The 144,179-nt window shown below is 44.8% G+C and overlaps 2 protein-coding genes and 1 long non-coding RNA gene across 8 annotated transcripts; 1 reads left to right on the plus strand and 2 right to left on the minus strand.

Moving 5' to 3' along the window:
- The first annotated feature begins 788 nt into the window (after positions 1-788).
- GALC (galactosylceramidase) lies at positions 789-91,756 on the plus strand. 5 transcript variants are annotated; one of them, XM_084841231.1, is made up of 17 exons: positions 30,733-30,841; positions 32,936-33,004; positions 39,919-39,982; positions 41,554-41,667; positions 46,384-46,523; positions 47,981-48,019; positions 61,778-61,908; positions 64,200-64,355; positions 68,378-68,502; positions 70,576-70,703; positions 73,851-73,940; positions 75,012-75,101; positions 76,599-76,743; positions 77,497-77,677; positions 82,514-82,674; positions 85,164-85,240; positions 88,150-91,756. In XM_084841231.1, the coding sequence occupies exons 4-17, from the start codon at positions 41,574-41,576 to the stop codon at positions 88,291-88,293; spliced, it is 1,701 nt and encodes a 566-aa protein (XP_084697357.1). In that variant the 5' UTR covers positions 30,733-30,841; positions 32,936-33,004; positions 39,919-39,982; positions 41,554-41,573; the 3' UTR covers positions 88,294-91,756. The 5 variants fall into 5 exon arrangements, with proteins under 5 accessions (XP_084697338.1, XP_084697357.1, XP_084697331.1 ...); XM_084841205.1 differs by lacking the exon at positions 30,733-30,841 and adding an exon at positions 30,901-31,180; XM_084841221.1 differs by lacking the exon at positions 30,733-30,841 and adding an exon at positions 32,293-32,385.
- Positions 2,035-10,191, minus strand: GPR65 (G protein-coupled receptor 65). 2 transcript variants are annotated; one of them, XM_084826949.1, is made up of 2 exons: positions 10,055-10,191; positions 2,035-4,440 (listed from the first exon to the last, which is right to left on the minus strand). In XM_084826949.1, exon 2 carries the CDS (start codon positions 4,287-4,289, stop codon positions 3,267-3,269), a length of 1,023 nt encoding a protein of 340 aa, XP_084683075.1. In that variant the 5' UTR covers positions 4,290-4,440; positions 10,055-10,191; the 3' UTR covers positions 2,035-3,266. The 2 variants fall into 2 exon arrangements, with proteins under 2 accessions (XP_084683075.1, XP_084683084.1); XM_084826958.1 differs by having other exon boundaries at positions 2,062-4,437; positions 10,055-10,152.
- Positions 22,597-30,632, minus strand: LOC146357137 (uncharacterized). The gene is made up of 3 exons (XR_014788666.1): positions 30,495-30,632; positions 25,306-25,641; positions 22,597-23,074 (listed from the first exon to the last, which is right to left on the minus strand). It is a non-coding gene; the product is annotated as an uncharacterized LOC146357137 (long non-coding RNA).
- Positions 91,757-144,179: the final 52,423 nt, after the last annotated feature.

The raw sequence follows: 144,179 nt of genomic DNA on the forward strand, positions 1-144,179 counted from the left end.
TGGACCACTTTTTGGCAATGAAAAGTATAGGTCCGTTTAGAGTGTATCATGACCATGGTGAGCAGATGTATCCTAACTTAGATGATTCCAAGGGTGGCCATGTATCCTACATTTTAAAAATAAGTTTAAAGATAACTTTGTTGTTTATTCGTTCAGTCACTTCTGACTCTTCGTGACTTCATGGACCAGCCCAGGCCAGAGCTTCCTGTTGGCTGTCACCACCCCCCAGCTCCCCCAAGGTCGGGTCCATCACCTCCAGAATATCATCCCTCCATCTTGCCCTTGGTCGGCCCCTCTTCCTTTTGCCTTCCACTTTCCCTAGCATCAGCATCTTCTCCAGGGTGTCCTGTCTTCTCATTATGTGGCCAAAGTACTTCAGTTTTGCCTTTGATATCATTCCCTCAAGTGAGCAGTCTGGCTTTATTTCCTGAAGTATGGACTGGTTTGATCTCCTTGCAGTCCAAGGCACTCTCAGAATTTTCCTCCAACACCACAGTTCGAAAGCATCTATCTTCCTTTGCTCAGCCTTCCTTATGGTAAAAAATAATCACGAGGATTTAAATAGAAATACAGCACACCTCCTCACCATTGTTGGGAATATTGCAACCTCATCTACAAGTTACATGAAGAGGGTGGTTTGGTAGTTAGGTAGTTAATGGATGGGAATTTTGGACATAGGTAACCTTAGGATCTCTATAACCTACGAGTGGCTTCGTGCTCCTCCTCTTCCTTCCTCCCCTGCTCCCCTCTGCTTTCCTCTGTTGCTGGGAGGACATGAATTGCTTTCTCTCCTGCCTGTGTAAAGGCACACAAAGAAATGGATTGAACAAACATTGACTGAAACGATACACTGTACTTGAATTTTATGCAAGAAAATGTGAGTAAACTATTTTGCCTTTTCTCCACTGAAGAAGGGTACGGTCTCTCTCTTTTTGCCTTTTGTGTGCATGTGGGACTGGCAAACACTCATTCTGTTCTGCCTTTTGTTTTTCCCTGCTAACTGCCTTTTTAACAGGAGGCAGCAATATCAAATAATTCCCATCAAGCATAACGGGGAAGACTGACCAGGTGACTTGTGTGCCCGCTCAGCCTGCTGATCAGGTGCTAAGTGTTGATGTGCAACTTCAAGGCCCCTCCAGGCTTTCCCTTCTGACAGTGGTCAGTCTTTAAACTGGACATGCATTGGACAGCCCTTCCAACAGAGGATGCCTTCCAACAGAACAGTAGGATACATGGCCACCCTAGGAATGTCTCACCTAGTACAGATCTTCTTATGGTCACCATCGTGCACCCTAAACTCACCTGTAATTTTACTTGCCAAAAAGTGGTCCATTAAAATGAATGGATAACTTTTCGCAATGAAAATCACAGGTCCTCCCCACCCCCCTAATCTGGATTAGGCTCCCTGAACTTACTTTAGAGTTAAAGAAAGAAAAAAAGAAAAAAAAACCCATGAGTGGGCAGGTGAATAGGGAGCAGCAGTAGAACAGGTCCACCAGGCTCTGGAAGTCAGCACTGGGGCCCTTGTCAAGAGTGTAGGTCTTGGCAAGTGGCTGGTGATGCTGACCCATGATGCTAGCCCTATGTGCAAGCCCTGGTTTAATAAGCTAAAGCACGTAAGAACATAAGAAGAGCCCTGCTGGATCAGACCAAGGCTCCATCTAGTCCAGCATTCTGTTCACACAGTGGTCAAAGAGCTGCCCATGGGAAACCCACAAGCAGGACATGAGCGCAACAGCACCCTGCCACCCATGTTTCCCAGCAACTGGTGTATGCAGGCATACTGCTTTTGATACTGGAGGCAGCATTCTCTTGAACATTATTTAGATTTTCCTGTGACAGCATTAGCTTTTTTCCCCGAGGCTTAAAAAAAAGTAAGTTGAACACCCATTTTCTTAATATTCTCATTACAATGTCTTTGACATTAATTTTCCCCTGGAAAATAAAGGAACCCATTAAAATAGGGACCTTTTTGTAATTTAAGAACACATATTTGTTCAGTGCATTTCCCCCTTTGAAAGAACACCTTTTATTTCTCTCTCTCTCTCTCTCTCTCTCTCTTTCTCTCTCTCTCTGTGCCTTTATTTTCTAAAAAAGTATATATAACAGAAAGTACAGAAATTATAAAAAACACTGAAGACAGTAACTTTTTCTGATATTACATCCTGTGGTTAGTTACCAGAAATTCTCCAGGCCAGTGAAATGCTGACTGTAGGGCCTTAGTCTCTGAGCACCAGTTGGTAGAAAAGTATATAGCTTTGATTGTGTTTACTGGCTATGAATTATTTCAGAAGAACTGTGAGCAGAAGGGAGATAGCCACTGTCATTCTGCAAATCCTTGCTTAAGCTCTAGTGGAAGAGTTCACATAATGGTATAACAGGTAACTTCTGTAGCAGTCCTTATGCTTTTATTTCCCCTAGGAACATCTTTCGATTTAGTGGTGTAGTGGAGCCAGGGCTCCTAGGGATCCTGTGCCAGTATATTTTTATTACAAGGGACGCTGACGTTAACTGCCAAACCCCTCAGACTTCCCTCTTCCCTCCGAGTTTACCTGCAATCTTTACGGTAGTTGAGGGGGAATGAATTTATCCAGCAACAATATACTATTGTCTTCCCTGTTGTAATGCCAAATATTTTCCAGTGGCATGGGAATGGTCAATTAAGACCCATTAGCTATACAAAGGCCTGTGCCTGGTGGAGATGAGAATTGCTAGAACGAGTTTGTTGATATGGATCAACACAGCTACCTGCATTTTTTGGACTCCTTGGGGGCGTGGCTATGGGAACTGTCATGATGAGTGTCTGCACGTCAAAATAACCACTACATCACTGGATTTAGTTCCACTTTTCTGACACAATGATCTAGCACAAGCTATCAAATAGCCTCTCTGTGAGCAGAAGATAATTTGCTTTATAAAATAAAATTGTCTTTGTGAATACAATTTATATTGTTTTTCTCCCAAATTTATACTCCCAAAGAACCTTAAAATAATTACACTCCATCACAATGTAAAACATTAAGGATTCACAGGTGTTTGTGTGGTGTTCTCTTCTGGCTATTGGTAGATGATGAGACATAGTCCAAGTTCCATGCTCTTCCCTCCTGAGGCAGAGCAGAAAGAGCTGCAGGTGAACTCAGTGGGTTAAAGACATGTCAACCTACAGAAGCCAGCCCTCTGTTTTCAACCCGATACTACAAAAATGGGAAGAATAAGACCTCTCTGCCTCCATCAAGTTTTACTTTGGCAGTGTGTTGCATTAAGGCTTAAATGAAGGTTGCTGTTTCTGTAATGTTTGTGGTTCTATCCTGTGATGTATTGGTCACAGCAACATTTTGTGACTGTTGTGCATCTGTTTGGCTCACAGAAGAGCCACATTTGAACATGTTCCAGATATCTGTTCTTCCAGTTTCACTCACAAAGCAATAAAGAATTGGGTCAGCTATACAATTTATGCTCGTCAATGCAGTTGTAATTCTATAGGGGGTAAACCAAATCTTGGCAGATTTGCAGTCACATGGCTCAGAGATACTGCGCATAAACAGAACAACATGATAGGGAGTGAAGCATAAAAAGAAAGTGATGACGATGCTCATCAATAAGTGGTTGATTTTCTTCTTGTCACTGTCTTGGGTTGCTTGATTATGCTTCACAGCTCTGTATATTTTCTGATAGCAGAACACCATGATAGCCAAAGGGATTGCATACCCCACTGCAACGCGGTAAAAATTTAACCAAGCTTGCCATTTTTCTAGAGGGTATGTATCATAACATAAAGTATGGCTGATGTGGTTTCGGTGAACCTTACTAAATGTTTCACGGTGTTTTAGAATCTGATAATTTGACATAATTTCAAAGGCCCAAACTAAGGCAGAGATAAGCAAGGCAAATCTTCTCGTTCGCAAATAATGGAACCTCAGTGGGTGGACTACAGCTAGATATCTATCAAGGGAAATGCAGGTGAGAAATCCTGAGCTGGTGTAATAATTCAGGTACTTGAGGAATGCAGACATCTTGCAAAGTTCTTCAGAAAATGTCCAGTCATCCCTTTTCTGAGCATAATAAATCCACAGAGGCAGGGTCAATGTGTAGAGTAGGTCAGCCAAAGTTAAACAGAGGAGATAGATGCCCAGCTCATTTTTTTTCTTCACTTGGCAGCAAGATATGGAAAGAGCTGTGCAGTTGGCAGGAATGCTGATAATAATCAAAATGCTGTAGAGAACAGGAAACAAATATTCATCTAGTTCGTGATCTATGTCACATGTAGTATTACATTCAGTAGAGTTCATTGTTTCTGTCAGAACTGGCTGACTTCAGCTGGACAGATAAGGACGTTTATGGGTTCTTATTGTCCCCAGACCAGTTGGGATACAGAAGAGCAAATCACAAGCTCTTCATCAAAAAGCAAGGATTCCATTCATTGATTTCTTCCCCATTCTGCTGCAAGGGAAAAAAAAAAGATAGAATTAGATGGTTTATTTTGCTACTTTGAAAGGAGAAACAGATAAACAGAAACTCAAAGCAAAAGTAGTAGTGAAATGATGGAAATAATGAAAGGCCTGCGTCTGTCATTTCTGATGACTTCAAGTCCATTCAATTCCCAGCTTAAAGGAAGGAGACCTGCGGCACGAAGGATTAGCTATTGGGTTTTAAATGAATTAGGTATAGGAGAAGTACCTAGCCAAGAAAAATCTCAAGAGTGAGAGAAGAATAGTATCAATTTCAATTTGGTCTCAAAAGGTTTTGGCATCTCTCAGGACTACATGTAGGAGGAATCCAAAATGAGAGAGAGAGAGAGAGAGAGAGAGAGAGAGAGAGAGAGACTAAAGAAGACATTGTAGAGAATTTTGCGATGTTAACATAAGAAAAGAGTCCTGCCGCATCAGATAGAAGTGCCCTTAGCATCCTGTTTCCAACAGTAACCAGCTAGATGCTGTCTGTAAGCCCAGAGCAGGAGAACTTCAGGCCCAGGGGTCAAATCCAGCCCACCTGTGGCCCTTAAGTCAGCCCTCTGGGATTCCCTAGATTACCATACCCTTTTCCCTGACCACCAATCATTGGGTGGTTTCCTAGCGTTTGCATTTTTTTTTCTTATTCTAAAGGGTTGAAATGTTTCTCCTAAGGTTTAGTGACTAGCAGTAAGAGCTTTAAGCTAAAATATGCTGTTTGGGGGAATATTTTTGGCCGTTTTCCTTGGGCCACTGGACTGTGGCCCCCAAGAGTGTCTCTGAAATGGCATTTGGCCCAGAGGTTCAATACGCCTAGCACCTAGGCAGGACACGAAGGCATCCCCCATTGTATTTCCCCAGGATCTGGTATTCAGAGGTATACTGCCTCTGCACATGCAGGTTCCATTTAGTGGAACATGCAGGTTCCACATAGCTAATATCTACTGATAGACCAAGCCTCCATGGAACTGTCTGTCTGTCCCTTGGGGAAAAGGTCAACTAAGATAGTGGTCAATACCATGCCTCGTGGCAGCGAATTTTATAAGTTAACTCTGAATTGCATAAAATATAATGGATTGGATCCAGACAATTGGCAGTATCCAACAAAGTGCTGTGGCCATGCTGATTCTCTTGTGACCCCACTGATTCTGTTCTACAAGTGAGACCCACTGCTTGTGTAATGGAGATTTGGTACCTCCAGGAACAACTGGAAATGAGGGGAAACGCCGTTTCTGGAATGGAGCAGATCAGCAGAGCTTGCATAAGGGAGTTCCACCAAGCTGTTTTGATCCAGCAACAAGCGTTTTTGCTCATTTGGGGGCTTCCTATAGGAAATGTTAATTTTTGTGTGTGCAAGCGGTGGATCATGCTTGCACAGTCGAATCGGAAGGAGCGGCCGCGTGCTCAATGGCCCTGTTGGACGCTGCCTAATGTCATACTTAGAGCAGACCCATTGAAATCATGGGACTAACTTAAGTCCCATCATTTTCAATGGGTCTACTCTACGTATGACTAAGTCTGAATCCAACCCAATGTATATATTTTATTTATTTTAAAATAATTAAATAAAATATATATTTTGAAGAGAAACCAAAGCAGCTAAGGAGAAAACATGTAAAGCCAAATAAATAAATAACCAGTTATAAAGCAATAAAAACAAAACAATAATAATACAGAACCATACTATTCATAGAGCATTGAAACCCATAAATCACCAGAGAAGCATTCCTGGCTCCTATATGGTGGTCTTTTTGGCATGAAGTGACAAGCTTTTTATTTTTCCACACTTTTTAATTTTGTTTTGTTTGTAATACCTCCTTTGCTGAGGGAGCTGCACTGACTGCCTATTCGCTACCAGGCCAGGTTTAAGGTATTAGTACTTAATACCTTAAACAACTTGGGACCAGGATACCTGAGAGAGCGCCTCCTTCCTTACCAACCTGTCCGGTCACTGAGGTCATCAGAGGGCATGTTCCTGGCGGTTCCACATAGACTCATGGCCCAGTAGGAGTCCACCAGGAGAAGAGCCTTCAGTGTGGTGGCCCCCTTCCTGTGGAATTCCCTACTTTTAGACGTCCGGCAGGTGCCAACATTATGTTCCTTCCGGTGCCTCCTGAAGACATTGTTATTTCAAGAGGCCTTCCTTGCATGACCAACCGTGGTTTGTTAAACCCCACTTTGTTGGGGTTTGTCTTTTTTAAAAAGTGTTTTAACTAATTTAAACGTTGCTTTATTCTTTTGTTCACCGCTCCGAAATCTTCTGATGAGGAGCAGTATATAAATATTGTAAATAAATAAATAAATAAATACATAAATAAATAAATACATAAATAAATAAAATGTTCTTGTGTTTTTAGATCTTCACACTGCTCCTGGTTTTTACTCTGATTCTTACTTCGGGCCAATCTACATTGCGCCCGCCATCGCAATGAATTCGGTGTCCCATCGGGTTAAACGCTCTCGCATTAAAACGTGATTATTCACACTCACCCATTTTCCCTGTTGCAGTGCTTCATTGAATGCGCGACCTCGGCTCACACTCGAGCGCTGTGCTGTTTTCCTGCGCGCGCTTGTCTGGTCTCGGATACTAAGCAGGGTCAGCCCCGGTCAGTAGTTGGATGGCCGACCGCCTGGGAATCAGGCTTCCTGCACTGAGCAGGGGGTTGTTCTATTCCTTCAAAGGAGACTAAGTTTTACCCCCTCCTATCCCCCGCTCCTGTTTTATTCTTTTTAAATTAAGGCGTTATCCTCGCAGAATCAGGGCTTCCCCGCGATGTTGTTTTTTCTAATTGAGGCATGATCTTTGAAGATTCAAAGTTGTGAAGCTCCACAACTTTGAATCTTCAAAGATCATGCCTGAATTAGAAAAAAAAACATTGCGGAGAAGCCCCGATTCTGCGAGGATAACGCCTTAATTTAAACAAACAAACAAACAGGAGCCGGGGATAGGAGGGGATAAAACGTAGTCTCATTTTAAGGGATAGAACAACCCCCTGCTCAGTGCAGGAAGCGTGATTCCCAGGCGGTCGCCCATCCAAGATCCAACTACTGACCAGGGCTGACCTCTCTTAGCTTCCGAGATCAGACAAGCGTGCACACATCCAGCCCTTTGCTTGTTGCTGAGGAAACGGGGGCTGCTGAGGAAGCTATGCAATCAGTAGCTGGAAGAAGACATGGGGCCATCGAGAGCTGTGATTGGACAGGAGGGAAATACAAACACCGCCGTATATGGACAGGCAGGGGAGGGGACTATGACCAGATACGGTAGTGAAGGCGGGAAATCAGAGCACATTAAGGGGAAACACCGGGATATTGGGGTATTGAAAGTGGGAGCACGGAAGTGGGAAATTCCGGTTCCAATTCGAGGCGGGTACTGCGTAGTGTGAAAGGTGGGCGGTGAAACCTCATTGGAAGTTGGGATGTACGAAACTCCCCTTACCTGGCTCCGCTGGGTTCCGCTGGGGGGGGAGGCACTCCGTCCCTCACCCCGGAATCCTGGCCGGCCAGCTCTGCTCTGCGGGGATTCCGCAGAGCCGCCTATTTGCGTTCCCCTTATTTTCGCCGTCTTAGTCTACGTAAATATTTACATGGACTAAGACGGCCAAAAGTAAGGAATGCAAATGGCGGCGGCTGTAGCCGCCGCCATTTGCGTAAGCGGTTTTTTTTTTAAAGCCAGACGTGATAGGCTACATAAGTCTTTACGTAGCCTATCATGTTTTGTAAAAAAAAAAAAAAGAAACCCGACAAGACTGCAAATGGCGGTGGCTGGTCTTCGGAAGACCAGCTGCTGCAGCCGCCGCCGCTGAAGCTGCCGCCGGAGCTGCTGCCGCCGCCTGGAAGATCTGCCCCAGGTAAGTCCCGTCACAGGGGGGATCTGCGGGGTGGCGGGCGGGGGTGGCAGGCCATTCTGCCACAGATTTCGGGGGGCCGAATGCACTGGCATTCAGCCTCAGCAAGATCCATGGTGGAATTCTCTGCCATCCCTAATTGGAAGCGAAAAAAGGCGGTAAGTGTAGATCCAGCCTTTGTTTTTATTTTATTTTAATTTTTAAGGTTTTATATCTGTTTGATCATTTATCTTATGTTTTATCATTTTGTATTTTATGCTTTTAATTTGTGTGACCTGCTCAGAGAGCATTGGCTAATGTAATAAACAAACAACACAATAAAAACACAGAGCCATCATATACTCATGGAGCAATTAAAGGCAAATAATCAGAGCAGAACTCATCAGATATATCCTCTCCGCAGTAGTAGGAAATCCTTTTTTCACGTATCCCCATAAAGCAGGAGTGGTAAATATGTGGCTCATGAGCCACATGCAGCCCCCTGGCCTCTAGTGTGGCCCTCACCCCAAAATTTGGTGCCACCAAATTTTGCTGGCAAACCATACGAGAGACTGAAAAGAGACAAATTTAGCTTGAGAACAAGCTAAATTTGTCCCTCTTTGGCCTCTGTAACAATTTGCTGCTGAATTGTGGTGGCATCTTCAGAGATGTAACATCTAAAGCAGGCCTGGGGGCCAAATCTAGCCCTCCAGGGGCCCCCAGAAGGCAATGCCTGCTTCCTCTTGCCTCACTGCCTTTACTCAGCCACCAATCATTTGATGGTTTCCTGGCTTTTGTGCAGTTTTTTCTCCATTCTAAAAAGCTGAAGTGCTTCTCCCAAGGCTTAGTTACGGGAAGCAAGAGCTTTAAGCTAAAATATCATGGTATCTTGGTCCCACCCCTTTTACTTATGGCCCCACTTGCCCTTGGAATGAAGCCTCTGAGAGCTTCTCCAAAATGGAATTTGACCCTAGGACTGAAAGAGGTTCTGCACCCCTGATCTAAAGAGTAGGGGGAGCACTAGAACCTGAAGAGCTTTATTGCACATATGTGCGTGCACATTAACATTTTGAAAAGGCATCCTCCAAAATGGAAAATAAGGGCAGTGTTTTTACCAGGAAAAGGTACCAGAAAATGGGGGCTCACAAAGGTTTACCCAACTGATTGTATGTTAGCGGCCCATCATTGGGTTCTAAAAGGATTTACTGGAGGGACCCATTAATGGCTGTTCACCTGCCCATATCAACCCCTGGCCAAGGAAAAGGCCAGCTTGCTCCTTCTGTCACACTACCTTTGGCTAGCTACCAGCAGTGAGAGTCAATCTACTCACTCAAGACTCCAATGATGGTCCTAGTCTCCAATGGTGGGCAGAAAGTTGATCTCCAGATGTGTTGAGACTTCAGCTCTCAGCATTTCTGGCCATTGGCCATGCTGGCAGGGGCTTCTGGGAGTTAAAAGTCCAAAGCATCTGGAGACCTGCCTCCTGTCCACCCCTGTCCTAGGCCATCAATTATAGATAATTGGCCTGCTTGTTTATTTATTGCTTTTAAAAGTTGCCATTCCTTCCCAAGCAATCTATGAAAACATCAGATTTGCAATAGTCTGTGTCATTATCTGTCAAGAGGGAACTTTTTGTCTCATCTTTTTGTATGATGATATTAAACAGTCTTCTCTATGCAGTCTGATCTTCTAGTTAGAAACCATGAGGTGGCCATGTGCAATAGCACCAAACAACACAAGAGATGTCTCTCTCAGTATCTTATAAGCACTGGGACTTACCTTTCATGCCTTGTGGTCCTGCTCTGTTGCTTCTACTATAAGCGCTTCACCTTGAGAAGACAACGTGCTCTGATTAGAACCAGTTCTCAGACAGAAACAGGAAATTGCTGCCAAAGTTTGCTCTGAAAAATGACAATGAGGAAATAACTTCACAGATATCAGTGGTGGTGGGAGGAGACCATTGGCTGGCTTCTATCCACACTATTTTGGACTTAAAATGTTTCTAGCTAATTCTGATTTCATAGAGAAAAGAGTTGTGTGAGTCAGTAAGACTTTGCCCATCAAAGATGTTACTAGAAATATTTCAGGCTGCAGTTAATTACGGAAAAATAATGCACTGGTTAGGCTCTGCAGTGGAGGCACTGTCTTATTTAAAAGTACTAGATTTTTACCTGTGCATGATAATTTAAAAATAACAATCTCGGTGGTGTAGTGGTAAATCATCATCATAGCTATGTTCCCAAGGAGAGTCCAAAAATACAGGAAGCTGTGTTTATCTCATGTATTTCAATAAAGCTGGTTCTCCGGCAGATTACATCATTGCTCCTGCCCTGAAAAAAAGTTGTCCCCTGCGTTCCCCCTCCCAATACACCACTGAAAAAAGTGAAAACCCCCTGATGTTGTCACTGAGCAGTCTTGGTGTGGCAACAAGTTCAGTCTCAAATCCTTTTCTCCAAAGAGGTGGTTGCCCAACCTGGCTGTTAAATGAAGACATCCTCTTTTTGACCGCAATCCAACACTGAATCGGGCATCATTAAATCCCTGTTGGAATCAATGGACTTAAAACTGTATCTAATTCTGTGTTGGACTGTGGGCTTTCTCTTTGCAAGTTAGAGTACTGTATCTTTTAAAAACTACCACAATCCGATAATTTGTGGCTTTGAGTGGGAGTGATTTAGTTCTTCTTCACAGAAAGCAGCACTATTTCAGTCAGCATTTCACACAATATGAAAGCAGAAGCTGCTCTTTGCTGTCTATGATCATTTCCAGGCATCTGGTTTTGTAGCTGAAACATGAAATCCGAAATGTGCTAAAATTCAGAGGAGTTTATCAGAGTGGTCTGTCAATGGCTGTTAATCATGATAAGTGTCATTTCCAACAAAATGCTGCAGTGTGGAATGCTCCTATTCAGAATATTCCATTCCATGCTTCCACCTTCCCAGTTTTTCATTCCTCTGTCAAATGAGTTGACACAGGTACTTAAGGCGGGGCTGCCAGAGGCAGCGCCTCGGCGTGCGCCTCGGCGTCGCGCCAAGTGCGACGCTAAGTGCGCACTTAGCGTCGCACTTGGAGTCGCAAGATCTACCCACCTGCCTCTCCAGAGACACCAGCAGCCACAACACCAGCAGCAAATAGCAGCAGCAGCAGAGGGCAGCAGCTTTAAAGACCAGGGGAAGGGGCAAACGTGGACTATCTGCTCCTTCTTAGCTGCTGTTCTCTTTTATCTCTTTTATATTCTTTTAAACTATTGTATATTTTATATCTTAATATTTTAATATGTGCCTGGGAGGACTATTGGACAACTCAGGGGGTGGGGGAGGTGCCACCATAACTGTGGTCACGGGCAGGGGGAGGTATGGCGTTGGGGGATTAACAGGCCAGCTGAGGAGAAGAGGGGCTAGACACCTTACAGCTGTCCCCTCTTCTGGTTCTTCCCCCAACCTGATGGTTCCTGGCAGCCTTACCAGTCTGCCCTCGGGTCTGGTGGTGCTGCTGCTGAATGCCAGGTCGGCCCAAAATAAGACCTCCCTCATCCATGATTTGATTGTGGATGAGGGGGCTGACCTGGCATGTATTACTGAGACCTGGGTGGGGGAACTGGGAGGGGTCACTCTCTCCCAGCTGTGCCCTCCTGGGTACTCGGTGCAGCACCAACACCGACTTGAGGGTCGGGGAGGGGGGGTTGCCGTGGTCTATAGGAATTCAATCTCCCTCTCCAGGCTTCCTGCTCATTCGAGTGCAGATCTTGAGTGTCTGTACCTTGTGTTGGGTACCCGGGACAGATTAGGGATTCTGTTGGTGTACCGCCCACCCCGCTGCCCATCAGACTCCCTGCCTGAGCTGACGGAGGTGGTCTCGGACTTCGTGTTGAGGACCCCCAGGATGATGGTCCTGGGGGATCTCAACTTCCATGCTGAGGCCGCTGTATCCGGGGCGGCTCAGGACTTCATGGCCGCCATGACAACCATGGGGCTGTCCCAACATGTCATTGGCCCAACGCATATAAAAGGACACACGCTTGATCTGGTTTTCTTGACTGGGCAGGAGGATGGTGATCTGAAAGTAGAGGAATTAACATCTGTCCCTTTGTCATGGTCAGATCACTTCCTGCTGAGGTTTAGACTTCTGGCGGCCTTTCCCCTCTGCAAGGGTGGGGGACCTATTAAAATGGTCCGCCCCCGGAGATTAATGGATTCCGATGGATTCCAGAGGGCTCTGGGGGATTTTCCTGCTGGTATGGCTGGTGCTCCTGTCGAAGCCCAGGTCGCTCTGTGGAATGCAGAGATGACTCGGGCGGTTGACACGATCGCGCCCAAGCGCCCTCTGCCTCTGAGCAGAGCCCGGCCAGCTCCTTGGTATACACCTGAGCTGAGGGCAATGAAGCAAGAGGGGAGACGGCTAGAACGCAGGTGGAGGAAAACTTGTGCTGAGTCTGACCGAACACAGGTAAGAGCCCACTATCGAGCCTACTCTGTGGCGGTGAGGGTGGCAAAGAGGCAGTTCTTTTCCACCAGCATTGCATCTTCTCAGTGTCGTCCGGCGGAGCTTTTCCGAGTGGTTCGCGGCCTGTTACATTCTGGGCCAGGGAGAGAGACGGTGGAACCCTCGGTAGCACGCTGTGACAGGTTTGCGCAGCACTTTGAGGATAAAGTCGCTCAGATTCGTCATGAATTGGACACCACGATTAATGCAGTTCCATTGGTAGAGGCGTTCAGAGCACCGTCTGGTCCAGTTTTATTGGATGAGTTTCAGTTACTGAGGCCTGAGGATGCGGACAAGGTGCTTGGCCAAGTCCGATCGACCACTTGTGTGCTTGACCCTTGCCCTTCATGGCTTATTAAATCAAACAAGGAGGGGTTGTCCGGCTGGGTCCAGGAGGTTGTAAACTCCTCCTTGAGAGAGGGAGTGGTGCCTGCCGCTTTAAAAGAGGCAGTAATTAGACCACTCCTGAAAAAGCCTAACCTGGACCCAGAGGATGTTAACAATTATAGGCCAGTGGCCAACATCCCCTTCCTGGGCAAGGTGCTTGAGCGGGTGGTTGTAGGACAGCTCCAGGCACTGTTGAATGAAACGGATTATCTAGATCCATTTCAATCGGGCTTCAGGCCTGGTTTTGGAACGGAAACTGCCTTGGTCGCCCTGTGGGATGACCTTTGCCGGGAGAGGGACAGGGGGAGTGCGACCCTGTTGATTCTCCTGGACCTCTCAGCGGCTTTCGATACCATCGACCATGGTATCCTTCTGGATAGGTTGTCTGGGTTGGGAGTTGGAGGCACTGCACTACAGTGGTTCCGCTCCTACTTGGATGGCCGATTCCAGAAGGTGGTGCTGGGGGATTATTGCTCTGTGCCATGGCAATTGTGCCATGGGGTTCCGCAGGGCTCTATTCTATCCCCCATGCTGTTTAACATCTACATGAAACCGCTGGGGGAGGTTATCCGGAGGTGTGGGCTGAGGTGCCATCAATATGCGGATGACACCCAGCTCTGTCTCTCTTTCTCATCAAAACCAGGTGAGGCAGTGGCTGTTCTGAACCAGTGCCTGGGCACGGTAATGGACTGGATGAGGGCCAATAAACTGAAACTCAATCCAGACAAGACGGAGGTACTGTTAGTGGGTGGTTCGTCTGCCCGGCTAGGTGATAATCAACCTGTTCTGGAGGGGGTTGCACTCCCCCTAAAGGATCAGGTTCGTAGTTTGGGGGTGCTCTTGGATCCAGAACTGTCACTTGAGGCACAGGTGAACTCAGTGGCACGGAGCACTTTTTATCAGCTTAGGCTGGTATACCAACTACGCCCTTATCTGGACAGAGATAGCCTAGCTACAGTTATCCATGCTCTGATAACTTCTCGTCTGGATTACTGCAATGCGTTATACGTGGGGCTGCCTTTGAAAACGGTCTGGAAACTTCAGCTGGTCCAAAATAGGGCAGCAAGATTGTTAACAGGGACTGGCCTGCGAGCTCATATTACGCCAGTACTTTTCCAGCTGCACTGGCTGCCGGTCCATTTCCGGGCCCGATTCAAAGTGCTGGTGTTAACATTCAAAGCCCTTAACGGCTTGGGGCCAGGTTACCTGAAAGATCGCCTCCTCCCATATTTGCCTGCCCGGACCTTAAGATCATCAGCAGCGGCCCTTCTCCGTGAGCCCCTGCCAAAGGAAGTGAGGCGGGTGGCTACTAGGAGGAGGGCTTTTTCTGTTGTGGCACCCCGGCTCTGGAATGAGCTCCCTAGTGAGGTTCGCCTGGCACCTACATTGTACTCCTTTCGGCGCCAGGTGAAGACCTTTGTATTTTCCCAGGCATTTTAGCTTTCTAAATTTTTATCTTTGCTGTTTTAAATCTGTATTTTAAACTCCTGTACTGCTGCTAGGTTTTATTGTGGTTGTATTGTTATATTGTGGTTTTAATGTTCTATATATTTTAAATTGTTTTAATGTGTGTTGTTTGGTTTTAGTTTTTGTGAACCGCCCAGAGAGCTTCGGCTATTGGGCGGTATAGAAATAAATAAATAAATAAATAAATAAATAAATAAATAAATAAAATGAGTTTTCATGGCCATTCAGCTCACAGAGTCCTACTTGGACTCCTTTGTGGATTTACCCTCATTTTCCTTCCCTAAATATTATTTCCCATACTTTCTTTAGGGTTGTTGTTGTTGTTGTTCAGTCGTTCAGTCGTGTCCGACTCTTCGTGACCCCATGGACCATAGCATGCCAGGCCTTCCTGTCCTGCGCTCTCTCCCGGAGCGTGCTCAAGTTCATATTCATTGCATCCATGATGCTATCTAGCCATCTCATCCTCTGCCGTCCCCTTCTCCTTTTGCCTTCAGTCTTTCCCAGCATCAGGGTCTTTTCCAGGGAGTTTTCTCTTCGCATTAGGTGGCCAAAATATTGGAGCTTCAGCTTCATTATCTGTCCTTCCAATGAGCACTCAGGGTTGATTTCCTTTAGGATGGACTGATTTGACCTCCTTGCAGTCCAGGGGACTCGTAAGAGTCTTCTCCAGCACCACAGTTCGAAAGCATCAGTTCTTCGGCGCTCAGCCTTCCTTATAGTCCAGCTCTCACAGCCATACATTACTACTGAGAAAACCATAGCTTTGATTAGACGGACCTTTGTCGGCAAGGTGATGTCTCTGCTTCTTACTATGCTGTCTAGGTTGGCCATAGCTTTCCTCCCAAGGAGCAAGCGTCTTTTAATTTCATGGCTACAGTCACCGTCTGCGGTGATCTTGGAGCCCAAGAAAGTAAAATCTGTCACTGCTTCCATTTCTTCCCCTTCTATATGCCAGGAAGTGATGGGGCCAGATGACATGATCTTAGTTTTTTTAATGTTGAGTTTCAAACCAGCTTTTGCACTCTCCTCTTTCACCCTCAACAAGAGGCTCTTGAGATCCTCTTCGCTTTCTGCCATTAGGGTGGTATCGTCTGCATATCGGAGGTTGTTGATAATTCTCCCGGCAATCTGAATTCCGACCTGTGATTCATCCAACCCAGCGTTTCTCATGATGTACTCTGCATATAAGTTAAATAAGCAGGGTGACAATATGCAGCCTTGTCGTACTCCTTTCCCAATTTTGAACCAATCGGTTGTTCCATCTCTGGTTCTTACTGTTGCTTCTTGACCCTCGTACAGGTTTCTCAGGAGACAGGTAAGGTGGTCTGGTACTCCCATCACTTTAAGAATTTGCCACAGTTTGTTGTGATCCACACAATCAAAGGCTTTAGCGTAGTCAATGAAGCAGAAATAGACGTTTTTCTGGAATTCTCTTGCTTTCTCCATGATGCAGCGAATGTTGGCGATTTGATCTCTAGTTCCTCTGCCTCTTCTAAACCCAGCTTGTACTTCCGGTAGTTCTCGGTTCGCATACTGCTGAAGCCTAGCTTGTAGGATTTTGAGCATCACCTTGCTGGCATGTGAAATGAGCGCAATTGTGCGGTAGTTTGAACACTCTTTGGCGTTGCCCTTCTTTGGAATTGGAATGTCAACTGACCTTTTCCAGTCTTGTGGCCACTGTTGAGTGTTCCAGATTTGTTGGCATATTGAATGCAGCACTTTAACAGCATCATCTTTTAGGATTTTAAATAGCTCAGCTGGAATACTGTCATCTCCGCTAGCTTTGTTGTTACTAATGCTTCCTAAGGCCCACTTGACTTCACTCTCGAGGATGTCCGGCTCAAGTTCAGTGACTGCACTATCATGGCTATCAGGGACATTCAGATCTTTCCTGTATAGTTCTTCTGTGTATTCTTGCCACCTCTTCTTAATCTCATCTGCTTCTGTTAGGTCCCTGCCTTCTTTGTCCTTTATCATGCCCGTCTTTGCACAGAACGTTCCCTTGAGATCTCCAATTTTCTTGAAGAGATCTCTAGTCTTTCCCATTCTGTTGTTTTCCTCGATTTCTTTGCATTGTTCATTTCAGAAGGCCTTCTTGTCTCCCCTTGCTATTCTCTGGAACTCTGCATCCAGTTGGGTATATCTTCCCCTTTCTCCCTTGCTTTTTGCTTCCCTTCTTTCCTCAGCTACTTGTAAAGCCTCATCAGACAGCCACTTGGCTTTCTTGCATTTCTTTTTCTTTGGGACGGATTTCGTTGCTGCCTCCTGAACAATGTTACGGACCTCCATCCATAGTTCCTCAGGCACTCTGTCTATCAGGTCTAATCCCTGAAATCTATTCCTCACCTCCACTGTATATTCATCAGGGATATGATTTAGGTCATACCTGAACGGTTTAGTGGTTTTCCCGACGTTAGCAACTTGTGGCGATCCAGATCTTTTGGCCAACAACTCCGATCAGCTCTAGCTACCATAGCCAATAGTGAGGGCTGATGGGAGTTGTAGGCTAAAACATATCTGGTGGTCTGCAAGTTGCCCATGCCTACCCCTGTAGGGCAAGAAGGTAGCTGCAAGGTAAGGGGGCTTTGGGGCAGGATGAAAACCAGTTGCCCAGTTTGGGGTTGTAACTGGGTTGAAGCAAGCAGAGCTTTATTTTGATTTCGGGGAGAAAACAGATTGGTTTGTCAAGCCCAATTATGAACTCCATGAAGGAGGGGGAGGGAGGTTCTTCTATCATACTCTTACCACTATTGTAACTCCAACTTTTTGTGGAAGGGTCTGTTCCCAGCATCAATAATGAGAGGTCCCATAGCCAAATCCATCCTCCTGAGGAGTATAAGTGAATCCTCAGTTGCCAGCTCAGTGGCAATGCTTGCTGACAATCCACTGTGAGCACTTGGGGAGGAGGGGCTGGCCCCTAATTTTTCATCCCTTACCTAAAGCGATAAAACTAGTTTCTGTAATCTAGTCAGTACTCCATATTGTAAACTAGTCCATCCCAAGTTTTGCAATGAACTTAAACATAGGGCTACTTTGGCTATTTCTGAATTGTAACCTGAGACATTAAGTTCTGCTGTCTGTTATGGCTGTCTAAAGTGTAAAGGTCCTCAATCTTTTTGGGCTGGTGGTCACATTTGGAGTTTTGAAAGTGTGTTGTGGGTAGGGATGTCAGAGAAATCTGTTTGGGGCTGGTGGCAGAACTTGATGCGCTTCCATTGATTCCCCCCCCCCCCCGACTTAGATCCGTTTTTATCCTGCAGAGCCCAACTCATTCTCCAGCAAGTCGAGCAAGTTCACATTTTTCTGTATTTTTAAAATTTGTGCAAATTTTAATTTAATTATGCAAATTTGCACAGCCTGCGGCCAAAATTTGTGCAAATTGTGCCCAAAATTTCTGCAAATTTTGTAAATTTGCACAAATTGTGGCTGTAAATCACTATTTGCACAAATTACGTCTGGCTCACTGGAGTTCAGGGGAAAAGCCATGGCTTGGTCCACAAATGCAAAACAGGCTGGGTACCCTGCGGAACTCCATCAAGCCAAAAGTGAGATAGACAGACATCCGTAGTTGTGGGTGCTCTCACAAAATGTCTGTCATTGAGGTGAGGGTTGCCCATTCATAAAATGGCTGCCATGGCAGGCATAGCCAGTCACAAAACACTCATTTCCTGGAAGGCAAACTGGTGAGACTAAAAAAAAGTAGCTTTCCCAAGAACCTTAAGTACAAGGCAGAGATGAAGCCTGAACTTTAAAACAAAATCCACTCTTATCCACTCAAAGATGGCACTGGAAGGCAGGACTTCACTTTGCAGCATACCAGCCTCCCAGTGAAAAACATTTTTTAATTATAAAAACCCATAGGAAATAAAGTAATAATCAGGAGGGTCAGGGAGCATAGTAGTCACCAAGAGAGGTGTCCGTGGACACACTGGTCTCCAGGAACGCCATGTTGGAGACCCAAGATATATAGCCTCAGCATCTCCTGCTTCCATTGTTCCCGGTATACTAAGAGCCAACATATGACAAAGCTAACTAGCAATAATATGGGCAGCTCTCCAAGGGGTTCATACACCCAGGAGGTGGCAGCAAGCAGTGTGTCAGTAGTTAGTATCCCCCAGATGTATCCAGATTTTTGTGGATGAAAATTGTAATCTTCATAGAATCATAGGGTTGAAAGGGGCCTACAAGACCATCGAGTCCAATCCCCTCCTCAATGAAGGAAGCTTCCCAGGCGGTCTCCCATCCAAGTACTAACCAGGGCTGACCCTGCTTAGCTTCCGAGATCAGACAAGATCTTGAATACTGGGTTCATGAAGTTCAGTTGTAGCACCCTGTTTTGGAATGCCCTTCCTAAGGTGGCTCTCCTGGCACCTACATTGTTATCTTTTCAGCACCAGATGATGACATTTTTCTTCTCTCGGGCATTTTAGAGACTTAGTTTTTAGATTTTATGGCTGTTCTTATATAGTTGTCCTGTGGAAAAGGCACTCCTTGTTCATAAATGCTTCAAATTAAGGTCTGCCTTCCACAGGACAACGTTCCCAGAGAGGAGCCTTCCTAGATGTGTTGGACTGCAACTCCCATCATTACCAGCCAACATTAAAGGCTGGGGATCATGGAATTTGCAGTTCAACATATCTGGAGGGCACCAGGTTGGAGAAGACTGCTTTTCAGAATGAACTTCTGTGGGAAGTTCTCACAAGCATATTCAATGTTTGCTTCATTTTCTCATCACCCGATTGTGTAAGACTTTGTTCCCAGCAGCTCAAAGTGTGGGCTGACTTTATTGAAAATCCTTGTGGTTTGAGCTAATGGGAGGCAGGGCCAGTCCAAGACATTTTGCTTCCAGAACAGCAGATCATGCTCTCCTGGCAAGCCAAAGTGTATAGTACCTATACAATATCATTAAGAGAAGGCCACACAGAGGGTTTATAACCAACAACAACTTTAATAATGAGAGGCTTATAGAGAAAAACAAACACCATGCAGCCGGTTCTGGAAATACAGAAGTCAAGGTACTGAAAGCACAGTTCCTGTGAGCTGGCCTGAGGGGACTCCCTGGTATGGGTACACCACAGCACCTAAGGCCTGGATCATGAGGCAGAAATACCCACAAGCGTTTCTACCTGGACATAAAAATGCAATAAAAATAAATGCAATCATTAATGCAGTCCCAAATCAGCTGTGTAAGGTGGCTGCCTCACTCTGTCTGAGGCTAGCCCTGATGTGAGGTGATTTGAAACTTCTTTACTACATGATCTGTGACAGCTCATTCACACATATAGGTCACCACTTGATGCTTCATCCATGAATCTAGCCAAATGAAGGAATTCCTTCCATAGTTTGCTTTATGTATCTCTTTCACTGAATGTCTACATGGCAGGAGGTCATACTGGGCAGTGGGTTCATTAGTCAACATATATCAGGGATGGGGAACCTCAGGTCTGTGAGGCCTTCATATCCAGCCCACTGAGTCCCTAATGGAGGCCCCTCCGCTTCTCAGAAACCCCTTACCTGAAGCCCCACCTGTCTGACGAGGGCATTCTGAGAAATGCAAGCAATCTGGCCATGGAGGAAGAGACGGGGTCTTTTCCTCCATAGCCAGGTCACTCTCTCCTTTCTCTGTGCATGGAGAAAGGGGCTGCCTCCAGTCAGACAGACATACTATTTCCTGTGGCGTGTGTGCGCTCACCCCCCCCTCCAGTCACACAGCCTATTTACACACACACCACACACACCATTCATACACATGCCTCTCACTGCATGGAGAAACGTCTGCCCAAGGGAGAGTGATCTAGCCATGGAGGAAGAGATGTGGAAAGGAGAGAGATTTGGCTGAGGAGGAGGAGGAGACTCTGTTTTCTCTCTGCATGGAGAAAAGGGCAGTCCCCCTCTCCATGAGGCATGTGTTTGAATGATGTGTGTGTGTGTGTGTGTGTGTGTGTATGAATAGGGTGTATGACTGGCATGTGGGTATGTCAAAGCTGTGTGTGTGTGTGTGTGAAAGCTGTGTGTGTGTGTGTGTGTGTATGAATGGGGTGTGTGTGTGAGAGAGAGGGAGAATGGAACTGCCACCACTCACTTTGGGTGGTAGTCCCACCCACTGCTGGTGAGCAACCCCCAACATGCTTCTGGGGTGCCAATGAGTCCCTCAAGGGCAAAAATAGGTCCCCCTACGCCTTTAATTCATATGACTCAAGCAATTTCTTACATCTTTCCAGGGAAGTCATCTTATATACAATGGCCCTAATGTATTTAGAATGAGTGTGCCAGAGGAACCAGGCAAACCATTTACAGCTTGGTCCAAAGCATGCTCACTTGGAAGCAAATCCCATGTATTTCAGTGGGACATACTTCCTGGTATGTGTGCCTGAAACTGCAGCTGTGCAGCCTGATCCTATGGATTTTTACTTGGAGGTACATCTCACTTTATTCAGTGGGATTTGCTTCCAATTAAGTATGCATAAGATTGCTGCCTAATAGTCTGATCCTATGGAAGGTTAAGCATGCTTAGAATCATAGACTAGTAGGGCTGGAAGGGGCCTATGAGGCCATCGAGTCCAACCCCCTGCTCAATGCAGGAATCCAAGTCAGAGCATCCCTGACAGATGGCTGTTCAGCCTCGTCTTGAATGCCTCCAGTGTGGGAGAGCCCACCACCTCCCTAGGTAATTGGTTCCATTGTCTTAATCCCATCTATTTCAATGCACCTAACAGTTTAATTCTATGCATGTTTGCTAGGAGGCAAGTTCCCCTGTGTTCAGTGTGTGCTTACTCCACAGTGTGTTCATAGGATTACAATCTAAGGGTGCTTCCATATGAGGCTTATGTTGTGCAATCATCCCGCCTCAACACATCACTGTTTGTGGGGGTGGGGGGGTGGGGAGGTCCAGACATCATCATCTTTCATCTGTAACCCTCCCATGTTTTCCTGATGCTTCTTCTATCTTTTTTCTTACTACAAAAAATCTGTTAAGGAGGAGAAGATGGAATAGCTGCACAATGGCTTTTGATTGGTAGTGCTAAGGCTGCAATCCTGTACACACTTAAATGGGAGTAAGCCCCTTTGAAAACTATGAGTAGACATGCACAGGCTGGCACTGTTCACACAACACACTAACCCACACTCAGTGGTTGAGTGTGTGTTGTTGTTGAACCATGGATTGTTGTTGAACCATGGGTGTGTTGTCTGGGTCCAGGCCATTTTCTGCAGTGCAGCTTGTTAATCATGTAGTGTAGCTTGTTAACCACCCTGGTCAACCCAACAACAAACCATGGGTTTTCAAGGTGGCTTGTTCAAGAAAAATAAGCCACACTGCATGGTTAACAAGCCACCCTGGGGAAAATGTCCTTGGTTCAGACAACATGATAACCCACAGTTCAGTGAACAACCCACAATTCAACAATGACTCACACTCAACCACTGAGTGTGGGTTAGCATGCTGTGTGAACCCAGGCACTGTGTCACTGACCATAGACTTGTTTCTAAATAGGAAGGCTGAGCGCCGAAGAATTGATGCTTTCGAACTGTGGTGCTGGAGAAGACTCTTACGAGTCCCCTGGACTGCAAGGAGGTCAAATCAGTCCATCCTAAAGGAAATCAACCCTGAGTGCTCATTGGAAGGACAGATACTGAAGCTGAAGCTCAAATATTTTGGCCACCTAATGCGAAGAGAAAACTCTCTGGAAAAGACCCTGATGCTGGGAAAGACTGAAGGCAAAAGGAGAAGGGGACGGCAGAGGATGAGATGGCTAGATAGCATCACCGATGCAATGAATATGAACTTGAGCACGCTCTGGGAGAGAGCGCAGGACAGGAAGGCCTGGCGTGCTATGGTCCATGGGGTCACGAAGAGTCAGACACGATTGAACGACTGAACAACAACAAGGCTTGCATTATGTCACTAACTGTGTAGAGGATCCAGCTGTTAGGTTCTCAGCCTAGCTCTTCCTCTATAAAAAGGAGAAAAAAAATTCTTCCAAGGTACTTTCCCAATAGATTATTATTTGTACAAGGTAAGGGTGGATCTTATACAAGACATAAGTACTAGGAGTAATTCAACACAGGAAACAAAGTCAGCGTTTCATCACATAACTTTGCCTGGCTCATCATTGATCACTGGTAAGCCGCGGTGGCTTAGTGGTTAAGACGCTGAACTGCAGACCAGAAGATCGGCAGGACAGCAGTTCGAGACCTGAGTGCCGCGTGATGGAGTGAGCTCCCGTCTTCAGTCCCAGCTCCTGTCAACCTAGCAGTTCGAAAGCAAGAAATTGCAAGTAGATAAATAGGTACCGCTTCGGCGGGAAAGGTAACAGCGTTCCGTGCACCTCGGTGTTCAGTCATGCCGGCCACATGGCCACGGAAGCGTCTTCGGACAGCGCTGGCTCTTCGGCTTAGAAATGGAGATGAGCACCACACCCTAGAGTTGGACACGACTGGCTAAGGACACCTTTACCTTTTCACCTTTAAGATACAAAACAAACAATTAGAAGCAATTATCTAGCAAGCTTTGACACGAAGTCAACGTATGACTTCAGGCAATCTCACTGACCCATTTGCCTTGGTTAAAGTGGAAGACCCAATTTGTACATTAATTAACACCTTTCCTTTGTCTAATGATACCTAAACCATGAAAATGTCTAGTGGGCACAACAAGGCACAACGCTTTCACAGAAAGGGACCATAGCTCAGTGTGATAGAGCACATGTGTTGAATGCAGAAGGTCCAGGTTCAATCCCCTGCTTCCCCAGGTAGGGCAAGAAAAGAATCCTGTCTGAAACCTTGGAGCCATCGCTGCCAGTCAGTGTCGACAATACTGGGCTAGATGGGCCAAGGGTGTGACTCAGTAGAAGGCAGCTTCCTATGTTCCTAATATCTACTTTAGAATAAGGGCAACCTACATCTGGGGAAGTATATGATACTAGAATAGAGCCTAAATAGGATTACCATCCAATAGGATTGACTTTAGAAAGACAAAATGCTGGCAAGTTGGTCAGAGGCTAGGAGAGGGTGAAAGGGCAGAACTTAGCATGTCAGGGAACACAGCCCACGCATGGTGGGCAGAGGGAGGAGGCGGGGGCAGCAGTGAAGGGACAGAGCCCACGTGTCCAGTAGCAGAGCCAATAGAAAACATCTAGTGCAGGGTCCCAATCCAGTTCTCTGAGGTTCTCCAAATGCCCCTTCCCCTGGCACCATCCTTTTCCCCAGCCACCGATCATTTGGAGGTTCTCAGCTTTTGTGCACCCCCCAAATTCATAAAGGTTGAAATGCCTCTCCTAAGGCTTAGCTACTGGCAGCATGAGGCTTAAGCTTCAATATGCTGTTATTTTTAATATTTTGGTCCCAGCCCTTTTGCCTTTGGTCCCACCCACCACTGGAATGCGGCCCCCAGGAACTTCTTCAAAATAGAATTTGCCCCTCAGGCTGAAAGAGATTCTGCACCTCTGCTTTAGTGTGTGCACCTGCTTACAAGCCCCTTGCCCCTAAGCAAAGGCATCCACTCACAGGCCGCCATGGATCATCCTAACACTGTGCAGACCACTGTCACAAGCCCAATGCAGGAAGCCAAAGTGGATGCATTTAGAATTTCTAGAAAACATGGTGGGGGATACTGAGGCTGAACCAACGCCCAAGGACAGTAAATGAATCTCTAGCAGAGTACCTAAGAGCAGATCAGTCAAGAGAGCGAGTAAGTCTGTGCAGGTCAAATCAGACATGTGCATATGGTCCAGGAATTCAGCATGTAGGCAAGACCTGGCCTGTAGGAAGGCAGGTGTCAGCTGGGTGAGCAGTGGTGTTGGGCTCAAAAGAATAAATAGTAAAGCAAGCCAGGCAGCACAGCTCTTCTACCCATTTTCTTTCTCGAGTGATTTGCTGCTGCAGCCACCATCTTTATCTTTGCCACTGAGTGAGTGAGGCAGCCAGCCAGGCTCCTTCTTGCTGCCTAGGAAGGCCCAGGACCTAAGCAATAGCTGGGCACAATAAGCAGTCATCTCCTGTTTAGCAGGCATGGAGCAGTGCCGCACACACATATAATACACATCTGTGCTTCACCCTCTCCTAGGCTTTGACCAACTTGCCAGCATTTTGTCTTTCTAAAGTCAATCCTATTGGTTGGTAATCCTATTTAGGCTCTATTCTAGTATCATATACCTGCCCAGATGTAGGCTGCCCCCACTCCTCCTCAGGATATACAATATGATAATTGCTATTATGGGACACCAGCCACACTGCTAAGGGAAATGTGCAAAACTCACAAAACAGTGAGTGATTATAGGTTTATCAGCCTGTGACATCTCAGATCGAAATCTCACTTTTCCAAGAGATTGTGACATGCACACCAGCTGTTGGCTGACATGCATGTTACAAGACTTTTATAGTTACTGCATGACTCACGATGGTGTGCAATTCCAAGTATTTACACACGTATTTATTTAGTAGCTGAATGAGACTTAGCTGAGTGTGCATGTCTGTAATTTAAAATCATGTGGGTGGAAGAATTGGCCTAAGGTTCCTTTTCCTCAAATTACCTCATGCCATCCCTTCTCAAAAATTATTACTCTGGCATAGCACTTATGGTACCAACATGCAACAGATGGAATGTAGTTCAATTAATAGAAGCATTCCATTAAGGCTGCACAATGTCAAACATTCCGCACATGAAAATAGGACACTTGTGTATTTGTATCACATACCAAAGATGAGAACCGCCCCCTTCCTCTGTTACTCATTGCTGGAGGCTCTTTTCCACATGCTGTATGCTGTAATTTTCAATAGCAGAGGCTTCTAAAACAGGCATTATTAGTAAACTGACCCTATGTTTCCATTAAAAAACACCAGACTTATCCTTAATGGACCTGCTTGTTCTTATATTATCAGGATCAGGAATTTTTGCGGGGTGGGGTGGGGTGGTGGTGGGCTTTGGCAACATGCCGTCAGTAGGCCATCTCTCTGAGCCCACTTCCTCCTCACTTCTGCTGGTGCGGTTTATGCATTCGCCCTTTCCTTTTGGGCTGTAGCCACATGACCACCTGAAGGGAGGAAAACAAGGTGAGAAGAGACTACAGCAGTGGCCACTTATGCATCACCAAAACAAGATGACATGCATCACCAAAAAACGAGGACAACAGTTTGCATATGCTAATGTATATATCTAGATGCAAATTTAGAAATCATTATAATTTGAATAGAAATACCAAACATCTTATCATAGTGCGGAAGGCTGACCAGGACACCTGTGTGTCTTGCTCAGTGTACTGCCCAGGTGCTGTCGGTGGGCAGCTTCAAGGTCCCGCTTTTCCTTTCTTGGGTTCTTTATCTTTATATAGGACCTGGACTGCACAGCCCTTCCAACAGACACATTCATAATAGTGGACTGGGCAGCCCTTCCAATAGAGGATGCTCAGTGCATCGTTAAACTGCGGAATTTACACTCAGGAAGTAGTGATGGCCACCATTTGGAAGGCTTTAAAAGGGGGTTGGACAAATTCCTGGAGGAGAAGGCTATCAATGGCTACTACTAGCCCTGATGGCTATGTGTTACCTTCAGTAACACATAGCCATGTACATCAGTTGTTGGGGAACATAAGCAGGAGGGTGTTCTTGCACTCCTATCCTGCTTGTGGGTTTCCTGTGGGCAGCTGGTTGGCCACTGTGTGAAAAGAATGCTGGATGAGATGGATCAATGGTCTGAGCCACCATGGATCTTCATATGTTCAAAACAGAGGACTGTCGGCCCTTCAAATAGAGGACTGTCCTCTGTAAAAGAGAACACATGGCCACTCTAGGCTATCGCTCCTCTTTGTTTCTGGCACTAATCCACGTGCCTAGAGAGGACAGGAGAGCGAGGCGCAGTAGCAGGTTGAGGAGGCTCCAGGGACTGGCGGGGGGGGGGGCACTGCTGATGTGTGATCAATGAACAATGGTGCCAACCCGATGCCAGCCCTCGTTGTTACAGAGTAGCTGCCACTCAAAAATCCTCAGCCACATTTTTGATATGGTTTAGTGGTGCATGTGGGGGATTGATGCATTCATATTGTGTGTCCGTGTGTATGCGTTTACATGTATGTGCATGTGCCCCCTACCAGTGGGAAGGGATGAAACATGCAGAACTGTAGTGTACACATGTGCACACTGTGTGTGTGCATGGGGGGGGGGACCATTCCCAACATCTCCCCCAATGGGGAAATAGGAGACAAAATTCAGGCTGTGCTTTACTAGGAGCAGGTACTAAAAAATAGGGACTGTTTCTGATGAACAAGTCATCTGGGCACACATATGAGGCTGCAGTCCTAGAATCATAGAATAGTAGGGTTGGAAGGGGCCTACAAGGCCATCGAGTCCAACCCCCTGCTCAATGCTTTTCACAATCCTGTTCACACTTGCTTTGGAGTAAGCCCTGTTGAACACAGTGGGACTAACTCCTGAGTAAAAAAGCTTTAGGATGGGGCTCTGCAGCTCATAACACTGTACTGAGTCACTTTAAGGCGGGGTGGACAACTTGTGGCCCTCCGGATGTTTTGGCCTACAACTCCCATCATTCCTCATTATTGGTTATGTTGGCTAGCGCTAATGGGAGCTATAGGCCAAAACATCTGGAGGGCAACAAGTTGCTCACCCCTGCTTTAAGGTTTTGACAGAATTCCTCTACCCAAGTGTTTGGAACTACACATTTCACAATGATTTTTGCTGTTGAAGACATTTCAGCTTTCATTCACACTTACTCGGGAACAGGTCCTGTAAAATTCAGTTTTGATTTACTTCCGGGCTGAAAGGCTGCAAGCATATGCACACTTGATTTAGGGAGAAGGCCTTACTGAAATCAGTGGACCTTAGTTCCAAATCAACATGCAGAGGATTGGGCTGCATGCCCATGCACACTTATTTAGGAAGCAGGTTGCATTCCACTGAAGACTTGCAAGGCATCTGTGCGGTATATATAGTTAGAACAATCTTCCCCAACCTGGTGTCTTCCAGACGCCTTGGACTTCAACTTCCATTAGTTCCAGCCACCATGGCCAATGGTCAGGGATGATGGGAGTTGTAGTTCAAAACATCTGGAGGGCACCAGGTTGGGGAAAGCTGAGTTAGGGTGTCAGAGAAAAGCTAGCAACTAAGGGCACAACCCCGTGCACGTTAAGACAGAAAAAGGTCCTACAACTCCCAGCATTCCCTGAAATGCTGGGATTGTAGGATAGTTTTCTGTTTAAACATGCATAGGATTGTGCCCTAAGAGTCTTGTGGCATCTTAAAAACTAACAAATTGATTCTGGCATAAGCTTGCAATCCTACTTTTCTGTCTAAACATGCACAGGATTGCACCCTTAGTGGACTATATAGCCTACTTCATCAGAAGCATTCGTCTTTAAAAAAAAAAAAATTAAAATATATTTTTAGCATCCACAAAAGCTTATGCCAGAATTAATTTGAGTCTATAAGGTGCCATAAGACTCTTGGCTGTTTTTGGTGTAACAGACATAGGCAGCAATCCTACTGGGATAGGCGGCCGCCTCCAAACTTGGAGGCAACCGCCTATCCAATGCAGGGCAGGAGATGTGCAGAGGGGATCGTCCCCTCTGTGCTTCAGCCGCCCTGCATTTGTGGCTAGACAGCCGATTTCAGCTGTATGGCCGTGGGAAGGCAGAGCGGGGGAAGCGGCTGCTGGATGACTCGTTGGATGTGTCATACTGGTATTTCTGCCTTCCCCGCCCCAGAATGCCCCATTTTTGTCACTCTGCACTCCTCTTCTGAGTGTGGAGACACTCTGAGCTGCCTGCGAGGCAGTGCGCGGTACAAGTGGGGGAGGTCCATTCCTGGAAAACGACGTATCCTATGGCTGTCTAGCCGCTGACTAGTGACCATAGGATTGCTCCCTTAACCTCTGGAAAGAGAAGGACTAGGGATACCCGAGTTCAAATCGCAGCAGCTGGGAAGCTCACTGGGTGACCAGTCTCTCTCTTTAAGCCTAACCTACTTTACAGGGTTGTTGTGATGATAAAATTTAAAAGGGGGGGCAGAGGAAATATGCATGTTGCCCTAAGCCAGCCTTTCCCAACCTGGTGCCCTCCAGAGCTGTGTGGACTACAACTCCCATAACCCCCATAGCCTGGATTATGGGAGCTGTAGTCCCAACCCCATGGAATGTATCACAAGGCTATGTATGACGGAAGATGAGCCCCTCAGGTCGGAAGGTGTTCAATATACTACTGGGGAACAGCAGAGGGTATTTCCACGTAACGCCAGAAAGAGTGAAACACTCAGCTGTGGATGTGTCTGGTGGTGAAAAGAAAGTCCTACACTGTAAAGAACAATATTGTTTAGGAACCTGGAATGTAAGATCAATTAATCAATGTAAGCTGGAGGTGGTCACACATGAGATGGCAAGATTGAACATCGACATCTTGGGAATCAGCGAACTAAAATGGACAAGCATGGGCAAATTTAATTCAGGTGACCATTATATCTACTACTGTGGGCAAGAATCCCAGAGAAGAAATGGAGTAGCACTCCTAGTCAATAAAAGAGTGGGAAAAGCAGTACTGGGGTACAATCTCCAAAACGATAGAATGATCTCAGTACGAATCCAAGGCAAACCATTCAACATCACAGTAATTCAAGTCTATGCCCCATTTCACATGCCAGCAAGGTGATGCTCAAAATCCTACAAGCTAGGCTTCAGCAGTATGTGAACCGAGAACTACCGGAAGTACAAGCTGGGTTTCGAGGAGGCAGAGGAACTAGAGATCCAATCGCCAACATTCGCTAGATCATGGAAAAAGCAAGAGAATTCCAGAAAAACGTCTAATTCTGCTTGACTACACTAAAGACTTTGATTGTGTGGATCACAACAAACTGTGGCAAATTCTTAAAGAGATGAGAGTACCAGACCACCTTACCTGTCTCCTGAGAAACCTGTACGAGGGTCAAGAAGCAACAGTAAGAACCAGACATGGAACAAATGATTGGTTCAAAATTGGGAAAGGAGTACGACAAGGCTGTATATTGTCGCCCTGCTTATTTAATTTATATGCAGAGTACATCATGAGAAATGCCGGGTTGGATAAATCACAGGTCGGAATTAAGATTGCCGGGAGAATTATCAACAGCCTCAGATACCCAGATGATACTACCCTAATGGCAGAAAGCCAAGAGGATCTAAAGAGCCTCTTGTTGAGGGTGAAAGTGGAGAGTGCAAAAGCTGGTTTGAAACTCAACATTAAAAAAATGAAGATCAAGGCATCTGGCCCCATCACTTCCTGGCACATAGAAGGGGAAGAAATGGAAGCAGTGACAGATTTTATTTTCTTGGGCTCCAAGATCACCGCAGACGGTGACTGTAGCCATGAAATGAAAAGACGCTTGCTCCTTGGGAGGAAAGCTATGGCAAACCTAGACAGCATAGTAAGAAGCAGAGACATCACCTTGCGTCTAATCAAAGCTATGGTTTTCCCAGTAGCAACGTGTGTCTGTGAGAGCTGGACTGTAAGGAAGGCTGAGCGCCGAAGAATGGATGCCTTCGAACTGTGGTGCTGGGGAAGACTCTTACGAGTCCCCTGGACTGCAAGGAGGTCAAATCAGTCCATCCTAAAGGAAATCAACCCTGAGTGCTCATTGGAAGGACAGATAATGAAGCTGAAGCTCCAGTATTTTGGCCACCAAACGCGAAGAGAAAACTCCCTGGAAAAGACCCTGATGCTGGGAAAGACTGAAGGCAAAAGGAGAAGGGGACGGCAGGGGATGAGATGGCTCGATAGCATCACCGATGCAGTGAATATGGACTTGAGCACACTCCGGGAGAGAGTGCAGGACAGGAAGGCCTGGCGTGCTGTGGTCCACGGGGTCACCAAGAGTCGGACACGACTGAACGAACAAACGAAGTCCCAACCCTCTGGAGAGCACCAGGTTGGGGAAGGCTCCCCTACATCCCTTGGAGGAAACGGGAAAAAGATGCTTCTTCGCCGGGCTCGGTCTGCACAATCCGGTCGCGCCCTCCTCCTCCTCCTCCAGCGCCGACATTCCCGGCGGCGCGCGCAACGACGAGAAGGAGGTCGGCACAAAGCCGGGCCCGGGCGGCGAGCCGCACGGCCGCCTCCGAAGCCCCGTCACGTGCAGCCGAGCGAGACGACTTCCGCGGGGAAGCGAAACCAAGCGAGCGAGAGGCGGGCTTCTCTCGGCCGCCCCAGAACCTGCCCGGCGGTTTCTTCCCGCGCAGGCGGCTCCCCGGCTCGTCAGGTGGCCCTCAGTCACGTGGCCGTGCTGGGGACGAGCGGGTGCCGCCGCCGCCGCCCCTTGAGCTTTGCTATAGCAACGGGCGGCGGCGGAGGCGGCGGCCTCTCCCGCTGCCTGAGGCCGCCGCCGCGGCTTGGTCCTGAGTCGGGAAGCGCAGCCAGCCGCTCGCCCTTCCGTTCCCCCTCCGCAAGGATGTGGCGGCCGTGGGGTTTGGTGTTGCTGAGCTGGACTGTGGCTTCGCCCGCCGCCGCCGCCGCCGGGCGGAGCGGCGCTTACTGGCTGGATGATGCGGTCGGGCTTGCGCGGGAGTTCGACGGCATCGGCGCTGTCAGCGGCGGCGGGGTGGGTGAGCCGCGGCGGCCGGGCAGGGGCCGCTCCTGACACCCTCCCCCGACCTGGCGCCCGCCAGGTGGTTTGGACTGCCATTCCCATCAGCCCCAGCCAGCATGGCCCAATGGCCAGGGGCGATGGGAGTTGTAGCCCAAAACAGCTGCGGTCAAATCCGAGATTCGCCCTGCGTAGAGTAGACCCATGGAAAGGGATGCGACTTCAGTTAGTCGTGGCTAACTTAAGTCCCATTCAGTTCCGTGAATTACTCTTAAGCGGGACTTCGGTTGGATTTTACCCCTGGAAGGCACCAGGCTGGGAATGGCTGCCTTGCACTGAGTCAGACTATTGGTGGGTCTAGCCCAGGAGTTACCGGGGGTAGGAGACCTCGTGTCCTCCAGCACTTTTGGAGTACAAGCCCCATCAGTCCCAGCCAGCGTGGGATTGTGGAGTTGTAGTCCAAAACATCTGCGGGCATCAGGTTGCCTAAACCTGAGTTACACTGGTTGGCAGTGGCTCTGCAGGGATGCAGACGGAAAATTGCCCTAAGTTCACCTGGAGGTGCCAGGGATTGAACCAGGGACCTTTTGAAGGCCAGGCATGTGCTCTACAGTCCTAACGACTACTGCTGTCTCTTCTGCCTGGGACTGGCTCTTTGTCATCTGGCTGTGTGTGTCTGTCTCCCAGCCCAATTCCCTAAGATCCTTCTAACTGGGAATGCATGCGAAGCACTGGGGTTAGGGTACCTGAGAGGGACAGCTATGGGGTGTTCATATTATTCATTTGTTCATTGTCTCTGTATATATGTAAGTGTATGATGCATGATGCATTTAGAAATAGCCTCAAGTGTTAGTCACTAGGTTTATTGCTTTTATACTTCGTTTTACCTTGAAGGAGCTTGTAGCAGCATACATAGGTTCCCCTGAAGGAACTGCGTTTTAGCACCTAAAGTACAAACCAAGTAATTATGGCAGAAGCTTCCATGGACTGGAGCCTGCCAGATGCAAGTGGGGTTAGTAGGGTTCTCCGGGCAATTTCCCTGGTAGGCACTGGTCAGCCCCAGACCTATTTAGCTTCTGCAAGTTCGTTGTATCATGTGCTCAGTCAGGCTGCACCCCTCCTCCCCCATATAATGGGGTGGTAGTAGAGAAAAAAGCCCTACTTTTTTCTGGTAGAACTCTTGTAGCTGTAAGGAGTTTTGCCAGTCAGAAGTTCAAGAGGTGAAACTCCCTCCCCCCTTTGCCTGTTGAATTTCTACTTATTTGAGGGCTGGTGAAGACAGAGGAGCCCTGCCAGGTGGAAGCTTGGGTGGTGGGGAGGAGAGGAGATAGGGGCTGAGGGGACTGGTCAGTGGTGAGATGGCTGCAGGTGGGGCTGTGTACTGGTGGCTGTGAACTACAGCAGTAGACAAGCAGGGATACATAGGGAGTTGGCTGTGAGGACCTGGGCTGGAGAGCCTAGTAAGGGGAGGCTGTAGAGAGGACAAGTGGTATAAAATGAAGCATATACTGGTAGGCAGGTGTGAGAAAAACAGTGCACTTGCAGGGGAAGACATGAAGTCATTTGGGACTGGTAGAAAGGATGTTGTGAAGAAAACAGGGGTGAGATAATGAAAGGTTGTTGGAGCCTCGGGAAATCAGAGGAAGGAGGAGGTGTAAATATGTGTGCCATAGAGATACGTCTGATTGGCTGTTTGAAAACAGCATTTGTTCTTCATTTAGCTTCATAAATATATATGAATGATCATTCCAAACCCTTTTTCCCTCCCAGGCTACCTCCCGACTTTTGGTGAATTACCCAGAACCGTATCGCTCTCAGATTTTAGATTATCTTTTTAAGGTAATGATTACTTTGCTGTTCCTACATGTTTTTTTTAACCTAGGGAAATGCCCTAGAATTGGCCTCTACTTGTTTCTTAATGTGCTGGCAGTGTATTCTCTTACAGCCTTATCTTTTTCCTAAAAATGCATGCTGTGCATTGAACACTTCTCTGGTTGAAACGTTCTCTACCATTGTATGTGGTAGAGAGTTTAGTTTATCTTACTGGCAAATGAGATCTCATTGTTTGAGTGGTTTCTTAGCCCCCCCATTGCTAACTTGCAGGTTGGCAGTGGGAAGATAACTTAAGTGATCTTGTGAAAGCTTAAGCTGCTTAACTGTGATCAGGTTCTGTAATACATATTTCTCTGTGTATCTTTAAGCATTACAAAAAATGGGCTTAACCTGAGCTTGAAATTCTTGCTCTGTGAAACTGAGGGCCAGTGTAGATGTCATGTTTGTCAGTTATCAAGTAGTTTGCCCTTACATAGCACACTATACTGTTTAAAAAATAAATAGCAGGTGTGGGGGAGCGAGCTGGATTGGGATCATGTTGTGGTGGAAGGGGGGTGCGGGCTTTTCCTTTCGCCCCTGCTGTAGTCCCAGTTGGAATCACTTCTCCCCGCTCCCATTATGTTACTTTCCTCCCACTGCATACAGCAGTGGAGGGTGGTGGTGTCCAATTTTAATTGGGACGACAGTGAGGGCAAAGTGTTAAATCCCTCCCAGGCCACGGTCCTGATTCGGCTCACTCCTGTGAGCTGACTATTGTTTTGTTTTTCATAAGCAAGCAACTCTGGATGGGCAAACTGTGTGGCGAATGTTATCTCTAGATTGGCCATGAAACAGAGCTTTCACTTGCTCCTTAAGAATGCTGACTACATGCTGCTGTGGTTCAGACTGCAGTGTCAGAAATGTGTTTAAAGAAACAACTTAACTTGCATTTTTGATATCAGTTCACACAGTTCAGGAGTTTATTCATGTCCCCCCCTCCCGCCCCCCGCCTCCCTTTTCCTTGTGTCTGAGCAGTAGGAGTTCCTGTAACAGGAATGTTGAGAGCAGGCTCCCAGTGGCAGGAGAAGCATTGGCTTGTCCCTAGGAGCAATTGCCCCAGTGAAGACTTTGGGACTTGAGAGAAAATGGTGGCAGGCTTCACGTTGCTGATAGCAAAGTATTGGTGTTGTGACTGCAGGACTTGGTTGGTGTTCATGGGACTAGCCCAGCCTTACTCGATCTGGTGCCCTCCAGATGTGTTGGACTACAACTCCCAGAACCCTCCAGCCAGCTATGCTATGCTGGCTGGGGGGATTCTGGGACTTGTAGCACAACACATCCAGAGGGATGGGGGATGCTCGTTGTGGGATTCTGAGAGATGTAGTGCAACACATCTGGAGGGATGAAGGATGCTTGTTGAGAGGTTTGGGGAGTTGTAGCCAACACATCTGGAGGGATGCTTGTTGGGGAATTCTGGGAGTTGTAACCCAACACATTAGGAGGGCACCAGATTGGGGAAGGTTGGACTAGTCTAAAATGGCTCTGCATGTTTCAGGTACAAAATTCACAGAGGGTGAAGATGAGTGGCTGCTTATGGCCCTGTGGAGTTCCATCTGATCTATCCTACTTTTCAATGAGTATATGGAATGGCTGAAATTGTGCTGAGTTTTGTTGCTGATGACTCCCAGACTCTACCTCTGACCGCCCCCTCCCCCCATGGCCCTGGTTTTGCAGTGTTAGTGCTTACCCCATCTTTGGTCATGCAGTGGGACTGGATGCGGATTAACTGATCGAGACCTGGTTGCTGAACCCAAAACAGTTGGAAAGTCTTATGATTGGGGGGGGGCAGGATTTGGACAGCCATGACTGTTGTACCACACTCTGCATAGGGCTGCCCTTCATAACTGGCTGGAAGCTCTGATTGCTTTAGGACACAACAGCCCACAGCAGATGGGATAGGTTGTAAGGAACATGTTATGCCAGTACTCCAGTGTCTGCACTGGCTTCTTAATTACTTTCCAGGTACGATTCAAGGTGTTCCTTTTGACACCACCTGTGGCACCCCAGTTGTGGAATGCCCTCCCCTTGGAGGCCTGATTGGCACATACATTGGTTTCATTTCTGTGCCAGGTTAAAACATGGCTTTTTACCAAAGCCTTTGAGGGCTGAATGCATTCCCTAAAGTCGCATACTGTTTTAACTGTTTTATTGTTTTAGATTAACTGGTATTAGCTTGTTTAATAGTTTGGCCCCAGCATATCTCAAAATACCTGATTATCTCCTTTGATTCATCATAGCTTTAAATCAACAGAGCACTAGTTGGATATGACTCGGTTTCCAAGCAGTGCTCCTATGTTCTGTGTGCAAATAGGAAAAAATGTAGACAAGCTATTTTCATGGCCATTCCATTATTGTGGAATGTCCAGTCTTTCAAGTTCTGTAAAGGTCCTAGCTCAAGTAGTGCCTTGTGGAACCATTGTAAGATTTCCCTTTTGGGCTGACATTTAGTGGCCAGAGTTTATACGGCATGGGGAGAACTTGACATGGTGTTTTGATCGTATTTCTTTAGTCATTACCTGCTCCTAAGGAAAAGGTGGGATAAAAATGGGAATAACTGGGAAACTGAAAAATGAAGGGAGGACATAGGAACTGGGATCATCTATTTTCCTGTGATTACCAGTGATAATTGCACTGTTGATGACTTTGAATGAAACATTATACTTTTGTGAATAATAAAAAATTGAAGGCTTTTTCTTTCTTTCTTGTTACTGTTATCTAGGGTTATCAACACCTCTGCATAAATTTAAAATAGTGACTTTTCAGAGGAAGTTCACCTGTAATACATAAGATTTTGCAGAATGTGACTTTTTAATAGGGTAAAATAAATTGGAGATAAAAGTTAGCTTTTTGCCTCTGGTGAGCATGCACCCTAATAATCCCACGGCACAAGGTATTGATGTGGAGTTCTTTCCAGCCTGGAGAAAGAACGGTGTTGTGCTACTGTAGCAGCGTGGCTTGCCTCCCTTCTCACTTAATACTGAGAAGAGGCAGGATGTGCAGCTAGTATATTACTGTTATGTCCTCTTCCATTATCAGGGAAATCACTGGGATATAATTGCCTCTCCGGGGACTGAGATCAGGATGTGCAGCTAGTATATTACTGTTATGTCCTCTTCCATTATCAGGGAAATCACTGGGATATAGTTGCCTCCCCGGGGACTGAGATCTGTTAGAGGGGCCCTCCTCTGCGTCCCACCAGTGTGAGACATATACTATGGTGGGATGTGGGAGAGGGCCTTCTCTGCTGTGGTACCCCAGTTGTGGAATGCCGTCCCCTTGGAGGCCTGATTGGCATATACATTGGTTTCATTTCTGTGCCAGGTTAAAACATGGCTTTTTACCAAAGCCTTTGAGGGGTGAATGCATTCCCTAAAGCTGCATACTGTTTTAACTGTTTTATTGTGTTAGGTTAACTGGTATTCGCTTGTTTAATGGTTTAATATATATTTTAGCTGTTGAAATTATTCATTGTTTTATACTGTTTAAATTGATTTTATCTGTACGCCACTGTGAGATCTTAATAATATAGGGCGTGATACAAATGATTTAAATAAATACAATAAATAAAATAAACTACACTTGGATCTGTACTTCTGGCCCTGATTCAGCAATATTATTGTGACCTGTTTGGAGCAAAGACAAATCACTGTGTTGCAATTGCAGCTGTGTGCAAAGAGCTGAGAGAAACAAATCCAGCAGAGCCACGAGACTCATTTTTGCAGGCATTGAGAGAAGGGGAAGACCAGTGAATAGGCTTCCATTCCAAGATTTTTTTTCTTTAATGCATTTATATACTACATTTCTTCCACTGTGGAACTCAGGGTGGCTCTATGTGGTTCCCAGGTGGGCTCCCCTCCAAGCACTGCTCAGATCCAAAAGCAAGATGGCTGCCTCATGTACCTTCAGACCATGTTTTGTAGATTTTGAATCCCTTTCCCAATGCTGGGGTTGCTGGGTAACTAGTTCCCTCAGTGCGTCTTCTGAGGGATATGACTGGTGTAATGGCTGGCAAAGTCTCAAAAGGCTCTAAAACCTGAGTACAAAGTCAGGCTTCCTGTGGTTTTGTCCTCTCTAGTCGTCCTGAGACAGAGACATTTTGGGTTGTTTTTTCTGAGGTGGTGGGATACAGAAGAAGCAAGCCAAACTTATTACTGTCCCCTCTCTCTCTCTGAATTTTCTGGTACCGCTCCTGCCTAGTTTGGCAAAGTGGTTCAGTAGAAGAAAGTTACATAGAAACAAATAATGTTATATGGATTAATAGCAGGTCCTGAGAACTGTTGAGGAAAATAGCAGAATAATATGTTGTTTCTGTATAACTTTGGCCTGCTGCTGTTCCTTTTTTTTAAAATACTTTTTATTCTATTTTTTATCTTTATAAATGAAATAAACAGTACCAACAACCTAGTCATTATCTACAGTTTCCAACAATACAGTATTCTTAGGAGGACACAGCAATAACGAAAAAGAAAAGAAAAAAGAAAAGAAAAAACAGAAGAAGGAAAAGGAAGAAGAAAGCAAGAAAGAAAAAGAAAAAAATATAAAAACGTTACTTAAAAGGATTAAATTTAAACTCCATTACACACAGACTTCAAATATCATTCTACTTAAAAGTTATACCTATAACAATGCGAATATTACAATTCAGTACAGCATAGATAACCTTACATTTCAATATCATTTCAACAGTCTTATAGCAAGGGAGCAAGTGTACAATTCATTTCCAATAACCATATATTGCCCTTTAGTTAACATAATAGTAAAGCTTAACAATTTAACCAGCCAAAAATATTAGTAATCAAAGTCTCATAGGAATGATAGTAATAATAATAAAAAGGAAGGAAATTAAAAAGGATAAGTAATAATAACAAATCACTAATAAATTTTATGCTATCTATATTTTAGACAGTGTCATTTCTAAATCTATATATGAATGTATACATATCTATACACACAAACAGGAATTTTATTATACAGTATATCATGTCTAATGTAAAAAAAAAGGAAGTAAGAAAAAGAGAGAAAAAAAGGGGATATATGTAAACAGTCCTCTGGACTGGCATACTGCCCGGACCTTATAACCCAAACAAATCCGAAGGACAATAATAATTGAAAAGTTCCCAGCTCATGAGGCTGGGGAAGAGGTCTCCCATGCCTTGCTTTGAACGCTAGCTAGTCAAGCCTCCACCATTTCATGATTTAAAAACTTTTTTATCTGGCCTTCAAAAAGAATGCAAAATATAGCAAGATATTTAATATGATATTGCAGATTCATTTGTCTTGCCTGATTTCTTGCCTTAGTAAATTGCCTTCTTATGTCAGCGATTTCTTTAGTGTAATCCGGAAATAACATAACTTTGTCTCTAGTTGCCTCCCCCCCCAATTCTCCCACTTCTCTTGCCAAGTGCAAAATATGATTTTTTTGTAGAAACTCTTGCAAATTGAACTATAACAGTATAGGCAGTCCCTTTGATGCCACAAACTGGACCTGGAACACAGTATGCTTGCTCAATATCGAGTAAATAATCAGGTGGCACAGCGAGTAGCTCATGCAGAAATTTATCCAAGAATTTAGACAGGCTTATATCAGCAGGCAGATCTTTAATACCAAGGATACATAGATTCGCTCTATGAGTATATGCCTCCAGTTGGGAAATTCTCGCAGACAGGATATTATGGGAGGCTTGCATAGCTGTCTCTTGCGCAGACACCTGGTCTTGGAGAGCATTAACCTTCAATTCCATCTTTTGCAAAGAGCTATTAATTAAATCCACAGCCCCTTGAAGTTTAGTAATAGAATCTTGGATTGTATCCAGCCTCTTAGCCTGTTCTGCTAATTGAGAAGACAAAGTTTTTATCAGAGCCAGCAACTCCTCTACATCTCCGGCATCTCTGGAAACCTTTGCCAAGGGAGGGGTTGGGGGAGTTGGCGGTGGTCTTGTGGCTTTTTTCCTTCCCCTTGATGCTGCCATCCTCCTCTTCCATAAAGAAAGCAAGTAAGTATAATTACAAACAAACAGTCACTTCAACAGATTTTTGCAGGTCCTCAGATATTGTTGGTATATTTCATTCATAAATACTTTTGGAGCACGTCAGCCCTGAAGTCTCCTAATTACATAGAAGTTTCAAAACAGCTTTGAGTAGATGACGCTCCGAAAAACTGACCTTAGAGTCCAGCTGTTCTGTTGCTCTGCAAAAGGAGTTGTTCTTCCAAGATCTTATCCAGATGGTACTCTAGCTTTCCCTTTTAATTCCAAGGGAAGATGAAAAGGTTTTTCAACCTTTTAAAACCTGTTTGAGGAGGTGACCTGCGGAACCTCCGCAGGACGCTTGCCAGGGCGACATGGTTCCTACTGGAAGTGGCCTGCTGCTTTTCCTAAGCCTTGAGAACTAGAACAAGTCCACAGATGACTTAAAGTATCTGCGTATTAATAACAAAAAGTGTTACCGTTAGGTTTTTTCTTTTCATGTCTGCAATTCTCTTATCTTGGATTGATGCCACTGGCACCTCTCCGCCCCCAAATTTTGTTGGACTACAACTCCCATCAGCCCTAGCTACCATGGCCAGGAATGCTGGGAGTCATAGTCCAACAACTCCTGGAGGGCCACAGGTTCCCCAACCATGCCTTTGATCATGCTGATAGTCCTGTTGAGAAGAAGAAACTATTTTAATGTACAGTGCTGTCACCTTGCACAAATCGGGGCGAGGGCGGCAGAAGGAATCTATTCACTGTTTCCAGTTGAAGAAAGAACAGCTGTTCATAGCAGTATGTGAAAACACATTAAAATAGGTGTGATAGTACGTTAGTGTCTATTTACATGACACAGTAATGTTGTATGTATAACAGGAATATTAACAGTTCTTCCTTTTTTTCCCTTTAAAGCCAAATTTTGGTGCTGCTTTGCAACTCCTCAAAGTGGAGATTGGTGGTGATGCGCAGTCTACAGGTATGAGCTGTTGGGGGACTGGATTTAGCTGAAAAGACTTGTTGCAATGTTGTAATTATGGGCTTCTTGGCTCTAAATACTGTCTGCCAAATGTGCACCTTGGCTTTGCGTGCCATACCAATTCTTCACCTGCTCCAGCATTTTGAAAAATTAACTTTGCTGTTTGAACAAAATAGTAGTATCCTAAATTGGATAGTTTATGTCCCTGAAGTATTTCTGTAAGCGAAGCTCATGCAAACAGTTGGAGTTATAAGGTTCTTCCTTGGAGCAGATTTATTCCAATTACTTGTGGGTTGAGAAAGTAAGAAAACATGTATAGCCTATAGAAAATCAAACAAAACATCAGGCTAGTCTTAGAGATCCTATTTAGGATTACAGTGTTACATATGAATAGGTGGGATTGTATGCTTAATTTGTTTTCTCCCAAGCATATGAGAAACTTGTTTTCAGGCTAATACTATGTTTTTTTAAAATATCTGTGAAGGATGTTGAGGTAATAGATTTATGTATCAAGAATAGTATTAAAATGTTATAGCTGTTCTTGCATGTTCATTGATGTTCATTGATGTTCTTGCATGTTCATTCATCTCCATTTAATGCAGCTTGACATAGAGCATAAGCAGAGAATAGTTCACTCTTGTCAATAAAGCATACATGCCAATAAGCATGAAATGCTGTGTGGTTCCATTTGCAACCATGTTTACATTTCCAGAAGTTAATGAGCGCCATCATTTCAGTACAGATTCATGAGCATGGTGGATGTTAAGCTACAGTGTGTATAACTATGATAAGAAATGGCTGCTTTGATCCAAGAAGAACTGGCCATCACTTCACAAGATAGGATTGGATCCAGACTTAGTCTCCTGTGAATGGAAGAACTCCTTCCATCCATCCAAGGCATCTGATCCACTGGCAGAATGGGAGAGAAGGCAATTTTCATGTATACACTTCTGTACCTGCAACCCCTCTCCCCTCCCCAAATCTGCTCCAGAGGATTGGGGGACCCTCTGTAACTGTGGGAGGTGGCACTTGGGGTTGCAGGGACAGTGGAAAATGCTCCCCCCTTTTCCACCAGATCAGGGCATGCTATAGCTGGTAGGAAAACTCTGGATCCAATCCATAATCTGGCATCGTTTTGGCATCGCATTTCATCTGTTTTTGATTTTAGTAATTTTGTTATCTTGTTTTCACATTTATCTCTAGGTGCTTGTGACCCACTTAAACAAATAAGATCTAGAATGACCCATTCCTGACTTAAAACATAGCTTTCCATTTCTAATGTAAAAACATAGCTTCAAACTCAGCATATTTTCCAATTTGTGATTACAGATTAGGTATATGTTTATTTACAGAAGACGAATGTTCTTTATACAGGTGTATGAGTACAGAGTTAACTGTATTCGTTGTTAATCTGTTTCTGCCCTTGATATTGACATAAGAATAATGTTGATTTGTACACATACGGTTTTCAGAACTATTCTGGGAATATGTTGGGTACAGTGGCAAAGGTCATTATGTAGTAAGCTGTGAATTTACTGAGCTGTAGAAAGAACTTTGTTTTCCTTTCACAGATGGAACTGAACCATCTCACATGCATTATGAAGATGATGAAAATTATTTCCGGGGCTATGAATGGTGGCTGATGAAAGAAGCTAAAAAGAGGAACCCTAATATTAAACTGATTGGTAAGAATTGCAGACCTGTGATGTTTCAGCATTCTGATCCTGTAATTTAAAAATACCTCTGATTCATTTTTAACTACAGCATTCCAATACCCAGTGCAATATGCAGATCAATTTATAAATAGTCATAGTTTGTAATAGCGTGAATAGTTTACTTGGTGTCCATGTTGCAAGATATTCTTCGTGTGTGTGTGTGTGTGTGTGTGTTTTAGGATTAATTAACAAAACTGAATTGGGTTTTTTGGTTTTTAACAAAACCTCTGAGACTGGTGTCCTTTGTTCACTTAATTTTTATGGAGAATCCAATTGTTGTTTAATCACTTATAAAGCACCTAAAATTTACTAAGCGCTATGCACAGATCAAAACCAAGACAGTTTCTGCCTGCAAGCTTTCAATCTTGCACAGCACCAAAGGAAAAATGAATGAGGAGGAAAGAGGAAAAACTCTATCCAGTTGGGATTATTGAGGCTTTTCAGGGAATCTCTCTGTCCCTTAATTCACAGGTTTCTCCTGGGGGCTTCTCCATACTTAATTAATTTATTTATAACTGCTTTTCATTATAAAATAATCCTAAAGCCGTGTACAAAACCACTAAAACAATAAAATCATGCAGCATCTATTGGTAAAACAGTAAAGCTGGGAAGAACAGTAACACAGAGACGTAAGTTTACAAGACACAGCAACACAGATTCAGTGAAAAGCCTGGGTGAACAAATAGATCTTTAGCTGGTGTTGAAAGCTTGTAAGACTCAGCACCAACTGTATATGAGGTGGGAGGGAGTTCCACAATCACTTCTTGTTAATTGCTTCCTGTTTTTTAGGAAGCTGAACTAATTTGGGCCGTAATCAAACAGCTCCTGTTGTAAGTGCAGCTTTAATGGCATGTTCCTTCCTTGCAGCCAGCAGTAGCTCATTTTTAGTTTTGCAATTCTGAATTACTATTTTTTTTAAATAAAATTGAGCCATTGCCCTGGCTGCAAAGAAGGTAGAAAGAGTCAGTGGCAAGTCTTGAGGTTGGTGGGCTGAGTTGCTGGGGCAGAGATGGGACTGGTTTTGAGGCTATGAGGGGAGGTGACACATCCCGAACCCTTTGCTGGTGGACTACAAGACCCGGTACCTGTGTTTATTAGTGCTCGTGGCCATGGAAGACCTGGATTGCACTTGCCTGCTCTTAGTCAGTGGGCTTCAGAAAGGGCTTGAGTGGTTGGCAGAGGTAGTGAAACCCGTTGTGTGGGCACTACACGAACTCTCCCCTTGCTGTGAGACAGCTGCCACTTTGCCCAGCAAGTGCTTCTCAATGTCTTTGGGTAGATTAGTTGAGGTACCCCTGACCAGAGCCTGTGAGCAGGGAGAGCCCTGTCTGCCCTGTTCGGCCACGACCCTTCCAGAGAGGAGGAAAGTGAAGCTCTTGCCCTCTGCAACCACAAGTTGGAAAGAGCTGCAATCCTAAGCACACTTTCTTGTGCAACTTTCTCCAACCCCGTGCCCCAACTCCCAGCATTCCTGATCACTAACCATGCTGGCTAGTGCTGATGGGAGTTGAAGTCCCAAACATTTGAAGTATGAAGTTTAAAAAAAAATTAGGTGCTAGTCAGGTCAGGACAGCACCCCAGTAGTAATGACTGGTCCATAAGTGAAGTTTTTTTTGTGAAAATCTCAACATTCCAGTGCAAAATTCAAATAATATTATGCCTTTTAAATGTACTGACAACTCTTAGTTAATTGCATGCTTTGATTCCAGAATGATTGCTGTAATCAACCAGGAGACCTTATGGAAGAAATTAAATCTATTTCTAATATTCTGTGTGCAGGAACTTGTAGATGCAAAAGTATTCTGAAAAACAAAACTGAAGCATTGTTTGGAAATGGAGGTAGAGCCAAAGTAATGCAAATTGCGGGCAAGATATTATACAGTCCCTTGTTAGGTGTCCTAAAACAGCTTGCATAGCTGGGAAGGACTTGCAACAAATGTGGATGTATAAATGCCCAGAACTACTGTTGCTGCTTTAATAACCTTTTATTAATAATATCACAGATTTTTCCCCATGGTGGACTTAGGCAACCCAGATTCCCCATATTCTGTACTGTCTTCCTCTTTCTGGATTGTTGGTTGCAACAACTTGTTGTCTTCCTGTTTTTGTGTTTCTTTTCTCACACAATCAGGTTGCCATTTCCTGATTTTCTTTCTTTTTTCTGGCCATTTATTATGCCCCAGGGTGGAGAAAGTAGTACTGTGGCAGTGTTTTTCAACCAATGTGGCTCATACCTCCTGACAAGTTGTGAGTACCACTGATTGAAGAGCACTGGTCCAGGGCGTATATTGTTGGAGAAAATGAAAAGAGAACAATTTGCAAGAAAATAGAATAAATAAATGCAATTAAATTAAGCTGGAACAAGAGAAAAGAGAGATGCCACATTCAGATGATCATATCATATCTTGGCTTAATTAACCAAGATATAAACAAATCTTTTGCTCGCACATGCAGCTCCTTTGCTCCTCCCTTTGCAGCTTGAGCAAGCAAACCAGGAAGCAAACCAGGAACTAACCATAGTTCCCTGTTTCGTCTGAATCAGGAAAGTATGGTTATTGGCTTTGGAACAAGTCAGGTTATTAAACAATAGTTTGAGATTGGTCTAATATCCTGACTTGTTCCAAAGTTGGTAAACCATAGCTTCCCAGTTGGGATGAAATGTGAAACTATGGTTAATTTGAGGCTTCCTGGTTTAATTGCTGCTCCTGTAAGGGGAGGAGCAGAGGGGCTAAATGCATTGGGTGGGAGAAAACTGTTCATACCTTAGCCTATTAAGCCAAGATATGATTGTGCTACTCAGAGGCTTTGTGCAAATATAGTGCTGCTTGATGGCCTAAGTAGCTATGGTTTTGTTAGGAATTTGGAATGGGCTCTTATGGGCTCCTCTCCCCCCCCCCCAAATTTCCCAGTCATCTCTTGTGTGGCCATTCCCTTTCTGGGTTCACAGCTAATAGGGATGTAACATTGGTCCAGATGTAACATTAACGATAGAAAGCTCTGATATTGAAAGGGAGGAAGGAGTGCCTTGTATGAGAGGTAAGCATGTGCTCCTGATGGGCTTGACAGAGTCTGGAGATGGAATGGTAGAAAAAGCTGAAACATGGTTTTGAAAGCTTTTCTCCACTGCTCCTGGCTTTGGCTAAAGAAATATGAAGCATTCAGTATAAACTCTCAAACCAGAAACCAGTGGTGCCTCACTGCTGTGTAGATTATTCTATAGTAGATTATTAACTTTTAGTAGCCCATAAAACTTTTGACCTGTAAACCATCCTAGTTCAAGAAGAGGGGCTAAATAGTGTGTAGGAAACGGTATGTTGCAAGAATGACTTTGTATCTGTCAAAGCAAGTTTGAGTCTTTCCAGTTCAGTTATCTTCTTTGTAGATGCAAGATCTGTCAAGTGAGAATCCTTGAGTTGAATAGATGACTATTTTGCAGTTCAGTCCTAAATTTGTTGGCATTGGCCAATAAGTGCTTAGGATGAGTGTGCGGTATCTAGGGATTCTGTGTGAAGCCCCTGTCCTCCAGAGGTCACTGAGTAAGTCACTCAGCTGGTCCACTAAGCCCAGACTTCCTTAATATTCTCCAAAATAATCTGTTTCCACCAATACTGATTTGAAGAGAGCAGTAGGACTCCCCCTTTTATATACACTGACATTATCGCTGCCAGCTGGTGCTCCTCCACTCAGACCAGAACATAGGTAGATAAAACAGTAACATATTTTTACTTCTGGAGCACACCATCCAGTCCAAGGAGTCATCTGATAAAGACAAATAAACAGTGGTTCCATTTAATAACTCAGCCTAACTTCAGTGGGCTGCATCCGACGTCACGCAAGCAGACTTTCGTGCAGTGAGACTGCCCTTTTTCTCCTCTGCACCCCCATGCCCCCAAATGCTCTGGAGGGTCCGCCCCATCTTGTGAACCGCCCAGATTTGTGAACCACCCAGAGAGCTTCGGCTATTGGGCAGTATAGACATTTAATACATAAGTTGATAAATAAAAATGCAGGGAGTGGCAGTGGGGAGGGGGAATCCATTCCACTGGCAGATGGACACCATTGGAGACAACCCACTGATTCCTTCTTGAATATCTTCCCTTACCTATGTCTTCTCTGTCTCTGATTCCATTCACTCAACTATCTGTGTTCTCAGTCATTAACTCTAACATTGGCACCTAATTCTTTTCACTGTCTCTCCATCCTAACTCATTTCACTTTCCCTGGTCTCTAACCAACTGCCTCTGCCCATCCCCTCTTCTAACTGACTTTTAACTCCACCCATCATTCCATACTGGCCTCTGTTGCAAATCATTCCTCCACTCATTCTTCCATTACAATGGGGTATGCTGGCTACGCCATTATCAGTAGTGCAAACCATGATGCCAGTACTGCAGAGGAGCATATCTTTTTAGTGAAAAATGTTTAGAATTGGGTGTAAGATTTTTGCAAGAATATAGTGCATTTTAGCAATAAATAGATTGAACCAGCAGGTGCGGATAATCTGAGTCCTTTCTAGAGGTCTCTCATACCTTTGACAGAATTTGGGTACTTTTGCTTGCACGTCATGTAGTGGGCAGTACACATTTAATTAACCAAGGTAGTCATTTATCTGGAAGTATGTGTTTAATATATTAAGCTTTATTAATTCTCCTGTGTGGCATGTGTGTGTTTTGTTTCTCGTTACAGGGTTGCCCTGGGCTTTTCCAGGATGGGTTGGGAAGGGTGAGAATTGGCCCTATGATCATCCGGATGTCACTGCTTATTATATTGTCTCCTGGATTATAGGCGCTAAAAGATTTCATGATTTGGATATTGACTATGTTGGGGTTAGTAAGGAGCTTCTCTTTAAACCTTTGCTTTTGTTCTTTGAAAGAATTTGTGTTTGAAATCTCTCTAAAGTTACCTGACACAAGTGTGCTACTTCTTAAAAACAATCCCCTTTTCCGCATTATGTATTATACCTGTAGAGTGGTGTACTCACAGAGAGGTGCTGTCAAACATACAGTAGCATGATTTTGAGCTTTAAACTTAAATGGACTTCTAGGCCTGCTCTGCCAGCCTGTTGCATTTTCATGCTAGTTGTGGAGGAAGACTTGCTTTCCTCTGTAGTCAGCACAGAAACCAAGCAGGTTGGCAGAGCAAGCACGGAGTGATGCATGCCTCCTCCAGCACCCCTCCCACTTGCCTACATGGACTTCCTGGTCACCTATGGTGACTAGGCAAGTTGTTTAATACAAGGTGATAGAAGGGTCATATTTGGATTGGTGATTGTGAATCATTATTTATTTGATTTGTACCCATCTTTGTACCAAAAATAGCACTCAAGGCGGCTTGCAATCACTGATAAAAACAACAATAAGCAAATACATTAAAACACACAACAGAGTAAAAACAGCACCCAGCTCAATGGACCCACTTACACACCAAAGGCGTGCTTGAATAAAGTGGTCTTTGCCTGCTGGCGGGACAGCAGAGAGGGAGTGAACCTAGCCTCCCTTTGTAGGCTGTTTCACAGCCAGGGAGCAGCCCTGAGAACGCCTTCTTTCATGTTGCCACCAAACGTGCCTCTGAAGCTGGCGGTCTGGATAGAAGGGCGCCTTCTGAAGATCTATGTTTGGAGAGTGCAATAGGCAACACTCTACTTTGTGCCAGGCAAAGTATGTAATTGGATTACAGTATTATGGCTGTGGGGGATCCCTTTTGTTCCTGAGCTTACAGAAATCTGTATACTTTTGACATTTTCCTCTGTGTACTCTTCGGAAACCCAAATGTTGTGCCGTGTTCCAGAATTATGATTGGAAAACAGGCAAAGCCAAGAAAAAGGGGTTCCTCTCATTGAATTTTATGGTCTTGAGACTTTAAAGTTCTTGCTGATCTACTGCAAATCACACAGAGATCTGCGTAGATCCAGATCTACCTTCTGCCCACTCTCACTTTAGACAGCTGGAGAAGGCAACATTGTTCTGCCGAGCTTTTCATAGCTAATGCCGCTCTCTGATTTTACTATTTAATCCCTGGTTTTATTGTACAAAAAGTTGTTCAGCTATTTGGTAGTTTATGTGTTTTATCCTTGTTTTTCTTTGTACATCACCTTGAGCACTTGCTGGTGCCTTTTGCTTGCTACCTTGCAGGCTCCAGCTTTTAGTCCTGCGGCTCCAGGGTCCAGAACTGGATTTGGGAGTGGCCTTCCACAACTCTGGACAGAATGGATGTTTTGTTACTTGTGCTTAAGGAAGTTTGTAGCACTTCTAAATTTGTGTTCTTTTCTGTTTTCTTCTTAAAGATCTGGAATGAACGATCTTTTAAAAGCAAATATATCAAGGTAGGTCAACTGATGACATTTTCTTATTTCATAAAATACTGTTGTGGTGTGGATGACGCATAGCTAAAGTTGTTAGCAGAGTGGGGCGTAGACATACTTCACTGCAGCTAAACCACTCCAGAGGAGCTGTATGGCTTGATGTGTGCTAAAATATGCTTGCATCTGCAGACTCCTTACTGATTCATACTGATTTGTTGTTGTTGTTGTTGTTACTGTTTTGTAAACCTTTCAGGCTATCTTTATCAACGCTGTTTTGTGTCACTACATGGAGATTGAAAGCAAAATAAAATGAGACACATCTTTGTGACATTGGAGTTCATATATCATTAATTTAAATGTTTCTTATACTTATCCCCAGAGCAGGTTACAGTATATCGAGTGGGCAACTTGTGGCCCTCCAGACATTTTGGCCTACAACTCCCATCAGCCCTAGGCAGCATAGCCAATGGTGAGGGATCATTGAAATTGTAGGCCAAAGCATTTATCTAGAGTTTATGGCCTGCTGCATCCTTAATGATCCTCATCCAATAAAACATGGTTTCTTTAAAACACAGTTTCCCATGATCTCTGAACCTGGAAACTGGCGAGACCCTGGTTTCCTGCCCTGGTTTATAGGAATCCTATAAACCACATCTTCCCCAAACTGCCATTTAAGAAATTAGGACTTCTTCACAAAAGCCTGGCATCTCTGGAGAGGAAGGAAGGACAGGGGCAAGGAGTCGGTTTATGGGCACACAGTTTGTTCCCAATCCAATAATTATTGGGCCAGGATTGTTGCATCTGAATCAGGCCACTATCGCTATAGTCCAGATGACATATGTTGACTACTTAGGTAGGACTGGTATTTTGTGCAATTTAGGTAAATTGGTAGAGAGATAAATTTGGAAGTTAATTTCTATAATGACACTGCAGACACCTTCAGACTTCTGTTGCTACAACATAAACAAGATTCTTGCATTTTATTCGGCTGCACTACAGCACAGAAGCTATCCTATTTAGTTCATTTACTTCCCCATTGTCATTTATCAGTTGTAATTTCAGCTGTTATCATGATTTGGCATGTCTGAAGGATGCAACAGGTACTTCAATACCAAGTCTGTTGTTAGGCATGGTCTGATGATATACTATTCAGTTTCACAGAATCTGTGCACTTAAAAACAATTGAGCCAGTGTTACACTTGTGCATTGGAGCTGATGCTTGGTCTTGGCTATTTAAAGGTGCAGTCCTATGCCTGTTTAGACAGAAAAAGATCCTACAATTCCCAGCATTCCCCAGCTAGCATGGCTGGGTGGAGAATGCTGGGAGTTGCAGGACTTTTTTTTTGCCTAAACATGCATAGAGTTGTGCCCTAAAATGCTTTTGATAGTGCATTTTTAAAAAGTAGCTAGTGTTCATTGACTAAGAACACCTTAGTGCACAGGGCAAATCGAACTGAGCTCCAGTGCTGCTGTTCTAATGCAAGGCTATGCAGTTATGTAAACTCTGTGTGTGCTGTGCGTGTGTAAAGATTTTGCAGCAGTGAAGGCTATAGGGAGCTGCATATTCCCCCCACCCCACTTCCCAGAAGTAAGCACCATTGAATTCAATGATACTTGCTCCTAGTTAAGTGTATAGGATTCCTTATAGTTACAAATAATGCATCTCTTTTCTTTGAACTTGATATCACCTTATCTGCTTTTTAAAAAGCATTTGTGGAATGAACTTTATTAAATTTACATATGTAGAATTTTTTAGATTGTTAAGGTGTTATTAATTTGCATTGTTAAATTTAGAAACATTGACACAATTCTTAGGAAGTCTGATCTGTAGGAAGGAGATCATTCCTAAGAAACTGATCACCTATGCTGTATGTGTAGGGTGGTTTATTTTCTGCAAATTACTTTTCTATTGCATATAATGAAAGATCGTAAGAATGTTAATTTTCTGGAAGTACTGTGCTGATTGCAGTTTCATTTTATGAAGTTAGAGCAAGCTATTTAATATTGAGTGCTATCATTAAAAAAAGTAAGTTTCCGGTTGCAATCCTATACACACTTACTTGGAAGTAAGCCCCATTGAACTCAATGGGGCTTGCTTCTGATTAGACATATGTAGGATTGCACTGTTAAAGTGATATTAGAAACAGACTGCAAAGTTAAGAGTTCTAAACTCTTAATGTGCCTCTAAATCCAAGATCTAATACTTCACAATCAGAGGTGCCAAGGTTTTTGAAACCTCCAATGTTCCTTCTCTTCAGTTAATAACTCTTCAGTTATTTGGGTCCCAGGGCATAGTCTGAAGGCACATGAGGCAGCCACCTTGCTGAAGCTAAGCAGGTTTGGGTCTGATCAGTGCTTGGAGGGGAGACCACCTGGGAACCACATAGAGCCACCTTGCATTTCATGATGGAAGAAAGGTGCGATATAAATGTAATAAAGAAAAAAATAATTTTATGGAGAGTTCTTAAATGATTTAAATCCCTGATTACATAACTTAATGTTGCTGGGGATGGCAGGTTTTCTGATATGTGTAACGCTCAAATTGTAAAATAATACACCATATGGTTCAAGTGAGGCTGGCCTGAACACATCCGACGACACGTCAGCCCTAATGCACTCCTTAATACTAGTCTGCACTTTTTGAAATTAGTGAGTCATTTGTGGAATGTTTCCCTGCCTAGTTGTGGTGGGTACTTTCCGCAGACGAGCAGGTGCATGTCTACTCGCAAACCTGTTCTGGGTTAACTGTGGCTAATTGGTGGCTAGAGAAACTAGTTCTGGGCACCTTTCAAAGGGCGCTCTTTATTAAGTTGGGGATTGCAGAGCCGAGTGGTGGTTTTAGACAATAGGTTCTGGGAACAGGGACTGGTAAGCAAACAAACAAAATCCTTGGGGAATTAGGAGACATGGAGCATCATTGTCAAAGGCTCCTTGGAGGCCTCTCTCAGTCTAATCCAGTAGCCAAGTCCAGACACAGACAAAGGGATTCTTTTCAAAGCTTTATTCCTCTTTTACAACTTAACAACTCTACTGTTAGCAACTAGATATGAGCAGCAGAGTACCTATGCCCTACGTTGGAACAGTTGGTCCCCGTTTGAAAGGGAATCACTGGCAGACCCCTGAACTTAAGAACTAGGGAGAGTCCATCCCCTTTTCCCTTGGATCCTCTGGGCGCAGCCGTTGTTTGCACGCCAACTGGGCACTACGCCTCCTTTCTGAGCCCTCCATTTGGCGCCGCTCTCTGCGTCGGCGTCGCGCATCCATCAAGTCTGCTTCCCGCGCTCTGTCACTCCCAGGACTTTTATCTAAGCTAGGAATGCTGGTGGGAGGAATCTCCGTCAGCTGTTGGCCCTGGGAAAGAGGAGCGCGCTCCTCTCCCAGGAGCGACTGCTCTTCCTCAGAATCAGAACTACTCTGGGATTCTATGGGCTCAGTGTCCACCCTGACAACCATTTGCAACAGTAGTTACCTAAATACCAAAAGTCATACTTCAGTCTTAGGGGCTGCTAACATAATTCATGTATAACCTAGAACCACCCCTCTGCCTGGCTGCAATCTGCAACAGTTTAGCAGCTTTACAGCACAGACCTACGCATGTCTGTTCAGAGGTAATGCATGCTAAATTCAATGGGGTTTAGTTCCAGGTAAGTGTATACAGCAGGAGTGGGCAACTTTGGGAGGTCCGGGGGCCATTTTCACTCCCCGGACCACCCCATGGGCTGCACACACACCCTGCCTTGGGGTGGCCACCCCCAAATGCCATCCGTAATGGCTGCAGTGTTCCCAGAAGGTAAGGATTAGGTTGTTTGCAAGCTAATTTTGATGCTTTCGGTGCTCTGTAGTGGCTATGGACACCATTTCCCTCCCCCAATTTTTTTTTTTAATTGAATTTGGGGTGTGGCGGGGACTGCATGAGGGCTGCATGTTGCCCACCTTGGGATACAGGATTCCCATTGAGAAGGTTATGACAACGGAGGTTATAGCAGTGCGTAGGATCTTACCTTTTTAAACATTTCATTTGGGAAGCAGATTGCCTTACTCTCACCCTTTTGATTTGCTCTGTTGCAATAATGCCATGCCTCCCAGATGATTAAAGCTATACTCCAAGTAGTATTATCTGTTACCAAGGTGCTTCGCAAAAATATGGACAGAGTGGGTTTAAAGGACGTTGGCATCATTGCTGCGGATGGAGAGTGGGACATTGCAAGTGAAATGCTAGTCGATCCCTGTCTTAATGATGCGGTTGACATAGTAGGGTAAGTTGTGTGAACGTAGGGGAGCAGGGATAAGCTTGGCCATTCCGCATCCTACACTTTGCAGTCAAGTCCTTGCGTGGGGCTCCATTGACACTTTTGCCAGCTCTGCTTCTGCAGTAGTGTAATGACACTAATGCAGCTTATTTTGATACCTGTATCCTATTGCTATCTTCTACAGGTGAGCTGTGATTTTTTGTGGGACTTTTCTTTCACAGAGTATCAAGCATACCTGGCCCCACGGACTTGTGTTGAATACTCATGTCCTCTGCTTAGGGCACGTGTGGGCAAATTCTGTCTTTCATCCTAATTTTATGTGGCCCTTGTCCTAATTTCAAAAGCCTAATTTGAAATCAGTCCAGACTGGTAAGAGTAATCTGTCCCTTCCCTGGCAGTCCTGGTGAAAGAGAGAAAAGAATGGCAGAAAGAGCAAAAGTGGTGCCCCACTCACTTCTGGCTCTGGCTTTGCCCACTGCTAACTTCAGTCCAGCTTACCCACAACGGAGCGTGGCCCTCAGCAGAAAAATGGTTGGCTATCCCTGGGAATTGAGGAGCTAAGTACCTCTAACAGAGGATTTGGAGTACTTTCATCATACTTCAAGTCCCAGGATTGTTGGAAGCTGTGACAGTTAGGGATATAAAATCTGTTTGGTACATATGGCCATAAACTTAGGGTTCTTACACATATTACATTTTCCTGGTTACTTTTAAGGACAGCCTCCTCCCATATAGACCTGTCCAAGCCTTCAGTTCAGCTTTGATGGTTCAGAGAGCAAGGCCTGTAGGGCCTGTTGGGTGAATGAGCATGAGAAACTGGGCCTTTTTGGTGGTGGCAGTGTGGCTTTGGAATATTCTCCCCATGAAGAGATTTCCAGCTTCATCTCTGCCCCCCCCCCGCCACCCCACTTCAAGCTGAAAACTAATTTCTCAACAGGCAGTTAATATTTAAATTTTTATTGCTACCAAGTTTTTATTGTATTTTATTGTATTTTTGCTGCTTTTTGGCCATTCAAGAATGTCTACAGGTGTTGCTGTCATTTGTATAAACAAGTTACAGAAGTGGGGGGAAATTACTTTTTTCTGTTCTTTTAAGTGGTGCATGTTTCTCAGACATACACTAGACTGGGTTCTAAATCTGTTTTGTGGAAGGCAATGAAATGCTAACTAAAAGCTGCCACTTTTAGCCTAAAAACAGGAGAGTGAACTAAATTAGACAATATTTTTAGTATCCTCCTGGGGGTATTTCCCCAAATTCATCTTTGATTTTCTGTTTTTCAAAAGTTTTGTGCAAATATACCATTGGGTCTGCTGCTACAGATATGGTTTTGTATGTCCATGTTGACTTAGCAATTCCATTCCAGAGCATCATGCTTAGACTGTAATGTCTTCCTTAATGTTTTGCCATTTTTGTTGTGCTCTACAGCACCCCTGATTTACTGAACTAGTCCATTTTCTGTCAGTGGATCCTACGCTTTCCTGTTCTGTAGAGTTGTCTAATGACAGTTAATTGTCCTGGTGACAATGAACTCATTGCTGACTGATTTAAAAGCAATTCAGCTAGTAGTTGCCATAGACCCAACTGTGGGTTCATCCTACAGGATTATTAATCTAGCTAATAAAATTATAAATCTATACACAAATGTCCTTATTTGTTGCATAAATGGTTTTTCAAAGTGATCAGATATCGTAGAATAAGTTTGTTTTCTTTTTTTAAAAATGGGTGTAACCAGGCATTAGAGGCAAATCTTCAAAGAACAACCCAGAATTTTATACTTGGGTGTGGTGTTGAAGATGACAGCATACATGAGATGTATATCTTAGTTTTCTGTAGAACCACTTAAAAGCTAGCATAATGCTAAGTCCTCCTAACCTTTGTTGTTAATTGGGCAGGTTATATTTTGGAGCATGTTCATGTTAGGCAAACTGATGTTATAATTGGCTGTTTTTGACTACTTCTTAAAATGCAAGCTTGATAGGATCATTGCACTTAAGTAAAAATGCATCAGATTTACAGGGTCTTGCCCTTGGTTTGGTGTAGATGGGGACGGATTGCTGAAGATTTAGTCAGAGGCTGTTTCATCTTCATTTCATAGTATCGTTTGCGTTGAACTACGTTTAAAATGTATGCGTGTCAGGCTCAAAATAGTTGCAACTAGAATTCCTGACAATCTTTTTTTCTTTTAGAAAAGGCAGATATGAGGAGTCCTGATTCAGATTGTGACCACGGCACAAGGGGAGGAGGTTTAAGCCTTTGCCATTTCCCCACTGAAAATCCCCCCCCCCCCAAGCAATTTGACCTGACTGGAAAACTGTATGGGTGCACAGGCCTCATAAGTGTTGATTAGTGATGGGTGAACTTACCTTGAGTAAGTCATGAACTCCCCCATGTAAACTTGGATGAGAGTTCTCCCTCAAAGCAAACTCTCGTTCCGTGTAAGCGAGCTTTTGCACATGTGTGGTATCAAAGTGCATCTTGGAAGCTCTAGTTTGGAATCACATAGTGCCTCCTTGGAGTCAGAACTGCAGTGATGGTGGCAACGATGAGGGAAGTTGCTAAGGAGACTTAGGATGACCAAAACGTTGTGTTGGGGTGTGTGTGCTGTCAAGTCGTTCTCGTGGAGTCAGAGCAGTGGCAAGGAGAGAATAGCACTGGATGAGGTAAGGCTAGGGTTAATCCAACCAATGCAGCACATGCACAGAAATGGCGTTGTTTAGATACAGCCTGCACACGCTCAGAAGCTCGCAACCAATTCCAAACTTAATAGCAAATTCGTAAACCACTGGTCCAGGCTCATGAAAAAGGGTGAGCATTACAAACGGGCCAAGTTCATGCAGCAAGCAGAATAATTACGAAATTTGGCAGCATCACAATTGTTGATAGCTTACGTTTCCCACTGAAGAAGAGGGAAGCTGTGTATCCCCAGCTGACAAATAGTGGCTTCTCCCCACCCCCCGATATTCACTGAAGAGGGGCAGGGCACGTGTTGCTTTCGCCACCACTTTTAGTTAAGGCTCAGGTTGATGACAGCTGTACAGTGGGTGCACAATAACTCTCTAGCTGGCTGGGCTGAAAATGGGTTTACTTTGGATGTGAAAGGAAGGGGAAATACGTAGGAAAGCACATGTGGTTTTGCCCACCTCATCACACAATTTTGCTTATTTTCTCTTCCCCACTCATGCAAACTTGACCCTTACTCGGCTGATGTGGTATGAAGTTGGCTGGGAATGTTGTGGAGCTGCCCACCATCATCGCTCCTGCTGTTGTTCTTTTAATTTTATGAAGATCCTTCTAGGGCGGGCATGGGCAACATCAGGGGTTCGGCGGGCCACTTTCCAGCATAGCAGTGGCGGTACAAGAGGACAGGGGACCACATGCAGACAGGGAATTGTGTGTTGCCCACCCCTGATAGCTTTCTGCAGGCTGGGATCTGCCTCCAGAATTCCTTATCGTGGATTCTTAGTATTGACTCTGTAACTAAATGATTGTCTGTCACATCAAGGTGCATCTTTTCCTTCATTTCCATCTGGGATACACGGAGTCAGACCGTGGGTCTGTCTAGCTTAGAATTGTCTACACTACCTAGCTGCTGTCCAGAAACTTATGCATGTAAAGCATGTACTCTAGCACTGAGCTATGATCCTTCCCTTAAACTGGGCAGAGTTTGGCACCAGCTTAATTATGTTATCATTCGTGGTGCAACTGGGCTATACGTCATTCTGTATTCCATGCCCTCTTGCTGCTGCCAGTGGGATTTGTTGCTGATTGCCCTGCCCTGCCCTGCCCTGCCCTGCCCTGCCCTGCCCTGCCCTGCCCTGCCCTGCCTGCCTGCCTCCCTCCCTCCCTCCCTCCCTCCCTTCCTTCCTTCCTTCCTTCCTTCCTTTCTTCCTTCCTTTTTGAAGCCTTGTACTAAGTGACTGGGATGAGAAGCAGTTTCAGGATATGGCCACTTCCAGATCTGGGATGTTACATGCATGCATGAGGGTGAGCAAGCTGGTGTCTTAAACTGGGGGCATGGCCAGGGCTCACTCACTAAACATATTCTAGGATACCAGTATGACTCAAGTCCACTTGTGTAAAAGAATGAGTCACTGATGGAAAATGGATGCAGAGAAAGCAAGCTTACATGTCCCTTAAGTCTTGGTTCAGTCACTGTGGTTACCTGGGGAGTGATGGGGCACTGTTCCTTGGGGCTGGTTATCTGAGCAGGTGGTGCACCTTCCACCTCTCAGACGAGAGCAGGTAACAGGCCAATTTGCTCAAGATTTTATAGAGCAAGCTGCACTAAGTTAGAAAACTGTCAGAAAGTGCACACGCTGTTCCCCCTGCCCTTTTACCAAAACCTTTCTGTCTTGGCAGGAAAATACATTTCTCACAATACAGAAAGAAACATCCCTTATCAGTTAGAAGATACAAAGTGTGAAAAGTGACTACTGTGCATTGTTTTAGCTCCTGTTTGTAGCAAAACTTGTGGCCTTTACTGTATGTGAATACAGCTATGAGAACTAACTCTAAAACCATGAAAATTGCCAACTCTCTAGCAAATTAGTGTACTTATGCTGTTAATTACTGCATTAAATACTGTATATAATTCTGGGCATATGCACATCTGACTGCCCACCATTGTTCTGAAACCAAATCCAATACAGCTGGTAAAAAACCCTCAACAACTCTCAAGACTGCCCCTGTTCTCATCGTCTTCTATGCCCTCCCTCCAAACTGTCTTCTTCCTGCTCAGAGTTGGAGAATCCAGGAGACTACTAACGTTGGCAGTATGGGGAAAGAGAAATGTTTTTTGTTTGCTGTTTCAATGAAGTTGTCTTGGGAGCAACCTCTTCTCACCCTTGCCTAGAGATGTGCAGACTTGGGGGGGGGGGAACTGGGGAAGGCCCAGAAAATTCAAGAAAAAACCCATCCCCATCCCCCCGGGCACTTTTCCAAACATCCCTGGAAAAAAATGGGGCCCTGTGTGTGTGATTTTTTTGTAATGGTTCTCCCCCACTTTTTTCTGGTTAATTTCCAGCCTTTTTTTTTTTTTTTAAGACTAACTAAATATTGACTTATTTCTTAAGTTGCTATCCTGGCATCTGATAAAGTAGGTTCTTGTCTACAAAAGATTCCTTGTCTTCTGTTTTTCTATTCTATTTTCCTGTCTCTTTGTTTCCCTTGTATATGTCTACTTGGTCATGTTCCCTGACATCTCTTGCTCCTGTGAGCTTTGTCCAATTGCAGCTTTAGAAATTAGGCAGATGGTAGTGGCACATCGAGCTGTCGTCATGCTGTCAAGGTGATGCATGCCATATGCAAGCAAATTTGGAAAACACAAGAATGGCCACCAGATTGGAAAAAATCAACTTATATCCCCATACCAAAAAAGGGAAGCACCAAAGAATGTTCCAACTATCGAACAGTGGCACTTATTTCACATGCCAGTAAGGTAATGCTCAAGATCTTGCAAGGTAGACTCCAGCAATTCATGGAACGAGAATTGCCAGATGTACAAGCTGGGTTTAGAAAAGGCAGAGGAACTAGAGACCAAATTGCCAATATCTGCTGGATAATGGAGAAAGCCAGGGAGTTTCAGAAAAACATCTATTTCTGTTTTATGGACTATTCTAAAGCCTTTGACTGTGTGGATCATCACAAATTGTGGCAAGTTCTTGGTGGTATGGGGATACCAAGTCATCTTGTCTGCATCCTGAGGAATCTGTATAACGACCAAGTAGCAACGGTAAGAACAGACCACGGATCAATGGACTGGTTTAAGATTGGGAAAGGAGTATGGCAGGGTTGTATACTCTCACCCTACCTATTCAACCTGTACGCAGAACACATCATGCGACGTGCTAGGCTTGATGAAGCCAAGGCTGGAGTTAAAGTCACTGGAAGAAACATTAACAATCTCAGATATGCAGATGATACCACTTTGATGGCTGAAAGCGAGGAGGAGCTGAGGAACCTTATGACGAAAGTGAAAGAAGAAAGTGCAAAAGCTGGGTTGCAGTTAAACCTCAAAAAACCCCAAGATTATGGCAACCAGCTTGATTGATCACTGGCAAATAGAGGGAGAAAATGTGGAGGCAGTGACAGACTTTGTCTTTCTAGGCGCAAAGATTACTGCAGACGCTGACTGCAGCCAGGAAATCAGAAGACGTTTACTTCTTGGGAGGAGAGCAATGACAAATCTTGATAAAATAGTGAAGAGCAGAGACATCACACTGACAACAAAGGTCTGAATAGTGAAAGCAATGGTATTCCCCGTAGTAACCTATGGCTGCGAGAGCTGGACCATAAGGAAGGCTGAGCGAAGGAAGATAGATGCTTTTGAACTGTGGTATTGGAGGAAAATTCTGAGAGTGCCTTGGACTGCAAGAAGATCAAACCAGTCCATACTCCAGGAAATAAAGCCAGACTGCTCACTTGAGGGAAGGATCTTAAAGGCAAAACTGAAGTCCTTTGGCCACACCATGAGAAGACAGGATACCCTGGAGAAGATGCTGATGCTAGCGAAAGTGGAAGGCAAAAGGAAGAGGGGCCGACCAAGGGCAAGATGGATGGATGATATTCTAGAGGTGACGGACTCGACCTTGGGGGAGCTGGGGGTGGCGACAGCCGATAGGTAGCTCTGGCATGGGCTGGTCCATGAAGTCACGAAGAGTTGGAAGTGACTGACCGAATAAACAACAACAAACAAGTGGCACATCAGGAGTCTTCAATTTGCTTAAAATCAGCTCACTCAGTCTCTTTGGCTTTGCCCTACGCTTGTCTGCAGGTTTTGTAACCTTGCATTGACACAGATGCCTCACAGGGGAGAAAGGGAAGTGGTGGGTAAATCTTGGCATAGCATAACAAAGCTGTAACTTGTGTGCCCTCCTTCACCAAAGAAACGCAAACCTGACTGATACCTCCTCAAAACCCTACTTAAAGCACCATCAGCGCAGGCCCCTCAATCCACCCTTCCCCAACCTGATCTCTCTCCAGGTGTGTTGGACTACAACTCCCACCAACCCAGCCCGCATGCTAGCTGGGAATGATGGGAATTGTAGTCCAACACATCTGGCCAGATCTGCTTCAAACTCACATTTTGTATCTGGCTAGTATCGCAGGCCAGGACTGTTGCACTGAGAGTTGGTTGACTTTTTGGTTGTTGCTTCTGTCTGTCGTTGTTTTTTTAAAACCATATTTATATAGTGCTCCACATCAAAGATTTTGGAGCAGTGAACAGCAAGGTAAGAATAAGACGTCATATTAAAACCATGAAAACGTTTTAAAAGAAACATATTCTGAACTTAATAAACCGCGGCTGGTCGCCCAAGGAAGGCCTCTTGAAATAATAATGTCTTCAGGAGGTGCTGAAAGCAACACAGTATTGGCGCCTGTCTGACCTCCAAAGGCAGGGAATTCCACAGGAAGGGGGGCACTACACTGCAGGCTCATTTCCTGGTGGACTCCAACTAGGCCATAAGTCCGTATGGAACCAGCAGGAGCAATCCCTCCAATGACCTCAGTGACTGGGCAGGTTGGTAAAGAAGAAGGCGCTCTCTCAGGTATCCTGGTCCCAAGTTGTACACTAGTAGGAAAGGTTCCTCCTCTGCAAGCACCAGGTCATTACTGACCCCTAGAGGGACGCCTGCTTACGCTGGCGTTTTTATGGCAGACTATAGCGGGGTGGTTTGCCATTGCCTTCCCCAGTCGTGACTACCTTTCCCCCAGCAAGCTGGGTACTCATTTTACCGACCTCGGAAGGATGGAAGGCTGAGTCGACCTGAGCCAGCTACCTGGGACCCAGCTTCCGCTGGGATCGAACTCAGGTCGTGGGGAGAGTTTCAGCTGCAATACTGCCGCCTACCACTCTGCGCCACACCAGGCTCACTCTACCATTTAGGCCAACAAAAAAAGGGGGGGGGGGCAGAAATCAACTGCTTGAGAATGTATTCCCAAGAAATTATCTTGTTAGTTGGGGAGGGCCCTGGGCATGATCCCCTCTCCGTGCATTGATTGTACATGCATCCAAAGGCCAGGATATGGGCAAAAGCTGTGACCATGTGATAAATTAATCTAGCTGCTTGAATAGTTTTCCAGATTACTATCATGCTCCTCCCCTCATTCCACTGCTTCAGGACTTTTCTACCCCCTGCCCCAAATCTGATAATCAGTTAAATTTTTTCACATCCACTATTTAAGTGGAACTTCCCCATTTCCTATTTTGCTGCCACATTCGACAGAGAATAACGCATAACGTCTACTAACGTAATGCAGAGCAAATAAAGATTTCAACCCTCCATGCACATCTGTTCCAAGTGGAACCTAAGTAATGTTTCCCAGGATTTATCCTTTCACTTCTCTCCCCCTTCTGGCACACCCAAACATTGTAATATAATCTCGCTCCTTATTTCAGTGTTCAATATGAAATTTGCTTCCAATGTTGCTGAACCAGTTGGGCTGTTGTGTTAACAGCCAATTACCACTCTCTGGAAAATTTAAATATTGGCACCATATTTCTTTCTCTAAGGAGGCACTCTGTGTTGAACTCAACACACTCATGAAATGTGAGACTGCAGTCTTCATATATTGGCTACAACTTACCACATTTGTATCCTGTCCTTCTTCCAAGGAGCTCAGGGTGGCTTAAATGGAAATTAATTCCAGTTTATCCAGATAACCTTATAAAGTAGATTAGGCTGAGAGTGACTGGCCCAAGATCAGCCAGTGAGCATCATAGCTTAGTGGGAAACTCTGAACCCAGATACCGAGTGGGTCTCTGAACCCAGACCAAGTCCATAATTCTAGCCACTACACCTACACTGTAGTGTAGGTGTACACTGCACCTACACTGCAGTGTAGTGCACTACACTACACTACCCACTACGCTGGGATCGAACTCAGGTCGTGGGGATAGTTTCGGTTGCAATACTGCCGCCTACCACCCTGCGCCACACGAGGCCTTAAACCTGGCCTGGTAACAAATAGGCAGCCAGTGCAGTTCCCTCAGCACAGGAGTTGCATCCTGAAAAGGGGCAGCTCCTGACAACAGCCGAACTGCTGCATTCTACACTAGCTCCAGCTTCTGGACCAGCCTCAAGTGCAGCCCCACATAGAGTGCATTGCAGTAATCTAGTCTTGAGGTTACTAATGCCTGTACCACCATAGTCCTGCTATCCCTGTCCAGGAGAGGCTGTAGCTGGCGAGCCAGCCAAAGCTGGTAAAAGGCACTCCGAGCCACAGCGGCCACTTGGGCCTCCAGCGACAATGATGGATCTAGGAGTACCCCCAGACTACGGACCTGATCTTTTAGAGGGAAAGTGTCATTATATACCTATGAATGAGTGAATGAAACCAGGATCCTTTTTCCCAACTCCCAAGGCCTAAACTGATCAGACTTTTAAAAAGGCAATTAGGTGGCTAGATTTTAGCTGCATAGTTTCCCGACTTTGGCTCCTTTTTTCTGAAAGAAGCACAGCAACTTTTATTTTTTATTTTTTTACAAACGGGGAAAAATGCAACTTTTTAATCTCTTTATTTTCCAAGCTTTTAAGATACACTTTGGATAAGCAAGAGCTTCAACGGGTGAGGATCGTAGCCAGCGATAACCTCTGGGAGCCCATTTCGTTCTTCATCTTGCTTGACCCTGAGCTCCGTGAAGCAGTCGATGTTATTGGGTAGGGCATCTCTTCAAAGCCAGTTCTTTCCCTGTGATCCTTTATGATAACTCGTGGTACATCCTAGAAGTCAACAACTTTCAGAAAGTGTTCCTTTCCAGAATGTTAGGATAACAGTTACAAGAATTTGGCTGTCTGCCTCTTTATAGCTTTCAAAAAAGCCAAAGATGTGCATAACTGGACCCCGAGGGCCTTTTTCCCTGTTCCTAGGAAAGCAATGGGATGTGTGTGATTAAATTGTTCCCTGCCCCAAATTGTGCTTCCCCCCAGCTGCTTCCTCCTCTATGATGTTCCAAATGTGCTTGCAAGACTGAATATGTGTTTGGTATTTCGTCAGGTAGGAAGCAGCTGAGGGAGGCATTTGGAGTAGAAAAGATGTGCGGAGAGAGGTTGAGCACACTCTCCCTCCTCCCTCATCTTTGCTCAAAATTGCCTCCTGCCAAAGAAGTTCCTTTCCCCCCGCCCCCCTTCCTGGATGGTGGTTGCATAGGAAGCCCAGTCCACGGTCTGGTTACATGTCTTTGTATCTCAAGTGTAGTTAGTTCAGAGTTTTAGATCAGCCTTCCCTAACCTAGCTGGGTTCCAGATGTTTTGGACTACAACTCCCATCATCACCAGCCAGCGTGGCCAAAGGTCAGTCATGGTGGAAGCCCAAAACATCTGGAGGGCACCACGTTGGGGGAGGCTGTTCTAGACAGTGGCCTGGTTCAGGGAGAGGTGGGGAAAGAGACCTTTTCAGGTGAGGTTGGTAGAGTTGAAATTTGTTGCCAAATAAAGTTTGGCTTGATCAGCCTAGGGCAGGTGCCATGGACTGGAGGCAAGGTTTGGCTGTTCACTGGATAAAAGCTGCCTTGTCTGTCTCTTTAAAAGCTTTGTGTAGTGGTGATCTCCAACCATTTCTTTTGACCAAATTTGTCCAGTTTCTCTATGAATGTCTTAGGCCACAATCTTATGCATGTTTAGACAGAAAACTGTCCTACAACTCCCAGCATTCCTTAGCAAGCCAGGACTTTTAAACACGCATACAAATGTGCCCTTAAGATAGGAATCTTGTCCGTGTTTTATGGAAGGGCTTCCGGTTACACTGATAAGGCTGCTGCTATCAGACACTTACGTATATAACTCTAGATTTTAGATTAGAATATACCAAATTTCTAGAGGTAAATCCCCTTGGTTATTCAGCAACATTTGAGTTTCAAAAGCAACTTTGCATGCAGCGTAGTATGTTGTTGTGTGGCCTTAGTCATTCAGGTCTTTTGCATTCTGGTCAGGAATGGCCACTGAGAGCTACTTTAGCAGCAAGGAGTCTGAATTATGAACCAGGATGTTTCTAGTTTAAATTGTCTCTCCTGTGAACTCACTAGGCAGCCAAAGGGGAGGCTGAAGCTAAGAAAGACAATGGCTTGCCAGGTGCGGTATGGGGTGATGATAATGATAATACTGACCTACCTCACAGGGTCCTTGCAAAGGTTGCCGAGATAATGTATGCGAAGTACCTTGGAGTGCTCTATGTAAATGCTAAGCACTGGCATTATTTTCCCCTTTTAAAATATGTGGGATGTAAATGGCAATCTTCGACAGAGTATGTAAGTCCATGAAGCTTGCAGGTTCAGTATTTAATTTTCTGGGTCATAGATTGACTGCGTGTTGCATTCAGACAGGTTGATGTAAACCAGGGGTGGGGAACCTCAGGCCTGGGGGGCCAAATCTGGCCCTCTGGTGCTCTCAAGATGGCCTTCCCCTGGTCCCACCCCCATTCCCCCAACTATTGGATGGTTTCCTGGCTTTTGTGCCTCTCCTAAGGCTTTGCTACAGACAGTAAGAGCTTTAAGCTAAAATATGCTGGTATTTTTTATATTTTTGGCCCCACCCCTTTTGCCTTCAGCCCTGCCCACCATTGGAATACAGCCCCTGAGAACTTCTCTGAAATTGTATTCAGCTGAAAGAGCTTCCTCAGCCTGATGTAAACAAACAAAAGTTTTAATATCAAAATGCTTATTTACTTATTCAACTCAGTCCAGAGGTGGTTTGAACATGAGCTCTTCTTTAGGAGGAAAGGGCTAACAAGGATTACCACTGCAAAAAAGACACAGTGCTCTGAAATTCTCTAAAAAGTTTATAATCTTAATTTAATAAAGTGTATTTAGAGTGCTTGCTTGGAAATGCATACCTCTCTCTCTCCCTCCCTCCCTCCCTCTCTCCCCCTCCCCCCCTCTCTCCCTCTCTCCCTCTCTCTCTGTCTCCCTCTCCCTCTCTCTCCCTCTCTCTCTCTTTCTCTCTGCATTATCCAGGGCTCACTACCCAGGCACGACAACAGTGCCTTCTGCCTTGTTAACCCAGAAGAAACTCTGGTCTTCAGAAGACTACAGCACTTTCAACAATGAAGTGGGTGCGGGCTGCTGGGCTCGAATCCTGAACCAAAACTTTGTGAACGGGAAGATGACTGCGTACGTCTTGGCATGCTTGGTGACATAGATGTGTATATATAACTAGTACTGTGACATGCAACTTGTTGAATAAAGATTTGTCTAATTTCCTGTAATTAGAAGTGATAGCTGTTGCTTTAGTATTTTTAACTAAATAAGAGATTGGAGCTCCCGTGTCTGCCTTACGCCTTGCCAGCAATAGCCTTGCAGGGTGGGAGGAGTATGGAAGGATTTCACCTCCTGTTCCTCCTCGTCAAAATAAAGAAGTCAGTCAGACAGCCCCTTGAGCCCATCTAGCTCTCTTACCAGCATGGATGAGCAACGGAGAGGCCATAGGAAACCTGCGGATATTTTCTTCTGCACTCGTCTCCCTTCCCCACCCACCAGAATGCCCCCCTTTGACCTCTATGATGTTGTCTGAGGTTGCTGATTTGACCTTGGAAAGCACCCAACGTCATAGGTCTGTCAATGGCCTCAGGAGGGGAATCTGAAATATCCTATGACTGACCACTGGGGTGCCCTGAGCATTCTCAGCCCCTGACTTGGGAAAACAGTTATACCAGTTTTCTTCCCATTGCCATCTGTGGGATGGACTAATTTTTCCTCCATCTGTGGACAGAGGAAAAATATAGAAAGTCCTGGCTGCTACCGCACAGCTGCCCTGTCAGCTCTTCCCAATGGACCCAAGACAGAGTGGAAACTCTGCTGTCAGTTGTTGTTGTTCAGTTGTTAAGTCGTGTCCGACTCTTTGTGACCCCATGGACCATAGCATGCCAGGCCTTCCTGTCCTCCGCTCTCTCCCGGAGTGTGCTCAAGTTCATATTCATTGCATCGGTGATGCTATGTAGCCATCTCATCCTCTGCCGTCCCCTTCTCCTTTTGCCTTCAATCCTTCCTAGCATCAGGGTCTTTTCCAGTGACTTTCCTCTTCACATTTGGTGGCCAAAATATTTGAGCTTCAGCTTCAGTATCTGTCCTTCCAATGAGCACTCAGGGTTGATTTCCTGTAGGATTGACTGATTTGACCTCCTTGCAGTCCAGGGGACTCGTAAGAGTCTTCTCCAGCACCACAATTCGAAAGTATCAATTCTTCAGCGCTCAGCCTTCCTTATAGTCCAGCTCTCACAACCATACGTTACTACTGGCAAAACCATAGCTTTGATTATGCGGACCTTTGTTGTCAAGGTGATGTCTCTGCTTCTTACAATGCTGTCTAGGTTTGCCATAGCTTTCCTCCCAAGGAGCAAGCGTCTTTTCATTTCATGGCTACAGTCACCGACTGCGGTGATCTTGGAGCCCAAGAAAATAAAATCTGTCACTGGTTACATTTCTTCCCCTTCTATATGCCAGGAAGTGATGGGGCCAGATGCCATGACCTGAGTTTTTTTAATGTTGAGTTTCAAACCAGCTTTTGCACTCTCCACTTTCACCCTCAACAAGAGGCTCTTTAGATCCTCTTCGCTTTCTGCCATTAGGGTGGTATCGTCTGCGTATCTGAAGTTGTTGATAATTCTCCTGGTACTCTTAATTCCGACCTGTGATTCATCCAACCCGGCGTTTCTCATGATGTACTCTGCATATAAGTTAAATAAGCAGGGTGACAATATGCAGCCTTGTCGTACTCCTTTCACAATTTTGAACCAATCGGTTGTTCCATGTCCGGTTCTTGCTGTTCCTTCTTGACCCTCGTACAGGTTTCTCAGGAGACAGGTAAGGTGGTCTGGTACTCCCATCTCTTTATGAATTTGCCAGAGTTTGTTGTGATCCACACAATCGAAGGCTTTAGCGTAGTCAATGAAGCAGAAATAGACGTTTTTCTGGAATTCTCTTGCCTTCTCCATGATCCAGCGAATGTTGGCGATTGGATCTCTAGATCCTCTGCCTCTTCGAAACCCAGCTTGTACTTCCAGTAGTTCTCGGTTCACATACTGCTGAAGCCTAGCTTGTAGGATTTTGAGCATCACCTTGCTGGCATGTGAAATGAGTGCAATTGTACGGTAGTTTGAACACTGTTTAGCGTTGCCCTTCTTTGGAATTGGAATGTCAACTGACCTTTTCCAGTCTTGTGGCCACTGTTGAGTGTTCCAAATTTGTTGGCATATTGAGTGCAGCACTTTAACAACATCATCTTTTAGGATTTTAAATAGCTCAGCTGGAATACTGTCATCTCCGCTAGCTTTGTTGTTAGTCATGCTTCCTAAGGCCCACTTGACTTCACTCTCTAGGATGTCCAGCTGAAGTTCAGTGACCTCACTATCATGGCTATCAGGGACATTCAGATCTTTCCTGTATAGTTCTTCTGTGTATTCTTGCCACCTCTTCTTAATCTCATCTGCTTCTGTTAGGTCCCTGCCTTCTTTGTCCTTTATCATGCCCGTCTTTGCACAAAACGTTCCCTCAAGATCTCCGATTTTCTTGAAAAGATCTCTAGTCTTTCCTATTCTATTGTTTTCCGTGATTTATTTGCATTGTTCATTTCAGAAGGCCTTCTTGTCTCTCCTTGCTATTCTCTGGAACTCTGCATTCAGTTGGATATATCTTCCCCTTTCTCCCTTGCTTTTCGCTTCCCTTCCTTCCTCAGCCACTTGTAAAGCCTCATCAGACAGCCACTTTGCTTTCTTGCATTTCTGTTTCTTTGGGATGGATTTCGTTGCTGCCTCCTGAACAATGTAACGGACCTCCGTCCATAGTTCCTCAGGCACTCTGTCTATCAGGTCTAATCCCTGAAATCTATTCCTCACCTCCACTGTATATTCATAAGGGATATGATTTAGGTCATACCTGAATGGTTTAGTGGTTTTCCCTATGTTCTTCAATTTAAGCCGATATTTTGCAATAAGAGGTTCATGATCTGAGCCACAGTCAGCTCCAGGTCTTGTTTTTACTGACTGTATAGAGCTTCTCCATCTTTGGCTGCAAATAATCAATCTGATTTCGATATTGACCATGTGGTGATGTCCATGTGTAGAGTCGCTGTTGGAAAAGAGTGTTTGCTATGATCAGCGTGTTCTCTTGACAAAACTCTATTAGCCTTTGTCCTGCTTCATTTTGTACACCAAGGCCATGCTTGCCTGTTATCCCAGTGATTTCTTGACTTCCTACTTTGGCATTCCAATCCCCTATGATGAAGAGGACATCTTTTTTTGGTGTTAGTTCTAGAAGGTGTTTTAGGTCTTCATAGAACCGATCAACCTCAGCTTCTTCAGCCTCAGTGGTTGGGGCATAGACTTGAATTACTGTGATGTTGAATGGTTTGCCTTGGATTCGTACTGAGATCATTCTGTTGTTTTGGAGATTGTACCCCAGTACTGCTTTTCCCACCCTTTTATTGACTATGAGTGCTACTCCATTTCTTCTCAGGGATTCTTGCCCACAGTAGTAGATATAATGGTCACCTGAATTAAATTTGCCCATGCCTGTCCATTTTAGTTCGCTGATTCCCAAGATGTCGATGTTCAATCTTGCCATCTCATGTTTGACCATCTCCAGCTTACCTTGATTCATTGATCTGACATTCCAGGTTCCTAAACAATATTGTTCTTTACAGCATCGGATTTTCTTTTCACCACGAGACATATCCACAGCTGAGTGTCCTTTCGGCTTTGGCCCAGCTGCTTCACTCTTTCTGGCGCTACTTGGAAATTCCCTCTGCTCTTCCCCAGTAGTATATTGGACACCTTCCGACCTGAGGGTCTCATCTTCCGGCATCATATCTTTTAGCCTTGTGATACGTTCCATGGGGTTTTCTTGGCAAGAATACTGGAGTGGGTTGCCATTTCCTTCTCCAGATTTAGAGAGCAGTCTGATATCAGACTGCTCTCTAAATCCCTGCAGGTTTAAAACTTGTATTTCTTGACAACCAGGTTAGAATTTTTTCCTCCAAAATGGAAATGGATGCAAGCAGAGGATATTATTGTTCTGATATGCCTCATAACTTCTGCAGCTGTGTTATTTAAGAAAGGCCTGTGTTACAATTTGATCGATCTCACTTTTGTTAGAGCATTTCTTTGCACAACTCCCATTTTCTCCCCCCCCCCCCCCAGCACTATTGCCTGGAATTTAGTGGCCAGTTACTATGAACAGTTGCCTTTCGGCCGGAGCAGTTTGATGACAGCACAAGAACCATGGAGTGGGCATTACACTGTGAATCCTCCCATATGGATGACGGGTACATTTCTGAAATTGGGATATAACTTTTTTTCAATTTTGGCTTTCCTTAGTTATTAAATGCATTTTCAGTATCTGCTTATCAACATTTTGCTGCTCATGATATAATTGTTCAAGCTTATTGAACATCCATTCTTTGTAATAGGAATGCCCGCTTAGGGGACAATCTTATGCATATTTAGACAGAAAAAAAGTTGTAAGACTTTTTTTCTGTCTAAACATGCATAGGATTGTACCCTTAGTTACTTGCTAAGAGTTGGAAGAGAGAGAGTGTGGAGTGTTCGACAGAACATAGTTTGTTTCAAGCTGTATACAAAGCTTGCGTGATCAGTGTATCCTTATAGAACTGCAGCTGATTAAAAGAAATGACCACATTTTCCATAGGAAACTTTTGCTGTTTAAAGATTTGAAACGTTTTGTCCTCTCAAGGTTGAGAAAATATACTCTCCTCTTTCTCATTCCCATTGCCGATTTCTGATTTAACGATTTCTGAATGTGAAGAAATTAAGATACACATTTAGGGCATAATCCTATGCATGTTTAGACAGAAAAACATTCATGCTGGGAATTGTAAGACGTTTTTCTGTCCCACCTTTACTAATTGAATGTTTAAATTTTAGTCACATTCCTAGACATTATGGAAAACTATGTTAGCGTATGTGTCTTTACTCCCATATGCATGCGTGCACATATACAGGCACACACAGAGAGTGAATATATAATTCTGCTGTCCTTGCATTGTTTAAACAATCAAAGGGCTCTTTTTCTTTCATGTGGTTCATAGTCTGGGCACTTGTGTTCGAAGTACTTCTGCCCCTTAAGCCACACTCATCACATGAGTCTTCTTTGATGAAATGTGCAGAACTACTATATGATGGCCAGTTCAGAATTTCACTTGGTATTAGAATAAAGACATTCACATGCTCACATGTGGCATTTGGGCACTGGCCTGTAGAAGACATTTTGTTGCATTCCGAGAGCCAGTGTAATGGGATGGAGATTGAAATTGTTTATTTAAAGCATGATTTCAATTGGCAAGAAAAAAGGTTGAATTAAATTGAAGTTTCCCAATGAGATTTTTTCATCTGTTTCCTGAACAATAGTGCAAATCTGACCATTAAACCATGTTAATCTACAACTAAATATTAATCTACAGAGTATTATTTACACTGTTCCATTCTTACAAGCAAGCTTTTCATCTCTTCTCACTGTATATATTTTGCATGCTTTCCTTTTTTTTTACCTATAAAAGAAATGTCTTTAAAATATTCCCACATAGAGACTTCCTTGTGACCAGCACCCCTGACCGTTTGAAGTTAACAGTGCAATCCTGTACATGTTTACTCAGAAGTATGCTCCTTTGAGTTCAGCAGGGCTTACTCTCAGGCAAGTGATTATAGGATTGCAGCCTATAATCACTTGGGAATATATGCAGATGCACTTATGGGAATATATTCAGATGAACGCTGGACCATGTTGTTTCTTTTTCCAGTGTTGCTCTTTTCTCCTTCACTCTGTCTTAGCCTAGCCTTGCCCTCACAAATAACTTAGTAGGAAACAAAAATGAGACGCCCATGACAGATAGGTCAAACCAAGATTTGATCCTTACTGGGCAGACTAGAACACTTTATTTTCATAAGGTGAAAATGAAATGCCTGTGTTTAGGTATAAGCAGGGGTGGGCAATTTGTGGCCCTCCAGATGGTTTTGGCCTGCACCTCCCATCAGCCCTAGCCAGCATAGCCTATGGTGAGGGATGATGGAAGCTGTAGGCCAAAACATCTGGAGGGCCACAAATTAGCCATCCCTGGGGTAGTGTAAATATTCATATCTGAGAAATGATGAGATGGATTCCTCATTTGGATAGAGAAAAGCCTTCTTTAACTTGATGTGTCTTGTAGAGGCATTCATTCCGTTTACAGATTAACTGTGTGGTTGACATGCTTATATCAAGATTATTTAATGTTAGCCTATTTGTTATTTAAGGGAAACTTAGTATTTGCGTTTAAAAATAAAAAATCTGATTTACATTTTTAAAAACTTCTAAAACTCTTTTCCTGTTTTTTTCGACATAGCGCACACGACCCAGTTCACACAACCGGGCTGGCACTATTTGCAAGCACATGGGAAGCTGGAAGCAGGTGGTAGCTATGTGGCTTTGACTGATGGACAAGGCAATCTTACGATCATCATTGAAACAATGGTAAAGTTCTTTGTTAAAGCCCACCTAAGTCAGCACTGATTTCCAGCTTTAAGAGCTGTATAACAGCACGAGCACTTTGGATCTACAGGCTTCTGAGTACTTATATAGCAGTTGATTAATTGGGAAGGGGAACAGTTTAAAAGCATTTTAAGCTTGTCTTGCATTGTCACTGAGACTGAGCTGTGACCTTAGACAAGCTGCTGTCTCCTAGTGTCAGCTGCTACATCTGCACTATGAAGATAATTTATATTGACCTACTTTACACAGTTGCTGAGAATCATTCGGAAAGGAATTGAAAATGAAACTGCCAATATGATAATGCCTGTATACAAATATGTGATGTGACCACACTCGGTGTATAGTTCAGGTCACCACACATCAAACAGGATACTGTAGAGCTGGAGAAAGTGCAGGAAAGGACAACCAAAATGATCCAAGGGGCTGGTTGTAACCTTTTCTAGGAGGAAAGGTTACAATGTCTCGGACTGTTTAGCTTAGAAAAAGAGGCATGTGAGGGGGAATGGGATAACAGGCGTATAAGATTATGCATGGTGTGGAGAAAGCCTCTTAATACTTGAACTCGGGGTCATCTAAGAAAGCTGAATGGTGAAAGATGCAGAACCAACACAAAGAAGTACTTCTTCACACAGTAGCCCTGTTCAGACACACATTGGAGAAGGGTGGTTAGGCTAACCATGGTACAGGGTGGTTAGCGCTAACCACTGCGAAAGCCCTTCCCACACGTGCAGGTAACCACGGCCGGCAGAGTGATTAGCCTAACCACTCACTAACCACCATGGTTGCCGCTAAATTCTGCAGTCCTCCAAACTGGTCGCCATGCATCCCAGCGGCCTCAGTGGAGGAAGCTGCTGTGGGTGGCCATTTTGGTGCTCGGTGCTGCAACAGCAGCCAACAGCTACCTTGGGGCTTGGTGCCACAGCACCTGTGGGCAGCCATTTCACTGGGGTTGGGGGGTGCAGGTTTGGGGGCAGGGGCGCCATTTGAGGCAGGGATGCTGCTGTTTGGCCAGCTGCCAGCCAGGCAGGGATGTTTTCCCGTATTGCAGCAGACACAGGTGCTTGTGCCTGGGAATGCTAAGTGCTCAAGGTCACTGTGCCAATAACAGCAGTGTGGGATCGAACACATCTTTTCTTTCCGCGCGTGTCTCCAATTTTTGTACTGTGGGCGGGGTGAGTGAGGAGGCCGGCTCCTGGGTGCTGCGTCATGTGTTGCTAGGCAGATTTTGACCATGGAGATCTTGAGCATTGGCAGGAGCGGCTGGGCTGATTTCGGCTGCTCTTTCCTCAAAGCTCTATGGTACCACTCGGTTAACCACAGGGGCCTGTTCATACATCACGCTAAGCCATGGTTAGGGCCACTAGCCATGTTGCATCAAGTGGTTAGTCCATGGTTAATAAACCACCATGGTTGGGAAAAATGCTGTTCAGATATCATCATCATCACCACCACCACATTTATATCCCACCTTTCTTCCATCATGGAACTCAAGGTGGCTACATGTGGTTTCCAGGTGGTCTCCCTTCCAAGCACTGACCAGACCCAAACCTGCTTAGCTTCAGCAAGGTGGCTGTCTCAAGTGCCTTCAGACTATTCCCTGGGACCCTGGGTTAGCTCAGAAATGCTAACCATCATGGCTTAGTGTGATGTCTGAGCAGGGCCGTTGTGTAGTTAAACTACAGAATTCACTACCACAAGACATAGCGATGGCTTTAATTTGGATGGCTTTAAGAGGGGGTCAGACAAATTCATGGAGGATAAGGCTATCAATGGCTACTAGTCATGGTGTTTATATATTGCCTCCAGTATCAGAGGCAGTATGCGTTTGTATACCAATTGCTCTGGAACACAAGTGGGTGGCTGCTATTGCACTCATGTCCTACTTGTGGGATGCCCACAGACAGCTGGTTGGCCACTGTAGGAACAGAATGGTGAACTAGATAGACCTTTGGTCTGATCTAGGACAGCTCTGATCTTCAGCACAGCATATGTACTACTGCCATAAGGTATGTGAAGTGCTTTGGACACTCTGTAGTGCTTTGTTAATGCTAAGTATGATTATTATAGCACCATATATATACCTGGCACTTTACAAGGAATGAGAAGAGCACAGGGGGCTTATGAACATTTCTTTTTCTGCAGCCACTGTTGGTCCCTTATTGTGTTCTTCAAGACTCCTTCATAGTGTGATCTTGAAATGAGGCCTTTCACTGTGATCTGTGAACTACGTCACACTGAGTTCTGTGGTCAGTAGCACAAAGCTGGGTTATATTTGTGCTAAATTATATGGCTTGAGGGGGCTTGCAGGCATAATGTCCTCTCCCGGTTCTCAGTTTATAAGTTCCATGCAAGGAGTGTAGTTTCTTCTTCCTGGCTGGTTCAGACCATCATGGATTTTAGCCTAGTTCCTGGGATTTGCCCCTCCCAGACACCAGTGCCTCCAGTTAGTAGGAGACTCGAGTTCTAATCATGCTGTTAATATGAGATACTCTTGGGCAGGGGTGTTTGGTCTCTGGGGTGTGCAGATGGCCACATCCCCTGGCTCCGCCCCCTTTCCCCCAACCACTGATTGTTTGGTGGTTTCCTGGCTTTTGCACATTTTTTCCCCATTGCAAAAGGTTGAAATGCCTCTTCTAAGCCTTAGTTACTGGCAGTTACAGCTTTAAGCTACAATATGGTGGCATGTTTGCTGCTGTTTTACCTTCAGCCACTGGAATGTGACCCCCAAGAGCATCTCCAAAATTGAATTTGGCCCTCAGGCTGAAAGAGGTTCAACATCCCTGCTGTTGGGTCTTAGCAGGATACAAGTGGCGGTTCAGGATTCCAGCCGCCCCATTCCATTCCCTGCTGAAGCAGTCAGTCTGCAAGTATTCCATGGCCAATAAGCACGTTCAGCCTTTATTGAGCTGTTTTGTGAGTTTAACCTCCCCACCACCTTAGGGTTTTTCCCTAAATATTTTTGTATTTCTGCAAACTCTGAGCTCCCACAAAACCTGCTAATACCTCCCTCTTTGCGCGTGTGGGTGGTGCCTTTTAGCTACATAAGCAACAGCACCTTCAGCTTGAATGTTGGAAATAAAGGGCATTATGATGTCTTGAATGGAGATGTTCCTTACTGTTCATTTTCAGACTCACAGCCACTCCAAATGCATCAGGCCACCTCTAGTGCCCTTCTTTGTGTCACCCCAGAAAGCATCTTTCCACCTCAAAGGATCCTTTGTAAGTAATTGGCGGACATTTCCTTTGCTGCCTGACTCATCTGTGTACTGTCACCAGTGTCCAGTATATGCTGTGCACATTGGGAAATAAGTCAGAATAGAACCACGTAATGGTTTGTGTTTGTATGTGTATATGTAAGAATTATATTGATCTATTTTTTGAAGTTCTGTGTAGCTATGCTCTGCAGATAAGTAAAACGAGGGTAGACTTACAGCCCTCCATTATTGGTTTCATTGTGTGTGTTTGTGTGTGTAGAATTCGAAACAGCAAATATCTACTGAGTCTGTTTTTAGGACACTCCCCGCCCCCATTCTGCCCTGGCCGGCACGAGCCAGCAGAGCTTTGGCTTACCCCCCTCCACACTTAAAATTGCTCACTGCCCATGACCGGAGCTTATTTATTGACTAAAATTGTTATCTAATGCAGTGCTAGATATTTCTGAAGGGACAAGCTGGTAATTATATGGCTTGGGACCACAGTACCTGACAGACAACCTCTCCCGATCTGAACATACCTGGACGCTGTGATCAACATCTGAGGCTTTCCTCCAAATGTCAGCTCCAAGGGATGTTTGGAAGGTGGCAACAAGGGAGAGGGCCTTCTCAGCGGTGGCCCCGCAATTGATGAGCTCCTCACTGAGGCCTTCCTGATGCTGACACTGTAGCCTTTCCGGCACCAGGTTAAGACTGCCCTCTACTCCCAGGCATTTAATGGTATATGATGGGGCATTTATGTCTGCTAAATAGTTCTATTATTAAAAAAATTGTTTACTAAAACTGTTTTTAAGTGTTTAAATTGTTTAAAATTTGTATGTTAATTTTTTAGACTGTTTTATCACAATTTTGTATTTTGTAACGTTGTTGTATTTTTTTATGAATTGTTGTAAACCGCCCAGAAAGCTTCAGCTGTGGGGCGGTATAGAAATGAAATAATAATAATAATAATAATAATAATAATAATAATAATAATAATTAAATAGACATTCTTGACACATAATAAATTTTTGGGCTTTTAGAAGGCGAATCTAATGTAAGTTCTCTCTCTCTCTCTCTCTCTCTCTCTCTCTCTCAGAGCAAACTGAAATCTCTTCAGGTGTGGTATTCTAAGCTTGAATTTACATCTGCGAACTCCACTTTGTTCGAGTCCCTTGGGCCAAAAAATGTGAGGGTGCCTTAATTTATAGGGCAAAAGTTGTCACTGTGGAATAGACTTGCATTGTCTGGTGTGTGTGTGTAGCATTAAATGTGTACAAGTGAATTGTGTCTCATTTCTCTTGGAGTTACCTTGTATAGAGCTGTACTTATAATAAAAAGATAAGGAAGCAGTTCTATTTAATACGTTCCATGAGATGTGCCCAGATACAGAGGGTGTTCATCTCAGTCATATCATTGCAGGGGAAATGGAATGTTTGTGGTTTTAGTGATGCATCTGAAGTGGGAAGCAGAACTGCAAGTCTCAGTTCCACCTCCAGCTTCTCTGTCATATCTGAAGCTGTGCTTGGTGCTTTGTTGTCTGGTGGCCCTTCTTGGTGCCTTATGCTTTCATGAGCAGCTGCAGTTCTTCCTCTGTATACTTAACATTTGGGGAGTAAATTAACTTTAACAAAACACATGAGGGGGTACACAAAATATGTATTGGGGAAATGCAAGCACTTTTAAACTTTTGGTAGTCCTATAAATAAATATTGCCCCAACATAATCGGATATTGCCAAATGCTGCTTCCGTTTACTGTACAACTAATTCACTGATGTTTCATGACTGACATGTAATGGTTCTTTAAACTTGTTTAATAAATTGTAGTCTAGCAGTGAACTGCTGTGTCTTAGGGTGCAGGTTAAGCTTTGTAAATCTGCTAGAATATTGGACTGGATCCAGACTTTAAACATTTTATTTATTTAATTTATTTACAAATGAGTCACTTAAAATAACTGTAATGTTTGTTTAAACTGTAAAAACAATTAAAAACCTTTAAAACATCACCAACAGCAGAATTAAGAGCAGGAGAGAATCTTTAAAACAGAGTGCGGAGTGAAGGCATTTGAAATACTAAAAAGCCATGTGGAACTTTTTTTTTTTTAACAGCCCACTTAAAACTGAACAAAAACAAGCTCAGCCTAACCTACTTTAAGAGAGAGAGTTCTACAGGTTTATTATTTATTTATTTATAATAAATAAATAAGATTTTAAAAGTAGGGTGTTGCCACAGAGAAGGCCCTATTCCATGTTCTCACCAACTTAAAATTTCATAGTGGTGGAATATGCAGAAAGGCATCCAAGGCACATTAAACTACAGGTTCATATGGGAGGAGGCAATCTTTCCAACTCTAGCTATGCTTAGAGTAGACTCATTGAAATCAATGGGGCAAGTAAGCCATGACTAAAGTCCCATTGATTTTAGTGGTCTCCTGTAAGCATGACTAAGGGTACAATTCTATGCATGTTTAGCCAGAAAAAGTCCTACACTTCCCAGCATTCCCTGGGAGTTGTAAGACTTTTTCTGTCTAAACATGCATGGGATTGTGCCGTAAATCTGGATCCAACCCATTAATCTGAAGGAGGAGTCCTGTGTTACTTTGTCAATCCTAGATATGCAGCCAAGATGAAAGATTTCTCTGTATTTGCTGCCTCTACTGAATTACTCACCCTCTCTTTATGCAGGTCTGTGAAGGGGTCTTGACACTAAATCTGGGTCTGGATGAAGTCTATACTTTGACAACCCTGACAACAGGCCATAAAAAGCCTTACCCAGATCCACCTCCATCCCAACCTTTTCCATCCAATTACAAGGATGATTTTAATATCCGTAAGTCAGTGCTTGAAGCCATTTTGGGGGGATTCCTTAAATCAGAGTAGTGCCTGGTGGTCTTGGGCTTTGTCTAGGACAGGGCCTTTATCAACTGTGTTAATTTTCAAGCAAATGGTATAAAGGACGATCAAAAACATACAACAGTAAACATGATTGACCTGGGATGGACAATCCATGCCCAATGGCCACTGAATTTCTTTCTGCCAATTTTCAGCTTTGGAAAATACTTCTCTGCTCTCACGAGGTCACAAATAGCCATATGTGTTGGGATTCTTATCCATCAGAACCTTCGTAGTCACCTGCAAGTTAGGAATGAGGATCCTCAAAGGACTTCAGTTGACATTTCCTGGGGGCCTTTCTGGTGTGCCCTTCAGCTTGGTGACTGATAAAGAAACACCAAGTTAAGACAAGAGATGTAAAGGCTTGGGACAACCCGCCCTGCGCTGAAAAATAGGGAAAACCCAGATTTTTTGGAAGTAGTTTTTCCTGCATTTTACCCCCAGGGATTTTTGGAAAATTCTGAAAAACTGCCCCCCCCCCCCCCATGGCCTTCACATCTTTGGTTTAAGACACTCTATTGCCAAATTTGGGGAGGCTGGCAAACCAGTTCTGTGGTAGGTATGGGGCAACATCCTGCTGTCTCTTGGATGATGTGCTCTTGTGGGGCTGAGAACAGATGCTGTTTCCGGGTAGCAGAAACATCCGTGGGTGTGAGGGAGTGAAATAATGAATCTTCTGTTCTCCAAATAGGCAACCCACCGTTCAGTGAGGCACCAAACTTTGCTGATCAGACTGGAGTGTTTGAGTACTTTGTTAACGCTTCTGCTCCAGAGGAGCACGCCTTTACCCTCCGACAGGTGGTGACTCAGAGGCCTATAACCTGGGTTGCTGATGCAGAGAACACCATCAGTGTCATAGGCAACTATAAGTGGTATGTAATGGAGTGCAGTGTGATGCATTGGATTTAGTGCAAAGTTTGCAATGGAAACTGATAATAGCAGTGAGCTAGTTAATTGCAGCATGCAGTTTTTCAACAGACCTGATGCAGACAGGGATTCTTTGCTGTTTAGTTGCAAGTACTTTCCCCCCCTTTGTTCGAGCTGTTCTTGAGCCCACATAAACCCAGCGCTGCATAACGATGAATTCAGTGCGATCCATGGCTGCCACCTGCTGCCGACTTCTGTGGAAAGAGAAAGTAATGAAAGCAAAATGTTGGACAAAGGGAACCGGACGCGAGTCATTGTACTTAGAGGAAATTGCGTTGGGCTGTGTTTTTGGGAACGAGCGTGTTTATAGGAACGTAGCTTTTTCCTCAACAGTATCAAATCTCTTTATCTCTGAGTGTTGCAGCCTTGCGAGTAAACTTCCTGCGGCTGCTCATCCTGTCTCACCGCAATTCAGGCATTTTGAAAAGTTGTCTGCTGTAAAAATATTTTCTGAGTGGCTTACAATAAAATGCAGTAGGAGAGGTGCTAGTTTCCCTCTCCTCCCTTCCTTGCTTGTGGCCGCTGTCACTTGCCCTGCCTTTGCTGCTCCTTCTGTGGAGCTATGCCACACCAGGGAAGAACTCAGCTCTCCACCAGCTGGAAAGGGCGGTGGTGAGTTCTTTCGGCTGCCAGCAGTGGCACATGCAGCTGGGTTAGCATGGCAAGGCAAAGACATGGACAGCTACGTTACACCTCCTAGATGTTTGCTTGGCCACAAGTGCCTGTCGAGCTAGGCAGGCTACGGATTGCCCCTATTCAGGGCGTGGAGGTGTTTTCAAGTTTAATCTATAATATGTCCTGCTTTGTCTTGGCTTGAAGCCAAGCCAAGCTGAATCACTTCACACTTGGTTAGTCAGATACAGGATGATTTTGTCACCCAGCGGAGCACTGTAACATTCAGGGTGTCATTGTTGTTGTTGTTCAGTCGTTCAGTCGTGTCCGACTCTTCGTGACCCCATGGACCATAGCATGCCAGGCCTTCCTGTCCTGCGCTCTCTCCCGGAGCGTGCTCAAGTTCATATTCATTGCATCGGTGATGCTATCTAGCCATCTCATCCTCTGCCGTTCCCTTCTCCTTTTGCCTTCAGTCTTTCCCAGCATCAGGGTCTTTTCCAGAGAGTTTTCTCTTCGCATTAGGTGGCCAAAATATTTGAGCTTCAGCTTCATTATCTGTCCTTCCAATGAGCACTCAGGGTTGATTTCCTTTAGGATGGACTGATTTGACCTCCTTGCAGTCCAGGGGACTCGTAAGAGTCTTCTCCAGCACCACAGTTCGAAAGCATCAATTCTTCGGCGCTCAGCCTTCCTTATAGTCCAGCTCTCACAGCCATACATTGCTATGGGGAAAACCATAGCTTTGATTAGACGGACCTTTGTTGGCAAGGTGATGTCTCTGCTTCTTACTATGCTGTCTAGGTTGGCCATAGCTTTCCTCCCAAGGAGCAAGCGTCTTTTAATTTCATGGCTACAGTCACTGTCTGCGGTGATCTTGGAGCCCAAGAAAGTAAAATCTGTCACTGCTTCCATTTCTTCCCCTTCTATATGCCAGGAAGTGATGGGGCCAGATGCCATGATCTTCGTTTTTTTAATGTTGAGTTTCAAACCAGCTTTTGCACTCTCCTCTTTCACCCTCAACAAGAGGCTCTTTAGATCCTCTTCGCTTTCTGCCATTAGGGTGGTATCGTCTGCATATCGGAGGTTGATAATTGTTGATAATTCTCCCAGCAATCTTAATTCCGACCTCTGATTCATCCAACCCGGCATTTCTCATGATGTACTCTGTATATAAGTTAAATAAGCAGGGTGACAATATGCAGCCTTGTCTTACTCCTTTCCCAATTTTGAACTAATCGGTTGTTCCATGTCTGGTTCTTACTGTTGCTTCTTGACCCTCGTACAGGTTTCTCAGGAGACAGGTAAGGTGGTCTGGTACTCCCATCACTTTAAGAATTTGCCACAGTTTGTTGTGATCCACACAATCAAAGGCTTTAGCGTAGTCAATGAAGCAGAAATAGACGTTTTTCTGGAATTCTCTTGCTTTCTCCATGATGCAGCTAATGTTGGCGATTTGATCTCTAGTTCCTCTGCCTCTTCGAAACCCAGCTTGTACTTCCGGTAGTTCTCGGTTCGCATACTGCTGAAGCCTAGCTTGTAGGATTTTGAGCATCACCTTGCTGGCATGTGAAATGAGCGCAATGGTGCGGTAGTTTGAACACTCTTTGGCGTTGCCCTTCTTTGGAATTGGAATGTAAACTGACCTTTTCCAGTCTTGTGGCCACTGTTGAGTGTTCCAAATTTGTTGGCATATTGAATGCAGCACTTTAACAGCATCATCTTTTAGGATTTTAAATAGCTCGGCTGGAATACTGTCATCTCCGCTAGCTTTATTGTTACTAATGCTTCCTAAGGCCCACTTGACTTCACTCTCTAGGATGTCTGGCTCAAGTTCAGTGAGCGCACTATCATGGCTATCAGGGACATTCAGATCTTTCCTGTATAGTTCTTCTGTGTATTCTTGCCACCTCTTCTTAATCTCATCTGCTTCTGTTGGGTCCCTGCCTTCTTTGTCCTTTATCATGCCCATCTTTGCACAAAACGTTCCCTTGAGATCTCCAATTTTCTTGAAGAGATCTCTAGTCTTTCCCATTCTGTTGTTTTCCTCGATTTCTTTGCATTGTTCACCTAAGAAGGCCTTCTTGTCTCTCCTTGCTATTCTCTGGAACTCTGCATTCAGTTGGGTATATCTTCCCCTTTCTCCCTTGCTTTTCGCTTCCCTTCTTTCGTGAGCTACTTGTAAAGCCTCATCAGACAGCCACTTTGATTTCTTGCATTTCTTTTTCTTTGGGATGGATTTCGTTGCTGCCTCCTGAACAATGTAACGGACCTCCGTCCATAGTTCCTCAGGCACTCTGTCTATCAGGTCTAATCCCTGAAATCTATTCCTCACCTCCACTGTATATTCATCAGGGATATGATTTAGGTCATACCTGAACGGTTTAGTGGTTTTCCCGACGTTCTTCAATTTAAGCCGAAATTTTGCAAGAAGCAGCTCATGATCTGAGCCACAGTCAGCTCCAGGTCTTGTTTTTACTGACTGTATGGAGCTTCTCCATCTTTGGCTGCAAAGGACATAATCAATCTGATTTCGATATTGACCATCTGGTGACGTCCATGTGTAGAGTCGCCTCTTGTGCTGTTGGAAAAGAGTGTTTGCTATGATCAGCATGTTCTCTTGGCAAAACTCTATTAGCTTTTGTCCTGCTTCATTTTGTACACCAAGGCCATGCCTGCCTGTTATCCCGGTGATTTCTTGACTTCCTACTTTAGCATTCCAATCCCCTATGATGAAGAGGACGTCTTTTTTTGGTGTTAGTTCTAGAAGGTGTTGTAGGTCTTCATAGAACCGATCAACCTCAGCTTCTTCGGCCTCAGTGGTTGGGGCATAGACTTGAATTACTGTGATGTTGAATGGTTTGCCTTGGATTCGTACTGAGATCATTCTATCATTTTTAAGATTGTACCCCAGTACTGCTTTTCCCACCCTTTTGTTGACTATGAGTGCTACTCCATTTCTTCTAAGGGATTCTTGCCCACAATAGTAGATATGATGGTCACCTGAATTAAATTTGCCCATGCCTGTCCATTTTAGTTCGCTGATTCCCAAGATGTCGATGTTCAATCTTGCCATCTCATGTTTGACCACCTCCAGCTTACCTTGATTCATTGATCTTACATTCCAGGTTCCTAAACAATATTGTTCTTTACAGCGTCGGACTTTCTTTTCACCACCAGAACATCCACAGCTGAGTGTCCTTTCAGGTTTGGCCCAGCCGCTTCACTCTTTCTGGCGCTACTTGGAAATACCCTCTGCTCTTCCCCAGTAGCATATTGGACACCTTCCGACCTGAGGGTCTCATCTTCCGGCGTCATATCTTTTAGCCTTGTGATACGTTCCATGGGGTTTTCTTGGCAAGAATACTGGAGTGGGTTGCCATTTCCTTCTCCAGGGTGTCATATATCAGTTTAAAACCAAAAATAGTAAAAGTTTGAGACACGAATGCCACAATCCTGTGCATGTTCAGACAGAAAAAAGTCAGACAGAAACAGTGTTCACCAGCCAGACTCAACAGTGGTAGGACTTTTTTCTGTCTAAACATACATAGGATGGCACCCTTAGTGTATCTTGGGATACCAAGAATAATATAGCTATGCAGGCCAGACAGTGAAAAATATCCATATAATGATACAGCTGAGTAGTATCTAATATGTCTTTTTCCTGGAATAGACAATGGCATATGTTACTCACGTCATAGTTTTTCTGTGGTGCTTTTCTTTTTTCTTTGTTGAGAAATAGCATCTGTATGTGTGTGTGTGTGTGGCGGGGGAAAGCTGATGGCACACCAAGGGACAGGTTTGATCCTTTCTCCCTTTGCTATTTTCCGTTGAGGGCCCCCCCCAGTAAATGCAATGTGGTGGGGGGGAAATAGCAGCTTTGGAGAGGGAGTATTTTCAGTGGGAAAGTACCCCCCGCAAGGGTTGAGCCCACCCCAGTGCCCCACAGTCATGATCCAGATCAGGTTCTCTCTCTTCCCCCCACCCCCTCGCTCTCATGGCAACAGTTTTTAAAAGCAAAGCAAGCATGGGAGAGACTATCACTTCATTAACACAATGAATGAGGGACTTATTAGTTGAAGACGCATGTGCACGGACACACCCTTCTGTTAAAACTTTAACCCTTTCCTTCATTCTCCCAGTGTTCAGAACTATATTGTCTTTTACAGGGTAAACCTAACAATAACATGTGACGTTTATATAGAATCGGATAAAGGAGGCGCGTTTGTTGCTGGAAGAGTTAACAAAGCTGGGATATACGTTAGGGATGCTAAAGGCATTTTCTTCTGGGTACTTCCTGATGGCACATACCGAGTCACTGGTGATCTCCGTGAGTAACATTTAAGTATTTCTTACATGCCTACTAGATAGCTGCAGTTGGCACTTTATCCTGAGCTAATGCATGGCGGCATTCTTAGGTGCTCAATGCTGGTGTTGCCAATCCCTTATGCAATAGTTTTGATTACTAATGTTGCTACATCGTAGATCAGTAACAGATTGCTCTTTGTGTTTCTCCCTCAGCTTGGTTTCAAGCCAAGATGTTTTTGCTCAATTATCAAATGGCAATTATAACTGGCTCAGAAGTAATGAAAGCCAAATCTCTTCAATCTAGAACTGTAGATTGTTCTTTATTTGTAGTGTTAAACACCCAAGTGTTAAGGGAAAACTAACTGATTTATAATAGCAGGTCACTTTTTGGGAAAGAACTTCCCATATGGTTTAGATTCCAGGGTCTATAAGATCCTTAGGCAGACATTCAACCTAGAGGTGGATGAATCTGTCAAGATCAATTTTGCTCAGGTTCTCCATTTTTCTAGTTGGTTTTGTCATGTTCCTGCATCGGATTTTGAAAAATTGGAAGGATATTTGAGGGCATCTTTGAAAAATGCGCATTCATTTTTGTACACACTTTTGAAGAGCAATTTTCCAGTCAATAAAGTGTTTTTTTGTGTTTTTTTTCTTTAATATTGTAGGCATTTTTGAAAATATGTGCATTTTTTAAAAAGTGCACATTTTTTATACACACTTTCCCCCTCTGAATTGCATCACCAATTTTGGAAATGTGCAGATTTTTTGTACATACTTCCCCCCTCTGAATTGCATCACAAATTTTGGAAATGTGCAGATTTTGATGGTAAACTGTGTTCCGGTCAGTGCGAATTTGGGAAGTTCTCATTAAAATGCAAAGCCAGTTAAATGCGAACACAATGAATTCCTGCCTCACCCATCCCTAATTCACGCAAGGGCTAAAAGTTGGTGAGGGGCATGTGTACAAACCCTGCCTCCAACATCTCTGTGCATCTGGCTTCTCTAAAGACAATTGTGCATTTAGCACTAAGGACTGAAGGGGGATTGTAAACACATTCAGCTGAATGTGCTTTCAGACCTCCCCATAACTGGGAGCCCTGCTAAAGCACAGGTAAGAATATGTGGTTATTTCAACTACACATACTTTGGCTGAGTTTATAATAAGCTTTAAAGACCAGGGGAATGATGCAATGGCTTCCTAGAAAAGGTGAGTTTTGAGGAGGGCTTAAAGGAAATAAAGGAGGTGGAGGCATTCTGGGAGGCACTTCCAGGCATAAGTGGCAGCAAGGGAAAATAGCTGGCATTGTTTCAAGGATCAGGAGACCTTTGGGCAGCAGAGGGTGGTGGAGCTAGACAAGGGAAGGTCCCAGGAAAAGATGTGTCAGGATATAAGCTCAGAGAGGCAAGGCTGGACAAGGTCATCAAAGTGGTGACCATATGCTCTGAAATTCCAAACCTTGCTATGCTTAAGAACTGGAATGGACTCTGTAAAAGTACGTAAGCAGCATGTCTGGTTTAAAAAGCCAGTGTGATATAGTGCTTAGGCCAGCCTTTTCAACCTGGCACCCTCCATATGTGTTGGACTACAAATTCCATAATTCCCAGCTGCAGTCCAACATCTGGAGAGCACCATGTTGGGAAAGGTGGGGCTAGAGTACCAGACTAGAGGTCTGTGTTGGAATCCCCACTCAGCCATAAGCCTCACTGAGGGACCCTGCGCCAGTCTCCCCCCACCCCTCTCTTTCTCAGCCTAACCTAACTCACAGGGTTGTTGTAAGGATAAAATGGGGGAGACCACGTGTGCCACTCTGAGCTCTTTCAAGGAAGGATGAGGATGATAAATTATATGCAGGGTATGCAAAATGTTTCTGCTCTTTCAGTTTAATTTTAATAACTTGACATTTATACACTCTCTTAAGGTGCAGTCCTATGCATGTACTCTCCAGATGTTTTGGACTACAGCTACCATAACCCCTGACTATTGGCCAGGCTGGCTGGCGCAGATGGAAGTTGAAGTCCAAAACATCTGGAGGGCACCAGGTTGCCCAACCCTGCTAGAACTCCAAATAAAATAGTTATAGTAGTTAAAAGTCCAAGTAAACTATAAGATTGAACAGTATCCTGCTCCTCATTATTCATATATACACACACGCACACGTAACATTCATTATCTTCCTGTCTTCTTTCCCTAACGCCTACTGTATTAGTCAGTTTGTCCCATATTCTGGAAACCCATTCACTGATGGAAGGAAAATTTATTTGTTCCCCATTTACAATTTATGGCCATTTGACCCGCTGTTTATAAATGAACTATCAATTCTAAACCCTCAGGTAGAACTTTATATTTACCAGAACATAATGGAATAACTACAGGGTCAAAAGTTAAATCATATCCTGTCATGCTTTTAATGTTGTTCGCAATAGAGTGCCAGCATCAGATAATTTCAGGGCATGTCCAAAATACAGCAAATGATTTAAAGTATAAATGTTTAAAGTATAATTTGTTTGCAGATGGCGAAGATGTCTTGATGAAAGGGCTATCTGGTGTGCGCCCTAAAGCATGGAATACACTCACCCTGATTCTTAAGGTAAGCACTGACACTGGAGTAAAACAGGGTTAATTTTGACAGACTGCAAGAGATGACACTTGAACTCTTCTGAATTCTAAAATATTTATAATCCTCAGGAACTTCTTGTGAAAAGCAATTATTCTCTTACAGATGAAAAATCTGTGTCAAAGTGGGGGCAACTGTGTTAAGCGTACTAGACTTTAATAACAAGTGGGAACAGCAGCAGAACATTGCAGCTAAATGTAGAAGTGCCGTCTTTCAGGATACTCCCCTCCATTCGCTCACACATGTATGCACCTGCACGGTTCTCCCCGCAACTCTCAGCAGCATTCTTTGACCACTGAGCATGCTTTGTCCTCATGTTTTGGAACTGACACTCCTCCCTTAGGATTTTCTTCCCATAAATGTATTTATATGTCTGCAAACTATGAGGTTTCCCTAAGTCTGCTGATACATGGAACTATATTGGCAAATCACTACCAAATTCAACAGCCAAAGGCAGTACTCTGTGAAGTCTGTTATGTGTGGATGGTACTGTTTGGCTGCTTAAGGATCCACACTCTGGAAATCAGTTCGATATTAGTATATGGGATTTCCTTGGGGGTAGCCGTGTTAGTCTGTTGCAGCAAAAGCAACCCAAGAGCCTTGTGGCACCGTAAAGTCTAACAAATGTATTATGGCATAAGCTGTGATGGACTAGAGTGCAATCCATCAGATATATGAAGTCTTATCCTAAGTTGGCAAGTATATTGCACACGGCTGTAGATGGGGGGGGGGGTGCAAGCAGTAAGATCAGAGGGAAGACTGACAATTAAATTAAAATTAAAATTGTTATAGTGACCATTCACAAAGTAGAGCTGCTGGTAACCAAACATCCAGGCACTGGTAAGCTAATCAACACCTATAGCAGGATAAAGACCCGTTATCTCAATCAATACCACTGGTGATAGAACTGAACTTCATGATAAGCTGTAATTCAAAAGTTTCATGCTAGAGTTTCTGTTTGTTTGGAGTTCCTTTGTTGAAGAATACATGGGGCTGCCTTTGAAAACGGTCCGGAAACTTCAGCTGGTCCAAAATAGGGCAGCAAAATTGTTAACAGGGACTGGCCTGCGAGCTCATATTACGCCAGTACTTTTTCAGCTGCACTGGCTGCCAGACCATTTCCGGGCCCGATACAATGCAGCTGGTATTAACATTCAAAGCCCTTAATGGCTTGGGGCCAGGTTATCTGAAGGATCGCCTCCTCCCCTATGTGCCTGCCCGGACCTTAAGATCATCGTCAGCAGCCCTTCTCCGTGACCCCCTGCCAAAGGAAGTGAGGCGGGTGGCTACTAGGAGGAGGGCTTTTTCTGCTGTGGCACCCCGGCCCTGGAATGTGCTCCCTAGTGAGGTTTGCCTGGCACCAACATTGTATTCCTTTCGGCGCCAGGTGAAGACCTTTTTATTTTCCCAGGCATTTTAGCTTTCTAAACTTTTAGCTCTGCTGTTTTAAATCTGTATTTTAAACTCCTGAACTGCTGCTACGTTTTATTGTGGTTGTATTGTTATATTGTGGTTTTAATATTCTATATATTTTAAATTGTTTTATTATGTTCTGTTTGCTTTAATTTTTGTGAACCGCCCAGAGAGCTTCAGCTATTGGGCGGTATATAAATAAATAAATAAATAAATATAAATAAATAAATAAATAAATAAATAAAGAATGGCCTCGTTAAGGTCAATAAAATTGTAACCTTGGGGTGCAGCCTATGAGTGATTCCCATGTTGCTTCTTAGACCCGGCCTATGCAACCGGAGATGTCACATTTGAGCTAAGTAGCTTTGTGGCCCTTTTTCTTTACATTCTGACCTTTTCTTCTTAAACAGAATGAGCAGTGCTGGTTTGTACAGAGGGAAAAAAACAGCACTTGGATATTTTGTGCCTAGCTTTCCTTGCAAGACGTTTTTTCTTCTTTTGCTAAAAGCATTGCTGAGCATCCCAAAATTTTGTGTGGTGTGAGGAATCCCAGTGGGCCCAAGACACTTGATCATTTGGTATATTCAGTATGTGCTGCCCCAGATCCTGGAAGGGAAAGTAGAGATGTCCGGCTCAGAGAAATCCAGCCCTCTTGGGGCTTGATGGATTTCCCTGTAGCCCCCGGCTTGGTTTGCATTCGTGACCTGAACCACAGGCTCTCCGCCAGAACGTGTGGACTCTCCAGTCAAGTTGGTGCCAGTCAAGTTGGGCTTGGGCTGAGCTGCCAAAAGCTCGGTGGACTTGACCACCCAGATGGATTCCTCCAACATCCCTAAGGAAAGTAACTTCAACCTTTCGGAAGATCAGATAAAGTGAAATGAGTCTGAAATGTTAGTATACATGGTGCAAGTCTATTTGTTTTAGTGGTTTAGTATATGGGGTCAGCCATAGGTTTGGCAAAGTACTGGCTTTGGATGTTGAATTTGGTATTGATTTGGGTTCTGGTTCCAGCTCCATATCTGTAATGTCAAGCAAATGTCTTGGAGACTCAGGCAGCCTTCTGGAATTGGAAGAAGAAAGGCTTCCCCTCCCCCCAAACACGCCAGCTACATACGTTAGCTTCTGCCTTCTTTGATTTCATCCTGATACAAATTATACTGGAACAAAAAGAAGGGCTTATGAGGGACCATTTACAGAACCAGAAATCTTTTCGAATCCATAGAGTTCTTTCCTGCCATTTGAAGTCCTTCAGAGGGCAAGTCTGGTGAAACAACACATTCTGACTTCTGCAACCGAGTGCAAAGTTTGCCACTCAATGCTTTTACCTACCAACTTACTATGGCTGAACTACCATTGGCTTTAACGTTTCAGGTTACTGAGTAGTTTTGTGACCCTCATGCCTGACGAATCTGTCTAGTGCATTCATATCAGGCCTTGTTATGTTGACATTCTCCCCTTACTTTTGGCAGGGCTCTAATGCTTCCGGCATGTTAAATGGCTACCCTCTCTGGGAGAATGTCACTGTATACGATCCAGGGAATGGCTGGGCAGCTATTGGGACGCGCTCGTTTGAAATGACCCAATTCGACAATTTTCAAGTTCAGGCCAGCTGAAGCTTCTGTCACACTTGGTCAAGTCAATTCTTTTCTCTTTTGAACTAGAGCCAGTTCAAACCTTGGATATTTTACTTGTTTGTAAATGATATTGTATGGGATTTTTTGCTTCTTTCTCACTGCTTTTAAGAAAGCATGCAACTTTCTTCTAAAGTGTAAATACATCTGTATCTTCCTAATTAGGATTTTCTCAGAATTCATACTTTTATCTCCTGGGTAGAAAGCATTAGTTCCACAGAGTATTTTTTTTTCTTTCTTTTGCAAACCATAAATGGAACTGTAACACACTCCTGGGCTTTTAATTGCTGGGAATTTAAACATCCTAGCATTATTTGAAGAAATGTGCAACAGAGACCTCACGAAACTTCTATTTTCAACACTTCCTTTAGCTATGAAGTCCACTCCTTTTACTAAGATTCAGTCAGATAATGTATTATGAAATGATGTAATTTTAAAGATATTTTCGCCTCTTTTGTATCCTTTCTGAAGTGAAGGAATAAAGGACTCCATGGATTTAAATGCCTTCTCCCAGGAAATGAGAGATTTCACTCCTAGCCTTCTAATGTCTTAATCCAGCCATCTATTTTAATGAAAAAGGAACTAGTTGATGGCTGGCTTACCAAGTGCCTTATTTTAAACTACCTCCACTGCTAAGAGCAGTGTAGCAAATACGTTGAAAGAGCCTGCCCCACGACTTGCCTTGTCTTTTCACTTTTCCTCTGCTTGTCTAGGTAAATGGAAGGAGAAAAGATCTCTAAGGGGTTGCTGATGAAAATTCATGGCCAGTTCACACATGAAGGTGCCCCCACATGATCACTTTGAGAGCACTCAAGATTGCCGGGCTTACAGCTCACACATTTGTGTGAATGTTCCCCGCCACTTGGGTGACTGAGCTTTTAGGATGCTGGCGATAATGGGCTGGATCCAACCCTCACAAGAGTGAAAGTCCACTCATGCAGCCTCTGCTTGCACAATGGCACTTATTTGTTCTCTCTTCCCTGTTTAGCCCCCTGTGTATGCCCCAAATCTGCTTCGGAGGGTCCCTCAACACTCTGAACAGATTTGGGGGGCACACAGGGGGAAGGGGAAATCCAGTCCACCAACGGTTTCCTTCTGGTGGCGGAATGAGACCATTCAGTATGGCCCACTATTTGCAAGATGGAACTGGTTCATACAAATAGCTCCTCCATGTGAGTCTGATTAGAAAACCAGTGGCAGTCTCTTGCATTTCCACTGAAATCCGGTGTGAACTGACCTTAAGGTATAGAACGTTTGGCATTGACTGCTGATCTGCTTGCAGGGGTGGGCAGACGTGAGGAGTCTACTTTGTTTGTTACTTCAAGGTCTATCAACTGGAGCCAGGTGCAAAATGTTGAAGGGACAAACCAGATATAAAATGATGGCTCAGGGTAGAGCTAGTTGCCTCCTACTACCTCAGGAGCAATACACTAACCTGCCTTTACAAATACAAAGTAATATCTTGAATTACTACAGATAAAAGATTCTAAAGCTAAAACTGACCGACAGAATTACACAAAAGCCTTGGCCAATGCAGCCAGTATTTTACAGGCAACACACACTGATGCCAAGAGATAAACAATTAACAGAGGACAAGCCATGCCAAACAGGTTTTTAAAAAGTTGCTATTGTTAAACTGTCGGCCATCAGAAATCCTTGCCAATCTACTGCAAATCAGTCAGAGATCTACCAATTGGTCCTGATCTACTTTCTGACCACCTTTTATCTTCACAAATCCTCTCGTGTTCCTTCTTCTTCCCAAGTTGCTAAGTAACGGAATGCTGGGTTCTTTGAAATAAGCAGCCAGGTCCTTAAAACCAGAGCACTTTGTAAGAAAATAGCTCAGTTTGTTGTCCCTCTTGATTTCTTTTTTGGAGTTGTCAACTTGCCATACACTTTCCAGAAAGCTAACTTGTTAAGGCAAAGTGTATGCTGGCCTAGTTGAAGTAGATTGTTCTAGAAAATGTCCCCATCAAGCAATAGACTTCTCTCTCCCAACCCCCTTTTTTTCATTTGAAATAGATTTCTGAGACAGAGAGCTGGTTCAGACTAATACATAATAGCTTATTAGGCCAAGCTATATATGAACCTTTTTGCTTGTGGTCAAAGCCTCTTCACTGTTAAAACAGGAAACCTCGAATTAAACCATAGTTCCCATTTCATCCAAACCAGAAAACTGTGGTTACTAGCTTTGGAACAAGACAGGATATTAAATCAACTCAAACCGTGGCTTGATAGTTGGTTCCAAAACGGGTAATCACAGATTCTTGATTTGGATAAAATGGAAAACTATGTTTAATGGAAGGCTTCCTGGTTTAAACATGATGAAGGGGCTGTCTGTGCAGGCAAAAGGTTTGTACATGTCTTGGCTTAATAAGCTGTGATAGGATCGTCTGAATGCAACCACTGCTAAATATACTTTCAGTTTGGCTAGTGGAAGCTACCTTATAGAGATCAGTATTTTGAGGCTCTGTCCTGATTGTGAGTGTGACTGTTTATGGTATATCAAAGTTAAACAGTTCATCTTTTTAAGGGAAAAAATGTTTATTAGGGTTTTTTTAAACCCCTAAACCAGGTGTATTTCATACTGCAGCTTTAGAAGCTAAATAAATGGGGAATCTTCTGAAAGATATCTATAGGTGTCTTGCGTGAAATTGGATGCCTTATGCTAGTACTGATATTGGCTAAACTTGCTGGTCAGATCAGATTCCAAAAATGGAAATTAAGATGTTCATTACAGCATTTCATTCTTTGTAGCTTGTAGATGTAAGGACATGATTGACTTTATCTGTTCCAAAGAATGAATTTTTAAAAATCACTTTTGCACTAGATTAACAGATGGTTCTATTTTTGCATTGTGTACTAAATGTTAGCATAATCAGGAGTTCAGTTTCTTGTTAATTTATGAAATAGTAAATTTAGAGGTGCTGTATTGTAAGTGTGCTTAATGGTTTAATGTTTGCTGTGTGTTTGGCTTACCTAATTCTTAACAATCTGCCTTGATGTTTCGGCAAGAGGCTAATATATGTGAAAGACAAAGCCTACTGTTTCAAACTGAAAAAAAAAAATGCTATTTAAAACCTTTATCTCTGTAGAATACTACTTAATACCTGTCCAGGTATTAAGTATCTGCAGGAGATGTCCTTTTGAGGGCACCATTCCCCACAGAGGCCTGTTTGTTGGGTATGTTTGAAAGGGCTTCTCATGTATTGCTCCCGAACTATGGAATGCCCTCCCTTAAGAACTACAGTTGGCCCCCACTCTCTTGGATTTTAGAAAGGGTGTAAAGACACATCTTTTAGAATGTGTACTTTAATATATTAATGTTGTTACCATTTTAATGGTCTTGTTTTTGTTTATGATTTTATTGTTTTAGATAGTACACTGCCTTGATGGTTTTTTAGGTATATAAATGTTAATAAATAAAGAAAGAATGCACATATTATTTTACCATGAGTTTGCCTTTTCTGTTTTTGTGCTTGCATTTGTTCTGTGTTGCGTAAATCAGTGTAGGTGTAGTGGCTAGAATTATGGACTTGATCTGGGTTCAGAGACCCACTCGGTATCTGGGTTCAGAGTTTCCCGCTAAGCTATGATGCTCACTGGCTGATCTTGGGCCAGTCACTCTCAGCCTAATCTACTTTATAAGGTTATTTGGATAAACTGGAATTAATTTCCATTTAAGCCACCCTGAGCTCCTTGGAAGAAGGACAGGATACAAATGTGGTAAGTTGTAGCCAATATATGAAGACTGCAGTCTCACATTTCATGAGTGTGTTGAGTTCAATGCAGAGTGCCTCCTTAGAGAAAGAAATATGGTGCCAATATTTAAATTTTCCAGGGAGTGGTAATTGGCTGTTAACACAACAGCCCAACTGGTTCAGCAACATTGGAAGCAAATTTCATATTGAACACTGAAATAAGGAGCGAGATTATATTACAATGTTTGGGTGTGCCAGAAGGGGGAGAGAAGTGAAAGGATAAATCCTGGGAAACATTACTTAGGTTCCACTTGGAACAGATGTGCATGGAGGGTTGAAATCTTTATTTGCTCTGCATTACGTTAGTAGACATTATGCGTTATTCTCTGTCGAATGTGGCAGCAAAATAGGAAATGGGGAAGTTCCACTTAAATAGTGGATGTGAAAAAATTTAACTGATTATCAGATTTGGGGCAGGGGGTAGAAAAGTCCTGAAGCAGTGGAATGGGGGGAGGAGCATGATAGTAATCTGGAAAACTATTCAAGCAGCTAGATTCATTTATCACATGGTCACAGCTTTTGCCCATATCCTGGCCTTTGGATGCATGTACAATCAATGCACGGAGAGGGCCCTCATGCCCATGGCCCTCCCCAACTAACAAGATAATTTCTTGGGAATACATTCTCAAGCAGTTGATTTCTGCCCCCCCCCCCTTTTTGTTGGCCTAAATGGTAGAGTGAGCCTGGTGTGGCGCAGAGTGGTAGGCGGCAGTATTGCAACTGAAACTCTCCCCACGACCCGAGTTCGATCCCAGTGGAAGCTGGGTCCCAGGTAGCTGGCTCAGGTCGACTCAGCCTTCCATCCTTCCGAGATCGGTAAAATGAGTACCCAGCTTGCTGGGGGAAAGGTAGTCACGACTGGGGAAGGCAATGGCAAACCACCCCGCTATAGGCTGCCATGGAAATGCCAGCGTAAGCAGGCGTCCCTCTAGGGGTCAGTAATGACCCGGTGCTTGCACAGGAGGAACCTTAAATGGTAGAGTAGCCACATGCGCTACCTAAAAAGAGGATTCTGGCTTGCGTAACATTTATATATGGTAATTTATATGTATAGACACACATTTAGACATAATTACTATAATTTAAATAGCAATACAGGACACCTCACCATCATAGGGAAGACTGTGACCAGGTGACCTGTGTGCTTACTCAGTCTGCTGTCTAGGAGCTAACTGTTCATGGACAACTTCAGGGTTCTTCTCCTCATACCAGCATTCATGTGTAGAGCTCATCCATGCAGTGGGAGATCCTGATACGTCCTCTACCACAAGATATGATGGCTACCAATTTTGGATGGCTGAAAGGGGCTTAGGCAGTCTTGGAGCAGTCTTGGAGCAGAAGGCTATCAATGACTATATGCTACATCCAGTATCAGAGGCAGTATGCCTATGTACACCAGTTGCTGGAGAACATGGGTGGGAGGGTGTTGTTGCACTTATGTCTTGGTTGTGGGTCTCCTGTTGACAGCTGGTTGGCCACAGTGTGAACAGAATGCTGGACTAGATGAACCCTTGGTCTGATCCAGCATGGCTCTTATGTTATGTTCTCTTTACGTGGTCCCTGAAGGTATGGCTGGTGGGGTGTGTGGCTGGCACGTTAGCAGCAGTGAGGTGGGGCTGACAGATCTGACCCAGCTTTACACATGAGCGGTTTCTGTTTGAACATCCCTATTATTTATGCTGAAAAATGTTTGTTGTTTGCCATGCTTTGAGATGAGTCTATGACTGAACAGTTTAGAAAGGCACAAAGAAAGAAACCAAGAAAGAAAGAAACCAAGAAAGAAAGAAACCAAGAAAGAAAGAAAGAAAGAAAGAGAAAGAAAGGACTCTGTGTATAGTTTGTTTACAGTTTGGCCAACCCTTTTGGAGAAGAGCTGATAAATTACTGTGAACATATGAAATTAAAACTGCTACCTCTGGAATCTGACTAAACTGATGCGTAATATATGGCTGCAAGCCTTCCTTGCCTCAAAACCTCCCCTTCACAATGACAAATATGCAGCAGAGCATTCAGCATGGGACTAAATTCACTGCTACACCCTTCTAGCCTGACTGACAACTTAGGGCCAAATTAGGTGTGACAGGAGAGGCAGTTGCAGCATATCCAAATGGTTTTTAGTTTTACTTCATTGCAGTAAGCGGTGGGACACTCAGAATTTGTTTGGAGCAGTGGATTTGGATGTGTGTGTGCTTAACCTTTTGTTCACAAGCCATTTTCTTGATCAAACTCACTCCTGAGCTGCTTTTCTCCCCACATGGGGAAAAATACATGCAGAACAATAAAAATAAAAACTTGCAAGAAACACTTGTGTCCTGCCTCACATCTACTTTGGGCTGTAAGCTCCACAACCAGGTTCAAACTTCTCAGGGTGGGTGGTGGGGGGGTGGGAGAGAGAGAGATTCTCTGTCCAGTCCTGACCCACTGGCAAAGCAAACCCACGTCATGCTTCAAATGGTCACCCTGCCCACATGCGGGGCTTGTCTAAGACATTTTGATGCCTGAGGTGAAGGACAAGATGGTGTCCCCCCATTCCATGTACAGATGTTGGCTGCACTAGAATTGTGGTGATGGGATAGTCGCTGCCCCCCAATATCTGCCACCTGAGGTAGTTATGTTATTCTGCCTAATGGTAGGTCTGTCGTCCCACATGGCCATATCACATGATGTTAAAACTTTATTACCAATTGCATTGAAGAATTTGTTACAGGTCACAAACTCTTATTGTAGTGGAGGTCAATCTTTTCAGGATCAGACCAGCTGACCGTTCGAAACCAAGTGGTTTTGCATACAAAATCAAAAATATCCATCTTGTAGGTTTCATGATGGTAAAGCTGTGAACCTGTCTGAGACTAGCATCCTGGGGACTTATGTGAACTTCAACTATTAATAGGGCTGTCTGTCCCCAAAGAATCAAGCGCGTTGAGGTATCAATCACCAGGTTCTCCTTTATCCCCTTTCATATCTAGCTTTGGTGTATTATCTCTGCCATTTTGCCATGGCAATCTTTCACAAGCTCCTAGCCTAGCATGTTTAACTGAGCTCGGTCCAGCAAAGGGTGCTGCATTTTGTTTTTCATTACAAAGATGGATTGCAGCAATTCTCTGCTGTCCAGCCTCCCTGATGAGGCCTTTCAGCATCCACAGATGCTCCTGCTGCAGGGTACTTAGTCTTATTAGGTTGTCTCAACAGCAAACTACTTTCAAGAAGTTCCCGGGCATCACATGGAGCAACATGTCCTTTAGGCAACGGATTTCATTTAATGTCACGAATTCGCTTGGCATGGCCAGACCAGATAGATTTCCTTTTAACCTATATTACTGCCATGGCTAACAAGCAATTTATTAGAGATTGTGTCAAGATCAGTGGGTATTCCATACAAAAAATAAAATAAAATCCAACACTGAAACACAGACGAGAAATTATATAGAGCTGAAATATTTTTTGCAAGAGGCAAGGCACAGGATTTGATCCAGCCAAATGCAAACCCCTTGAAATTTCATTGATTGCAATACAAGTGCTTGATTTCCATCACAGAGTTCAGCATGTGTTTGACTCTCTAACATGGAAACCAGTTTGAAGCAAAATAGCTTAGCTTTGGCTGAATTGTGGCCATAGGTTTTAGTTGATTTGTACTGAAATACCAAACAGTTCTGCATGAAAGAAACAAAAATGTGCATTTAACACTCCGCCCCTGCCCCCCCACACATCAGATGAGAACTATCACAATGTATGCACACAACCCTCTTCTCAAATTGGAGTCCATATCCTGTGTTATGGAAGGCTCAGATCCCCTGCTGTTTTGCTTGGTGAAGAGTTCTGAGGAACTCAAAAGCTTGCATGATTTTGTGGAATCTTGGTTGGTCCTAATAAAGGTATTGCGCAACTGTGGATTTTGGATTTTTTTCTCTCCTGGACCAACATGACTACCTTTGCTTAAGAACTTTATTGACTCCCTTAAACCAGAACAGCTATATGAAATAGCTATGAGAAACTCTCCACCAAGATCCAGCTAAGTCCACATGTTCTAGTGTCCAGTCCTAGTGAGTAAACCAGCCTTCCCCAACCAGCCTTCCCCAACCTGGTGCCCTCCAGATGTGTTGGTTTACAACTCCTATCATTCCCAGCCAGCACCAGGTTGGGGGACGTTGGGCTAAACAATATAATGACACTATCCACACACCCTCTTCCATGTATCACTGTGGTTAATAAAAAAATAACAAAGTGTCAAGTTGTGAAGGCTAATGTGGTAACCTCCTTCCCTCAAGACAAAAAATGCCATTCTCCTAGATCAGACCTATTTCCATCTCTTCTGAAAGAGGCAAACTTGTCTCATTTCTGGGTTCCATGAGCTGCTGGCCAAGCCACTACTCCCTCTGTAACACCGTATTTGTTTTCAATGGATATATTTAATGTGGCAGTGTGAAGACGCTGCTTTTGTGAGGTAAAAGTTTTATATATTCAGCTGTTCTGTTTTGTTTCTAGAACAGAAAATGAAATGGTTAACAGTGAAAGGGGCAAAAGGTGTGCCTTTCGCTAGAGGCTTGTGTCTGAGGAGAGATACATTGCAAATATGGTGTGCTGGTGGAGTGGCAGTTACTATCACTATTGAGAGGGGAATATGAGGGCAGGTTTCTGTCATAGAGAGGGAGAGAGGTTGGATTGAAATTGGTACTATCTGATTGGAAGATAGCTAAGCATTCTACAGATGCCTATTGATCCTGAGTTTGAAGAGGGGTGGTGTGTGTAATGGCCCCAAGCCTATAACCAAGACACCTGTAGTTTTAGAGTGGCCTAGAGATCCATAATGCTTGGCTTAGGTTCATAATAAGTGCAATTTCCTTGCTAGTGGGCCTCTGAGCATGTGAGATGAGTCAAAGGTCGATAGCGCAGCCTCAGCACATTCCATGCTAATGAAGGCTAGTATCTTATCAGGGCCTAGGATATGCCTGAGAAGTGAGGCTATGTTTATGCCGAGTTACAGGTGGCTGTGCTGGGAAAGTTCTGATTGTTTTCCTTCTGCATAAGTACTGTTAGCCTATGCTGGGAAAGTTGCAAATGAATGCTAATTAATGCTTGCTTCTGTCATGCTGCCTCACTGCTGACATGTATGGCATAAAACCAATTGTACCCCATGGCTCTGGGTTCAGAGAAGCTGTCTGATCCAACCATTGGGTATGCCTGTGTGCTGTAAGTACTCAATAAAGTCTCCTTGTAAGCAAACCTGGGCCTGGCTTATCATTATCTTGGCACCTCTAAATTAAGAGGCCTACTGCAGGAGCAATACAGTGTGATGGAACGTTGGCCACACCAAATCTGATAGCCTGGAGGGTTCTGACTACAGCAAATATAAGGAGCAGTTGAGAGGCATCTGAGGGAGTTTGTCTGGGAGTTCTTGGTGGGAGGAAGCTTGTCCGAGAGAGTTCATCTGAGAGTCTCACCAGGGAAGAGTGGCAATGGAAGAGCGTCTTCAGAAAGCCTGAGGAAGCCAAGCTGGAAGCGGGCAAGGCAGAAGAAGGCCAGCAAGTCCGGAGAGGAAGATTCCAAAAACACCCTTCAGGAAGAGCTGGGGCCTGGATAACAGTTGGTGGAGGTCTGAAGATGGAACAGCTGCTGGACCAGACTGAAGACTTCCAGGAAAGTCTGCTACACCACCTCTAGAATATCAAGCCCTCCTTGCTAGCCTGTGTGTTAACTGGAGTGGAGCTTGACAGGGGAATTAGCTTAAGTTTGGCTAGGGTTAGGGACTAGAGCTTCTATAACCTGATTGGTGGGACAATAATAATACAGAAACCTTGTTCTTAAAGTAAAGCAATCATAAATAATATTTCTTGTTTTACTCCCTTTTAATATATCTTTGTCTATTTTCCTTGTATCTCTGATGTGTTTGTCTCTTGTATCTCTGATGTGTTTGTCTCATGCCTAATGACCAGCTACCTTAGGATAAAAGGGTATATTAAATAAAGGGGTATAGTTTTTATGGTGGCAGTGGAAATAAATGATGGGATAACCTACATGGGATTTCTCCATTTTGGTGTTAGCAGCAATGGGATTGCCCAGTAGTGAGGGATGATTCTCCACAGGCTGTATCCTGATTTTACTTCACTGATAAGGGGAAATAATTGCAGCAGAATTACAAGGGAAAAGTCACATTATGGCCCCATTTCCCTGTACAAAATTGCTCAGCTAATCACACCTTGAACTTTTCCTAGAAATTCATAAGGAAGCAAACCATCATGGTGCAGCAGTAAGTGTATTGGTGGCTTAGATGTGGGAGAGTGGAGTTCAAATCCTACTTAGCGATGAAATTCAGTGGGTGGCCACAGGCAAGTCACTTGTTAGCCCTCCACAGGTTTGGTACACCTGTGGAAGGTTTATGCACAGAGTTTCAGTTTGGTTCCACCCCCTGCTGTATGCATGTAACATATAAGGAAGGCTTATAGGTGAATTTATGTATTATATTTATATCCCACCTTTCCACCAAAAATGGTGCTGAAGGTGGCTGAACAAAGATAAGGGCAGCAGTTGCTAAACAACACCAAGAAATGCTATAAAACACCTGACTGTTACATATAACAATTTCACATGCACATTTTATTATATTTATTTATTTATTTATTTATTTATTAAATTTATTAATCGCCCATCTGACTGGTCACCCAGCCACTCTGGGCGATGTACAACCCACCATAAAACAATTTAAAACAATAAAATTTTACCATAATTTTTTTTTTAAAAAATACCCTAACCCACCCCAAATGCCTGCCTGAACAACCACGTTTTTAATGCACGACGGAAGTTCATTAAAGCGGGGGCATGACGGAGTTCCCTAGGGAGGGAGTTCCACAGAGTGGGGGCCACCACAGAGAAGGCCCTCTCCCTCGTCCCCACCAGTCTAGCTGTCCTGGCTGATGGGACAGAGAGAAGGCCATCTGAGGCTGATCTTGTTAAGCGGCCTGTTTGGTGTTGCTGGAGGCGCTCCTTAAGATAGGCTGGGCCGGAACCATATAGGGTTTTAAAGGTCAAAACCAACACCTTGAATTTGGCCCGGAAAACAACTGGTAACCAGTGCAACTCCTTCAGCACTGGAGTGATGTGATCTCGCCGGCGGCTGCCTTTAATCAGGCGAGATTTTATTATACCATAAGATAAAATCTACTGTGCATAGGAAAGCATGATAAGCCCATGGGAAGGATACAGTGAAACCTAGATTGAGCTTTCAAAATGCGCAGAAGGAAATATATTCTAAGAATATATGAGGATGGACATCCAGTGGTGTACTCGTTTCATGGATCTTCATCAGAAATTCTCCAGTGGTAATGTGAATTCTTCCTCCATTAAATTGTGAGAACAATCACAGACAATCCAACATTTTCAGTTCTATCAAGGTCAAACACGGTGAATTGTTTTAACTGGAAACACCTCATATACTGGATTATCAGTCATTTTTTATTCTAGAAGCCTGTTGAACTTAAGGATAGTAGGCAACAACTGAAGAGTGTTTAGTCAAACTAGGTGCCCAAATAAAAATGTGTTCACTGGCTGGCAGTAGGACAACAAACTAACCTCCCTCAGCAGGAAGAAGGCCCCCTCTTGAATCCCCACCAAAGGTGTCTCCAGTAGAGGTGGGACTGAGAGAAGACCCGTCTCTGAAGATCTTAAAAGCTGGGAAATCTCATATGGGAGAATGCAGTCCTTCAAATAGCCTGGTCCCAAGTCATCTAGCTTTCCTCTCTTAGCCTAATTTAAGTGATGTGATTGTTGGGTCTGAACTCCTTGGAGGAACGGTGGGATTAAAATGTTAATAAACACAACCAGTGTCTCTAGACCAGCCTGGTGCTCTCTAGATGTTTTGGACTTCAACTCCCAGCAGCCCCAGCCAGCATGACCAATAGGTCAGGATTGCTGGGAGTTTTAAGTTTTGGACTGGATGGCACCAGGTTAGGGAAGACTGCTCAGGATGTGGGCCTTTCCCAAGGTAACATGAGCTCTGTTTGCAACAAAACCATCAGGATGAGCCACTATTTCAATTTGCCTCTGACATATCACTTCCTCAGTATGAAATAATTCTGAGTCTACCCTCCTCCCCTTCCCTACCAGGGTCCTCTCCTTCTCAGCTATGGAGAACTTCAGTAAGACATGCTGCTTTGTCTTCCACAAGATGGCTGCCCAGTGGTAACAAGCACTTTCTTTCAGGAAGACAAGCTTTTCATTCATGTGATTCATTCCTTTCAAAATTACTTTCAAGGGAGCCATACAGAATGAAGTTCCAAATAGCCAAAGTGATGTTTAAGTGACCGTGCTTTATTATACCACAAAGTCCTGCGTCATAGTAAAATTTATGGCTATATCGTTTGTGTTCATGTAACTTATCAGACTACTTGGCTGGTCTTTGCAAGTTAGCACTCGCTTAAAGAAGAAGAAAATTCTAACTACTGAAACAAAGCTCTTATGCATATATATATATATATATATATATATATATATATACACCCACACATGAGGGAGCGGAAGAAGAATTATGGAAGTCTCCATGCCTGGGTAATATTCTTGGCACTGTTTAATTTTCAAGTACTATAGTTTTCCTCAAAGCAAAATAGGCCTAATAAAGAAGCTATCACAGCACATAGCTTCTTTATGATATGCCCATTTTACTATGGTATTTCTCTGTGTAGTTGGAGAAGTTCATTTTCAGAAAGGGATCTATGGCAGGTATATCTAGCAGCACCAGAGGACAAAACTTTATAGGAGGGGTGGGGAACATTTTTTCTGTCATGGGTTGCATTCCCTCAGGTGCCACATGCTGATGGTGTGTGGGGCTGAAGCTCACAAGAGGTGAGGCCTGAGTCAAAATGGGTGGGGGCATCTCTTCTCTCTCTATCAGTTTCTTTCTTTCTTTCTTTCTTTCTTTCTTTCTTTCTTTCTTTCTTTCTTTCTCTCTCTCTCTCTCTCTCTCTCTCTCTCTCTTTTTCTGACACCACCACCTTTCTCTCCTTCTCCTCCCTTTTCCTCTATGCACAGTGGGGTTGCCAGAAGTCTGAACAGATCGATCACAAAGGCCTTTGGAAATTAGGCCAAGTGTCAGGACTCAGGGGTTGCTCACCCTTGTGCTATAGACATAGCAAATATCTTTTGAGGTATCTTGCCCAGTGTTTCTTAAACTTCTGATAACTGCTGAGGCCCACTTTATTTCTGGATTAAAGCAGAAGAAATGCCTCACCCTTATGCCTGAAAGGGTTTGCTTTTAGAATGTGGGTAAGGGTTTATTGCTGTAAGCTGCCTTGGGAGGGCTTCTGTCCTGAAAGACAGACAAGAAATATTTTAAATAAATGAAGAATATATTTACCACTCTCAGAAGAGTTCGTTCTGTATTTCTGCCAGGCCCAAATTACGGAAAAACGTTTAGGTGCCACCTGCCTGTTAGTTGAAAAACGTGTGAGTTGATGCCATTGCACTAGCATTTCTCCACCCCCACCCACAAGGGGTAGCAAATCAAGCTGTACTAGGCAAGCCTAGAAGGAGGAAAACCCAAAGCAGTAACTCACACAGAGACATAATGGGCACACTCCTTTGAGGGCAGATGCAGATAATTCTGCTTCATCATCTCTGCACTAGGAACAACTGAATGATTCATTCATATCTATTTCAGAGACCTGGCAGAATTATATCCACTGTGGAGGCTGATTGGAAGAAGGCAAGGACTCATGCAGAGCTGCAGTGGGAAGCCTCCTTAGTGAGTGAGTACTTTGGGCTAATAGAAGATCAAATATTATTTCTCATAACACATTTATAGGGAATTACTGATCTAATCAGTGCTACTGGGCCTTTCTTTCAAGTGAGTTTCCATAGCCATCTCCTTTATAATCTGTGATTTTCTTTTCATTGCTTATTAGGGCCAAACTAGATTCCTACATTAATCAGGGCTTGGATTAGATGACCACCAAGGACCCTTCTAATTTTTAAATTCTATGATTCTAGATATGATCTGAAAGATCCAGGATTAGGATCTCCTCCTGCAGTTTTTGGACTTCTTTGAAGACTGGGGAAGTAGGACTCAGGGAGATGGTATTTAACTCTTAGATTAGGGAAAGGGCCTGAGAAGAACTAGACAGCCCTTAAAATAGAAGAAGCCTTCAAACAGAGGTTGGTCCCCCAACAGTCCTTCAAATAGAGGACAGTCTTCCAACAGTCCTTCAAATAGAGGACAGTCTTCCAACAATCCTTCAAATAGAGGTCCTCTATAAAGTAGGACACATGCCATCCCCCAGCAGTAAATGGCACTCCTCACAAGTCAAGGTGCATAATAATACCCAAAGTCAATCAAGTTATTTTGGCACCTGAGGCAGAAAATCCTACAAGTGCCTCTCTCCATCTTTGTTAGTAAAAACAATAATAAATAAGTACATAAGTAAGAATTTGCTGCCCTTCCATGACACCCAAAATCAGCTCCCTCGCTCTGCCTAACGATTGGACTGGCCCAGTGGGTGCTTATATCTTGGTGTGTCCTTTAGGGTGCAATCCTATGGGGATAGGCAGCCGCCTCTGAACTCGGAGGCGAACGCCTATCCAATGCAGGGCAGGAGAAGCACGGAGGGGATCATGCCCTCCACGCTTCTCCTGCCCTGCATTTGCGGCTAGACAGTTGATTTCGGCTGCCTAGCTGAGGGAAGGCGGAGTGGGGAAAAGGCTGCCGGATGATGTGTTGTATCAGCATTTCCTCCTTCCCTGCCCTGGAACACCCTGTTTTGGCCGCTCCTTGCTCCTTTTCCGAGTGTGGAGTGTGGGGCCATTCCGTGCTGCCTGCGAGGCAGCACGGGTGTGTGTGTGTGTGTCTCCCGGAACCCACATACCCTATGGCTGTCTAGCCACTGACTAGTGGCCATAGGATTGCTCCCTTAGTTATATAAAGAACAGTGCAGAGGGAACTGTATTTGAACTATTTTGAATGATACTTGACTGAACAAATGGTTAAATAATATCACTTATGTAACAGAGACAGCTAAATAGCTCTTATGTAACAGCATAAGAGCTAAAACAAAACAAAACAAAACAAAATGTTAATGTCACAAAATAGGGCCTTGGTGACACATTCATGTAAGTGGCCTATTTTAATCTACATCTGATAGCAGTTAATGAACTGATGACACATAATAGATTGCTTATTGCTATACCTTTCCAAGGACAGCCCTCTTTCATTTTGAAAAGCTCCTAAGCCTCAGTTATAAACAGATTGGCAGTGATACAATTCCAGTTCATTGAGCGTGACTGACACCGTATTTGAAAGGAGCATGGTGCCAAGGTTGTCAGTGGGGCTAGCTTGTACTTCAGACTACAACGAAGAAAAGAAAAGCAACTCCCCTACCAAAATTATTACAGCAGGCTTGAACGGTACTTAAAAAAAAAAAAAGATTTATAGAGATATCACAAAGATCGGTCTCAAAAATGACAAATTGAAGGTTGGCATGAACCATATGATCTTTTTTTCTTTAAAAAACAAAACTTTTTGACAAGCCCATACAGGAGAACAATATGCCACTAGATGGCAGTGTTACTACGGTTAAGGAAACAAGCAGCCCAGCAGTGCAGCACCCTTCAGAGGTTTTTCTGCCTTCCTCTCAGGCATGGGAAAGCAATTTTATTTATGGCTGCTTTGAGATGTCATGTTTTTCCAGTAGCCTTTGAGATAAACATGGGTCCAACATGCTAGACTGGAAGAAGGTGGTCCAGCGTTGATATTACATGCATTAGTCAATGCGCTATGGTGGCCAGGGGTCCATTGGGACTTCCGAGCACTGGATGTATGTGTACATATGGATAGATGGATGGGAGGGAGGAAGAGGGAGTTCAGTTTCATATCTCTGCTTGCCACACTGCTTATTATTGAAACAATTGCCCCTGGCAATAATTCCTTGAGAATCCAGGACAAATGTCCTTCACACGTTTGGCAGATGGATACTTATTTGAAGTATTTTTTGCTCCTCAGCCAAAAAGCCTCCCAGAGCGACTTACATATAATCAGTTAAACAGGACAGTCCCTGCCTGCAGGCTTAAAATCTAAAAAGGCACGACACACAAGGAAAAAGGAACTGGGCGGGAAGAGGGAAAACATTAATTCTTTCAGCAGGGCTGGTGGAATGGCCCTGCTCTCCCTTTCATCCTCCTTAGCTCAGCCTGCTGAAAATGATGCTTCCTTGTATGCAGTTTCTTCTCAAACTGATGGTCACATGTTTGTGCGGGAATGTTTTGTAGCCCACATAGCTATACATTTTATATTATAGTATAGTATAAAGAATCCATAGCTGAGGCAGAGTGGGCTCAGGGAAAGCCATGCCTGGGTCTCCCTCTGTGTTGCCTTCCAAGATGGACAGATAAAAGCAAGGACTTCTTCACACAGCGCATAGTTAAACTATGGAATTTACTTCCATAAGATGCAGTGATGGCCACCAATTTGGAAGGCTTTAAAGGATGATTTGACAAATTCCTGGAGGATAAGGCTATCGATGGCTACTAGTCCTGATGGTCCTATGCTACCTCCTGTATCAGAGGCAGTATGCCTATGCACACCAGTTGCTGGGGAACATGGGCGGGAGGGTGCTGTTGCATTCATGTCCTGCTTGTGCATTTCTTGTGGGCAGCTGGTTGGCCACTGTGTGAACAGAATGCTGGGCTAGATGGGCCTTGGTCTGATCCAGCATGGCTCTTCTTATGTTCTTATGTTCATACAGAGCAGTATTGGTTAATGAGTAACATTGGGAAGAGCTGTCGCTCAGTGGGAGAGCTCATGCTTTGCATGCAGATGGCCCCAGGTTCAATTCCCATAATTTCCAGGCAAGGCTAAGAATGATGCCTGACTGAGAGTTGGGGAGCTTCTGCCTGTCATTGTACAGAGTACTGAGTTAGAAGGACCAGTGGTCCAACTCTGTGTAAGGCAGCTTCCTGTGTTTATTCCCCAGTGACTTTGGAGAAGGGCTGTCGTTCAGTGGTAAAGCACATGGGCTGTATACAAAATGTCTCCGGTTCAGTCTCTGGGATCTGTAGGTAGGGTTGGGGAGGACTTCTGTCTGAAGCGCTGGACAGCTGCTGCCAGTCAGTGTAGGCCATGAGCCTTTGGGCAGGTTCCCGCACAAGGCAGCTTATCACTTATATCACTTATCACTTATGCTTATCACTTCAGGAGTGCAGCTGGGCTGGACTGTTTGAAGTGAACTAAGGGCACAATCATATGGGAACCTTCTGAGTATCTAATGCCCCTGGGTTGCTGCCAGTAGAGCAGGAGGAATGATGGAGGCAGTTTTCCCCACTCCGTCCTCCTTATTTTTTTCCTTTTTCCTCTTGACATGTCTCTCAGCCTGTCTCATAGAGGCGCACTGGTGGGGGTGATGCTGGGGCTGCAAAGGCCATAGGATTTCTCATATCCTGGCCTCTCCTCTCTCCTCCTTGCCATGCCCATCAGAACAGTCCCTTTTTCGACCACTGTGAGGTCCTCCAAGGCTGCTTTTGTGACTTCAGAAAGGAGAAAGCAGGCGCCATGGTTCTTTCTGCTGTGGCTGCAAGGGGACAGGGAGAGGAGGGAGGATCGGATTTTGGAGTCCCCCCTTCCCAAGTCATATTGGTATTTATTGCATTGGGAGGGGGACTTCAAAAAATGCTATGGTCCCTGGGATGCTTTCCAAGGACTGTAGGATTGCTCTCTAGGTCTCTGCACTCTGATTCCAATATGGCATCAGCTTCAAAAAGCAAGTGGTGTGAGAACCGGCCTTTCAGTTCTTTACCTGCATCTGTCCAGGGCCTAATGATGGAACCTGGATAGATCTTTATTGGTCAGGGTGAAAGTGGGCAAACAGGTGCGACTATGGCAGGATGTTCAGGTTGAGATCCAGGACCTTGCAGCCCTAGGGCCCCGAAATGACTATCCAGAGAGGGGCAGGTGAAGGGGCCAGTGGCAAACAGGTCCAGTATCAGCACCTGTGCTGGGGCAGATGCTACTTGCCACAGAATCTTTTCTTTCTTCTTATTTTTGAAAAAAGTTTATAGTCAGGGGGCAGCTGGCCAGGCATGTGGATGGTCACAGAAGCTCCTTTTATTATTTTTACTTTTCAAATATATTATCCTTTTCTATAACTAAATGGTGTTTATTCACATATGTATTTATTTATAATTCTTGGCCACCTTTCTTGGCTGTCTTTCAGGGCAGAAGCCCTCCCAAGATGAATAAAATACATAAAAAGCAGTGATTAAAAGCAATAAAAACATAAACACAATGAAATAGCAATAAAGCCCACAATAAAAGCCAACAATAAAACTAGCCACAACAACAATGGCAATAGCAGCAACAACAGCAATCATATCAAGAGAAGGCCAAGATATAAGAATATCTTTTCAAGGCCTTCTTAAAAGCGTGCAGTGACAGAGCATGGCAGACCTCCAATGGCAACTTGTTCTAAAGGTGTGGGGCCACTGTAGAGAAGGCCCTCTCTTGTGTGGTCACCCACCTGATGGCACTCAGAGGCGGGCAAATGAGAAGGGCCTCTCTTTCTGATCTTAAAGTGCACATATTTTAAAATAAATGTACTTCTTTTTAATCAGGCTTGGCAAACAGTTTTTTTTTCCTTTTTCCTTTTTTGCTCGAACGTATCAGGAATGTAGAAGCAGTTGTAAAGCATGGAATGGCTGTGGAGGGGGATGAGGAAGAAGAGAAACGTTAATTGTGCATTTCACAACTGAAGTAATACACATGGCCATCTAAAGGAAGTCCATTATCTAAAATACTTTTCAAATATATTATCTAAGCTTATATTATCATAAGCGATCCTTATACTACTGCTGTGTAGTATAAGGATAGCTCTCCTGGTAACTCACTTGATCTTCATGGCCTCCTGGGGAATAAATGTACTTCACTTCATGTGCTTTTGGATTCTGAATACTGCATTCCCTCAGAGTGCTTTTGGTAAGGTTTTGTACGGTAGGAAGAGCTTACTCACCTAGAACTAACTGCAACTACAGGAATAGGCTTTCATTTAATGTAGGCATAGGGAAAAAACACCCACCCACAAACAAAAGAAAATGAAAGACAAGTTTCATATGTAAAGGCTTGCTAGTTTTTGTGGCAACTTTTGACTAAAGAAATTTCAAGGATGCTTTTTGTTCCAGTTGTTTTGAGATGTTATGTGTTACATTATGAGACTGTAGCACAAAAGAATATCAGTTCTGAAAGCAGACAAAAGAAGTTGGGCTGGGTTGAAGAGGAAGAGATGGAATTGTTTAATCACTTCAGAGAGATTCAGATGTTTGAAAAACCTACTCTGAAAGCTTCCAAATGAAATTTTGCTTAGGCTCAAAGAAACCAGAGTAAACATTTTTATTTTGCTAGTCTTTGTTCAAGATTTGTATCCCAACAAAGGCATTATAAAATGATTATTATGTGTAGCCTTCAATTTAAAATGGGAATGCATAAACAGTATTCTCATCTGTGCCAGATCTAAATTATTAGAAACAATTCTTGTGTTCCTTCCTTAATTTGTTCTGGTGGGTTGACTTTGTTTTTGAGCTAAGACTGCTGTGAGAAATTCACTACAGAGCCCACCCTTTTACTCTCCATGCTTAGAAATTTCAGATAGGTCCAGTTTTCTACTTTGATGGAGAACCTTATGATGTTTTCCTTTTGTTTTTGTTTTTAAAAGAGAATTCATTCCTTTTCTGCTGTATACCATCTAAATTATTTTAAAAATGAAGTATTCTAAATATTTTATGTCTCTGCCATGTTGTAAAAATCTGCATGTTACTTTTTGGTACCACTTTACCCAAGGTCGCTTCAGAGAGAAAAATGAATGGTTCACTTTATCCACCAGAAATAAATGCTTAAAATAAAGGAAGGTATATTGGGGGCTAAGCATGGACGAGAGATCACTGCTCATGATAAGAACAATTCAGCAGGGCATTTGGCTGCTCAAGTTGCTTGGAAACATCTTAACGTGCACCCAGTCTGGGTGAAGAGTATATACATGCATATGAATGATACTTTTGCACTTGTGCCTTGGCACAAATGCGTTCAGTTGTTTGAAACGCGAAACATCACATTAGGTGTGGTCTTATCCCTTCCCTCACCCAGCTCTCACCCAGTCTACACACCTATCATGCTCTTGCTGCTTCAGTAGGAGTGCGTCAGCTTACAAGCAGGTTTCTGGACCATGTTCTCTGACCCAGCTCTCCATTTCCTCTGGCAGGATGGTCAGGAACTACTCCAGATCTGCTCTTTACTGCATCTCTTAGGCTTCAGCCGCCAAAAGCAAACTTCCCAGGGTCCACTGCAAACCTCTTGGGAGCCCTCATCCTCCTTCTAAAGTAGGGATGTTGAACTTCTTTCAACCCAAGAGCCAAATTTAATTTTGGACACGCATTTGGGCCAGATTCCAGTGGTGGGTGGGGCCAAACCACTAAAAATACCAGGAACATGAAGATTGTTCAGTCGTTAAGTTGTGTCCGACTCTTCATGACTCCATGGACCATAGCACGCCAGGCCTTCCTGTCCTCCACTCTCTCCCGGAGTGTGCTCAAGTTCATATTCATTGCATCGGTGATGCTATCTAGCCATCTCATCTTCTGCCATCCCCTTCTCCTTTTGCCTTCAATCTTTCCCAGCATCAGGGTCTTTTCCAGGGAGTTTTCTCTTCGCATTAGGTGGCCAAAATATTTGAGCTTCAGCTTCAGTATCTGTCCTTCCAATGAGCACTCAGGGTTGATTTCCTTTAGGATGGACTGATTTGACCTCCTTGCAGTCCAGGGGACTCGTAAGAGTCTTCTCCAGCACCACAGTTCGAAAGCATCAATTCCTCTAAGCTCAGCCTTCCTTATAGTCCAGCTCTCACAGCCATACTTTACTACTGGGAAAACCATAGCTTTGATTAGACGGACCTTTGTCGGCAAGGTGATGTCTCTGCTTCTTACTATGCTGTCTAGGTTGGCCATAGCTTTCTTCCCAAGGAGCAAGCGTCTTTTAATTTCATGGCTACAGTCACCGTCTGCGGTGATCTTGGAGCCCAGGAAAATAAAATCTGTCACTGCTTCCATTTCTTCCCCTTCTATATGCCAGGAAGTGATGGGGCCAGATGCCATGATCTGAGTTTTTTTAATGTTGAGTTTCAAACCAGCTTTTGCACTCTCCACTTTCACCCTCAACAAGAGGCTCTTTAGATCCTCTTTGCTTTCTGCCATTAGGGTGGTATCATCTGCGTATCTGAGGTTGTTGATAATTCTCCCGGAAATCTTAATTCTGACCTGTGATTCATTCAACCCAGCATTTCTCATGATGTACTCTGCATATAAGTTAAATAAGCAGGGCGACAATATACAGCCTTGTCATACTCCTTTCCCAATTTTGAACCAATCGGTTGTTTCATGTCCGGTTCTTACTGTTGCTTCTTGGCCCTCATACAGGTTTCTCAGGAGATAGGTAAGGTGGTCTGGTACTCCCATCTCTTTAAGAATTTGCCACAGTTTGTTGTGATCCACACAATCGAAGGCTTTAGCATAGTCAATGAAGCAGAAATAGACGTTTTTCTGGAATTCTCTTGCTTTCTCCATGATCCAGCGAATGTTGGCGATTTGATCTCTAGTTCCTCTGCCTCTTCAAAACCTGGCTTGTACTTCCGGTAGTTCTCGGTTCACATACTGCTGAAGCCTAGCTTGTAGGATTTTGAGCATCACCTTGCTGGCATGTGAAATGAGCGCAATTGTATGGTAGTTTGAATACTCTTTGGCATTGCCCTTCTTTGGAACTGGAATGTCAACTGACCTTTTCCAGTCTTGTGGCCACTGCTGAGTGTTCCAAATTTGTTGGCATATTGAGTGCAGCACTTTAACAGCATCATCTTTTAGGATTTTAAATAGCTCAGCTGGAATACTGTCATCTCCGCTAGCTTTGTTGTTAATAATCCTTCCTAAGGCCCACTTGACTTCACTCTCTAGAATATCCGGCTCAAGTTCAGTGAGCGCACTATCATGGCTATCAGGGACATTCAGATCTTTCCTGTATAGTTCTTCTGTGTATTCTTTCCACCTCTTCTTAATCTCATCTGCTTCTGTTAGGTCTCTGCCTTCTTTGTCCTTTATCATGCCTGTCTTTGCACAAAACATTCCCTTGAGATCTCCGATTTTCTTGAAAAGATCTCTAGTCTTTCCCATTCTATTGTTTTCCTCAATTTCTTTGCATTGTTCATTTAAGAAGGCCTTCTTGTCTCTCCTTGCTATTCTCGGAACTCTGCATTCAGTTGGATATATCTTCCTCTTTTTCCCTTGCTTTTCGCTTCCCTTCTTTCCTCAGCTACTTGTAAAGCCTCATCAGACAGCCACTTGGCTTTCTTGCATTTCTGTTTCTTTGGGATGGATTGAGTTGCTGCCTCCTGAACAATCTTATGGACCTCCGTCCATAGTTCCTCAGGCACTCTGTCTATCAGTTCTAATCCCTGAAATCTATTCCTCACCTCCACTGTATATTCATAAGGGATATGATTTAGGTCATACCTGAATGGTTTAGTGGTTTTCCCTACATTCTTCAATTTAAGCCGAAATTTTGCAACAAGAAGCTCATGATCTGAGCCACAGTCAGCTCCAGGTCTTGTTTTTACTGACTGTATAGAGCTTCTCCATCTTTGACTGCAAAGTACATAATCAATCTGATTTCGATATTGACCATCTGGTGATGTCCATGTGTAGAGTCGCCTCTTGTGCTGTTGGAAAAGAGTGTTTGCTATGATCAGCGTCTTGTCTTGGCAAAACTCTATTAGCCTTTGTCCTGCTCCATTTTGTACACCAAGGCCATGCTTGCCTGTTATCCTGGTTATTTCTTGACTTCCTACTTTAGCATTCCAATCCCCTATGATGAAGAGGACATCTTTTTTTGGTGTTAGTTCTAGAAGGTGTTGTAGGTCTTCATAGAACCGATCAACCTCAGCTTCTTCGGCCTCAGTGGTTGGGGCATAGACTTGAATTACTGTGATGTTGAATGGTTTGCCATGGATTCATACTGAGATCATTCTATTGTTTTGGAGATTGTACCCCAGTACTGCTTTTCCCACCCTTTTATTGATTATGAGTGCTACTCCATTTCTTCTCAGGGATTCTTGCCCACAGTAGTAGATATAATGGTCACCTGAATTAAATTCGCCCATGCTTGTCCACTTTAGTTCTCTGATTCCCAAGATGTCGATGTTCAGTCTTGCCATCTCATGTTTGACCACCTCCAGCTTACCTTGATTCATTGATCTTACATTCCAGGTTCCTAAACAATATTGTTCTTTACAGCGTCGGACTTTCTTTTCACCACCAGAACATCCACAGCTGAGTGTCCTTTCGGGTTTGGCCCAGCCGCTTCACTCTTTCTGGCACTACTTGGAAATTCTCTCTGCTCTTCCCCAGTAATATATTGGACACCTTCCGACCTGAGGGGCTCATCTTCCGGCGTCATATCTTTTAGCCTTGTGATACATTCCATGGGGTTTTCCTGGCAAGAATACTGGAGTGGGTTGCCATTTCCTTCTCCTGTGGACACATTTTGTCAGAACTCTCCACCATGACCTGTCTGTCTTGGGTGGCCCTGCACGGCATAGTTTATGGCTTCACTGAGTTATGCAAGCCCCTTTGCCACAACAAGAATGTGACAGCAACTAATCCTTAGGAGAGGCATGTCAACCTTTTAGTATGGAAAAAATCATGCAAAATCTGGGAAAGCCATAAACAATTGGAGATTGGGAGAAAGTGAGTGGGCCAGGGGAAGGAGATGTGGCCAGATGGGATTTCAGGCAGGCTGCATTTGGTCTATGGGGCTGAGGTTCAACACCTCTATTACAGAGGAACTACCTGAATGCTGGCCTTGCCGATGGCCACCTGGATCTCCATTTCTTCCTTGGGTCCTGGAAGCTTTCCCTAGTTTTGGAATCCAGACAGATATTAGCTTGCTGCATCTCACTACTGAAGCCTGGACGTGATCTGGCCAGCAGGGTGGTTATCGGACCTCCTTCACTGGAGGCTTTTAAGAAAAGCGTGAATAGGAGAGGATGCTTCATTGATAGAATATTCTGTCTTCAGGTGTGTCTGCCTAATCAATTCCCATTCTCATTTCTATTCAGCATTTTAGGGATAATCTGGAAGCAAGAGAATTGTCCCAGAAAAAGATGGGCATGTTTAGAGCCAGCTCAGTGTATTTTAATGCCCTTGTTGGAGTTATCGTTGCATAAACTGAGTGTGCCCCACAACTTTCTGCTACATATCACAGAGGATGCTTCTGGGGCACATGCTCCATTTGTATAGGGAGCTGGCTATGCAAGAAGGATATAAAAAGTCAGACCAGTGTACTAGCCTAATACTCTTATTTTGAGTGGCTGAGGCTTTCCAGAATCTCAGGCAGAGGCCTTTCCCTGTCTTGTTGCCTGAGATATTTTCTTTTGAAAAAATCAGTGAGCCTGGAACCTTCATACATGCAAAGCATGTGCATCGCAGCTGAGCTATGGCCATTCTTGGATGTAGATGCTATTTCTGATATGAGAGGCGCCCCCTTCAGTTCTGCTCCCTACCTGTTCAGGATGTGCAGAACCTGGATACCTTTTCCCATGGATGTCCTGCCCACACTGGCATCCAGAAGCTAGCCATCTGCATCAGACAGGTGGTGTGGCTCCTGCCACTGTCGCTGGCAAGATGGGGACCATTGGCGTGAAGATTATGTGGACTTTGGGCACTCATCTGTTCCAAGCTGCTGGGTTGGTAAGCATTTCACCTAGGAGACCTTTGAGCTACAAGATCTACTGGTCCCTTTCAACTCTGGGTTGGATCCGGATTTAGTCCTACTTAGAGCAGAGCCATTAAAATCAATGGACTTAATGACTAACTTAAGTCCCACTGATTGCAATGGATTTATTCTAAGTCTGGATCCAACCCTCTCAGTTTCTGTGGAGAATAATGGGAAGGAAGAGGTACAATTTTTCATAAAATGCTTCATTCTTCTGGGCCAAGATGCACATGTTTATCACTGATGTCTTATAATTTGATGACTCTCAACGAAATAGTTCAAACTGGTTCTGTATTGTGTTTCGTCTGATGTTAGGTAAAATGAAATTTGAGCTGTGATATTTATTTATTTATTTATTCATTCATTCATTCATTTAATTTCATTTCATTTCTATACCACCCAATAGCCAAAGCTCTCTGGGTGGTTCACAAAAATTAAAACCAAACAGCACACAATAAAACAATATAAAATATATAAAACATTAAAACCACAGTATAACAATACAACCAGAATAAAACCAGACTAAAACCTAGCAGCAATGCAGAAATTTAAAATACAGATTTAAAACAGCAAAACTAAAAGTCTAGAAAGCTAAAATGCTAAAATGCCTGGGAAAATAAAAGGTCTTCACCTGGCACCGGAAGGAATACGATGTAGGTGCCAGGCGAACCTTACTAGGGAGCTCATTCCACAGCTGGGGGGGCCACAGCATAAAAAGCCCTCCTCCTAGTAGCCACCTGCCTCACTTCCTTTGGCAGGGGCTCACGGAGGAGGGCCTCTGAGGATGATCTTAAGGTCTGGGCAGGAACATAGGGGAGGAGGCGATCCTTCAGATAACCTGGCCCCAAGCCGTTAAGGGCTTTGAATGTTAACACCAGCACTTTGAATTGGGCCCGGAAATGGACTGGTGGCCAGTGCAGCTGGAAAAGTGCTGGCATAATACGACCTCGTTGGCCAGTCCCTGTTAACAATCTTGCTGCCCTATTTTGGACCAGCTGAAGTTCCCGGACTGTTTTCAAAGTCAGCCCCATGTATAATGCATTGCAGTAATCCAGACGAGAAGTTATAAGAGCATGGATAAGTGTAGCTAGGCTATCTCTGTCCAGATAAGGGTGTAGTTGCTATACCAGCCTAAGCTGATAAAAAGTGCTCTGTGCCACTGAGTTCACTTGTGCCTCACATGACAGTTCTGGATCCAAGGGCACCCCCAAACATGATCCTTGAGGGGGAGTGCAACCCCCTCCAGAACAGGTTGAATATCACCTAGCTGGGTAGATGAACCACCCACTAACAGTACCTCCATCTTGTCTGGAATGAATTTCAGTTTATTGGCCCTCATCCAGTCCATTACCATGCTCAGGCACTGATTCAGAACAGCCACTGCCTCACCTGGGTTTGATGAGAAATAGAGGTAGAGCTCGGTGTCATCCGCATATTGATGGCACCTCAGCCCACACCTCTGGATAACCTCCCCCAGTGGTTTCATGTAGATGTTAAACAGAATGGGGGATAAAATAGAGCCCTGTGGAACCCCATGGCATAATTGCCATGGCACAGAGCAATAACCCCCCAGCACCACCTTCTGGAATCAGCCATCCAAGTAGGAGCGGAACCACTGCAGTTCGGTGCCTTCAACTCCCAGCCCAGACAACCTATCCAGAAGGATACCATGGTCGATGGTATTGAAAGCTGCTGAGAGGTCCAGGAGAATCAACAGGGTCATACTCCCCCTGTCCCTGTCCCGGCAGCGGTCATCCCACAGGGCGACCAAGGCAGTTTCCGTTCCAAAACCAGGCCTGAAGCCCGATTGAAATGAATCTAGATAACCTGTTTCATTCAAGAGTGCCTGGAGCTGTCCTGCAACCACCTGTTCAAGCACCTTGTCCAAGAAGGGGATGTTGGTCACTGGCCTATAATTGTTAGCATCCTCCGGGACTAGGTTAGGCTTTTTCAGAAGTGGTCTGATTACCACCTCCTTTAAAGAGGCTGGCACCACTCCCTCTCTCAAGGAGGAATTTACAACCTCCTGAACCCAGCTGAACATCCCCTCCTTGTTTGATGTAATAAGCCATGAAGGGCAAGGGTCAAGCACACGAGTGGTTGATAGGACTTGGCCAAGCACCTTGTCCGCATCCTCAGGCCTCAATAACTGAAACTCATCCAATAGAACTGGACCAGATGGTGCTCTGAATGCCTCTACCAATGGAACTGCATTAATCGTGGTGTCCAATTCATTATGAATCTGAGTGACTTTATCTTCAAAGTGCTGTGCAAACTCGTCACAGCATGCAACCGAGGGTTCCACAGTCTCTCTCCCTGGCCCAGAATGTAACAGGCTGCAAACCACTCAGAAAAGCTCCGCTGGATGACACTGAGAAGATGCAATGCTGATGGAAAAGAACTGTCTCTTTGCCACCCTCACCGCCACAGAGTAGGCTCGATAGTGAGCTCTAACCTGTGTTCAGTCAGACTCAGCACAAGTTTTCCTCCACCTGCATTCTAGCCGTCTCCCTTCTTGCTTTATTTCCCTCAGCTCAGGTGTATACCAAGGAGCTGGCTGGGCTCTGCTCAGAGGGAGAGGGTGCTTGGGCGCGATCATGTCAATCACTGGAGTCATCTCTGCATTCCACAGAGCGACCTGGGCTTCGACAGGAGCACCAGCCATACCAGCAGGAACCCCCCCCCCCCCGAGCCCTCTGGAATCCATCAGAATCCATTAGCCTCCAGGGGTGGACCATTTTAATAGGTTTCCCCACCCTTGCAGAGGGGGAAGGCTGCCAAGAGTCTAAACCTCAGCAGAAAGTGATCTGACCACGACAAAGGGATGGATGTTAATTCCTCCATGTAATCATGTAATTTGTGATGGCTGATTCACATATGCAAGTCATCACTTGATGTTACATTCTGTGAGTGATAAAACACCCCATGTGCGAACTAGCCCTCTGTCTAGTTAAAAAGCTGGGTGTAGATTATTAACTGGAAATAGCTGTCAGAGATGAGAAACTTGTCTTGGACAGAGGCAGACACATACTAGATTTTCTGAATCCACTTTCGGTTTTTAGCAGAGCCCTGGGGACCACCGATCAAAGGCAGTCACATAATGTTTACTCAAGGGCTGGAGCCAGTACTATTGGTAAGTAACTATCTGGTACACCAGGGTGCTCTGCATATATACAAAAACAACTCCAGATCTATTACCCTTTAGATCAGGAAGTCTAACAAGGATTCTAAACATGTACTAGGCAACCAATTAAGAGTCCCATTTTACAGATGGGAAACACTGAGGCTGAGGCTAGTCACAAAGACTCTCTTTAAATCCATGGTAGAGAATTCAAATACATGCAGAGCAGATATCCTATATATTGTTCCATTATTGGAATAATAATAATCTAGTGTATCAATGTCAAAAAGGGCCCTTCTAAGGTAAAAAAGTGCCCAAGCAGTGGGAAATCAAGGGAGCAATAAATATAAACAGGCATGAAAAATGTGCAAAAGAGTTTTTGTGAACACCCCCCTCCCCAAAACGGCAGCTTTCACAACAAGAATTGAACTTCATGAAAAACTGGTATGGTACTAAGAACAACTATAATCTGAAACCGTATAAAGGAGGTTTTCTGAGCCTGGGAAAGCTGTTAGCCTATTAATTTATTGCATTACAAAGCTGTCCCTCGTAGTTTTCTTGTTTTCTTGAAATACATATTGTATTCATTTTTTAAAAAAAAATCCTGCTTTTTAGTTCCTTTGATATTCTGTCAGTCTGAGTCAACGCCCCAATTCCTTCTTTTCTTTTCGATATAGATGCTTGGGAAGTGTGTGAGATCACCATTCATCACATGGAGGAAAATCACGCACACCCTGCTCTAACTTTTTGTGACTTGTTGGCTTTCAATGCAAAAGAGCCTGGAAAGCAAAATATGACATTAAACTGCGAGGCACAGAACTATGATAATTAAATCTTGATGGGGCTTTTGCGAGCGGAGATGGGGCAATGAAGAGACAGACAACAAAGGCTTGGATTGAAATCAGGCCACATTTATTGAAATATTCTGCAAAGGGGAAACCTAGGACGGCCCTGACTGTACCAGCGGCTAGCTAGCACTTTTATGGGCAAAAACATACCCAGTCTGAGGGGTGGCGTGTCAGCCTCGCCAGCCCTCCGGACTGCCCCTTATGAGGGAGGTAGACCTTCCCCTGTCACCCCCTCTCGGGCCGCCCAGCTCCCAGGTAAGTGAGGTGAGTCGGTCTCCCAGGCAACCCTTATCCCCTCGCCTAGCTGCAGAACCCGTTTGGGAGGCCTCAGGTGTCACCTGTCACCATAAGGTGCCTCTGAATGCTCACCATCCCTAATCTCATTCGCCTTTGCCCGTCCTAGCCGCCACCGGGAGTGTCCAGCCTATCAAACTCCCTCCACCTGCACAGAAGAACTTCCTGCAGGCCCCTTTGCAGATCAGACAGAAATATGTCGTTCCCTGCATCAGACAGACACATGCCGCCCTGTTTGTAGAGCTCCCTCCTAATCCATTGGATTTCCTGATGAGTGATGATCCCATCACCGTGTTCGTATAACCCCCATGCTATTTCTCTGTTGACTTTCTGCTGAGCCCGCTCAATAGCTCTGTTATTCCGAGCATTCCAATTAATTCTTGGAAGAAAGAATGGTTACCTCTGGCCAACAATGGTTACCTCTCACCAAATCGGCCAAGGCCTGCTCAATCAGGTCCTTGCCTTTAACACAGCTCAAGTCGTTCTCCCCTAGATGCAGCACCAAAACCTGTGGGGAAGGCCAACCAAACCTCGATGGAATAGTGTGGGAAGGAGCTGCTCCCACTGCATCCGACGCTTACCAAGCCACTGGACAGTAGCGCGCCGGGAGAGTCCAAGCTGTGATCCTCAGCCAGACGTGGAAGGAAGCCCTCCGGGTGGCCCAGAACTGTGCCCGCATATGAGCACCCACACCGGCACGCATCCATTCCATTGATCTAAGGGAATAAGAACACTGAGGACAGGAAAAGAGGTGACGTATCACAAATTGGTAGTCAAACCCTGAACGTACGTCCGGAAGGCCCTGGAGTGCCATCTGCTCACTGCCTTCACCTGATCATGTAAAAAACCCAAAGAAGCAGCTATGGAAGTGGCTCCAATATGGAATGAATGCTTCCCAAATCAGGAATTACCCAGGCCAAGGGTACACAGTGCTGATTCAGTAATGGCCACCGATTTTGGGGGGCTGAATGAGCTGGCATTCGACCTGCCCGAGATCTGTGGCGGAAGTTTCGTATATCCCTCGCTGGGAGCTATGGAGTTCATCATGGCGTGCTCGGCTTCAGTGCGCCAATCTCCCATAGTACAGTGGGCATGGGGTTTGGCAGTGGACAAGCCCACGGGGCTAACTCCTGGAACCTGTCGATCTGGTTATGCAACAAAGTATTGGCAATTGGATTGTCCAAGCTAGGCATGTGCCAGGCTCGGAGCCAGACATTATGTTGCAGGCAATGAAGTGTAAACACTCTTACAATGACATAACCCTATGGTTTCTGGAGGACAGTGTATTAATGACATGAACGGTGGCCAGGTTGTCACACCAGAAGAGAACCACAGAGTTGGCCGATTGGTCAGCCCAAAGGTGTTTGTTGTTGTTTATTCGGTCAGTCGCTTCCGACTCTTCGTGACTTCATGGACCAGCCCACGCCAGAGCTTCCTGTTGGTACCCAAAGGTGTACAGCCACGTAAATAGGGAAGAACTGTAGGAAGATAAGATCCTTACAGATTCCAGCTGCTGTCCAGCTCTCGGGCCACAGCCCCAAGCACCACCAGTCCCACCATATGACACCAAAACCCAGCGCACCAGCAGCATCAGAATGAATCTGAAGGTCGGCTTCAAGGAGCAACTCACGCCTCCAAAAGGAGACTCCAATAAATTCCAGTAAAAATTGAAGCCAGACCCGCATATCCAAACGCATAGCAGAAGTGACCCTGGTTCAGTGACGGGGCTGTCACAATCCCTGCATTGCCCAACATAGCCTTTGCAAGAAGGCCCGGCCAGGAGCGACTACTTTACAGGCAAAATTAAGATGCCCTACCACCTCTTTCAGTGCCCACAAGGAAACCTTACGAGAATGCATAATTGCCAGGAGTTTCGCACATAGGACAGTGAGTTTGTCCTTAGGAAGCCAGCAACATTGCTTAAGGGTATCCAACTCAATCCCCAAGAATGTTAAAACAGCAAACAGACCCTCTGTTTTCTTGTGTGCCAATGGGACACCGAGCTCATCTGATAGGGAAGCGAAGGCCTGCATCAAATTGGAGCACTGAGTGGAATCTTTGGGCCTGGTGAACAGGAAGCCGTCCAAATAATGGACCGCACTCTGCATACCTGACCTGTCTCTCACAGCCCATTCCAGAAAGCTGCTGAACCTCTCAAACATGGCTCAAGAGATGGAGCACCCCATACGGAGGGCCCAGTCCAAGTAAAACCTACCTTGGAAACAGAACCCCCAAAAGTCGAAATCCAATGGGTTGATGGGCAAAATGAGAAAGGCGGACTTTATATTGCATTTACCCATCAGGGCCCCTTGGCTGAAAGCCCAGACCATAGAAACAGCTGCATCAAAAGAGATGTACCGCATTGAGCACAGATGATTGGGGATTTCATCAGTAACCGACCCACCTTTGGGGAAGGAGAGGTTATGAATTAATCTGAACTCCCCAGAGGATTTCCTTGGTACGATACCCAGGGGGGAAACCCACAAGTTGGGTATCAGGGGTGGTGGTGATGGTAGAAAAGGGGCCAAGAACCCTGCCCACTAACACTTCATTATCAATTTTTTCCTGTACCAATAGTTGCATGGCCAGGACAGATTTCTGATTTCTGGAGAATAGCAACTTATGCTCACACTGGAAAGGGATCCTAAAACCAAGCGTGAAACCCCGCTCAAGGTAGATGGCATCCTCCTTGTGCAGGTAGTGCCACAACAGCCATTGAAGGGGCCCAGTCTTAACTGGGTTGGGCCTCTTTGGGAGGGGGCTGTTGCCTGCCACCAGATTTCCTACCGCCCTGTCTGTCCCACGTGGGACCACGCCAGCCCCTGGCTCTAGGGCAAGAGGTAGAAGGGTGCTGTCCACCACAGACAGAACACTCGTGGCAGAACCTACATGAATTCCGAGAGCAGGAACCCTTAGAGCTGTACTCTCAGCACAGCCAGTGGTGTTGCACCATTGGCTCTGCAAGTGACTGAGAGGCCAGTATGGGTGTTTGTTTGGCCAAGATGTGGCCACTGTCAGATCTATTGCCAAAACCTGGCCTAGAAGGAGTCATGAATTGGAGCCAGAGGTCCTGCTCCTTCAAATCCCATCGCATGGAAGGGTCAACGGCAGCCCTTTGGTGGAAGGCCTCATCATAGGCCAGCCAAGCCCTGCCCTCATACTCAGTGTATGCCCTATAAATGATATCAATATATTTGGTGAGGATCTGCCCCCATTCCAGGAATCTTTGCTGCACAATTCCAGCATAAATAAAAAAACCTGGCAGCCAGTTTGCCCAAGTACATGCCACCTTTCCCCCCACCTGCTTCACTCCAGCTCTTTCTCCCTAGATTTTTCCTTGTCAGTGTAATCAGGTTCATGAAATAACAAGGAAGAAATGTCAATAAATTCCCCACAGAGAATCTTCTCCCTAGTGGCCAGAGTCAGGTGGAAGCCTATCGGTGATGAGGTAGCCCCAGTGGGCGTTGCACCCCTCCCCAAATTAGTATAAGGGTCCGTTGTTGCTGACTGAGGGTCCGCTTGCACTGGCTGAGGCGAGGGCAGCGGGTCCTGGGTAGATCCTGCAGGTCCCTGCCACACGTGTGCGCAAGCGGCAGCAGCCATTGGGAGTTGCTGAGAGGTTGCCCCCAATGGAGCTACAGATGCCACTGGTGCCGGGCTAGAAAGGGGGAAAAGATATTCCCTGATCCAACCTGATCCGTGGTGGGAGACACCCCCCTCCCACGGCTGAAGGGGAACCCACAGCAGGAGGTGTTACTGCGGCTGGTGCAGGGGACACTGCCCCATCGGGCAGGGTAGGTGTAGGAGTCTCCTGAAGAGGCCCGGGCCCCCCTGTGTTTGTGATGAGCTGCCCTACAGTAGGTGAATAAAAAGGCAAACCCTGGGGAGTGAGTCAAGGAAGCCATCCCCAAGGCCCTAAAGGTTCCCATTTAGCCAGGTGGGGTGAGGTGCAGCAGTTGTCTCACCTGCATCTGGGGTGGTAGAAGCAAGATTCCCTTCTGCCAGCGGATGATGTTTCCTCTACTGTTGCTGCCTGTAATGATGCCAAAGTTTTTACTTTGTCAGGCAGATGATCGATGCCAGGGAGGGATAAAGCAGGGGTGGCAGATGCCTCAATGGCACCTAGGTGCTCTGAAATGGAGAGTAACAGTGAGCGCTGGTTCTGTTGCCTTGTTCTTTTGGGCTGCAAAACCCTGGCCTTGCTTGGCCTGGCTGGGGCGGGAGGAACAACCCCGGTGCCCTGTTCTACGGCCTCTAGGCATGCCAAGACCGTAGCCATATCCGGGCCCACCTTGTCTTCGGAAGAAGAATCAGGCCTACCTTGCGTCCTCTTTGCAGGGGGCCATGGGGCCCTACTCTTTCCCTTCTTGCTGCCTTGACCTTTTTTTGGAGGCATGGTGCCAAGGAAAGCCTAATGAGGGGAAGGCCCGGGGGGGGGGGAGGTGCTGGGATGGGGACAACTACACAAAATTGAACCAGTGAAATATCAGTGACTGGGCTGGGGGTGGGGATGGCATTTTTAGGTCCGAATCCAGCAGCCCACCCCACCCTATAGGATCCCCCAGGCCAGGGAGACAGTGCCCAGGAACCTACGCCACCCAAAGGGGCCACCCCCCCGGGGCTGCGCCCGTTTCCTCCAAACATTGGGCCAATGGCCCTGCAGAAGGCTGCCTGTGCAAGCCACGCCTGAAGCGAAACACCTAGAAAGGATTGGGGCCGCCAGAAGAAACACATAGTCAGCCCTAAGGCCGCCGGTGGCATGGGAGGGATCAGACGCCCCGTATAAGAGCAGCCGCCCCACCGCAGTGTTGGCCAAGGCTTGTCGCCGCGTCAGCCGTGACTGTGTGGGCCACACAGGCCACCAAAGAAGAGGGCTTAGCTGCGTCCCCACGGCCGCCTCCGCCAAAGAAGAGGGCTTAGCTGCGTCCCCACAGTCACCACCGCCACTGCCACTCCTCCTCGGGGGATGAAGTGCGCTGCTGCCGCTGTGGCAGAAAAGGCCCACTGGGGACCAGGCCATCGCTGCCGTCGCCTCTCCTCGTTGGGCTGGTGGCACGTGCCAACTGTTCCTTAGCCGCGCGAGCGAGAGACTGCCAAGGGAGGGGCTCGGAGCATAAAGAGGCTTCACCGGCCCCTCCCCTTTTGCGTGGCGCCACAGGGGATGCCTGATTGCATCCCAAGATGTCTTCTCACCCCACCCCCCCCAGGCCAGGCAAGCCGGATGTGGGGTAGGGCATTTCCTTCTGCTTCCCAAGACCAATTGCTTACTGGAACAGTGTAGGTGAAAAAGGAAAATGCAGCGAGGCGGAAGAGGGATCCCAAGGCATCTTAGGACCTGTACAGAAGAGTGCTTAGTTAGAAGCATTTTTGAAGCAAGTGAAATTCTCTCTCTCTCTCTCTCTCTCTCTCTCTCTCTCTCTCTCTCTCCTCTTTCTGTAAGCAAGATAACACCAGGATACCACCCTTTATTACAGTGGGTTGCTTTTTCTGTGCAGTCAGCACAATTAGGCAGCTTGGCAGTATGTGTTTGTGAGGTTTGGAGGCAAACTGAGATACATTTTGTGGATTATTTAGTGAAGGAATTTAATTAAGGACTGAGCAGTGACAGAACTCTTAGGCGTCAGGCTGCTCTGGGTGGGGTTGCACTTCCCTTGAACGGTCAGGTTCATAGCTCAGGAGCAATCCTGAACCCAGTCCTACTATTAAACACTCAGACGTTGGCTGTGCCTGGGTGAGCTTTTGCCCGACATCAGCTGGTGCACCATCTGTGTCCGTCCCCGGTATGCTCAGACCTGGCAATGGCCATAACGTGCATAAATTGCATCTTGATTGGACTGCTGTCATATGTTCTGTGCTGCCCTTGGAAAACCACTTGGAAACTTTAACTAGTGCAGAATGCTGCTGCTTGACGTTCGACTGGGGCAAAGTGCTGGAATCATGGGTTGCATCTAGTGTTCATCTAATTTAAGTTCCATTCATGTTCATGGGTCTACTCTACGTAGGACTAACATAGGGATACAATCCTATGTAAGCCCCTTAAGGATGCAATCCTATGGCCGCTAGACAGAGGCTAGATGGCCATAGGATTTTTTGGTTTTTGGGAACTGACCTCAGAGCCAGCACTCTGAGCTCGGTTCCCCGAAAACTGCCTTCCCACCCCCTCTCCTGCTGCCTCATAGGTGGCATGGTTTGTACCTGGCTCTGTGCTTGGAAGAGCAGTGCGGAGCGGGGGAAAAGGGGGTATTCCTGGGGGTGGGGGCGCTTCCTATGTGCCGTCCAGCCTCCCCCCCTGCTCCGAGTCGCTCTGGCTAGACAGCTGAAATTGGCTGTCTAGCTGCAGATGCAGGCCAGCTGCAGCAAAGAGGAGAAGATCCCATCTGTGCTCTGCCCGCCCTGCATTGCATAGTCGGTCACCTCCAAGTTCGGAGTCCACCGACCATCCTCATAGGATTACGCCCTTATGGTATCAGCTGCACTGGATGCCAGTTCATTTTCAAGTGCAATTCAAGGTAATGCTTATCACCTTTAAAACCCTGAACAGCTTGGGACCTGGCTTCTGAAGAACTCTCTCCTCCCATGTGAAGGGGAGCTATTCATCAGCTATTGTGTCCCTCATGTGTGTGCCTATATTCCTTGGAAGACAAACAAATATTCTCTTGTAATGTTGATGAGCCTTGGGGTGGGGCTTGTGGTAGTGGGAGATTCAATCATTAGACACATAAACAGCTGGGTTTGTGATGGGCATGCAGACCACATGCTAAATTGCCAGCTTGGTGCAAAGGTTGTTGATATCGTGTGCCATTTAGATAAATGTGTAGACAGAACTGGGGAGGAGTCAGTGGTCACAGTCCAAGTTGGTACCAGTGATGTGGGGAAATGTAGTCCTGGCAGCCAAATTAGGTTCCTAGGTAGGAGGTTGAATTCCAGGACCACCAAGGTGGCTTTCTCTGAAATGTACCTGTTCTACATGCAGGACCATCCATCCAGGTGAAGCTGAGGAGACCATTGGACCATCCATCAATGCTTGGATGAGACGGTGGTGTAGAGAGGAGGGGTTCAGATTTGTTAGGCACTGGAGAACATTTTGGGACAAGCTAGCTGTGTAGAAGAGGGATGGGTTCTACTTGAACCAGAATGGAACCAGACTACTGGCACTTTATATAAAAAAGGTGGCAGAGCAGCTTTTAACCTGAAGCCTGGGGGAAAGCCAATTGGGGCTTGGCAGCTGGGGAAAGGGGGCATGGGTAGGGAAAGGATGTGGCTACCTGGGGAACTCTGGAGGGCCAGATTTGGCCCACAGGTCCGAGGTTCAACACCCCTGCTCTAGGGTCTGCTAGGGAAACAATGGCATCCAACAGCCATCAGGAGTCCCATCACCGTCAGCAGTAAGTTTGATGTTTCACCCCTTCACCCCTGTCACTCTCTCCAAATCATGGAAATTCACTCCCAAGATCACAGCATGCAAAAAGGACGGCTAAATTGGGGAAGGCATATTGCACAAAGGATTGGTCACTAATTCCAATCATTCTCATTGAAGCAGTCATAAGACAGGCATTAAAGAAGGCTTCTTTCAATCCCCAGTTATTGGTGCCGTGCAGTCCAGCCTCTGACTGACTAAACATTCTTGGCTAAGGTGTGTCCACAGCAGCATATCAACTCCAGGTGCTATGGGATGAAATGGATTATCTGGATTCATTTCAGTCTAACGGAGGTTTGGGATGAAAACTGCCTTGGTTGTCCTGGTGAACTGTACCAAGAGAGAGAAGTCCACAGTGTGAACCTGGATCTCTCAGTGGCTTTCAGTCATTAAGTATGGTAGCCATCTGAATGGGCTGGGCAGAGAAGGGACGGCTTTGCATTCAGAAGGACAGTGTCAGGTGCTGGTTCAAGGGGCCTTCTGCTATTGCCTGTGGGAATGGTCCTGCAGGTTTCCATCTCGTCTCCCTTGCTTTTTTAAAATTTTAATTCTGACTGCAGGTTATTTTTTCATTACATCATTCCAAAGAAATGTATTAGATCATTCCATAAATAAAAATATGTACAAGGAAGATGTATCAGCCCAATATCATGAAATAGTCAATAAGGTTGGATGCGAACTGCTATGTATTTGCGGGGGGCAGGGGGAGGACTGTGGGTTGGTTATTGTTTGAACCTTGGCAGCTCCTGTAGAGTTGGGAACAGCTGCAGTGGGTGGAGCTTCTGCTAAATTCTTCACTTATGTGTGTGATACATAAAGGACAGTTGTGTTTGAGGCCTGCTGAGTCTTACAGTCATTCCCTCTACCTATACAACATGAATCTTGAACTTTCTCTTTTATTTTATATAAAATAAAAAGACTGAATTTTTCTAAAAAGAATGATTTACTAATAGTCCTTCACTGACTCTAATGAAATAAGTTAATTTCATCATAAAGGCTATATCCCAAACTCCCATACACCAATTGCCAACTGTTGGAAGGTTAGCTCTCTTCCATCCAGATCAGGAGTGCAGAACCTCTTTCATCCCGCAGGCTGAATTCCATTTCAGAGAAGCTCTTTGGGGCCACATGTGGTGGGTGGGGCCAAAGGCAAAAGGGGTGGGGCAAAATACCAGCATATTGTAGCTGAAAGCTCTTCTGCCAGTAGCTAAGCCTTAGGAGAGGCACTGCAACCTTTTGGAATGGAGGAAACCTGCACAAAAGCAGGGATACGACCAAATGATTGGTAGTTGGGGGAAAGGGGTGTGGCCTTCTGAGGACCATGAGGGGGCCAGATTGGGAACTCTGGAGGGCCAGATCAGGTCCCTGAGCCTGAGGTTCTGTACCCCTGACCTAGAACATATTGCCATACAGGTAGCCATCAGTAAATGAAGAGTCATTTCCACTCTAATAGTGGAAATGTCTCCTGTGGCTTTTAATGTCTTCATGAAACTGCTGGATGAGGCTGATTGAAAAAAGGGGAGTAAGGGGAGACATGATAGAGGTCTACAAAATTATGCATGGTGTGGAGAATGTGGATACAGAGACATTTTTCTCCCTCTCTCAAAATACTAGAACCTGGGTTACCCCATGAAGCTGATTGGTGGGAGATTCAGGACAGATAAAGGGAAGGACTTCTTCACACAGCGCATAGTTAAACTATGGAATTTGCTACCACAGGATGTAGTGATGGCCACCAATTTGGATGGCTTTAAAAGGGGGTTGGACAAATTCCTGGAGGAGAAGGCTACCAATGGCTACTAGTCTTGATGGCCATGTGCTGCCTCCAGTACCAGAGACAGTGAGCCTATGTACACCAGTTGCTGGGGATCATGGGTGTGAGGGTGCTGTTGCACTTATGCCCTGCTTGTGGGTTTCTCATGGCTGGCTGGTTGGCCACGGTGTAAACAGAATGCTGGACTAGATGGACCCTTGGTCTGATCCAGCATGGCTGTTCTTATGTTCTTATGATGGTTGGGAGTGAACCCTAGCACATTATATATCACACAAAGCCCAGCAGATTCAGATATACAGCTCTCAGGAAAATCAGCCAGAGAACTGCAAGCAGATTTCCATGCTTTTAGTAGGACTTTCCTGCCTCCTCCCCTGAGAAGCCGCTCTAGCAGGTTGAGGGACCATATGGAATGGTGAGGATGTGATGAGAGAGTTGAGGGCTGCAGTGCTGGGGTGGAAGGAAATTGGAGCCCCCCCCCATCTGAGTAGAAGTGCCTTCCTCTCATTCTAGGAACTCTCTGTATCCCACCCAGTGAATACTTTGTGCTCTGCTTCATTCCAGGACAAGGCAGAATGGGTTAAAAAAACACATTATTAGTGATAATACTTGTGGTTATCATTACCTCTTGGTGTGGGTGTGTTCATATTTAGCTCAATCCCCCTCTGGTTAACAGTAAATGGAAGGAATGTTTTAGTGCTGCATTTTGCACCTGAACAAATTAATGAAATAAACCAGCTCTAGAGTGTTTCGAAATGGTTTTGAAGATACTTTATTAAAAGCAATATATCAAGTACTGTGATGGAAATGATCTAATTGCATCCGTCCAACGTGTTGTCTTTTTCCTCCTTTGAAATTTCTCCCCTCATATTAATGACTTTGAAACAAAGAACTGGATTTAATACTTCGCAGCAATTTAATCTAGCACAAAATATTGTGGGAGAGTTTACTGAAATGAGCTTTAGTTTATCATTATGTAAGGCTACTTTTTATGGGTTTTACAATAAAGAGGGTTTTAACACATTTGATTCAATGACTCCCTTTCCTTCCTCCCCCAACCCTATTGTGTTAATAAATATTTGTTCAGCCAAGAAAGCATCTTCAAGCTTATTAAAATGGCAACTTATTCATAGGTCATTATGCCATATGCAAAATGTTAGTAAAGATGTAAAACATTCACAAGAAAGGTTGTAGACTTGAATGCAATGTGAGCCAATGAAAACAGCATCATTTAAAAGGCAATACGATCTCTACAGATAGTTAAAATAGCCAAATTTGCAACATTGATATATCTACTAAAAATGGTGCTTATTTATTTTACATGTCCTGTGAATCCCACTGAAAACAAACATCTCCAATTATTCCCCACCTCAGACATTGTATCACCTGCAGTTATATATGAAAGATTTAGGCTTCCAATAACCGGCTTGTTTTAAGACAGTAAAAAAGGACAGTGTGCCAAATATTTCAGCCCTAATTACATCATTGATCACCACATTGAGGTTGACTGTGAATATTCCCATTGTATAGATGAGAAACTGAGAATGGCCAAGCTGTCCAGAGTTATCAGGCCAGTCAGGGGTTTGTAACCCAGTAGGGTCATTTGTGGCATATGCCCCGGTTCAGAGATTATCTCAAACTATGTTGACAGTTGGCAACCACTGATCACCTGTCTACTGTGTATACAGTCAGATGACTCTTACAACCAGATGCCATCTTGAGCCAATTCAATACCTCACTCTGATATGGGTAATACAGGATTCTAGTTCTCAAGAAACGCTCAGGCAAGGTTTGTCTTTTTGTCTTTTACTACAAAGTATTAGCATAACAGTACTAAATACAAGAGCTTATGCATACATAAATTCAAACACATGAACCATCTAACATCATTCTTAAATAAGGCTTCTAAGCAGAGTCAAATACACTTGCTAGTTCTTGATGGTAATCAATATCAAGCTGACCAGGTTGATTTCTACAGGCAACACGTTAAGGAAAGCTGATCCTAAAGGCTAGCTACCCCTGTTGCGTGTTCTGAGTCTCCTTTATATACTTTTTGGATGCTATAAAATATGTCTAAACTATTTTACTACAGTTTATATTTCTTATCCAAGAATTCCAAAGATAACCTTTCTACTCTATATCTTCATGTGTCTAAATTAGATTCTCGAATTTTGAAGTTTCTTATCGAGATTAATGTGCATACCAGCATACTTATCTAAACATTTTAGCTTTCTTTGACATGTTACAGATATGTTTTTGACACGAACATATTTACTCGACATCCTCCTGTCTTGTGAACTTTTAACCCGCCACTTTACCGAGGTTTCTGCTTCCAGATTCTTTGTGGGATTAAGATTGGCTCCTTTTCACAATAACCTTACAATCTAAAAAGGCACAACACAAAAAGAAAAGGGATGGGGAGGGAAGAAGAAAAAAGGAGGTGGTCTTTCAGCAGGGCTGGAGGAAGGGCCCTGCTTCCAAGGTCATCACCGTCTGCTGCAGCCTGCTGGAATGGCTGCTGCTGGTGACAGCTGAGGGAAGAACCTGATGGAGGCGGCCTTACAAATTAATGTTCTTTTTCAGACTCAATTCTATGCATACTTTTCTGGGGGTGAGCCCCACTGAACACAGTGGGGTTTACTTCTGAGTAAACATGCGTAGAATTGTGCTGACAAAAGCAAAGTTGCTGTCATATACCAGGTGAAATGGAACAGATGCAGGTTTGAATGAAATCTAGAATCCAGGCACACTGTATGCACTGTAACAATGGATTAGGATGGACTGTTTTGCCCTTCTCACTTAAAATCCATGCAGAATTTCGGATGAGGACTCAGAGCCTTCATATCTCCAGTTTTTAAATAATGTCAGTATCGCTCTCCATCCTCTCTCATTCACTTTCACTTTTATCTTTTCCTTAGATCTGCAGATTAGAGTTACTAGTATTTTATGTAATCTATGCCAGTCAGATACTTAAAGAATTCCTAAGATCTGCCTTTCATATACCATCAGCTGCAAAGAAATCTGATGGCACAAATTCCAATGGCTTCTCTTCTCTTCCCTTCCCTGCCCTATCCCTCCTTCAGTGTCCTTCTCCTGTTTACATCACTTGGAGCACAGCCATCTGGCTTGGCCTTTCATGCAAGCAGCGGAGACATCAGTATGTCTCAGACAGTGCTGTGGTTAGGGATGTTGGAGAAATCCTCCACGGACCCCAATGAGGCTGGATTCTATTGAATCCAGCCCCCTGAAGTCCGTGGAGGATTGGATCTCCTACCTCCGCCTCTCCGTGAAGTCCCTTGCCAGTCGAATCCTGCCTGCCACTGGCTCCGAAGCCCCAGTGATACGGTCGCCATCGCTGTATTGCAGGCTGGACTGATGGACGGCTGACACAAATGGCATCTGCTACGCCATTTGCATCCCTGCTCTTTGACATGATAGGCTACATAAAGATTTACGTAGCCTATCACGTCAAAGAGCAGGGACGCAAATGGCGTCCGCTACGCAGGATACCATTGGCGTCCGCAGTACATCAGTCCAGCGAGCGATACGGCAATGGTGGCCGTATCGCTGGGGCTTCGGAGCCAGCCAGCGAGGATTCCGGGGAGGAGGGAGGAACGGATCGCCTCCCCCCTCCAGTGGAGCCCCTGTGGACGGCAAGGTAAGGGATTCATACATCCCTAGCTGTGGTGGTACATTAGCTAACTGCAACACTGCCCCCTTCCTGTAACTTGCAGACAATGTCACAATATTCCCAACACCATCTCCTGTGAGGATCGCAGCTAGTAGATGCCGCCCCTGCTAATCAAGTGCTGGTGCTCTGTTCCTGCAAACCCTGGCTCCACGACACCTGTGGTCTTAGGTGGCATGGCTCTTCCTCACACACAAGAAAAACACACACACCACCATTCCTCAGTTGAGGGAGAACACTCTACTAGTTATGAATACCTTAAACTATACCTCACCATTGATGTCAACATATAGTACCATTTCCTGGGCTATAGAATAATATTGCTTTCTATATCTAGAGCACCTTCTGTCTGAGCAACTCCAAGCCCCATACTAATTTTAATTAACTGAACCTACAAGGCGGAGAAGTACTCTCATTGGCATGGGATATTAAATATTATTTTCCACAGAGAAAGGAAGTTAAATGTTACATCCTGTATGATGTTACCTCCAGCATAAAGGGAAGTGACAGATCTACGACAAAGGACCAATCTGTGGCAGACCTAGCAGAGCAAGGGGGATATTTTCACGACAACGGAAGGAGAAGTGAATGGAGGAGTTTTTTTTTGAAAGGAATCAGCTTTGCTGTGCCTTGGTCCATGCAGGGCTCCAAGAGTGAGTGCACCAGTAAAAAAACACTTCACAGAACATACTTCCCAGTGGGGGTAGGGGTTGGAGTGAATGTCATCTGACTGGCAGGGGCTGCTCAACCAATAAGAGAGGCTTCCCCCCAGGTCCCCCCCGTTTCTCCTTTCCCCTGAAGCTCCAGATGCACCTGCATTTCAGGAACAACCCTCCTTGGCCACAGTGGGAGTTACTTCTGAGTAGACACACATGCGTTTGTGATGGGAAACGGGAAGCACCTTTTGTCTCGATAAAAATCACTCCTTCTCTCTCTCCCCCCTCCCCGTACCTGCATTAAGTACTTTCATAAAGCAACAATCATTAAAGGAACAGAGTGTTAAATAAACAATCAGTAGGAACACAGTGTTCTAGGTGCCATGCTGGATCAATCAAAGCTTCGAAGCGTCGCCATTAAGCCTCCTAAATGCGTTATTTCAATTAATGGGAATCTCAGTGACTCCCTGGAGTGTGCATTTTGGGGGCAAGCCTCATTAAGCACAATGGGAGTTACGTCCAAGTAGACACACATATGCTTGTGCTGGGAAAGATGGGGGCAGGGGGACAGGGCTGGGAAACCAGCTCCTTTTCTAACTGGATGGATCCCTATAACAAAGGTGTGAAGTAGATACTTCTTAAGGCAATAAACCAAACAAAAGGCAATAAACCAAACAATGGAGAATCGGAGCCTTGAGATCACACTTTACAGCCTTTAGGGGCTTTGTGCTTTAAACTGTGCCATTTCAGTTGAGAGGGATCTCTGTAAATGCTGGTGTGCACATTCAGGGGACAAGTCTCATTGAGCACAATGGGAGTTACTTCTGAGTAGACACTAATTGTTTTGTGCAGGGACGGGAAACACACAGGAAACACCCCTTGACCGGGGTCATGGTGAAAGGCACACCCCTGGGCAGGGCTAGCGTACCCAAGCTAAATGAGGGGGTTGGGGCACACAGCAACTATACCGGGGAGAACCCAACTTAAGGAAAAGAATCAGAAAAGAATGTGATAAGCTCCGGGGTGGCTACCGGATGGCCAAGATGTCATCTGTCCCTAACGACCTGCACATGCAGCTAGCTCAGAGTAAATGGCTCATGGAGAAACCCCCCAGGTGGGTGCTTTGTGATGAAAGGAATGGGTCTCATGGATGTGCATTTGATTCCCACTCTCCAACCAGGAGCAATAGCCCACTGTTGTGTCTGGGATCCCCAAAGCAGTTTTTAACATTATTATTACATTTATATCCCACTTCTTTCCCCTTGCAAGAAACACAAGGTGGCTGACGTGGTTGTCTTCCTCCTCTTCTCCTTTTTATCCTCACAACAACCCTGTGAGGTAGGTTAGGCTGAGAGTCAGTGACTGGCCCAAAGTCACTCAGGGAGCTTCATGGTCAAGCAGGGACTAGAACTCGGATCTCCTGAGCCCCAGTCCAACATTCTAACCACTACACCACACTGGCTTTTTGAGACACAATGAAAGGTAATGAGAGGTAAGGGGAGAAAAAAAAAAAGAAGGCAACAGTGCCTAGTTCACATTTTGGGAGCCACAATAAAAGCCTTTTTCTTTGATAGTGGATCTGTTCCGTGAACAGGCGATATCTGGAGCAGAAGGTCGTCCCTGGGTTTCAAATAGTAGTGGGGTTAGAAAGGAGTCATGTAGAACTTGAATCACCCGGAGCTCTAATAATGGTGGTGAGAACTAACAGGCAGTCAGTACTCTGTTATATTGCAATCCTGTGGACACTTACTCAGGAGCAAGCCCTGATGAACCCAGTGTGACTTCCTTTCAAGAAAACATATATACCAGGAGTGGGCCACATGTGGCCCCCCTGGCCTTTTTTGCAGCCCCCCTCAGCACCACCAAACTGCTGCTGAATTTTGGCAGTGCGGTGGTGGCAAAAAAGCCACATCATTCAGTTTAAAACAAGGCGCATCCGGGGCGCATGCCTGGCTTTAATGCACATTCACATTCCCTGGGCCAGGAGCACAATTTTGCATTAAAGCAAGGCAGTTACTTCCTCATACACCTTGTTTTAAAGTGAAAATGTACCTTTTTTGCCTACTGCTGAATTTCAACAGCAGCAATTCAGCAGCGGTGGCAGTTTTGCCGGTGAGGGGGCTGAAGGCTCTGGACCCTCTGAAGAGATGGGATTATTTAGTAATGATGTCTCCTGTTAGAAAGCAATTAACAGAGAAAAGGCAAAACAGAACGAGTGTTTACCAGCCCCGCATGCACACAGGCTATCTTAGTATCATAAAGGAGACCACACCCTTCTTCGGTGAAGGAAAGACAACAGTTTTACTCACAAGTATTCTTGCATATACAGTGCAGAGTTTCAGAAAAAAGTTTGTTCAGTCCACTTCATGTTCCATTACACAGACAGGAGCGAGAGAGCAAACATATGTGTTCCCAGCAATGGTAGAGGTCAAAGAGAGTGGGGGGAGGAAGAGGAGGAGCAAAAGGAAGAAATCACAGGAAACCACATTGTAGGCTATGGAGATCTTAAGGCTAGCTGTGGTCAAAATTCCCATGAATTAACTAAATGCAATGCTGCCCCCTTCCAGTAAGTTGCAGATGTGGTTGCAATATTCCCAACATGAAGTTCCCTGCTCCTGATATATAGGCTTACACTCAACATGAAAGGAAGTGAGGGGCTGCATTTTTCACTAATGGCAACTTCTAAACATAAGGCAGCCTGCGTGGAGTCTAGATTCTAGACTCCACAGGTAAGGTGCTCCGGGCCAGAGGCCTTCCACCCAGCAATAACAGCATGGCAACCCCTCTTTTATGGTACCTCGTGAAAGCAGTGATGTGGCATAGTATGAAGCAGAAATGCTCTGAAATGGATATCAATAAAGAGTCTCCTCTTTCATTGTATGGCCATTTGCCTCCACTATACTGGGTCCAGGCATCTCTTTTGGTGAGTGGAAGGGCTCTTTCCGTTCACTGATGGGACTCCAATCCAGAGGAGGTGCCTGCTCTGCTTATTAGATGCTCCCAACTCACTGAAGTGATTTTGGGGGGAGGGGCATAGAGGGCTGCAGGGAGAAGGAGGAATCACCCCAAATCACTTCTCCACACTTCTGCCCATGCAAGCATCCAGTTAGTGGAGTTCTGCTGCAGGCAAGTCTGGTTGGAACCCACTTCTTACAATTCTATCCTTTATACACTTCATGCATTGGGTCCATGGAAGGTCATGGTTTGTCTTCACAACTCTTTGCTCTTTTTCCTGCAATGAACTAACGTGGTTACCACTGTGGATGGAATGGCACCCGGTGGTGGGTTGGGGGAGGCAGGATAACTTGAAATATCTGATGGAGCTTGATAAAAAATATATATGAAAGGGGTCCTTTTGAGAGGTACAAGGTTTGGCAAGGAAGTAATTGTTTTGCCACAGAAATGCGTGCAACTTTCCACTGGTGGTTCTGATTTCGGTGGGGCTGTGCATCTATTCTGGGTTTCAGTCAGAACTGGCCAGAACTCCAAATGAGCTATTCAAGGTGATGACTATATTTTGGGGATGTGGTTCAGCACCTTGGATAGGTCCTTTAGAGTTCTGGCTGGCTCTGACCGAAAGCCAGAATGGATACACAGCCCCACTGGAACTGGAGCCACCAGCCTCCACCGCAACTTTCCCTACTCTCCATACCAGGGTACACCAGGCATCATTTTGGGCTGCTGCTACAGCTTGTCCCTGGGTATTTCCATAGGAGCAGGCCATATGGGATGCAGATGTGCATTTGGATGTAGATCCTGATCTGGAGCCATTCGTGGTTCTGCTTGGCTCATTGCAAAACCACATGTGTGACTGCACTGCAGACTCCAACCTGGAACCCATCTTTTGCTCAGCCACGTGCTTTCCTATCAAAAAACCTGCATGAGAATAGGACAAGGCTGGGTCTCAGATGGGCCGTGTGAATGGGCGGCGGCAGGTGTTTCATAACCATGCTCAGAGCCATTGTCTCAGGAGTGCCGCATTAATGTCGATCCATCCGTGCAATGTGTAGAAGAGAGTCATGGGGATTTCAGCTGGCCTCCCTCTAACGTGCAGACTTGCAGAACTTCATCCCCCCAGCAGATGGGGGGAAATGCCTTCGGGAAGCAGTGTGCCAATGAACTAAAGTACTGGAAGGGAGCCCTGGGGATGGAACACCTACAACTGCAGGGGGAAATAGGTCTGGTAATGCGCAACCTTTCAATTACCTTAGAGATGTAAGGCGCTGAAGCCCGCTCATTAACCAGAGTTGTAAAATGGCACATTTGCTGCATCATTATTCTTTCAAGCATTAGCCTGACAGGCTTCTAAAAGGTTTATCAGAACTTGTTCTCTGACTCACTGGAAACCCCACCGCTTCTGTAACTGGAGGATTTCTTCCTCCCTTTGTGCCCAGCATGTTACTTAAATCCTGGTTTTCCTGGCCTGTTTCATGCAATACTTTCCCCCTACACAAACATAGTCTTAATGTAGGAGAAACATGTGTGTGTGTGTGTGTGTGTGTGTATACACCCCCCACCCCCACCCCCAGAGGGCCAATATCTCTGGCTGCAGGTTTTACGCATTGAAAGTGTCAGTTATTTACTTAAGAGTAGAATACTATACATGCCTATTCAGAAGTAAGTCCTGCTGAGTTCAACTGGCTTACTCCCAGGTAAGTGTGTCTGGGACTACTCCTTTTTGCATGATATCATTTACTGGGGGAGGACGGCACAATAGGGGTTTACTGCCCAAGGTGCCACAATGTCTTTGAGCTGACCTTGCCTGTGTTGCTATTTATAAAATGCAGCACAAGGTTTGGCAGCCACGAAATATGCATGGCTCTGTTCTCACTCTGAATCATGTTTCCTGGCTATTTAGCACATGACCCTGTGGGTTTTCCAGCTTCCTAGAAACCAGAGCTTCCTTTTAAAAATAAAAATAAAAGACCACAGTTTTAGGTCTCATAGAATTCTTTTGGGTTGTTGTTAATATTTCTGCTGGTGATGTTCTGAAACAGTGGGCTCATAACATGCAAGCATGAGCATCATGTCTACTCACAAGTAAGCAGGACAAGCCTCTTAGAAGTAAGGAGGACTGAATCACTCAGCAGCGTCCTCTCCAGGCCCAGCGTGTTCTACCCTGCAGGGAAAACATCTCATTTCCAGTCAGCAGCTAATTGGAGATAAGAGCTTACTCCTGGGAAGTCCTGAGAAAACTGGCTGTTTTCAGTGCTCAGCAGGGAAAATGCTCTTATCTCTGATAAGAGATAAGAGCATTTCCATACCAGGAGAGGAGGCAGGGTCTGGGGAAGAAGCTGATAGGCAGTTAAGTTGAGCTGTGGGAGAAAGGTGGGCAAGGTGCTGCTATCTTTGCACAGGCTGAACCGGGAAGGCAGAGGGGTGCATGCTGTGCACTCCTGCAATACCACTTAAGACATTGAATTAGGGTTGGAGGATGCACATTGCTGGAACAGGTGCCTGCTAAGGATGGCAGCTACTTTTGATTCTATTCCCAGTCATTTGACAGCATGTGATGAATTTATTATTGATTGTTTCAAACTGTTATATTTTTGTACATAACTGGTTTTCTAGTATGTTGTATTTTTTTAAAAAAATATTTTTAATCTTTGTAAACCCCCCAGAGAGCTTTGGCTCTTGGGTGGTATAGAAACATAAGAGATGAAATGAAATCTGGGGAACGGAATGCTGCTGCCCATTTTGCCAGATCTTGTGTTCTCCTTCTCCATATTCTAGCAGACCATCAAGGCCCAGAGCAGCAGGGTGGGAGGGGAGGGGCACTAATAGGTAGGACTGTAATTTCAGACCGGCCCTCTTCATGCATTATTCCGCATGAAGGGGCTCAAAGGCTAGCGGGGCTGTGCCACTAGGCCTGCCCCACAGTGGAAGCTGGTGGCTCTGATGTCAGTGGGGCTGGGAATCCTCTCTGGGTTTCAGTCAGGACCAGTCCGAGCTCTAAAAGTGCTATCCAGGGTGCTGAACCCTGGTCTCCTGGCTCCACTCTGTGATTGCACAGGGTGCCAAATGGCATGGAGGACCCTCCATGAGTATAGCTGACTTCAACTTCCAACATGGAGATTAGGGAGCGCAGAACAAGCAATGTTTGAGACACCAGGATTCTGTGAACATCACCTCACCGCTCATCTCATGCCAGAATCTCATTCGCATTGGCAATCGCTGCTCACTCTGTGCAAATGGGAAATGTGGGCAAATGTTTGAATGGGAGATTTGCATCAAGTTCCCCCAAATCTTCACAATTTTCCTAATTTGTGCAACTTTCCTCCATACACTAAAGCGGGGCTGATTCAGTCCATGGAGGAAATTTGCACAAATCCAGCTGGGAATCAGGAATGAGACAAACACAATCACGTGTTCGGCAATTGATTAATGTTTTCGGTGGACATGTGCTTACTCTCACGTTTGGACCTTTGAACGGGGCATGCTTGCATGTTCTGTGAACAAAAACGAAATTCTCATACATCCCTAAGTGGGGTGGAGCCACGTGAGCATCACAACTCTGGGGGCAGGGTAGGGCAAGCAATGCAGACTGACTGCATCTTCTTTGCAAGGTTATCTTCTTTGCAATGATATCTTAGGGTCTGAGGGAATCCTGAAGACTGGTTGAATGTTTTTCTTATAGGCTGGAAAAACTGCCCTGACTTATACACCTGGTTGAAAGCTGTTGTATTTTCACCTGTCTTTATGATAGATAAATCAATCAAAGTCTTGAACTGGTGTCTTTATGCATGACCTCTTGTCTTGTCCATTCTCATCTGTATCTAATCCCCAAGCAACAGAAGGGCAATGGCCAATGGGTAGGTCTGTTGAGCTTGGCCTCATCGTGAACTTGACTTGTCAGGCCATCTTCAACTGACTTTAAGCACTGAATTTCCAGATGGTCCAACAGTTCATCCAAGTGTGTTGGTTTGCTTTACTAATGTATGTGTTTGTTCAGTGGAGGTTGGTGACTCTGATCTCGGTGGGGCTCTGAATCCATTCTGAATTTCAGTCAGGACCAGCCGGAACTCTAAAGGAGGTATCCAAGGTGCTGAAGCCAATGCTGAAAATAGGTTCAGCACCTTGGATGTCTCCTTTAGAGTTCTGGCTGGTCCTGACTGAAACCCAGAATGGATTCACAGCCCCACCAAAATCGGAGCTGCCAGTCTTCACTGTGTGTGTAGTGTACACATGCCTTAGATTTCCCTTGCCCCACAGTCTGAGGCACATGCAGAATGGGTTTGGGAAATACATCCTTGTGTTTTCAGAGCCTTTTAAGTTATTTGTTAAATTTGCATCCCGCCTTTCCACCAAACGGTGTTTAAAATGTTGGATCCAGGATCTGCCTTCTGTCAGGGGAAGGGGGAATACAAGACCTCCTGGGAGAGGAAGGGCTCTACCCATGGGAGATCCTTCAGTCTGACTTTTGGGGATCACGCCTCGCCCACCCCACAGCTGTGTAGCGTTTTCAGTGGGCTGGAGGGGCTGTTGTGGGATGAAGGGGGTGGGGAGTCCACTCCTGCCAGCACGGTTGATCCAGCTTAAATCTGGATCCAACCCTTGTATTGAGTGGTCCATCAAATAGAGGAAAGCCTCAAATAGAGGGCTGTCCTTTGCAAGCTCTTCAAAATAGAGGTCTGTCCTCTGTAAAGCAGAACACCTGGCCACCCTAAGTACCAATTGCTCTTACTTCTGAGAGGCACAATTTCTGCCTCTGACAAGGGAATTGGGCAGGGTGAGGAAAGATGCCGTTTTTGTTCAAACCTCACTTTTCCCCCTTACCCAAAGCTGACCACAGATGGTTTGCAACTGCAGTCTTAGGCCTCTACTTTTTCTTCACTGCAAGGAATTTTGAAGAAGCTCAGCAGTGGAAGCAAGAAAACTGAAGACAACTTAACCATAGCAGGAGCTCTGATTTAACCAGAAACCTACTTTATAGAGTCCTTTGCACATAACAGTTATATATGCAACTCTTTAAATGTAATTATACAAAATGTTGCAGTTCTGTGGCTCACCACATGGGGCAGCCATGCGCAAATCCACAGACTTCCAGGTCAAGCTGTGGCACCTCCTAACATAAAGCAAGGTTCACCACCAGGATGTAACATCTGCATCAGTCCCTTCAAAAAATAATAGTTAGGGAGATGGTGATGAGTGTCCAAAAATGATTATAAAGTGGACTTATTGGGTTTGGTCAGGAAGCACCAAAGTCTGGTACTTTTGCATGCAGAAAGTCCCAGGTGCAATCCCTAGAATGCAGGTAGAGCAGGAAAATCTGCTGTCAGAAACCCTGGAGAGCTACTGCTGCCAGTCAGTGTTGACAGCACTGAGCTAGCTTGACGAACGGTCTGACTCGACATAATGCAGGAGCGCAGAACCTCAGCACTGGGGGCCAAATCCAGCCCACCTAGGGTTCCAGTCTGGCCCTCTAGGAATCCCCAGATGACCACGCCCCCTTCCCATGACCATGCCCCCTTCCCCCAACCCAGCTTTTGAGCACTCCCCCCCCAAAGGTTGAAATATCTCTTCCTAAGTCATAGTTCCCCTTCATGGATCACTGCCTTGTTGTGGCGAAGGGGCTTGCGTAACTCAGTGAAGCCATAAGCTATGCCGTGCAGGGCCACCCAAGACGGACAGGTCATGGCAGAGAGTTCTGACAAAATGTGGTCCACTGGAGAAGGAAATGGCAACCCACTCCAGTATTCTTGCCAAGAAAACCCCATGGAACGTATCACAAGGCTAAAAGATATGACGCCGGAAGATGAGCCCCTCAGGTCAGAAGGTGTCCAATATGCTACTGGGGAAGAGCAGAGGGTATTTCCAAGTAGAGCCAGAAAGAGTGAAATGGCTGGGCCAAACCCGAAAGGACACTCAGCTGTGGATGTGTCTGGTGGTGAAAAGAAAATCCGATGCTGTAAAGAACAATATTGTTTAGGAACCTGGAATGTCAGATCAATGAATCAAGGTAAGCTGGAGGTGGTCAAACATGAGATGGCAAGATTGAACATCGACATCTTGGGAATCAGCGAACTAAAATGGACAGGCATGGGTGAATTTAATTCAGGTGACCATCATATCTACTATTGTGGGCAAGAATCCCTTAGAAGAAATGGAGTAGCACTCATAGTCAACAAAAGGGTGGGAAAAGCAGTACTGGGGTACAATCTTAAAAATGATAGAATGATCTCAGTACGAATCCAAGGCAAACCATTCAACATCACAGTAATTCAAGTCTATGCCTCAACCACTGAGGCCGAAGAAGCTGAGGTTGATCGGTTCTATGAAGACCTACAACACCTTCTAGAACTAACACCAAAAAAAGACGTCCTCTTCATCATAGGGGATTGGAATGCTAAAGTAGGAAGTCAAGAAATCACCGGGATAACAGGCAGGCATGGCCTTGGTGTACAAAATGAAGCAGGACAAAAGCTAATAGAGTTTTGCCAAGAGAACATGCTGATCATAGCAAACACTCTTTTCCAACAGCACAAGAGGCGACTCTACACATGGATGTCACCAGATGGTCAATATCGAAATCAGATTGATTATGTCCTTTGCAGCCAAAGATGGAGAAGCTCCATACAGTCAGTAAAAACAAGACCTGGAGCTGACTGTGGCTCAGATCATGAGCTGCTTCTTGCAAAATTTCGGCTTAAATTGAAGAACGTCGGGAAAACCACTAAATCGTTCAGGTATGACCTAAATCATGTCCCTGATGAAAATACAGTGGAGGTGAGGAATAGATTTCAGGGATTAGACCTGATAGACAGAGTGCCTGAGGAACTATGGACGGAGGTCCGTAACATTGTTCAGAAGGCAGCAACTCAATCCATCCCAAAGAAAAAGAAATGCAAGAAAGCCAAGTGGCTGTCTGATGAGGCTTTACAAGTAGCTGAGGAAAGAAGGGAAGCGAAAAGCAAGGGAGAAAGGGGAAGATATACCCAACTGAATGCAGAGTTCCAGAGAATAGCAAGGAGAGACAAGAAGGCCTTCTTAAATGAACAATGCAAAGAAATCGAGGAAAACAACAGAATGGGAAAGACTAGAGATCTCTTCAAGAAAATCGGAGATCTCAAGGAAACGTTTTGTGCAAAGACGGGCATGATAAAGGACAAAGAAGGCAGGGACCTAACAGAAGCAGATGAGATTAAGAAGAGGTGGCAAGAATACACAGAAGAACTATACAGGAAAGATCTGAATGTCCCTGATAGCCATGATAGTGCGGTCACTGAACGTGAGCCGGACATCCTCGAGAGTGAAGTCAAGTGGGCCTTAGGAAGCATTAGTAACAACAAAGCTAGCGGAGATGACAGTATTCCAGCCGAGCTATTTAAAATCCTAAAAGATGATGCTGTTAAAGTGCTGCATTCAATATGCCAACAAATCTGGAACACTCAACAGTGGCCACAAGACTGGAAAAGATCAGTTTACATTCCAATTCCAAAGAAGGGCAACGCCAAAGAGTGTTCAAACTACCGCACCATTGCGCTCATTTCACATGCCAGCAAGGCGATGCTCAAAATCCTACAAGCTAGGCTTCAGCAGTATGCGAACCGAGAACTACCGGAAGTACAAGCTGGGTTTAGAAGAGGCAGAGGAACTAGAGATCAAATCGCCAACGTTCACTGGATCATGGAGAAAGCAAGAGAATTCCAGAAAAACGTCTATTTCTGCTTCATTGACTATGCTAAAGCCTTTGATTGTGTGGATCACAACAAACTCTGGCAAATTCTTAAAGTGATGGGAGTACCAGACCACCTTACCTGTCTCCTGAGAAACCTGTACGAGGGTCAAGAAGCAACAGTAAGAACCAGACATGGAACAACCGATTGGTTCAAAATTGGGAAAGGAGTACGACAAGGCTGCATATTGTCACCCTGCTTATTTAACTTATATGCAGAGTACATCATGAGAAATGCCGGGTTGGATGAATCAGAGGTCGGAATTAAGATTGCTGGGAGAATTATCAATAACCTCTGATATGCAGACGATACCACCATAATGGCAGAAAGCGAAGAGGATCTAAAGAGCCTCTTGTTGAGGGTGAAAGAGGAGAGTGCAAAAGCTGGTTTGAAACTCAACATTAAAAAAACTCAGATCATGGCATCTGGCCCCATCACTTCCTGGCATATAGAAGGGGAAGAAATGGAAGCAGTGACAGATTTTACTTTCTTGGGCTCCAAGATCACCGCAGACGGTGACTGTAGCCATGAAATTAAAAGACGCTTGCTCCTTGGGAGGAAAGCTATGGCCAACCTAGACAGCATAGTAAGAAGCAGAGACATCACCTTGCTGACAAAGGTCCGTCTAATCAAAGCTATGGTTTTCCCAGTAGTAATGTATGGCTGTGAGAGCTGGACTATAAGGAAGGCTGAGCGCCGAAGAATTGATGCTTTCGAACTGTGGTGCTGGAGAAGACTCTTACGAGTCCCCTGGACTGCAAGGAGGTCAAATCAGTCCATCCTAAAGGAAATCAACCCTGACTGCTCATTGGAAGGACAGATAATGAAGCTGAAGCTCCAATATTTTGGCCACCTAATGCGAAGAGAAAACTCCCTGGAAAAGACCCTGATGCTGGGAAAGACTGAAGGCAAAAGGAGAAGGGGCCGGCAGAGGATGAGATGGCTAGATAGCATCACGGATGCAATGAATATGAACTTGAGCACGCTCCGGGAGAGAGCGCAGGACAGGAAGGCCTGGAGTGCTATGGTCCATGGGGTCACGAAGAGTCGGACACGACTGAACGACTGAACAACAACAACAAAATCATAGTTACTTATAGTAAGATCTTTAAGCTAAAAGATGCTGGTATTTTGGACTCCGTCTCTTTTGCCATCGCCCCTGCCCACTACTGGAATGCGGCCCCCAAGAGGTTCTCTGAAATTGAAAGAGGTTCGGAGCCTCTGCTGGAATGCTTGGATTCTGAACAGTTATATGCAAACCCTGCTATGTCAGGGGTGGTAATCAGAAAAGGTGGACTTATAGGCTATGCTTTTTACTGTTGTCTCTGTGATTTGTTTCCCAAGGAAAGTATGTCAGTAGCAGTGCTTGGCATTTATGCAATTTCACATTGTCCAGGTTATCTGGAAAGAGTGAGCCAGAACATTCAGCATATAGCACTACACATGCTGTATGACATACCTCTTCACCAAATGTTAAGCCCAATCAGCAGAATGATAGAAAAATACATTTCAGTCCTGTTTAAGGCATTGGGCTCTGTTATGGCCTATGTAGCAAAAGGGCAAGAATTCAATCGCTAGTAATATTCAGATTTAAATATATCTTCAGGTATAGATTTTCCATAAACCAAGGAACCAACCCAGTTTATATGTTTGGCTTCTAATTCTGAAATGTATTAGCTCTCCGTAGCCATTGCAAATACAAGCACCGTCTTAATTGTTCCGTTTTTATTCTCACAGAAAACACAATAAATCTTAATGGTTGTGCTTTGAACATTAAGAGACGAAGTAGTAGCTGTAGGGGGAAAAACTATTCCAAACATTAAATTAGCAACAGCGTAATAATGTTTTCAAGCTGTTCATCAGAATTTATACTGAATTTGAGAGAGTAATTGTCCTGAGCAATTCTTAAAGAGCCCTTCCAATAGAATCATATTGCATTCCTAAGATAGCGCTATAAGACCTTTGTGATCTCCCCCCGCACCCCATTTTTATACTTTCGGTACATGAAAATGATATTTTCCCATTTTAATTATAGTGCTGGTTAAAAATGCATTCTACTGTTTTCACTCTGTTACCAGTTCACACGCTGTTTGTTTATAGCTCTCTGAAAACCCATTTTAATAAGGTCAGATTTGCAATTTAAATTAACTTTAATATTTTTTGCAAACTCTGGAACAGTTTATTTATGGAATGGCCTATAGACTCTACTGGAAATTTATAGGGTTTAAAAAATAAAATAAAAAATCATTTGTTTTCTTTTCCAAATGATATATTATAGGGAATAAATAACTGTGGCTTCTTTTTCTTTCATAGAGAAAAAAATAGAACAAAGAACAATGAAACAAATTATGTATTAAACTCAGCATCTGAGTTGATGAAACAATCCTCAATGAGCCATCATTTTAGGTAAACTGAACTTTTCTCCCTGTTTGCAAGTGCGCTGCATTGAAAATACAATGGATGACTCACTGGAATAAATCAGCAAACATTTTGTGTGAACAAATTTCTGCCTACTGATGGTATTGTGACTATTCTCTGTGAGCTTTTCTACATGAGGCTGTTAATCAGCTCTATCTGCTTTCAGTTTTGTCGCAGAAATCTGAGCACTACATGAAGAGCATTTCCTTTCCTGTTTTTCTGTTACATCACCTCTAGGTGGTACTGTGGAATAGCAGAATAGTGCAAATACACAAGAGGAAATCGCACTTTCACAATTAAATTGAGAGCCGGTGTGGTGTAGTGGCGAGAGTGTTGGACTGGGAGCTGGGAGATCTGGGTTCTAGTCCCCACTCAGCCATGGAAGCTTACTGGGTGACTTTGGGCCAGTCACAGACTCTCAACCTAACCTACCTTACAGGGT

This window comes from Heloderma suspectum, chromosome 1 (genome assembly GCF_057233095.1).
Source record: "Heloderma suspectum isolate Gila_16-S chromosome 1, 16-S_ref, whole genome shotgun sequence".
In the NCBI taxonomy this organism is placed as follows: Eukaryota; Metazoa; Chordata; class Lepidosauria; order Squamata; family Helodermatidae; genus Heloderma; species Heloderma suspectum.

Coding starts and splice junctions, on each gene's coding strand:
- GPR65 (XM_084826949.1), bottom strand. CDS start 4,289: ATGAACTCTACTGAATGTAATACTACATGTGACATAGATCACGAACTA.
- GALC (XM_084841205.1), top strand. CDS start 31,031: ATGTGGCGGCCGTGGGGTTTGGTGTTGCTGAGCTGGACTGTGGCTTCG. Junction 33,005..39,918: donor TTTTAGATTATCTTTTTAAG/GTAATGATTACT, acceptor TTCCCTTTAAAG/CCAAATTTTGGTGCTGCTTT. Junction 39,983..41,553: donor TGGTGATGCGCAGTCTACAG/GTATGAGCTGTT, acceptor TTCCTTTCACAG/ATGGAACTGAACCATCTCAC.